The 107,887-nt window shown below is 36.9% G+C and overlaps 13 protein-coding genes and 2 long non-coding RNA genes across 17 annotated transcripts; 7 read left to right on the top strand and 8 right to left on the bottom strand.

Moving 5' to 3' along the window:
* Nucleotides 1-1,585: 1,585 nt before the first annotated feature.
* LOC143448236 (sucrase-isomaltase, intestinal-like) lies at nucleotides 1,586-23,030 on the bottom strand. The gene is made up of 58 exons (XM_076947865.1): nucleotides 22,818-23,030; nucleotides 22,324-22,456; nucleotides 21,829-21,928; nucleotides 21,419-21,644; nucleotides 20,996-21,156; nucleotides 20,634-20,802; nucleotides 20,243-20,339; nucleotides 19,797-20,035; nucleotides 19,119-19,237; nucleotides 18,812-19,001; nucleotides 18,596-18,709; nucleotides 18,428-18,515; nucleotides 18,171-18,315; nucleotides 17,838-17,962; nucleotides 17,540-17,720; nucleotides 17,140-17,259; nucleotides 16,878-17,020; nucleotides 16,657-16,760; nucleotides 16,352-16,519; nucleotides 15,782-15,940; nucleotides 15,485-15,564; nucleotides 15,217-15,383; nucleotides 14,817-14,926; nucleotides 14,438-14,586; nucleotides 14,128-14,296; nucleotides 13,739-13,872; nucleotides 13,356-13,553; nucleotides 13,087-13,225; nucleotides 12,743-12,895; nucleotides 12,183-12,387; nucleotides 11,800-11,935; nucleotides 11,458-11,626; nucleotides 11,155-11,271; nucleotides 10,930-11,078; nucleotides 10,644-10,784; nucleotides 10,406-10,531; nucleotides 8,237-8,375; nucleotides 7,876-8,040; nucleotides 7,474-7,576; nucleotides 7,019-7,166; nucleotides 6,830-6,932; nucleotides 6,540-6,706; nucleotides 6,330-6,443; nucleotides 6,092-6,249; nucleotides 5,900-6,019; nucleotides 5,416-5,543; nucleotides 5,226-5,332; nucleotides 4,949-5,069; nucleotides 4,549-4,671; nucleotides 4,247-4,343; nucleotides 3,924-4,057; nucleotides 3,600-3,761; nucleotides 3,360-3,476; nucleotides 2,963-3,111; nucleotides 2,696-2,840; nucleotides 2,454-2,552; nucleotides 2,220-2,378; nucleotides 1,586-2,021 (listed from the first exon to the last, which is right to left on the bottom strand). Exons 1-58 carry the CDS (start codon nucleotides 22,899-22,901, stop codon nucleotides 1,791-1,793), a joined length of 8,196 nt encoding a protein of 2,731 aa, XP_076803980.1. The 5' UTR covers nucleotides 22,902-23,030; the 3' UTR covers nucleotides 1,586-1,790.
* A 5,607-nt stretch (nucleotides 23,031-28,637) lies between these two features.
* LOC143448232 (elongation factor G, mitochondrial-like) lies at nucleotides 28,638-43,752 on the bottom strand. The gene is made up of 17 exons (XM_076947862.1): nucleotides 43,476-43,752; nucleotides 42,164-42,325; nucleotides 41,866-42,054; nucleotides 41,594-41,742; nucleotides 41,243-41,433; nucleotides 41,089-41,165; nucleotides 40,769-40,929; nucleotides 40,590-40,674; nucleotides 40,177-40,314; nucleotides 39,784-39,885; nucleotides 39,570-39,716; nucleotides 39,035-39,165; nucleotides 31,601-31,670; nucleotides 30,799-30,891; nucleotides 30,416-30,563; nucleotides 29,455-29,669; nucleotides 28,638-29,082 (listed from the first exon to the last, which is right to left on the bottom strand). Exons 1-17 carry the CDS (start codon nucleotides 43,593-43,595, stop codon nucleotides 28,948-28,950), a joined length of 2,313 nt encoding a protein of 770 aa, XP_076803977.1. The 5' UTR covers nucleotides 43,596-43,752; the 3' UTR covers nucleotides 28,638-28,947.
* Nucleotides 33,584-34,938, top strand: LOC143448235 (uncharacterized). The gene is made up of 4 exons (XM_076947864.1): nucleotides 33,584-33,800; nucleotides 33,965-34,086; nucleotides 34,254-34,349; nucleotides 34,578-34,938. Exons 1-4 carry the CDS (start codon nucleotides 33,716-33,718, stop codon nucleotides 34,755-34,757), a joined length of 483 nt encoding a protein of 160 aa, XP_076803979.1. The 5' UTR covers nucleotides 33,584-33,715; the 3' UTR covers nucleotides 34,758-34,938.
* LOC143448234 (uncharacterized) lies at nucleotides 36,540-38,054 on the top strand. The gene is made up of 4 exons (XM_076947863.1): nucleotides 36,540-36,677; nucleotides 36,796-36,917; nucleotides 37,129-37,248; nucleotides 37,703-38,054. The coding sequence occupies exons 1-4, from the start codon at nucleotides 36,587-36,589 to the stop codon at nucleotides 37,898-37,900; spliced, it is 531 nt and encodes a 176-aa protein (XP_076803978.1). The 5' UTR covers nucleotides 36,540-36,586; the 3' UTR covers nucleotides 37,901-38,054.
* Nucleotides 43,753-45,641: 1,889 nt separating the features above from the next.
* Nucleotides 45,642-47,552, top strand: LOC143450156 (uncharacterized). Its single transcript, XR_013114651.1, has 4 exons — nucleotides 45,642-45,778; nucleotides 45,863-45,985; nucleotides 46,166-46,232; nucleotides 47,407-47,552. It is a non-coding gene; the product is annotated as an uncharacterized LOC143450156 (long non-coding RNA).
* Nucleotides 47,553-50,746: 3,194 nt separating this feature from the next.
* LOC143448767 (uncharacterized) lies at nucleotides 50,747-53,393 on the top strand. The gene is made up of 6 exons (XM_076948627.1): nucleotides 50,747-50,941; nucleotides 51,268-51,534; nucleotides 51,726-51,879; nucleotides 52,322-52,453; nucleotides 52,653-52,748; nucleotides 52,957-53,393. Exons 1-6 carry the CDS (start codon nucleotides 50,826-50,828, stop codon nucleotides 53,275-53,277), a joined length of 1,086 nt encoding a protein of 361 aa, XP_076804742.1. The 5' UTR covers nucleotides 50,747-50,825; the 3' UTR covers nucleotides 53,278-53,393.
* A 324-nt stretch (nucleotides 53,394-53,717) lies between these two features.
* Nucleotides 53,718-61,862, bottom strand: LOC143448766 (uncharacterized). Its single transcript, XM_076948626.1, has 8 exons — nucleotides 61,759-61,862; nucleotides 61,037-61,183; nucleotides 57,521-57,634; nucleotides 56,921-57,101; nucleotides 56,530-56,733; nucleotides 56,104-56,274; nucleotides 55,548-55,699; nucleotides 53,718-55,146 (listed from the first exon to the last, which is right to left on the bottom strand). The coding sequence occupies exons 1-8, from the start codon at nucleotides 61,811-61,813 to the stop codon at nucleotides 55,004-55,006; spliced, it is 1,167 nt and encodes a 388-aa protein (XP_076804741.1). The 5' UTR covers nucleotides 61,814-61,862; the 3' UTR covers nucleotides 53,718-55,003.
* LOC143448764 (uncharacterized) lies at nucleotides 57,954-61,027 on the top strand. 2 transcript variants are annotated; one of them, XM_076948625.1, is made up of 6 exons: nucleotides 57,954-58,322; nucleotides 58,655-58,878; nucleotides 59,071-59,412; nucleotides 59,557-59,772; nucleotides 60,097-60,312; nucleotides 60,418-61,027. In XM_076948625.1, the coding sequence occupies exons 1-6, from the start codon at nucleotides 58,009-58,011 to the stop codon at nucleotides 60,558-60,560; spliced, it is 1,455 nt and encodes a 484-aa protein (XP_076804740.1). In that variant the 5' UTR covers nucleotides 57,954-58,008; the 3' UTR covers nucleotides 60,561-61,027. The 2 variants fall into 2 exon arrangements, with proteins under 2 accessions (XP_076804740.1, XP_076804739.1); XM_076948624.1 differs by having other exon boundaries at nucleotides 59,008-59,412.
* A 3,264-nt stretch (nucleotides 61,863-65,126) lies between the features above and the next one.
* LOC143448457 (uncharacterized) lies at nucleotides 65,127-74,843 on the top strand. The gene is made up of 9 exons (XM_076948221.1): nucleotides 65,127-69,501; nucleotides 69,695-69,814; nucleotides 70,837-70,955; nucleotides 71,216-71,384; nucleotides 71,525-71,575; nucleotides 71,732-71,776; nucleotides 72,293-72,418; nucleotides 72,915-73,149; nucleotides 73,327-74,843. The coding sequence occupies exons 1-9, from the start codon at nucleotides 69,303-69,305 to the stop codon at nucleotides 73,598-73,600; spliced, it is 1,338 nt and encodes a 445-aa protein (XP_076804336.1). The 5' UTR covers nucleotides 65,127-69,302; the 3' UTR covers nucleotides 73,601-74,843.
* On the top strand, nucleotides 74,822-78,518 carry LOC143448456 (uncharacterized). 2 transcript variants are annotated; one of them, XM_076948220.1, is made up of 9 exons: nucleotides 74,822-75,146; nucleotides 75,280-75,396; nucleotides 75,489-75,607; nucleotides 75,866-76,034; nucleotides 76,148-76,198; nucleotides 76,522-76,563; nucleotides 76,727-76,864; nucleotides 77,082-77,352; nucleotides 77,435-78,518. In XM_076948220.1, the coding sequence occupies exons 1-9, from the start codon at nucleotides 74,939-74,941 to the stop codon at nucleotides 77,709-77,711; spliced, it is 1,392 nt and encodes a 463-aa protein (XP_076804335.1). In that variant the 5' UTR covers nucleotides 74,822-74,938; the 3' UTR covers nucleotides 77,712-78,518. The 2 variants fall into 2 exon arrangements, with proteins under 2 accessions (XP_076804335.1, XP_076804334.1); XM_076948219.1 differs by having other exon boundaries at nucleotides 76,519-76,563.
* On the bottom strand, nucleotides 75,230-75,871 carry LOC143448459 (uncharacterized). The gene is made up of 3 exons (XR_013114458.1): nucleotides 75,715-75,871; nucleotides 75,461-75,561; nucleotides 75,230-75,357 (listed from the first exon to the last, which is right to left on the bottom strand). It is a non-coding gene; the product is annotated as an uncharacterized LOC143448459 (long non-coding RNA).
* Nucleotides 78,519-79,639: 1,121 nt separating the features above from the next.
* LOC143448458 (uncharacterized) lies at nucleotides 79,640-82,351 on the bottom strand. The gene is made up of 9 exons (XM_076948222.1): nucleotides 82,183-82,351; nucleotides 81,831-81,977; nucleotides 81,591-81,677; nucleotides 81,329-81,509; nucleotides 81,168-81,264; nucleotides 81,004-81,101; nucleotides 80,744-80,914; nucleotides 80,525-80,676; nucleotides 79,640-80,356 (listed from the first exon to the last, which is right to left on the bottom strand). Exons 1-9 carry the CDS (start codon nucleotides 82,229-82,231, stop codon nucleotides 80,223-80,225), a joined length of 1,116 nt encoding a protein of 371 aa, XP_076804337.1. The 5' UTR covers nucleotides 82,232-82,351; the 3' UTR covers nucleotides 79,640-80,222.
* A 3,034-nt stretch (nucleotides 82,352-85,385) lies between these two features.
* LOC143449296 (propionyl-CoA carboxylase beta chain, mitochondrial-like) lies at nucleotides 85,386-89,534 on the bottom strand. Its single transcript, XM_076949435.1, has 11 exons — nucleotides 89,349-89,534; nucleotides 88,936-89,055; nucleotides 88,656-88,781; nucleotides 88,373-88,486; nucleotides 88,050-88,202; nucleotides 87,737-87,924; nucleotides 87,289-87,370; nucleotides 87,079-87,202; nucleotides 86,639-86,847; nucleotides 86,160-86,358; nucleotides 85,386-86,043 (listed from the first exon to the last, which is right to left on the bottom strand). The coding sequence occupies exons 1-11, from the start codon at nucleotides 89,520-89,522 to the stop codon at nucleotides 85,922-85,924; spliced, it is 1,611 nt and encodes a 536-aa protein (XP_076805550.1). The 5' UTR covers nucleotides 89,523-89,534; the 3' UTR covers nucleotides 85,386-85,921.
* A 160-nt stretch (nucleotides 89,535-89,694) lies between these two features.
* LOC143449295 (uncharacterized) lies at nucleotides 89,695-93,767 on the bottom strand. Its single transcript, XM_076949434.1, has one exon. The coding sequence runs from the start codon at nucleotides 93,039-93,041 to the stop codon at nucleotides 90,270-90,272; it is 2,772 nt and encodes a 923-aa protein (XP_076805549.1). The 5' UTR covers nucleotides 93,042-93,767; the 3' UTR covers nucleotides 89,695-90,269.
* Nucleotides 93,768-98,620: 4,853 nt separating this feature from the next.
* LOC143449950 (DNA replication licensing factor mcm4-A-like) lies at nucleotides 98,621-105,606 on the bottom strand. Its single transcript, XM_076950301.1, has 13 exons — nucleotides 105,265-105,606; nucleotides 104,221-104,420; nucleotides 103,957-104,137; nucleotides 103,793-103,876; nucleotides 103,202-103,470; nucleotides 102,760-103,036; nucleotides 102,477-102,611; nucleotides 101,761-101,937; nucleotides 101,410-101,552; nucleotides 100,693-100,903; nucleotides 100,182-100,355; nucleotides 99,635-99,869; nucleotides 98,621-99,431 (listed from the first exon to the last, which is right to left on the bottom strand). The coding sequence occupies exons 1-13, from the start codon at nucleotides 105,526-105,528 to the stop codon at nucleotides 99,178-99,180; spliced, it is 2,604 nt and encodes an 867-aa protein (XP_076806416.1). The 5' UTR covers nucleotides 105,529-105,606; the 3' UTR covers nucleotides 98,621-99,177.
* Nucleotides 105,607-107,887: the final 2,281 nt, after the last annotated feature.

Below are 107,887 nucleotides of genomic sequence, written 5' to 3'. Positions count from 1 at the left end.
ACGTATCACAAAAACTGACTTCAAGGATTTGTTACGTAGTAATTAATGACGTCCTATTTCGTCACAAAGAAACCATGTTTTACAATCCAATGCGTAAATACCCTAAGGAATTAGTATTCAGTAGGGAATATAGATTATAGCATGAAATTTTACGCTCTACCTAATTTATGTGAATGAAAATAATGCCGACGACAATAAAAGATCTTTTGTGATCGTTTGGTGTGAACTTGATAAGTTGCTTGCGTACCACCTGGAAGACCTTCGTGTACCACTAGTGGTACGCGTACCATAGTTTGGGAACCACTGGTATAGAGTATAGACTATTTTCAAGCATAAACGCTACAAACTAAGCCACGTATTAATATTCTTGCAATTAGGATCAAACCAAACTTGGACATTGCCCTCGGACTTGGACAAAATGCGGCGTTTTTATTTACTACAGTAATAATAAAAATAGATATATCACATAGCAATACGAAAGATGGTTGATAGCGTAAAAACAAAGTCATAACTGTACAAGTAAGCGTATCAACTAAAATTAGACCAAATCGTAACGAAACGCGGCTAAGAAGAACTCAACCTGTGCAATATCATCAAACAATTTGAACTATAGATCATTAATATCTTAATTTCCTTTTTGTATAGGTTTAAAGTAGGTATAGTGTTGAAATACTTTTCGTATCTTCAACGTTTTTTTAATGTCAACAGCAAATCATGTAAATTCACCAACAAGTTATGTATTTACCTGCAGTTTGCTCACTTTTAACAACCTTGCGATATCCGTATAGGTTTGTTTTTGTTTTCCATTTATTGAGGTTTATAAGCTAATGTTAAAAAACCCACGTTGATTATATTCATCTTTTGAAAGTTATTTGCGATGACGTCCCTAAACAATCAAAGAGGCAAAACATTTTCTTTATAATGTATTTGCAAAGAATTGTGACCAAACTCACATATACGCAACTTCATCTTTGCCACCTCACTTTGTCATTAAAGTGGTGAATATTTTTATAAACATAATCTTATTCTAATATGCGGTTTCTTTTCAAAGGATATGCGCCACCGTTTATGTTTAATGTTCACGTGGCTCAGTCCCATTGTCAAGTCCATCTGCAGCTCACAGTGTCAAAACAAAACTCTGCTTTGTTCTTGTTCTGATCAATTTTCCAGAAGTTTGGTCAGAGCTTGATCCAAAACGCATAACTGTGAAGAGCTTCACAGCAGGTTTATTTGTCAGGTTGTTTAATTTTCTGTAAGTGCTTAACTAAGTAAGTAAGCATAGCCGCAGCTAGGGGGGTGAAAGGGGCCATGCCTCCCACCCCCAAGTTTTTGTGTCTATAGGCTTCTACATCAGGTGGCGGTGTCTTAAAACAAACAATCTGTAGTTCCCTTGAACTCATGAAATATTTGACGCCCCCCTCCCTCCCAATTTTTTTATGGCTACGCCACTGTAAGTAAGTTTCCCTTGAAGTTTCTTGTTACGTTTTATCTTGTAAGGATAGACGTTGAGCACTACCAGTCTCCTCAAAGATCACTAAAATTTGCTTCGAATTGGCAATAAACAAAAAGGTTTCTTTAAGTCAAGCACAAGATTTTTCGCTGTATTGAAGAAACTTTGTTAAAAGATGTTTTTTGGTTTAATTATAAACGCTTTATGGATTGCATGACATAAAAAATTAACATATTCTACAAACAGCATTATACAATCAAACACAGAGTAATTTCAGTCATTGCTATCGCTCAGATAAGACATTAATTTTGTAATTTTCAGTTGATCTATTGTCACGGCTTCACGACCATTCTATGGTTGTTAACGACGGTTCAAATGAAATATTCAAGTCATAAATCTCCAACACTTGAGTTAGAGGATCGTAGTTGAATGTCGATATATTATTAAATCCTCCTTCGGTGACAGTCGTTGGTTCAATTGCCAGCCCGTATACAGTCACCTTCTCATATAGCAACATATCTGTTCCAATCGGTGTTGCAGATGTGTGGGTAGGCGTAAAGGTGAGAATGTTCTGCACAAGTATTTCATGGCATTTTAATAGTATACGAATTTTAAGGCGTGAAGAACCAAAGCACGTAATCCGCAGATCCCTAATCCATGAAACTTACGGCAAATTAATTCCTTCTTTCAAAGTTTAGAACTTTACATGTAAATAATTTTAATAACACATTACCTGCAATCATAATGTTTACAAATTGAAATTATTTACCGTGTTGCATTCGTACGCGATAAGAAAATAATTTTCTCCCACGTTTCGGGATTCCCCATCATCCCAATACAAGTTTCCAGAAGCTTTTTGACTGTGGTCTAAAGCAACCAATAACGACAGGGGCTTTTCTCTGCTTAGTGTAGTTGTAACTTCCGGATTCTACAAACATGAAGAAATAGTAGGTTTCTCGTGCAAACTTCATCATTATCAGCTTCTTCACCAATTATCTTGTACCTGCATGGGAAGAATGTGGCCTCCACGTAGATGAAGATTAATGAAGTCGAGAGGAGCATCAAGGGCGACAAATTTTCCGGTTTCAGTTTGTTCCTTCCCCTGAGCGCACAAAGAACTTTTTTAAAGTCTTTCTGATTTCCGGGAATCACTGATAGAATTTACCCATTAAACATGACAAAAGAACGCAACTTTGTCAGTATTCTTAAATACTGGAGTTGAAATCAAGGTTAGGCCAACCATACCGTGTAAAAGTCAAACCATCTCGAAGCGGATGGAAAATATGCCGTGACTTCAACCGCGCCCTCATCCAAAACAGGAGTGACCAGGAACGCTGGGCCCAAAAGGAACTGACGGTCTTGATTCCAAGTCATTTGATCAGTTGGGAACCTTAACATATGAGGAAGGAAAACTTAACCATAAGCAAAACGTCGATATCATGTTTGGATGACGTCACGACAGATAGACAGCAATGACGTAACAACCAACCGACAAATCAGTAAATTACGTACTCGTGTACAAGTGCGCGGACAAGGGTGCCGCCGTTAGTATTCACTTCGTAGAACTTGGTGTACATGTAAGGTAGCAGCGAGTACCGGATATTGAGAATATCTCTTGACATGTTTGCGAATGCGGGACCGAATGCGGTCGGATGTTGAGGCTGAAAAAATGTTCAAAGTACATTTGATTTTAGATGTATAGGCCTACTTTATGCCAAGTGAAGTTTGATAAAAGATTTTTTGAGTTAAATAATACAATATACAAAGACATTATTTTGTCCGTTTGTCCAAAGCATCCAACCGTCATTCGTGAACAAAAACAGCATAAAAATAACAATTTCTATTTTTTTAATCATTGCACCATGAAGTAATTCCACATGATATAACTTGCCAGTTAATTGCTACTTACTATCATTTCTGCAGCGTTGTGGTTTCTGCTGAATGGAAAAAAAGCGCCGACTTGCATCCACCGCTGGCACATTTCCATCGTCGTATTGAAATAAAATCCACAGATGTCGGCACCAATCTGTTATTCACGGCGTATAATTTATATCTTTATTCTAATTTAAACTTTCACCACTTAGTAAAATACCTTATAAAGTCAATCTATTTACTCAAAGTCAATGCGGGCATAAGCGTTTATACTTACATAGGGGAAGCCAAAGAGATTAAATTCAAACATGGCCGGAATCGCCCACGCCATTTGCGGCCACAAACTCTGATTATCTCCGAGCCATGTTCCGGCATATTTGCCGGTTCCTGCGAAGGTGGATCTTGTCAAGACCAAGCTGCGTTTTTCCGGAAATACAGTCTGTCAGTCACAAAACAAAGAGAAAATAATGTGTGTAATGTCAACGCTATCAGGGATGGGTGAAATTTTCAAATTGCTATAGCAATTTTTGTAATGCATTGTTAATTAAAATAAAACTATTCCACTTGCATCCTGAAAAACAATATATTTTTATGTTATCACCTTTAACGTGTCATAAGTCACTACTGACATCGAGTGACCATATAAGCTGTGTACGTCATAATGCATTCCCATAGACTGAAGGTTGTCCATGCAGATCGATTTGTCATGTAATCCCACCCAATAGCCGAGGATGTCTGAAAGTAAAAAGCTTGATGTTCAGTATCACAGCGCATGACAAAGACCAATAAAACACAAGATTAAAAGACATAAATATAATTACTTAAAACTGGTGAAACGCACCCAGTCTACCAACATAAACACTTGCAGTTCTTAGTTAACCTAAATGCTTCCCGTTTCCTTCATACTACATAATACTTCCTTACTTGGCATATACGGGGGGAGGTTGTATTTGCCGGTGCAGTTCATCAGTTTCAGTTTCTCGTCATTATCTGGCTGAAAGTTGGCAGGTTCGTTCATGTCCTAGGTAAAAGAAATGGTTAGAAGTTTCAGTCAGTTGCCAGTTTCTTGGTTTTAAATACTTTTGCAACATCACAAAGATTATTGGACAGTTGGGCGTTTAAAAGCAACCTTTGCAAATTTTATTTCTAATTATTGTGAGATTTTGGCTGCAATTAATTAATGTAGAAAAAAATACAGAAAAACTTTTGCATAGATAATTACGTACAATCCAAAGGGCGTCATATTCAACCCCATCGTCCCCCTCAAAGAAAGCCTGACACTGTTCAGTCCACCATGGCTCAACGTTCGGATGTGTGTAGTCAGGGTGATAGGTCTGACCGGGCCAAACCTACAAATCAGTAAAAATCATAAAAGTGAATTCTGATATTGATATTTTCTATTAATGTTACAACTGAATTCGAGAGCAAGAGATAGGATTTTATTTTACTAATATATCTATTACGCGCACTGTTACTTTGTGGTAAATATTTTTTAGCGGCAGCGGTTTTACCTGATATAATTGGGTGTACGTTTGACTTAACGTCGATAAATATTTTCATACTCGTCCAATTTTGATGCACATGTGAAACAGATACAATGCACTTGTAACATGTTCACAGTCTTACCTCAGTAACTACTGGCTCTTTACCAGTCGGTTCTTTTATAAAGATGTCGTACGCTTTGCCTTTGTCGTAAGCATCGTAGCCATCTTCGATTTTTATTCCTGGGTCTAAAATAATTATATACCTGAAAGCAGAGAAAGATTATCCATTAAATTTTTACCGACGATAGAGAGTATTAATTAATGATAACAACTAAACCTGCGAATGCTTTCGCTAATAAGCTACAGCATAACTTATACAACTAATAAAGCATGCAGCAGTATTCCATATATCTTCATACTTCATTCCCCAGCTATGAAGTTGGTCGACGAATGCGGGAAGCCCGTTATATTTGTCATGATCATATGTGAAAGCTTTCTTTGCGTCCATGTAGTCAATGTCGCCATACTATGGAAGCGAGTTTTAAACATAAATTATGGTTTATTTTTGGGAATAAAAGAAAAAAAAATGATTATTGTTAAAGATCCCACCTGGACGTCGAAAGGTATTTTTGCTGCTCTCATTTCGTTGACGACTTCCTTCACTCTGTCCAGTGATTTGTAATCCCATCTGGAGAGCTGGAAGCCTAGTGACCAGTAAGGTGGCATAACAGGTCGCCCTGGAAGACAACGTTTGCACTTTTATTAAGGACTCTTGCTGCCACGTTTGTTAAACACTATCAGGGTAGCCCCCTAAACAAAGAGGAAGATATCCCTGGCAGATGGTGAGGAAACTTTAAAGTTCTAAAGAACCCTGTCTCAGAAACATTGACTGACGGACAGACCATACGTTTTGTGGAAGATGATGGAAGAAAGTGATCTCATTGAGCTTCAATGTTCGGTAAATCGTGAGCTTCCTAAGGTAACAAAGCTCCCAATTTTTTGGTCATTTTTCCTTCCAATTTACCCCCACGACCCACTTTAGAGAATGAGGTAAGTTCCGGAAAGAAAGAGAGAGTAATTTTCATTTATTTACCAATCAGCTGATGGTACTCTTGTATGACCTCTTCCGGCGAGTCTCCAACAAAAATGTAAAAATCCAAAACACCACCTGTTACTCTGTAGGTGGCAGCCGGCGTAGGTTGTAGAATCACGTCTGGAAGCAAAAAGGTATTCTGTCTATACTACGAAGCGCATATCAAAACTTCACGCACAACTCAAGGCTTACCCATAGCGTTGGTATTATGAAAATACAAGCCAAAGCATTTTCCATCATTGCTGTTCATCATAGCCAGGGCGAAAGGCTGATGACCATACAGATTCCACTCATCGACAGGGGCAACGTCACGCGAAAACATCGCCCATCTCTTCCAGTTGAAAGTGTGTCTTTACGGTAAAAAAATAAAATGTAAGTTTAGTAGATGAAGTTTTCCCATTGCATCACTGATAAGTTCGTTGGAGGTCACCTGTATCTTCTGTGATTGTGTTCTCCGAATCCGTAAAAATTCAAGGAGGGAAGTCCGGTTGAAATCTGGAGAAATTGATCCGCAAAAACCAAGGGACCGATCGAACTGTCAAACCTGATAAAGTTCAGAAACAATACAAAGCACTTTGATCAAATTATGTCGTCGCTCTTATTGTAATCTTATTGTATTTATTAAAAGGGTTTTTCTCACATGACTTGACCGTCATCTTTTCTAGAAATCTTAATCGCGAAAGGATCGTCGGTAACCGCCACGCTATAAACCGCATCGGTCGCACTGTTGGAGATGTCGCTTGCAGCATCAAGCACGCGAGCTGTTTCGGGGATTTCCCAACGCGTGTTGTCATCAGGGTGGAAGAACTACAAACACTCTTTGTTTTATCTTGTTTCGTAGTTTGTGGAAACTTAAGCTTAGCTTACGCTGATTGTGCTTGAGGTTTTGATGATAATTAAATAGAGCCATTAAACAAACCACGCAATTACCTTAAAATGCAGTCGCTTATTTGTTTGGTATTCGACGTCTAGTTGGATGTTGGAAATATCGCCAAGATACAAGCTCGGCGAAGACAGCCTCGAAAGAGTGTATCTAAATCTAGAAGACATAAGGTTACCACAACGAAATTAACCTACATAATAAAATACTTAAAATCCACTCAAAATAAGTTCGCTCACGAGTCGTTTGATCCGGTTCTATCCGATGACAACACTTTGTAGCCGTGAGTTACCGCCTCTTCGCTAGAAAAGAAACAAAACGGAACACCAGGTGTCGTTGAGGAGCGCCATACGCAGCCACGTCGCTCACATTCCGTGCGTGTCGGATCTAGAATTATTGACGCAACAATGAAGGATGTAAGGCTTGGTGTATAGGTCATGGATTTTAATGCAATTCCGAAATGTTGACATTAGACCATTTTACTTTTACGTAGGAAAAGCCGATGTTTATATGAAAATTTGGCCTTATGCAACGCGCATTTTATTGATGTGACGAGTAAAAGGTGCAGCTTTTTTCTCGAACTGGGGTGTCCGCGCAAATCAGAAAATATATTTAAGGGTCCATGTTAAAAAAGTTTGAGAACCCCTGAGCTAGAGGAATTTTTCCTTTTAAAGTAACATAGGACGTGATTTACCATTTAGTAGATCTGCCAGGCAATCAATGCGAGTCCACTCATTGGCTACTTCCCATCTCAACATGAATTCTTGATTCATTTGCAAACTCACAGTGACGCGCAACTGAAAGTGGTAAGATGCAACATTACAACAAGCCTGCCTGTATAAAATTAAATGAAGACATACGTATATGGGAATAAACATATTGCATGTATATGTGTGGTTGTATGTGGATAGTGTCGCTTGCCACTTCTGAAAACAATAAAATGAATGATATATTTCTGCTCCCCGACCCTCTTGGAAGGACAAAGTGGTAAAAAAAATAGAAAGAATGGTTTTGTGTGAGTGGGTATATTATGTAAAGGTTGAATAAATGCAAAAATGAAGGCTTGGTTGGTGTGATGGAGTTGGTCAAGAATTACCGTTTTTGTGGCAGAATCTTGCGTGTAATTCGATGACGCAATTTCAATCATTCCCAAAAATACTCTAGTGACGTCATCGCGAAGTCCCATTACTGTGACGGTTCCCAACGTCATCGATGAAGAGTCCGCGAAACCGTCATGCGTTATTTTGTTTTCTAGTACATTCTAGTCGGAAACAATGACGTAGTAGTGATAAATGATAATAATTATATGAATGCACGATTGATAACCATTATAACCAGAAAAACGCTAACGTAGCCTAAAATGAAGTAATTGTTATACGTAGAGCATCTGGTAAAATATTAAAAACATCAAAGAATAGTGTTCTATTTTCATACCAAGCTATGTACTCGGTTCTCACCCCTTCGCAAGAGTAGGTCGAGTAAATATATTGTTTGCCCGGGATTGTGTCCATCGATTCCCCGTCATCCCAGTACAAGTCACCCGATGCTTTGTGCTCGTCGTCTAAGGCTACTAGCAATCCAAAGTTATTCTGGCGACTTCACAATAATAAAGAATTAATTAGTCATTGTTCAAACTGTACTAAGTTCTAAACCTATAACGATATATTTTCGCAAAGCATTTATTAATTTGTCTCATTGCCTATGGCAAAGTGTGCCCGGCAATTGTTATTAGGCCTATAGCTAATAACACTAGTCTACAAAAACAAAAAAAATTTTTGTTGCATGAACTTTGATGATTGATTTAGGCTAAGTTTTGGTTGCTGAATCCAATTCTGAGCTCAGAATTGCTCTATCACGTCAGGTTTTTTTGCTGCGCATTTTCCCCAATTTCATAAATTGATCAAATTTTGACTTTCGTTAGTGACGGTACGGTGAGCGTATAACAGCAACAGATCAAATTTTGTTATTGAAATCACCTATGATGAAACCTTGGCTGGAAGTTTTGTTGTAGCACAGAATGACAGAGTTTTCAGTAAACTTTGATCTAGTGGTTCTCAATCTTTTTTCAATCACGGACCTCTTTTCGAATTTCAAAAATATATGTGGACGCATTCATTTTTTCTTTCGTATCTCATTACTTAGTTACCATCTTTATACATCGCGCTTGGTTTATACATCACGTTTGGTAGCTCATTACTGAGTTACCGTCTTTATCTGTATACATCTGCCTTGGAGACTTAAAAGGCCAATGCTTTTTGTGACAGCACCCTGCTCTTTAGTAAAACGTAAACATTGTCAACAATAAACATAACATTGTTCGTATAATGTAAAAGAAAATTGACAGCTCAAAACGAAGCCTGAAGTGCGTGTTACTTCACAATGGAAATAAACATGCATCGATTCCAGTAGGACATTCTGTGACAATCAAAGAAACGTATGAAAACATTAAGGATGTGCTGGAAACACTGAAGTACAGTGATCATGGCTGGGGATTATGTGTAGACATAAAAATAATGAACCTTCTGTTAGGACAGTAAGGTGGTTACACCAAATACCCTTGTTTTCTCTGCTACTGGGATAGCAGAGCCATAGATGAGCATTGGATAAAAGATAAGTAGCCAGAAAGGAGCAGTTTAACACCTGGAGAGAAAAATATCATTCATAACCCGTTAGTAGATACCAAGAAGATCATCCTGCTGCTACTTCCCATCAAACTTGGGGCAATGAAATGGTATGCTAAGGCTCTTGATCACAATGTAGATTGCTTTAAGTACATCTGCTAAGCCTTCCCAAGTCTCAGTGAAGAAAAGAAAGAAAAAGGCTGGAGTTTTTAGTGGCCCACAAATAAGGAAGCTGCTCAGAGATCCAAACTTTGCAGAATCAATGAACACAGTTGAAGCAAGGGCTTGGAATGCTTTTTCTTTAGTTGTTAGTAACTCCTTTGGCAACAGAAAGGCAGAGAACTATCGAGACCTCTTAAAAGAAATGTTATCCAGCATGCAAGAGAAGAAATGCAATATGAGCATAAAGCTACATTTTCTGAAAAATTATTTAGATTACTTTTCTGAAAACCTTGGGGACTTCAGTGAAGAATAAGGTGAGCGCTTTCACTAAGACATTAGAGTTATATGAAAGAGCGCTACCAAGGCCGATGGGACTGCCACATGATGGCAGATTACTGCTGGAACTTGAAGAGAGAAAATTACACCACTACTCATAAACGAACGCCATTAAAACGAAAATTTTCGAGCTCTTAAAGATTGTGGCATTTCTGTATCATTACATTGATTGTTCAACGGTTAGTTTCTAGTGATGTTTTTTAAATGATTTCGAGGCTTTGTGTTCGTGTTTTGCATGAGTAAGCGTTCCAGCAGTTTTGATTAAAACAACCTCTACATTTCAAGGCGGTTTCTGATTTGTGGTATTATTTATAATGAACATATATATTATCTCAAAAACGTGATGTGATAGAAAAAAAGTAATGCCAGATTCGGATTCAGCGCCCCAAAATTAGGTAAAAAGGACCCCAACACAGTCTGCCGCAAAAACCGTGTTGACCAGTGTAATCTATTACGAAAAAGTTCACCTATACACTCAAATAAAATTGGGTTTAAAATAAAACTTACCTTTCTTGTGTGGTGGTGGCTGGGTCTTGGGTTGGAATGATGTAGCCGCCACGGACATGTAAATTGATGTGTTCTTTCGGCGCCGGTAGTGTGGTTGTAGCGCCACGGACGGCAATGGCTTCCCCACTGTTTGGAAATCGCATTTGTTAATTTGACGTTGGGCTACTCTGAAAATACTTTTATCGCGTAGTACTTTTCTTTTGCAACCAGTTGTCCAACTGTTATTTGACTGACTTACTTGTAGTAATCGAACCATCTTGCATCGGGAAAGTAAGCATCCACTGCCGTCTTTCCTGGTTCCAAAACGGGGCTAATGAGAAGAGCGGATCCCCACAGAAACTGTGTGTCGATACCCCAGGATGACTGGTCGTTCCTGAACCTGTTTACAGAATGAGAATAAGTTTTAAAACAGCTGGTGAGGAAAAACGAAATATGAATGTTGTTTACATATAGATGCTATGTTGACCAGAAGCAACGCTAAACTGACAACACACTGAAGCATTGACAATTGGTCAACTACTTACTCGTGCATAAGTGGCCTAACTACGGTCGATCCCTTAGTATTAGCGTGATGGTGCAACGTATAAAGATACGGTAGGAGCGTGTAACGAGTTTCCAGAACATTCTTAACAGCGGCTGCAAAGTCTGGCCCCCAGGCGGCTGGATCTTGCCTCTGCAAAGGAAAATTAATTTAATTTTGTTCAAAATTCACAAAAATATATCACTGTAATAATGAACAATAATTTTACTCTCGTATCCAGCATGGCGTGGTTCCTACTGAAAGGATAAAAAGCTCCCAACTGACTCCACCTCATACACATTTCTTCTTCTGCATCTTCGAAAAAGCCGCAAATGTCCGCTCCGGTCTGTTAAACAGAACAAAAGAAATCATTTTTTATGTTGAAATCGGTTAAAAATATTTTTTTATTGATATTACCTTCTTGAAGCATTAGATTAAACCAATAGTAAAGCAACATATTAAGGCAATAACGCTTCCAAGATGCCCAGTAAATGACATTTTGCACTTAGTTTCCAACAATATGTTAACTCACGTATGCAAATCCAAAAAGGCCGAATTCGAACATTCCAATGATCGACGACTTCAGATGTGACCATTTACTCGTATTGTCGCCAAGCCAATGACCGGTATACTTGCCTGCTCCCGGGTACGTCGAACGACTAATCACGTAACATCTTTTTCCGGTCGTGTTACGACAAGCGCTGAAAATTTTATGAAACGTCATCGTAAGCCGAAACCAAATAACCGGATACTTTATAATAGTAATCAGACGAGAATGTGGTTTTATGAAGTGGAAGCATTTAGTTTGTGCTTACGTCACAACTGCTTAAACGACACATATTTTTGCAAGGTTGATGTGCTATATGCAGCTTACCTCATAGTAGGTCCGGCTTGTGACCATCCATAAAGGCTGTGGAGGTTATAATGCAGGTCATCTGCGTTTGTGCCTGGGTTGTGCTGCTTGGAAGACATGCAGATGGTCTTATCATAAAGAGAATCGCCTTTGAGTTCTGCAAACAGGAAAAGGACCTGAGCTAAAAATCGTTTCCTACACGACGTTACGAATACAGAGTGAACTAAGCGCCAACAATATCCAAGGCTTTAAAGTATTTCTCGCCATACTATGAAGCTTAATCAAAGCATTATTTTCTTTAGTGAACGAATAAAATATAATCTAACAAAAAACCAGTTCATTAACTCAGCACATCACAGAACAATAAGCCTGATCATAACAAACTACTCGAAAGATGATTTTACTTGGTCGGTAAGGGGGGTTATCGTATTTGCTCCCGCTCGGGCACCCGACGTCCTTTCGGCCGTTGTAGAAATTGGCAGGTTCGTTCATGTCGATCCAGATCCCGTCAAAAGTGATGTTTTTGTAAAATTCTTGGATTTGCTTGGACCACCAAGAAGACGTATCTTCTTTGAAAAAGTCGGGAAACGCAACGTGGGCTCGCGTATCCTGGCAAGACAATTTTTAAAATACGTCACATTCTGGTGGTGTTGGTGGAGTAAAACGTGGTGATGTGACCATGAAAACGTTTAACTTTTTACGTTCCTGACCATGTCTAGTGCGTTATTAGAGCGTTATTTTTAATTATAGCATGTAGTTAAAGGTTACAACTTATTCTTTATTCCAAAATCATGGGAGTGTATACGGTGGACTAACAACGGGTCCGATGGGACCAAAAGTATATAAATAGATAAAATACAATGTACGAAAAAAATTAAAGCCAGTTTAAAACAAAAATGATGTTTTTTCGTAACCATAGCAACCGCCATAAGAAAATTTTGAAAAAAACAGAAATCACACTTACATAAGTTGATTCGTTTTTAGGGGTTCCAGGCAGGTCGGGCCAAACCATCCCGTACATTATCTTTCCATCGTGTCCTCTTATAAAAATGTTTGAGCTCTCGCCCTCAGAGTATGCCGGGTATGGTGCGGTCTCGTTGGCACTTATGGCCGGGTCCTTTACATGGAAGAATAAAGCGTCATGCTTATATGTTAATATGTTTAAACCATACAAAGTTTTTTTTAAACAAAATAACGCTATATTCAACAATAGTTAACGTAACATTAATTATACTCGCTAGAGATATATTGCAGGCTATTTTAACACTATAGATACTTAGCTTAGCCATTAAAATGAACTAATCTTACCAGTATCATTACGTAGCGCATGTTGTAATCGTTTCTCAATGTGTTCACGTAATCGGACAAACCAGCGTAATTGACTGGGTCGATGGTGAAATCAAGTTGCCGCTCCATGTAATCGATGTCACCGTATTGCACGTCATACCTACGTAAGCACGCGACGTCATTTGTTGATAAGTGTGGACGTGGTTTCAATAATTTACGCCAGCATTAGGTGTATCTATAAACTATTACATTAAGAGAAATGTATACAAGTGTAAGTGATGTATACTCACGGTATTTGGTAACTCTTCATTCCGTCGACCACTTTCTGAACCTCTTCTAAACTCCCGTACCCGTACTTGCACAGTTGGAAGCCAAGAGCCCAGTATGGCGGCATCATTGGGTAACCGATCGCCTTTGTATATTGTTGAACTACTTGCTCAGGCGTAGGTCCCAGGAAAAAATAGAAATCTAAGACTCCACCAATAGTCCTGTGTAATGAACGCAAATGGTTTTCAAAGAAATTTTCAACAAACTTTAAAATTTCTATTTGGAAAATATCGCGAATTGGAAATGAAAATCAGCTTTAACTTTAAAGACAAAGTTTGCTGAAAAAAATATAGCATTTTAACTATACGTCATTATAACTAACTATATGTCATTATACAACAGATACCTGTAAGTGATCGAGGGAAGAGGAGTGAGAGCAACCTCCATGGCGTTGCTGTTGAGGAAGAGAATGCTATGAGCGTCTCCATTCTTCTCCATCGTCATATGATAAGGATGATAACCGTACAAGTTGGCATCTTGCTGTGAGTTTATGTACAACAGAAATATCTTTATACTACGAAAGCAGATAAAAGTGGATCTAATTTGCAATTCCACTTAAAAGCTACAATAGCAGCAGGAAAAGCAGCATTATTAGAAGGGATGATTAAACGCGTTGTTACGGCAAAAACAATTATTGGCAGACAATTTAAAGCGAATGAAAATTGCTCAGGATTAGAATTGGAAAGTGGATAGGAGAGAGAATTGAAAAAACTGATTCAGTTGTTTCAATCTCACCTTTACTCCTTCGTCGCGCGCATGCAGTCCTTCTGTCCACCAGCTGAAGTCGTGTTTGTAACTTGCGTGCTCTGCTTCTCCGAACCCGTACATATGAGTGGTTGGAATCTTGGATGAAATCTGGAGAAACTGATCCTCGAAAATCAATGCCCCCACGGATGTATCCATTCTAAAAAGGAAAATGTTTTGGTACGGGAAAAGCAAAGAAAAACAAAATAAACTAAAACAACCGAATTTTAATATTATACATTTCTGTATTTTCTTTAGTTTTCAATTTTTATTGATTTCAATATTATCCGGAAAAACTTACATCACTTCCCGGGTGGATCTTCTCACAACCTTGAAAGCGAAGGGTTCGTCTTGATAGATCACTTCATACAGAGGCTCAGCAGGCCTCTCACCATTAACTCCACCGATAGCCAAGGGAACTTCATATCTTTTAGCATTCGGATCTGAAATCTGCATCGCAAAAATGATTAAAAATCAGCCTGATCGTTACAATATAAGTGATCAAATACAGGTTTCAAAAAATAGCTAAAAAAATTGAGTACATTTCTCACAAATAATGTACCACTGATCATTTGTGTGCCATGATGCACACTAATGCTGTGAGGTGATAGTAGAAGACCCATAAAATATTGTTGTGATATCAGAAAAAATAATGGTTACGTTAAAGGCTGTAATCTTACCTTGATGCGAAGCTGATATTCCGACTGAGATTCGACTTCAACCTTCAAACGCTGGACTTCATCGGCGAAGAACACCGGTTTTTTCAACCGTTCCAGATAGAGCTCTTCCCCTGCAAATAAAATGGAAGATGGCAAACAGGTAAAAGTTCATTTCTCGAAACAAAGGTGGAGCACTTAATCTATTTTTCGACAGGAGCAACCATGAGCGTATGGTCTGCTTTGAGACATAGATGGCTGTTTAAAATAACTATACATATCGGTTTAAGTAGAATGTATAAAGAGTCCAAGCAGCGCATTAATGGCACATGAATCTATCAAGATTTTTATAAATATTACGCCAGATTTGCAGAAATAAAGGTCTTAAATTATGCAAAAAGTTTGTTTCAAAATATATACTCACCAAGTGCTGTACTACTAGGAGCTGTGTCCTTCTTGTACGCGCCGTAGTTTTCAGGATAATAACACCAGGGTACGCCAGGAACATTTACGGGGTCCCACAAGCAGCCTCGATTAATGCAGCGATTTTCAGTGGCGCTGACAGCTGAGGTCTCCGGGTGGCAATCAAATCTATAAAATTCCATCGTAACACAAAGCTATTAACTAAATAGATTAATCAGTTCCCCACACTACTAAAACAAGCACTTTTGAGAAGTCGGCCAGCATTATACCTATTAACGTATACGCCTCCGTCCCATACAACGCTCCAATTCTCGGTTAGCGAGAGATTCAAATCGGTTATTCGGAGAACCTATTTCAAAAATTACATACCAGGGTTAGCTATTTAAGAAGTGGTTATGAATGAAACCAAAAATGCCAAAAGTTGTCGTTAATTCTTCAAGTTATTTACTAAACAATATCAAATTTTTCGACAGAGACGCACCAGCAACATAGTCACGTCTTCAAATTATTACGCAAAGTTCAGTCGAGTTTGGCAGCTTTAGGTATATAGAGGACTACATTTGCACCTTGTTTGCCGCATCGAAGATAAAGAAACTGTGTTCAACACCATTCAACAACACCGTGTTTACGTCATCGCTCATCACCCCGTAAATAAGCAGATGATCAAACGACATGGTAGAAGCGTCGGCATAATCATTGTGGACCACTGTAGCTGAGAGACTTTCCTGACAATAAAATTTGCATTGATCAACTGAGAAACTCATAATTTTAAAATATTCCTAACGTAGTTGACTACATTTCGCGGAAGTATATTTAGTTTAGTTGGTGATTTAATAATAATTGATTTAAGTGATGCTAGCAATGTTAACTTAGTGCTATATAATTTTGGTTAGTATTTTTTTAAATTATAAAAATGAACAAAAATTAGCGATTAATCTTCACAAATACAGCAGCTGGTAATAGCAAAGTACTGGTACTAATCGGGAAAAGTAAACAAAAAAAATATAAAGAAAAACAGTCAAACCAAAAAAGTCCAGCTCTATAATACGTAACGTTGCATATATGAAAGCATTTTTAAAATTTAGGTTAGTTTTGAAAGCAATTTACATTACCAAGATTAAAGTGTAACCGAATACCTGAGTTCCTTGGAAGTTTACCAGAATGTATTTTCCATTTTCAATTGTATCGATCGACTTGCCATCGTCCCAGAAAAGATGACCGGTAGCTGGCGCTGGAGAATCATCGATTGCGTACATGACTCCGAGTGGGTTTGTTCGTTGAATCTCAGTTGTTCTTGCTGGAGTCTGAGAATATACTGTGTCAATAAAAAAGGGTCATATAAAGTGTTAGAAGTTCAAGAGTAAAATTCATACTCTGTTAAAACTTCCAGCTAGTATAAGAAAGCATTTGAATTTTGAAAAAAGGTCTCATACAAACTTACTTGAGTTGGAATAATAGCTCCTCCCCTGACATGGATGGGCATGTGGTCCCATGGTGCGTCAAAGTAAGCGTTGTTTTTCCGAAAGGCATCAGCTAATTTGGCTCCTAGTTACGATAAACATAATATTGCATGAACATAAAAACTTCTAAACATGCTCAAAAGATCAAAAAATACTTTAGGTAAATAAAAACTAGAACCCGATAACTCGCTGTCACACGTACCTGTGTAAAAGTCGTACCATCTTGCATCGGGCACATAACCCCTTACGGATGTGACCCCTTCATCTAGCGCAGGGGTTATGAGCAAATGCCCTCCGAGAAGAAACTGTCTTTCCACAGTGTATGTGTTTCTATCTTTGGGGAACCTACAATGCATACATTTCATTACAGCGAAGGGGTATAACATTTTTCGAGAAAGTATTCTTCAGTCAACGACATGTGATAATTCAAGCTAGATAAGTGGCAGTAAAAAGAGGTTACATACTCTGCCATCAGAGAGCGGATGACTGTAGACCCAGATGTATGAGCGTCATAGAAGAGAGTGTAGAAATGCGGAAGAAGGCGATAACGGACCTCGTAAATCTTCTTCGTCGCTGCTACGAAGCTGATGGAGTGTAAAAGACGGTTATGCAACGTCATAAAATGACTTGGCGGGAATTTAACTGTTTACATTTGCTTAACATACTTAATGGTTTGTTTGCGATTTACAATCAACCAGTCTTTTGAACAAGCAAGCTTACATGAACAGAGCAAGCTACAAGTTACGTGAATACAACATTTTGCAACATATCTTCAACAACTTTACAGTGACTCTTTAAAACATTTTAAACTATAACTAAAAATATGTAAAGATTTTGTTATAAAATTTGTTGATGAAAAATCACCTTGGTCCAAAAACAGCCGGATCCTGATCCTTGAAGTTGAGGCCGTTGTGATTCCTGCTGAAAGGATAAAACGCTCCGACCTGCATCCACCTCATACAAAGCTCCTCCGTTGTGTCCTGGAAAAATCCACAAATGTCGGCTCCGATATAGGGAATCCCGAAAAGATTAAATTCCAGCATTCCTAAACAAAAGATTCTTTCCTTAGAAAGCTTACAAAATAATGATCATCTGAGTATCATTGATACAAAAACTCAAAAAGATTAAAATAAGGAAAGAAAGATTGTCTTAAGCAAGGTACCAATAATAGACGCTGAAAGATGAGACCAGATGCTCGCATTGTCTCCCAGCCAATGACCGACAAATTTTCCACTTCCGGGGAAAGTTGAGCGAGAAATTACTATACAGCGCTCTCCAGTGGCCGCCCTAAAAGGCAATTTCCAGTTGATAAGAATTGGAATATACAGATAGTAATATTTTCAAGTTTGACAGTAGAAACGCAAAACGACCGTTTTAAATCACATCCACATATAAACGCCTTACATGCTTCCATCCGTACAGGGCATTTAGTAGTTTAAAAATGCTATTTGTCCAAGACAAAAATGTTCCTACGCCCGAATAAATGATATCATACCTGCAAGCGTCCAAAGTTATCTCTCCTTGACTCCACCCGTACAGGCTGTGCAGATTGTAATGTACTTCGCTCTCGCCAGTGATTGGGTTGTATTGTTGATTCGACATGCATGTTGTCTTTTCGTACAACCTGTCGCCCAGTATATCTGAAAATATCGGGTATAGCAGGAAAAAAGCCAAATTCGAAACAACACGTGACAAATGAAAGTTAAAAGATTAAACAAAATTAAATTAAAAAGTAAAATTAAGCCAACTCACGTGGATGGTAAGGCAGAGGATCGTCCCATTTCGTAGATGGACATCCACTTGGCGACCCATGGACAAAACTTGCTGGTTCGTTCATATCCTGGCGGTGGAAACAAATATTTATTTTACACGATGCTAAGCAAATGCAAACGCAGCTTTTAGTTCGCGTCGACAACTTACAATCCATAGCCCGTCGAACTCGAGCCTATTGTGAAAGTCAACGGTTAAATTGTACCACCATTCTTTTGTTGTCGGATTAAAATAATCAGGAAAAGCGGCGTATGCTCTGAAAGTCTGTGAAAATAAGCAAAGCGGTAAATTACTCTGGCAAGTAGAACAGACACTTGACGGTTGATGGTCGATTGATGATAGATGAAACATGTTCTTCCCAATTACCTCCGTCTGCGAATCCCAGTCCCAGGTTGTGTTGATGTAAATGTCGGGAAGATCGGGCCAGACCTTTCCAAAGGCGATTCCCCCTTCTTGTTTATTTATAAAGACATTGTTTTTTTCCCCCAGGTCAAAAGGTGGGTAAGTCCCCTTTGTTTCGTTTCCACTGATGGCTGGGTCGAAAATTATAATGTATCTAAACAAAATTAAACGCATATTTCACGCTGAAATATTTTTTAAATGGAATAACACATATAGAGAACAAGAAATTTTAAATTTTTTGCACTTTTTAAGATACAATGTAAACCAATACTTCATCTTATGGTTGTTTTTAATATCCCGAGCAAAGTCTTCAAGGCCAACGTATGTTGTCCCGTTAATTGTGAAGTCTAATTGCCTGTCCATGTAGTCTATGTCAGTGTACTGTACGTCCTGTGGGACAGAGCGACAAGCAAACAAATCAACAATCGTAAATGGAAGAAAACAATGGCTACGTGACGCAAACAGTTAAAAAAAATTGCGTTCACCGTGATTCATCGCAGTCGTAAGCTTGACAACAAAGCCCTATTTTTATCCTGCAGTGAGCAAACTTAGAAAGTAATTTATCATAATAACTTGGCGATAAAAGGTCCAATTACATCAACATCAATGAGCTAACGTAAAATCATCAGTCATCACACCAAATCGAATTGATATGAAATAATCCAAATTTTTGTGGTAAGCCTACTCTAAATACTCTGAGTTCCCTGGGCTTTCTGAAATTACTAATGAAGAATAGAGTATTGAGCCAATAAAACCAGGATTTTCAGGAAAACCAAAATAATAGAATGAATTGGTGAATGAATGAATTCTTAAAAATCCAATGTAACATGATATACGCAAGAAGCAAGCAGGCAGTCACCAGCAATCATGACCTGAAATCGAATTCATTCAAACTTCAAAGTAAACTTAACCAACGCGGGTACTGTCATTTAAGCATTTAATAACTTACATAGGGTATTTCGGCAGCCAAGTTCCTGTCAACGACTTTTTTCAGTTTGTCGAGGCTTCCGTAACCGTAACGACTAAGCTGAAAGCCGAGGGCCCAGTAGGGTGGCATGTAGGGGCGGCCCACAAAGTCCGTATATTGGGAAACTACCGATTCCGGTTCTGGTCCAAGGAAGATGTAATAATCAAAAATACCTCCCACGGTTCGATAGGTCAAGGCCGGGGTCGGCTGTAAGGTCACGTCTGCATCAAATTAAAATATAAGTCAGTGTTGGAGCAACTTGATCAATGCGAAAAATCCAAAGTCGTAACCGTGATCGAAAAAATAGTTGTCATGTGTTTAAAAAAAAGAACAGCTAGAACAAAAACTCAAAAATTTTTTTTTTTGTTTTCATCCCTGTTTTCTACTTCAAATTGCTTTAATAGACAATGAAAACACTAAGAACAGACCCTGGGCGTTGCTGTTTAGGAATAGGACACCGTGGGCGTTTCCATCACCCTCCATGCACATGTAGTAGGGATGGACGCCGTAAAGATTGGCGTTAGGCTATACAGGAAGCACAAAATATGTCTGAGAAAATCTTCGATGAAGTGACAGCCACTTATGGCTGCTCGTTAAAATCTAATCCAAATAAGTATTTCGTAACACCAAGGCTAATATTGACCACATAGGCATTTCCGTACTCATTAATTTTCAACTCAAGTACTGTCATACAATGTTTATCTACACTGTTGGAAATTTCCATAATATATTAACAAAGCAGTAATAAATGTTTACTACAAGAACACGACCATCATAATTCAGCGTCGCACTTGGCAACAAAATTTTAAATAGACCTACCCCTACACCTTGGTCCCGTGAGAACATTCCGTATGATTTCCATTGCATGTCATGCTTGAATGATTCGTGCATGTGCTCGCCGAAGCCATAGATGTATTCGGATGGAAGGTAGGTCGAAAGCTGAAGAAACTGGTCAGCAAAAGTCATCCGCCCAGCCGAAGTGTCGAACCTGCATAAAAATAATTGCACGATTCCACAGAAACAGTGATGACGCCACACCAATTTACGTGGTACAGTACCAACACAAGTTCCATGTGAACAAAGCATTGCAAGGCCACAAAATACACTACTGTGACCGCAATAGAACAGAAGCCTTGTTTTGAAGTTATGTTACACTGTTGAAAAAAACAGAAGCAACTTACAGAACTCTGCCGTTGCTTTTTCGTTGGATTTGTACTCCGAACATTCCAGCGTTGGTGGTGATGAATTTGACTGTATACAATGCGTCGTTCTCGCTGACGTAATCGTAGTTTTTTGTTGTAAAGGGAACTTCAAACCTCGAATCATCGTTTGTCGGCACAATCTGTAGAATTAAAATAACAAACATATATTCTTCACAACAAAATACATGTTTTTAAGTAAAACCCATATCTAACCGTTAATATCAAACACATTTCTCTACTGGGACTTGGTAAATATATAATAGATTAGTTATTATTAGCCTAAAAATAGCTTCCAGTTTTACTTTGTTATTACGATTTCACTTATGCTCATGTAAAGGGTTGGATTTTTGTATACACTTAATAATATATTATGAGAGTAACACAAGCGTCCACGCAACCTACTTTAATCCTGACGGTATCTTTCGTAAGCCTGGTGACAATAACATCCAGTAGTTCAAATGATGATGGATTTACAGCCCTAGCCGTAGCCACAGGGTTGTTGTTACGTATAGTTGCTGAGTATCCGCTGGGTATTGTGTTGGGACCGCTTTCCCACACATAGCCGTCATCTTCGGCGTAGAAACATTTCGGAGCGCTTGTGCTGTCTGTGTGAGCATCCCAAATACATCTGCAATAGAAAAATGTGCTTCTGAACAAAGTGTGTTGTACAACAGTGGAAATGGACTAAAAATACGTCTACCTCCATGCATAGAATAGAAATCTTAGGTAATTTTGATAAAGTAGAGTTAGCATAACAAACACAAATGACTACGGTTGCCTAAAAGCGAACGCGTTTGAAAATTAAACTTTACCCCTTGGCGACACAAGATTCTTCCGTTGGGTTTGGTTGCGGATGGCAATCGAATCTGAGCTCATCCGATGTCACCGGTACAACGACTTCATCATCTTTTTCTGTTTCGAAAGACGCAAATTATGGATTTCCGTAAAACTACGGTATTACAGCCGGTGCTTGCATGGTATTTGTCTGTGCTTAAGATTAAGATAGTTTTGTGTGGGTGTTTATTTGGTTTTGGCGGGGTTAAGCATGTTAGGTTTATAAATACCAACCCCTGACAGTTACATTTTGCATGACCTTGAAAGCATCAGCTATAGCGTCGAGATTTAGGGACATCAAAATTATCATTACGATTTCAATTAAAGAAGTGTACGGTCTTATTTGTAATATCAGTCGACTATCGGGCACAGAATCCAAAGAATTGTTAGATCACAGCCTGCAGTAGACAAACAAATACGCCGACTAATAACAACCAAAATAGCGATGGAAAGATTCCTTTAAACATACTCACGTATGACTTCAAAATAAATAGGCAGAACTATGACAAGCACAATTGCAACAACTCCCAAGACGCCGGCAAACACCTTAATGAAAGTGGTGCTTCTGTCCATTGGTTTGGCAATTTGAACGTCAGCATTTTTGGCCTAAAAACGTTCGAAAGAAGATGGTAACAAAAATTAAATAGTTTCAAAAAAGCGGATCTTGAGTCAGCGTTGCGGTAAAATACAGTGTGAAGATTTACACTGAAGTATTTTGTAACAACCATGAAAACTTTAGCGGCATATCAGGATAATCGGCGTTACCAGCAAATTGTTCCTTGCTAGACGGTTTCCCCCCATACATATACTGTACAAATGCTTATTGAAAACAAGTGAACAAATTTGCTGATCCATCACTAACTAAATGCAAATTGATTTTCACAAAATGACAATTAGACTAGAATAGAAATATGATTTTGAATTCAGTAAGAATCCGAGGTTTTGTCAAAAATCGTTTAACTCTCACCTGTTGAGATTCATTTCTGTGAGCTTGGTTGGTTAAAGATGTCTCTTGCTGGACCTCAATCGTGTCGTATTCTTCTCCGGCCATGCTTAGAGGTTTTTCGTTATGTTTATTCTAAGCTGGCACCTTAAACAAAACAAGTTATACTGAAACGTTTTGTTGTCTACATTTGCTTAATAAGATCAAACTTAAACTGCTGCACTTTCGGTCTTCGCCGGTAGCGAATAAAGTGGGTCTACTACCTAAATGTGTTGACCAATCTACCAGCAAATTTGCACCAACCAATCATTGTCTAAACAATGTGTAGACGTGTTGAGGATAGCTACCCCAGCTACAGGATGCTCTGTAAATATCATTTGTTTGCAGATGTATTGCTATGGTAAACATTTAACTTTTTTTGCATTTCGACTGATCCCGTATTTATCAGTTAAAATTTCTGCATATCCTTGCGATTACGAACCAAAGTTGGCTCCCTCCCGCTGAAAGGTGACAACGTGGGATTTCCCGATGCTCATTTTGACAAATGACAGTTAAAATACAACCAGGATTTGCTTGATTTGCTACAAAACAACTACGTGCTGTAGACCTATACCGCTAATCTCGATAGCAATTTGTTGGTCTCGTTTTGCAAACCCAAGTCACAAAGGAGTACGTAGGGCGTTGCACATCTTACTTCATATTCACTCGGGAATTAAACTATATACTGCATGCGGTATTTCAACCGCTATAACACACCGCCCAAACAAAGCCCGTGACTGATCGTACTGGTTCGACGTCTCAGTAACATGCTATGACGTGTCTCCAAATACCTTTCATCACCTAAGTCGTAACCGCAAATATTATTGTACTCGGTCGTAGCAAGTAAATTGGACGAGGCCACAAAACTGCTTCACTGCAAAAAATGTCGGCAACTGTGTACAGATCATGCCGTTCTTAACGTGCAAAGCGCACGGGTCAAAATCAACAAAATGCTTACATAACGCCCTGTTTTACGATTGACCAGAAAATTAAATTACGGTTGTTTACCAACAGCAAAGCGAGCGCTCGAAAGTTTTTGCATTGCAATGAATTTATTGCGTGTTAATATTTCTTCTCTTTATTACATATACGTTACAATGTTAGGGCTATTATTCTATTACTCAGCACGCGAAAAACAATACAAGCTGACAAAAAATTGTTTTTCCTCATTCGCTTCAATACGTCATCTCCTGGCATGACGACTACTCTTTGTTGGGGAGTTGGTTTAGAGAAAAATAAACGTCATCATCGAAGATGAAACTGGTCAACAATTTAAAAACCAACTTCTGGTGGATGAAAAAAAAGATTGTTTTTAAAGTAAATTTGGGTCGCTGAGTTTGAAAATGAGGTCGAAATTTACGCATCTCATTTCTACATAAAATCATAAAATATTTGAATCTCATACACTAGTACAACATTTTTGGCTTAGTCTACTAGGCAAAGTTTAATGCCATAAGTTACTGCAGCGCTAAGAAACAACACAATTGACGATGCAAATGCAATTTGGATGAAACTAGAAAGATCTTATATACTAATACAATGTTACTACTGTGTGAAGGAGTATATCAAAACTTTATTTACAAAAACATTAACTAGCATATAAGCTTCAGGGTGAAACTTTCTTCCGTTTTGTTTGACGAGAATATGACTTACTGCTGCAGTCTCGCATGAGGCACCAACAGTAATCTCCCATCATGCTCGTGTCCCATCGTCCTTGACATCTTCGTTCCATTGTCTTTCTATCTTGGTAAAAACGTTCACGAATTGCTTCATAAGGCCGAGCTTAATGTGCAAAGGGGTAAGACGTTCTTGCGATCAACTAATGGGCTTTTTATTATGTTTTTTTCACCAACTATATGAATTCCTCCCTTTCAGGCCATGTTTTCCGATGCCAGTGCTCCTTGCGTGCTCTGCTGTCTCACAGGCAAAGGAAGCAAGGATACTTGGTGTAACATGCTATTGTCCAAGTAGCATGCTTAATACTTTCAAGTTGCCACAAATAACCCAGTTATGTTTACTGTAGTCAAGTTTTGTCAGCACTATTTGCATGGTATCATAATTCTCTTTCATCGAAACAGAATGGCCGATTGGTATGGAGGCAAACTTGCCCGCATAGTTAAGGAGAACGCACTTACGGCTGGCCTTGCTGCTGTCTATAAACAGCTATTCAGAAGGTTCGAAATTGTAGTTCATGCCACTCAATAGACCATGGACATCATTACAATACACAAATCCATCTTGCATGGTAAAATATGGCAAAAGAGTTTGTTCTCGATGACTATAAAATGTAACTTTTGTCCCAGAAGTCAACAAGTACCTTTCTTGTAAACGGAATGCAAGTAAACAGCTCAGCAGCATTCTTAGGAAGGTCGAGGTCTCGCACCAAATCATTCAGATGTGCTTGAGAAAAAGGTGAATGCGCCTTAGAATCAGTTTGAGACGTGACAAATTCTCCATCGAAAGTCAGTGGGGCTGAAGCTTCACTGGAAAAATAAATTACGTCATGGTCTTCATCATCGTCATCACTATCATCATGAAAACTTGTAAACACAGGGACAGGCAGTTGATCGAAGTGTGGTATCGGCTTTATGGCTGAATCCAAGTTGAGATACTTATAAATTTTCAATAAGGTTTCTATTTCTTTTTTAACAAACCCATGGGGACAAGTTCGAAGAAAAGGCACTGATGAGCAATATATCTGTGATACATATGTGTGCCAATGGTCCTCAAAGGGTTAACGTGTGATGTCTACTGTGAAAAAAAAGATTTGATACGGGAAAACGGACTTCATTTTCGGAATCCCCACACTCGAAAACCCCCAAAACCCCTCTTATCTTTGTTGCACCAAAAATTGTGTTGACCAGTGATATAATAATTCATTTGCTAACAAGCGTAGATCAGTGGCAGTAAGAATGTGACGACTGCGTTTGCATGAACCTATCAGCAACATCTACAAGATATTGTTCGTCAAACTATTCCACTTTTATGTTTTCATTTCTGTTTCCAACCGCTTTACACAAACGGAGTATGTATTATACACGCAATCGGCATATCTTCACGTCAATGGGTGAAAAACAGAATTGCGTACTCGTGTCACAGCGGCAGAAACAGCCGCTGTTATATTATTGATCAACCACAGTGATAGTAGTATTCAAGCTATTTAATCTTTGTAAAACGGAAGTAAAACTTCCGGAATCGTTAATACACTGTATCTCGAAAGAATCTACAGTATAAGAAAAACAATACAATATGCCTGTAGGCCGAAGTCGTTCATTGCAATATGACATTCTTTCAACAAGATGCCGGCAAAAGTAATAAGCAAAAAAATTTCCTAAATTCCAAAAATGTTATTTCAATGTAACGGGAAACTCTAAAGAGCGTTAGAAAGCAAACCGCTGCCATCTAACGGCAGGGTTTCCATTACTACGACGATATGACGTAACAACAGACACAAATCATCTCTTGCGTCCGGCTTTCTTCTTCGTGCTCTTCGGAGCATTTTCCTCCTGGTACTTGCGGATGAGCTGCTCCTCAACTTCATTGCGGCATGGCTGGTATCTGCTGAACTCCATCGTGTATTCGCCCTTGCCCTGAGAAATGTACATGGAGGGCGGTTATCAAGCCGTGGCTTATTTATGCAAGTCCTACGGGTTGCTGAAACCACCTATATAATATCTGGGTGCAACAACGCAAAGTGTTAAGTGTGTGGGGTAGAAAATGCCTGGCTAGAGTAGGTAAAAGTGTGAGATGAAATGTCATTTGAATGTCAAATGTCAAATGTCAAAATGAAAAACAATACAAGCTGACAAAAAATTGTTTTTCCTCATTCGCTTCAATACGTCATTTCCTGGCATGACGACTACTCTTTGTTGGGGAGTTGGTTTAGAGAAAAATAAACGTCATCATCGAAGATGAAACTGGTCAACAATTTAAAAACCAACTTCTGGTGGATGAAAAAAAAGATTATTTTTAAAGTAAATTTGGGTCGCTGAGTTTGAAAATGAGGTCAAAATTTACGCATCTTATTTCTACATAAAATCATAAAATATTTGAATCTCATACGCTAGTACAACATTTTTGGCTTAGTCTGCTAGGCAAAGTTTAATGCCATAAGTTACTGCAGCACTAAGAAACAACACAATTGACGATGCAAATGCAATTTGGATGAAACTAGAAAGATCTTATATACTAATACAATGTTACTACTGTGTGAAGGAGTATATCAAAACTTTATTTACAAAAACATTAACTAGCATATAAGCTTCAGGGTGAAACTTTCTTCCGTTTTGTTTGACGAGAATATGACTTACTGCTGCAGTCTCGCATGAGGCACCAACAGTAATCTCCCATCATGCTCGTGTCCCATCGTCCTTGACATCTTCGTTCCATTGTCTTTCTATCTTGGTAAAAGCGTTCACGAATTGCTTCATAAGGCCGAGCTTAATGTGCAAAGGGGTAAGACGTTCTTGCGATCAACTAATGGGCTTTTTATTATGTTTTTTTTTCACCAACTATGAATTCCTCCCTTTCAGGTCATGTTTTCCGATGCCAGTGCTCCTTGCGTGCTCTGCTGTCTCACAGGCAAAGGAAGCAAGGATACTTGGTGTAACATGCTATTGTCCAAGTAGCATGCTTAATACTTTCAAGTTGCCACAAATAACCCAGTTATGTTTACTGTAGTCAAGTTTTGTCAGCACTATTTGCATGGTATCATAATTCTCTTTCATCGAAACAGAATGGCCGATTGGTATGGAGGCAAACTTGCCCGCATAGTTAAGGAGAACGCACTTACGGCTGGCCTTGCTGCTGTCTATAAACAGCTATTCAGAAGGTTCGAAATTGTAGTTCATGCCACTCAATAGACCATGGACATCATTACAATACACAAATCCATCTTGCATGGTAAAATATGGCAAAAGAGTTTGTTCTCGATGACTATAAAATGTAACTTTTGTCCCAGAAGTCAACAAGTACCTTTCTTGTAAACGGAATGCAAGTAAACAGCTCAGCAGCATTCTTAGGAAGGTCGAGGTCTCGCACCAAATCATTCAGATGTGCTTGAGAAAAAGGTGAATGCGCCTTAGAATCAGTTTGAGACGTGACAAATTCTCCATCGAAAGTCAGTGGGGCTGAAGCTTCACTGGAAAAATAAATTACGTCATGGTCTTCATCATCGTCATCACTATCATCATGAAAACTTGTAAACACAGGGACAGGCAGTTGATCGAAGTGTGGTATCGGCTTTATGGCTGAATCCAAGTTGAGATACTTATAAATTTTCAATAAGGTTTCTATTTCTTTTTTAACAAACCCATGGGGACAAGTTCGAAGAAAAGGCACTGATGAGCAATATATCTGTGATACATATGTGTGCCAATGGTCCTCAAAGGGTTAACGTGTGATGTCTACTGTGAAAAAAAAGATTTGATACGGGAAAACGGACTTCATTTTCGGAATCCCCACACTCGAAAACCCCCAAAACCCCTCTTATCTTTGTTGCACCAAAAATTGTGTTGACCAGTGATATAATAATTCATTTGCTAACAAGCGTAGATCAGTGGCAGTAAGAATGTGACGACTGCGTTTGCATGAACCTATCAGCAACATCTACAAGATATTGTTCGTCAAACTATTCCACTTTTATGTTTTCATTTCTGTTTCCAACCGCTTTACACAAACGGAGTATGTATTATACACGCAATCGGCATATCTTCACGTCAATGGGTGAAAAACAGAATTGCGTACTCGTGTCACAGCGGCAGAAACAGCCGCTGTTATATAATTATTGATCAACCACAGTGATAGTAGTATTCAAGCTATTTAATCTTTGTAAAACGGAAGAAAAACTTCCGGAATCGTTAATACACTGTATCTCGAAAGAATCTACAGTATAAGAAAAACAATACAATATGCCTGTAGGCCGAAGTCGTTCATTGCAATATGACATTCTTTCAACAAAATGCGGGCAAAAGTAATAAGCAAAAAAATTTCCTAAATTCCAAAAAGGTTATTTCAATGTAACGGGAAACTCTAAAGAGCGTTAGAAAGCAAACCGCTGCCATCTAACGGCAGGGTTTCCATTACTACGACGATATGACGTAACAACAGACACAAATCATCTCTTGCGTCCGGCTTTCTTCTTCGTGCTCTTCGGAGCATTTTCCTCCTGGTACTTGCGGATGAGCTGCTCCTCAACTTCATTGCGGCATGGCTGGTATCTGCTGAACTCCATCGTGTATTCGCCCTTGCCCTGAGAAATGTACATGGAGGGCGGTTATCAAGCCGTGGCTTATTTATGCAAGTCCTACGGGTTGCTGAAACCACCTATATAATATCTGGGTGCAACAACGCAAAGTGTTAAGTGTGTGGGGTAGAAAATGCCTGGCTAGAGTAGGTAAAAGTGTGAGATGAAATGTAATTTGCAGCTTTCCGCGATGTGTTGGGTGATTCATTGCGTCACCACGCGGTAAATTAAAAAAGGTAGAGTCGACACTAAAAAGTGCTTTAATCAATAACATGGTTTCCTCGTTGTTCAACGCATTTTTATCAGCGTCACAATCCTCTACAACCAAATATGTACAAACTAGGAAAAGTACATTCTAGCTGTTAAATTAAACTATACCTCTGTGATGGACCGAAGTTCTGTTGCGTAGCCAAACATATCATTCAGTGATACGTCACAGTTGATGACGACATAATCGCTATCGCTGTCCTGATCGACGACCATTCCCTTCCTCTTGTTGATGGAAGCGAGAACAGATCCCTGGAATTCGTGAGGAACGCTCACCTCCACTTTCATGATCGGCTCCAGGATGCATTTCAGACCGCGATCCATAGCTGTAGATGACGTCATCGTAAAAGTTATAGGGACGTCATGAGTCGTAAGCCAATGAACACCAGATGATGAAAAAATGTAAATGAAGTCAAACTAAAATTTTGTAAACGTTTTCTCATTTCGAACCGTTAGTGAAATAACAAACTGAGTAAAATCATCATAATTAGTTCTGACATTTGAATCTAATAAAAATATTACTATGAGTACTGCATGTATACGGCGTAGGGGGTGACCCTATTATTTTTTGGGGTTGAACGCAAATTAGAGAGATACAATATTTCATAGCAAAAAACAGATTTGTCATAAACCACATTCTGATATCTGGTCACCGCATTGAAACGTATATCCAAATACACAAATTGAAATGTTCAAAACACTCCATCTACTGTAATTCTACACGAATTATACAGTAATAGTTTACAAATGCAGCAGTTCCATTCGTTTGACAACAGCTAATAACATCTGATCCCGGCCAAAAATATCACTCCCATGAGCGACAGCTAAAAACTCGAAGAAGCTTTATGTTTAGCAAGAATGTCAAACCCGTCTATAACCGCTTATTTCCTAAACAGGATCTTGTTCCTTTTTAAGTAAATGGAAAGCGCGGAAAGATTAAAGCCTACAGAAAGCGCCTGGTTCAGGATTCCGTAAACACATAAATAGCGGTGGCGTTCGATTCGACAAAAATATGTCAAGCTGGTATGCGCTATATATGGGAGAGATGCACTCAAAATGATCACTTTCATACCTTGCTGAAAAGCGCCCTGTGCGCAGAGACGGAAAGCGATCTCGGATGAATCGACCAAGTGACTAGCCCCGTCTTCCACTACGACCCGGAAGCCGGCCATCTTTGCCCCGATCAGTGGACCCTTATCTGTTGAATCGACCAAGAAACCCTGTCACGTATAAAAACTTTCTTAATTCCACCTTTAATGCTAAAGATTAATACAAGTCAGGATTCACACAAACGTAACGGGAAAGTGTTTTTTTTTAATTATAGTGTAATATTTTTAATGATATCGTAAATGGCGAGATACTGGAATTATGATAGACTAAGCGGTAGGATTTAAGATACATGCAGTTTTTCTGCCAAAGTTCAAGTAATCTAGAAAAACGTTGATGATTACGTACCTTTTCGATCGCGCTCATGAAGCAATTTGGGACGTTGGTACCAGTTGTTTTGTTTACGAATTCCAGTTTCGTATTTTGATCGGCCGGAAGAGGCTGCAAAAGAGATTATTATGTCAAGTGAATGGTCATTGTTTATGCCGTGCTAAGATTACAAGATTTTGCTGATATAATTGAACGATGTGGACAATAAACGTGTAGAGAGAATTCTGGATTTTTTTTCTTTTATTTGTCGAAAAGGGCTATTACTTTTTCGACGTATTAAAGTTCCTTTCCGAAACAAAACTCGAGCGCTCTGCGTACCAAAGACCACGCAAAATCTGCGTACCAAAGACCACGCGATAGAACGTGCAAGTGGACATGGTAATCGAGTTTTCGTTTAACGAAATAAAATTAACGACTTACAAGGTTATAGGCGCGAGTGAACTTTAACGGAAAGTGATCTAAAAAACGAAAAAACAAGTCTATAAAAATTGATGGAACTTAATCCAATAAAAGTTAAATGCATAACCTTAAACTTGAAACATACTAAGCCATATATGGTCGCCGTCGAAAAAAAACGAAGAAATTGGACCAATATACTTTACGCCGAATTTGTGAACACGCGTATATAAAAGCAAGAACCACGAAATAAGACTATCAGAAAAGTTACAGATCGGTAACGTCAGACCTAACTTTGATGTGATGTCACATCATTTTCATGGGAACTGGGGTAGATGCGGTTAGAAAGAGTGCGCCTTAATGAGAATACTTTGGACAAATCAAACTGTAGAAAAGCAAGTTCGGTCAATCTGCAAAGACCTACCTCTATGTACCCGATTAACCTTCCGAACTGCCCGGCCCCTCCACTCTGCCGTTTATGAGTGTAGTCGAAGCTGAAAAATCGGAAAAAATTAATTATAAAAAAGTTTGGAGTCGTGCCATAAACTTACAAGTCTATATGTCGGTATGCGTTAAATGACGAAAGAAAATAGCAGATTGGAAACGGATTTGGAAAAATTTCGTCAACATCAGTAGCAGTTATTGCACGGAATAAACAATAAATATACAGCTATATTGTATGACACAGAATAAGACGAAAGCTTCAAAACAAAATGGAGCACCAGGTGGTAAGGGACAAGATTATTGTGAGCGCAAAAGTTTACAACCGCGAATTTACCGATCTACAAAGTCAGTGGTAATTTGTTTGATCAATAACAATTTCCTTAGATTATGATGAATGGGTGACAGCGCTATATATCAATGATGAAATATTAATTGACTGTCATATCCAATACACTGAAAATGACTACAATCATTTCCAGTGGACAAAGCACCAAATGCAATTGCTTAATATTCCGGCTTTCATTCATGTTGATCAAGTTTTACAACTTTAAAATGTGATTTTAAAATTGAAATAATAGCGTAATCCGATACAAATTGCAAAAATTGACATTGACCGCGTCGGAACTGGCAAAACAATGGACAGTTTTGAAACATTTCGTTAAGTGCCCCTTTGTTTATTTTACAAGGCGCCCTTGTTCAACCAAAACCGTCGAAATCTCTTATAATCCATAAACTCGAAAGATAAATAATTAATTGAAGAGGAATTCAATTTTATGAAACTTGAAATGCAAATTCCAACTCATGAAAATTAATTATTTACAGAAAATTGGAATATCATTTTTTTTCCATTGGCTGAACGTTCATGTGACGGAATGCGTACCATGACGTAAAGACGACGTCATGACTTTCCGATCCTGTAAATCTTGAAATTCGCGGCTTAAAGTATGGTAAAATTGTTCTTTGTTTAAAACCGAACTGCTGCGAAAAAAGGATTACGGCATTCGACAAATGATTTTATTATGCTGGCCAACATTTTCAATTGAATAGAATTAGGCCAAGCGTAAGGCCCAAATTCAAAACAACCAGTCTAACAATGACGAATTCCCATAAACTCTCATGACTGCGCAATCTTACAATCCGGAGTGAAAGCCAGATAGTACACGGCCTAAAAATAAAAAGGGACAATGCATGTGATATCGGGTTAAAAGACATTTTTGTAATATCGTCAAGTGTAAAATTAGCCAACATTCGACCACCAATACCGACATTTGTTATGAAATTTATTTGGAAATTTAAGGTTGTGTCATACAACTGCTTCGCCAATATCTCAAGTTCAATAGCAAGTGGACGTAATTACGACTTTCTTGGTTCTGTAGTGACCTGGGCCATAGTAGCATTGTAAATATCTGCTTATACATGCGCCTGAAAATGCAGTGAAAACCGTTCGCCAGAACGTACATGCTTGTTATAATTACCTATTGCATGGCAGACAACTTCAAGGCCACACAGAAAGAAGTCATCAGCATGATGTCCGTAAATAAATTACGATCATACGTCAGCGTGCTGCAATTATCGATGTAAGTTACATAATCTTAATGATGGGAACTCGAGAACGTTAAAATAGCAGGGTCGAGAGAGCACCGACCTACATGAAGTTTCAGGATTTCGGGCTTAAAAGATAAAAGACATCGAACAAGTAGAGTGTGGGAACGCGTGTGTTCGTGTAATCACTTCATTGGAAATTCTAGAGCATGCCGAAGAAAATAATAATCGCAAAAAATCGCTGATCCAATTCATTAATACGTAATCGGGTGGCTGGAAATACCGTATAATTTGAGTTTCACGAAGTGATTAATATGATTGCGCCTGAAAAGAGACGAAAAAAAGAAAGCGAAAAAAAAGTTATATAAGGTTACTTGATTGGAGCAAGTTGTTGATAACAATCTACTGTTAACACAGTGTTTGATGTAACAGTGCACGGATTGATAATATTGTTGCAAAAATGCAGTTAATGAAAAGTGTACTTTTCGATAGTGTTTCTTTTTACCTATTAGATATTTATTTAATTTGTGTGCGAACTTGACTGAAATCTGTGATGAAAAAAACAACGAAAATTCTTCTTTTTGTCTGCTACGTTCTCTACATGACGGAGGCCGTGCAAGTCAACCAAAGAAAACCAGGTAAATAACTTAACGCATGCAAAGATTCGCGATGCTGCAATTAGCTTGCTGTTTAGTGCTATTTTCAACTTAAAAGGTTGAAGCTATATGTTTAATGAGAAATAGCACCTGAAAACTTTTACCAAAGAAACGATTCTCATTTTGTTGCATATCTTATAATTCAGATTACTCGAAAATGCTGATGCAGGCGCTGACTAAACTCATGGTGTGCGACTATAACAGAATTACCACGAAAAACGCTCGTTTCTACACCACTGTGAATGGCTACAACAGCTTTCAGTGCAGGGTACATTTAGCCAGTCATATAAATACCCATTTGCAAAAATTGTCAATTGTGACGGCTGATTTAGAATAAGACAAAGCTTCCTAAATACAGTAATTGTTTGGAAAATTTGAAAAAACAAGTGTTAAAGCCAATCTTTGCTAGTGTGAAAAGTTTACAATTGTTTCCAGCAAGGTGACATTTCCCAGTGTCAATTGACACTGACACTGATGCCGACGGATTGCAGGCGAACTGACCCCGACGAACTCTGCGCCATTGTTAATGGGGTGAGTGGAACAAAGAATTAACTAACCAAGGAGAACTAGATCGTCATTTTGCGAAACTTAAATCTGCTTGCATTAGTACGTTCGCATGCACTATGAAACCCTTTCGCGAAACGTGTTGCGCGAGCAACATGAATTTCGGTGAAAATGTAGCAAAATCTCGAAAAACTTTAAGCTTCCTACAAAATGTCCGCCAGCATTGAGATAATAAAAGATGTTCTGTTTACGCAGGAAACTAAAACTTGCTCCGGGGAAGTGGATATGTACACAGGAGTGATCTCCGCTCCTCTCAATTGCAAAGACGAGGAAAACGACCTGGACGCTCTTCTCGCACAATTCGGATTGGATGCAAACATCCTCAACCCAAGAAAGAAATGGGACGAAGACGACGGGAATCCCCACCCTTGGTAAAAAATTTAACAAGATGTCTATGCGGACAACGGAAGCTGACAATTTGTGATATTTGTGTTTTGTACCAGTTATTGATTGTATTTATTCAAGAATCACACTTTCAATGTTTGACTCACTCATTATACGTGGTCGTGTACTAGTAGGGTTGCCGTTAGTAAAAAAATTGTGAACAATTCTATGACCTGACCCATTTGAGTTTATACAAAACCTATAAATTCAGCATCTACAAAAATCTAACGTAAGATATTTACGATTACTTAAAAAACACAAAGCAAGCCCTACATATAAACTAGCTCGGAAACCTTGAAACATCAAAATTAACAAAACATTAGTGAAAATGTAAGAAAACGCACTAAAAGTATTTTGCGTACCAAAATCAAAACATACATCATAAATATAACATGTGAAGGTAATATAACATAACGGTTTGATCTATCGTGGCATATTTAGGAAATACAGAGTCAAAATCCCATTGGGATTTACGATTATGTAGGACATGAAAATAAAACGGAAAGAAGTGAAAGCAAAAATGCCGCGGGCTAACAGAATTTTCCAAGGTGCGTTGCGTACAAATGCTTGCCATAAATTACTCACTGGAAGGTATATGTATCAGGTTGAACATGCGTCCGAATATTACGTACGACTATCGACCGTTTCTGCCATTCTCATGAAGCCGAATCTTGGAAGCAGATTAGGATCGAATCCATGGTTTAACAGAAAGCAACAAATTAGCAACATAAACTTTCAAATTTTCGGTTGTACTGTACGATATGTCTGACCGTAAAACATTGGAATGGTTGTGGGAATTATTAATTTATTGGTAGTTTCATAAAAGCAAAAAAGAAATTGATGGCTTTTATTTACCAACAAGGTGACGGATCAATGTCAGATTCCCTTGATCAAAATAAGCAAAGTCAGCAGGTTCGAATTCTCACGAATACCAAAGCTTGTTATTTGTATTCTACCGAATTCCATTTTTTTCAATTTGACACATCTCTATACTTTCTGACCAAGATAGCCCCTAACCTTGTTGTTCGCCAATACGATCTGCTACCCGTTAAAAATTGGTGCAAATATCCTGTGAATAATATTCAACAATTACGTGACACATTACCCTCTAAAGTCGTAAACTCTAAAGACAACTGAAGCATTAAAAAATTATGACAACATTGACGAGGTTAGGATCTCAAAAGGGCCGGTACGCAGTCAAGATGACATTGCTCTTAAACATATTCTAAGAAACCAATCTGTGCTGGGAAAACCCGGGTTAAATTTATGTCATTCCTGCTGTGTTTGTATTTGTATCCACTATATGACTAAAAAAAGATAACCGATTTTTCTGTTTCAGAAAAAACCATTAAAAACGGAGACTATTTACCAACTTATCCACATTGATTTACAAACAATATGCACTCTAGAAAGGAGATATTTGAAAACTTTGTCATATTATTAATACTTACCGATATAATTTTACTTAGCTTTGTCGTATTTATCGTAATTATTTATTCTCCGCGCCATATACGGAAGCCTTACGACGTATACAGGCAGAAAAAATATTTATGACTGTATGGGCGTAAAGGAAATCCAAAAAAATATTCTATATATAAGACAAGTCAATTGGTGCAACTTATCAGTTACAATTAGCTCAAGTTAAGGACACGCAGCGCTGCTTTTTAAACATGCCTGGTCTTCTGCTGGGCAAAATACTATCGTTGTTATGTAAATTCGTTTGATCGAAAACTTGTGTTTTGACGTTATTTTTTACCTACTTTGCGCAGAGCTTAAGGTAATTGATTTAATTTGTAAGAAAAACTACACTGAAAATCGTGATGGAAACAACAAGGAGAACGTTTCTTTTCACCTGCTGCATTCTCTACGTGATGGGGATTGTTCAGCCTCAAGACATTTTTGGGTACCCAGGTGATGACATTGAATCGTTGCCATTATCTGGCTGTATAATGTGAACTATACCTATACGAAAAATTATATTTATTATGTTGTTGATAGCAGAAAAAAATTTACATGATTTCTTTTACAGATCACTCAAAAATGCTGATGCAGAGATTGGCTATACTCATGGTGTCTGATTACAACATAATTTCCACGTCAAACTCTCAACTCTACACCATTACATATGGACATAACTCCTTTCAATGCAAGGTATTGGCACAGTCATAGACAACTTTGATGTTGTTGCATTTATTGTGTTTTTCAATTAATTAAATTATACTCTAATTGAGAAGTTCTTCGCCGCCTAAACTCTTTTGAGAAATAAACCAATATTGAACGGTGAATCTTTTAAAACGAGCTGTGTCTAGTAATCTAGTTGGTAAGAACTCCTAAAAACGGAGTTAATTCATATTGATTTCAGAATGCTGATCAATCCCAGTGTCGGCTGACACTAGTGCTCATGCCGACTAACTGCAAGCGAACTACCAGCTGGCTCCAACAACCCATCAAGACAAGCGGACAGTGCACTGTCATCGATGGAGTAAGTCGTGTTTTTAAAGTGTTTTCGTGCTGGACCGAAACGGTATCTTAACTTTTTCCAACGGTATCTCAAAATTTTTACTTTTGCAACTTCAACAGAAAATTAGCAGATGGTTTTTAAAATTCGCGGTCTTTTAAAACCTCTTACTGGACACCATAGTCAAACATTATAAAAATGGGGCTGAGTACGATCGGCAAATTTAGAAGTGATTTTGTTGAGCAGAACTTTATTCTGACAACGACAGCATGTTAGGGTATTAAAACAGGCAATAAAATGCTCTTGGGTAAACGTATGATAGAAGCAACAATCGTTTAAATTTTTTGTTTGTTCTTATCATTTAAAAAAATGTCCAATGTCCGAATAACCCTACGCCGAAAGAAAATTCTGAATATAGTTCCAAGCCGATTGAAATAACAATTATTAATTGAACAAAACGAACATTCTATTTGCGCAGGAAAGCAAAACTTGCTCCGGAGAAGTGGATCTGAACAGAGGAGTGATCTCCGCTCCTCTCAAGTGCAAAGGTGAGGAAAATGATCTGGGCTCTCTCATCGCTCAACTCGAAACAAACGAAAATATCCCCAACCCAAAAAAGAAATACCGGGGCTGGGGTTGGCGCCAGTCTGACGGGAATCCCCATCCTTGGAAGTAGATTTTACAAGATGTCTATGTCGACGACAAATGCTGAAGATATGTTGTGTGTGTTTACGCGTGAGAACAATTTCAGTTGTTTACCTTGCGCTTGCTGTAAACGTTATTCCTGTGCTACGTAGTGTTGTCACTATTTGGAAATTTGTGAAGCAATAAACAGACTTTGCAATAGAAACTTGAATTCAAATAAATAAAATCACGTTAAATTAATGAATATAGGCATACAAAGGACAGAAGGTACATTTAAAATTACTCAGTACGGCAAAAATAGAGACACTCCGTTCAGAAGTTCAAAAATAGCCCAGAAAAAAGTACAATTCCACGATTCCGTACTTTCCGACTTCACGAGCCCAATTCACGGCCATCGCGAAATTATGATGTTATTGTCATAATTCATACAGTTTAGCACGACAAAGATTTTTCGCAGGGCAGCTTCCCGTTGGATGGGACAATAGACGTGATATTTGTCCAATGTCACACACACAGCTTTTTGAATATGGTGAGATTTGAAAAAAATATTTAAGCCAAAAAATCTTTTTATGACTTATTTGCAGTTTTGTCAAACCAGATATGCAGAAAATAGACACCCGTTATATCATAAACGCTTGAAGCATTTGTCATATTTTTATCATTTCTAGTTGATAGTTTACTTAGGTTTGTCATATTAATCGCAATTATGTATTCCTCGCTCGTCGTTCCAAGTTCGTGGCCTATTCGTGGTCGGTGCGGCGCCAACAGCGGGACTTTACTTTTATAGGATATTTATATTACTTCAGATTAAACCAATTCAAATATTTATATAGATGTCGAATTCCGAAATTTAGCCTGCATTCGGTCACATCACCTTTCAATAATGTATGGCTGAGCAGATATAAATAAATCATCATCATATCAAATGTATAATGCGAAGTTTAATACTAAACGGCTGCGCAAAATAAAGGCGTTTAAAGCGTATGTGCTTTGATGGTTAAGCAGGTTGAATGAAGAATAAAAACTTGCATAGACGCTTCCGCGTCTTACAAATTGACAAAATGCACTTAAACCGCAGAACTTTGTCAAAAATAGAATATAAAATGTGAAAATTAAAAACATTCTATTTTAACAGCATCATATCATCATAAACAGAGAAACTTACTCAATTGATGACGTAATCGTTTCTCGGAAGGCGACGTTCGGTTTCCCCAGAACAACATCCAAGTCGTATTCGTTCCTGATGCGTTGACCGTAGACTTCGAGATGGAGCTCTCCCATCCCGGACACAACCATCTGGGAGCAAGAGAAAGATTTGAAATGTGAATTACTTGTAACTTGTTTTACTTAATTGGCAAATATAAAGCTCAATTGGTGAAAAACAGAATTTCCTTCTCATTAACCTGGGTTAATGAAACGTCGGCAGAAAATAAGGTTCTGTTTTTCACCGGTTGAGCCTTATATTTGATCATTATCATGCCTGGTGGCAACCATAGCATATTTATTTCACTTAAGTTATACGTACTGTGCTCGTATATATTAAATTTGTATTATTAAGTTTAGTCGTTTTAAATTTATTATGGAAGAACAGCTTTGTGGAAAAACGCGGTAACTTCTGGTTTGCTGATATAATAATTGGGATTAAAATTTCACAAATTTCAGCAGGAGCAGTGGAATTAGAAAGAAATGCTTAACATCACCTCTTTGGCCTCATCGTCCCAGTAAGTCTTGAATGTCGGGTCCTCCCGCGAAAATCTATTCAACGCCTTGCTCAGTTTGCCGCTATCGTCACGGCCAACAACCTTCAGTGACATAGACACAACTGGGTCGGGAACGAAAATCGATTCCTGCCGGAAAAAGATGAATAAAAAGCGGCACCGCAGTATAGACTGGCACGACAAAAATATGACTTACCATTGCCATGCCGAACTTCGACTTTCCAACGAAAGTGTCACCACTGGAACAATCGACACCAAACAAAGCGCAAATGTCACCTGCATAAGCCTCGTTCACGTCCTGAAGAGTCATTTAAATACAATAAACAGGTGTTGCTATTTAAGTTTAAATTGTTTTTAGGTTCTATTAAAACCGCTTTGACATAAATTAAGGTAAACCGAAAACATCTGTAAACAAATTGATTGCTACTTTCTTGGCTTTTATGCTTATTTTCTGCCGTTTCCAAAACTGGGTTCTTAAGTTATTTATAGATAAACATACTTTCTTGCATTGGTTTTCGTTGAATATGACATTCAAATGAAATTTTGAGCTAAGAGAAGAAAATGCGGAAAAACATTGGTTGCCACTTACCTCCAAGTTATTGGCGTGTATTCTAACCAAGCGCGAAGTTCTAACTCGCTTCTTTGTTCTTACGTTGAACAGGTTTTCACCCTTTTCCACCAAACCCTGATAGACACGCAAGTACGTCAACTGACCAAACTTACTTTGCTGAAAAACATAATGAGGAAGCGTTTTGTACCAGCTTACACTATACAGAATGCTAAATACGAATGTTTCAGTGCAATATATGAAATTGTTTTTAATAAACTGTAGTATAAAATATTGCAAGTTGAATTGGATTGAAATATACAAAAATCTATAAAACACAAAATCATGAAATGGGCAATGGGCATGATTAAGTGTATTATAAAATAGACTGCTAGTACTCATGAGCTAAAACATCTGGTAATACCACAGATGAGAGAGACAAAATTCAGTGATACCTCAATCTTGAAAGCAAGAGAAACAGAAACGTGATCTGGACTTCTCTCAGGGTTCATTAGAACTTTTGTAGGTCCGTCATCTTCACTAAAATCAATGCGAGAAGTATATGTATAAAACCTTCTGAGACTTAAGTACCAATACCACAAAATCATAAATTACTACTACATTCCTATCTTACTCTCGAACTGAATCATCAAAAGCATAGTTTTCTACTTCTGAGGGATCCGGAAGATATTCAGTGACTGCATCCAGTAGAGGCTGGATCCCTTTGTTCCTCAAAGCAGTTCCCATCAGTACTGGTGTGAATTTTCTTGCAATTACTGATCTCCTAATTGCAGCCTGATGAAATTTGTAACAAATAATTACAAAACGAATTAAAGAATTTGTAGCAATATTAATTCATTCAAAACAATTAATCGACTTTAAATCAATAGCTTCAATTAAGAAACAAAAGGAAAAAACAACCGAATAGAAAAACAATGAGCGAAGTTAACATACCTTGAGTTCTTGTATCGATGGTTCTTCGTCAAGCAAAAATGTTTCTGCCAGCGGCTCATCAACGTTACTAACACATTCTGAAAGTAGAAAAAACTTAACAGTAAAAAGTGGATAAATTAAGGTTGCTGTGTCGAAGTATGTGTAAATACTTTACCGATAAGTTCCAGGCGCTTTTCTTCCGTGATAGCTTTTAAGTCATCAGGGATGTCTTTCTCAACCACATCCTGTCCGTGACTCCCTTCGAAATACAAGGCTTTTCGTCTGATGATGTCAACAATTCCCTTCGTATCATTTTCAAGACCAATAGGAATATGAACAAATGCTGCATTATGTCTCAATTTTGACCTAGAAGAAAATCAACATTGTAAGGCGTGCACTAGAGTGCCCATGGCCAGGGACAGCAAACTTGTTAAAAATCATGCAAGACAGAACTTAAATGACAGTAGGTTATACTCAGTTCATAAACCAAAGAGCCTACATGTATTAAACACCTAATCTGGCTTACCGTATTTGCATTAAACATCGATATGGATTTGCAGCTAACCGATCAATTTTGTTTATGAATATCAGACGTGGAACATTGTAGCGATTGATCTGACGATTGACAGTTAATGTTTGACTCTGCACTCCACCATTTGCACAAATTACAAGAACCTGAATCAAGCAGAAGACAACACAGATGAAGGTCAGAACCACCAAATCAAAATATAAAACTACAAATAACATCAAAAATAAACTTCACAATAACCACAAAATGAAAAATTTTGTTTGACTCACTGCACCATCAAGAACTCTCAAAGCACGTTCTACTTCCACAGTGAAGTCAACGTGACCTGGCGTGTCAATGATATTTATCAAATGATTTTTCCAAGTGACATGTGTGGCGGCAGACTGAATAGTTATTCCTCTTTCCCGCTCCAAATCCATTGAGTCCATTGTAGCACCCACTTTATCTTTACCTCTTACCTATGACCATGAATACAAAAGAAGTTATTTTACTCTTATCAGATAAAAAATCCTACATGTTGATGAGACTTCTATGGGACAACTTCAAAAAAAGCTTCTCAACGCCTACCTCATGCATTGCTTCTATCCTTCCACTGTAAAACAATAATCTTTCTGTTACCGTTGTTTTTCCAGAGTCAATGTGAGCTGCAATACCAATATTTCTCATTGTCTTAAGCACTTCTGCTTGATTAACTTCAGTTGAATACCAGGATATTCTGGCCGGGGTGAACTACAACAACACAAATCTCCTATAAATGTTATTGGTATATAAAAATCTTTCAGGTAAATTTGTCTTCTGTACATAGGGACATATGAGTCCAAATTTGCAGTGGTAAATGCAAGCCCAACAAATAGCAGTGGGCTGAACGCTGAATCTATTTTCACCAAGCTAAAATTTTTCAAACTACTTTGGTCAAAATACTTGTCATAAACAGATCTGACGTTGTTGGACAGAAAACTGAAAAAAAAAGGTTAAACACGAGAAAGAAACGCAAGTTTGGTAGAGATATGTTTAAAATAAGGCTGGCAAATCAGCCTTGTCGATGTTACACAAGATCAATAATGCTTAAGCCATGCCTCCAATGCATGATCAACGTGAGGCTGTTATGTTGCCGCAACAAGTCCAACAACTTTTCCATTCTTATCTATGTCTATCTACTCGCAAAATATGATAAACACAGCTAAAGAGTGCAGTGAAACCACAAACACGAGGAATGCATTTATTCATACAGAATTTTCATTACAGCAAAACCCAGTATACTGGTAAGTTATAAGAATGAAGCAATTATAGCTTAATCACAATACTTTCTAGTCTTTGCAGTAGTATGAATGACCAGCACAAATTTTCTGGTAAGTTCATAACCATGAATTGTTAACGCTTTTATTTGTATGGACTTATTTTCTTAACAATTGGCAACAACAATACTAGAATATGCAAATTGCTCTGCAAAATTGCAGCTGAGTCATTTTCTATACTGTATTATTTTGTATACTGTATTGGGCAACTTAAAAAAATTTTAGGGTAAGACGCGGTATATATTATATATATATAAACATGCATAATAACTTTTTAATGATCAACTGTTTTAACGTCCCTTATTAATATATTGCTGATAAACACAAATTTTGCATCGTCATCTGGGATGAAAATTTAAAATGGGTGTGTAGCTAATTAAGAGGTTACTGCAAATGTTCAACTGTACATGTTACCGCATGGGTCATGTTAGCCTCACCACAAACCAACCAAATAACAAAAATAGGATCTAGCGCAGAAGTGCACAACCTAACGACGTCTCAATTTAGATAGCAAGGATTTAATAAACGAATGCATCACGTGGCTGTGCATTTCTGCACTAGACCCCAAAACTAAAAATACTTACCGAAATACCCATGAATTTGTGTTTGTTCACATTTAAAATGTAGTTTTGAACTTTCGGAAATCCAGTTCTTGCTCTACTCCATATTGCAGTTTTTAATCTATAAACCAGTGAATGTGACATTTTGCTGCCACCAAGACAGGCAAGTGAGCAGAAGATGGAATGTGCTCAAATGCAGTTATCTTAACACCTTTCGTTTACTTTCAATCAGTCAATGGGCCTTTGATAATGAATTTTACAATAAGGTAACTGATAGTTTCTCTAATAAAACAAAACATGCTTAAGCTATATCATACCGGTCCATAAACAATATATTTAGATCAGTAGATGCTGTATGGTAATACTGTATCTAGTATAGTTATAGCCTGCTGCTATCTAGTTTGGGTTGCTCACTTAAACATGTTTTTGCCACTGTGATCGAATTGAGCAAGCAAAAGTTATTTAAGTCATAGTTAACAATGTCTTCAATGTTTGGGAACATGCTTTCTAAAACGTTTCCCTGCACATTTTTTAGTTTTTTTTTCTTTCATTTTTTTGTATAATCTAAGTCTGGTATGCAAGTCACAACCTGATGATGTCACAATTTGAGTAGCTGGGGTCTAGCATACAAAGACATCCTGTAGTTGTGCACTTGTATACTAGATAACTAGACCTTAATATTCTTGTGTAAGCTAAATTTTGTACTATACAGTATATAGGCTATAGCATTTTTACTTAAATTTAGGAGCTTAATTAATGGTATTGAAAGGTCTTTATCTTTAGACAGGGAAAAGTTAAACCCGTCCAGCGATGAATCGTCATTGCTCGAGCCCTGGTTACCGAGTTAGTCTTGGTGCAAGTTCTGATTATATGCACATAATTAATTAATAATTATATATCACACATTTTGTCGTTTTTTTATTTTTTTCAATGGTACACTGTAAAAAATCTTTTCTAATTATAAGTCAGTGAGACAATTGAGACTAACTATAAGCCATACTTTTCGTTGGAAGACTAACTATTAGTCTCAATTGTCTCACTGACTTATAATTAGAAAAGATTTTTTACAGTGTATTCCCTGAATTTAAAACTGTTCACCAGGTCCACAGAACAGGACCAAGCACCATTAATGCCTTATCCAAACAATATTACATTGCATTACAAACAACGGTAGCTCGTCGCTATTCACTTAATATTGAACGTGTAACATGTGAAGCATTATTGCGAGTCCAGCGTTCTCAACACACAACTACCAAGTTGACTAAAAATAGTATATTGTGATTGTATTTGTCTAGAATACTAAGTTAGTATAAAGTGTTGGCCCTCGTTGCCTATAGGTCGGTTGGCCATGTTAATCTACTATCTTATGACATTATCACACAATGGTATTGTTGTCATCTTGCATATTTTAAGTCCATAGGGTTTTGTCACTTTCTCCCATTCAATAATTGTGGGCTAGTATCTAGTTTGGCTGTCGTTATTTCAGTACTTTCATGACAAAAAATTATGTGTTAAAGCTATTTTTCAGTTTCTTTTTAACCTAGTCCTAACCTAAATATTATAACAAACAGGCATAAAAAGTGACCAAGTATTTCACTGTATAAGTATAGGCTAGGTCACGCAGCCTGTTGTTAAAGACATAGGCAATTTGATATTTTGATTAAAAAGAATGCACATGATCCGAACTCGCAAGTACCAAACAAAGACAGATATAAATCACATAGGAATATGCCTACGCAGATGGGCTAGAGTAGACAAAATGATATATATTCTATTATAGATACCAGTCAGTCAGTATTACATTAAGAGACTGATTTAGCATTTAGGCTACTGGTCAATGTTTTAAAGCTATATTGGATCAAACGTGTGCCAAATTTATCTTGTTATGGTTTTCTGGACGCTTTCTACAGAAAGAAGCATGTCACATAGAAATCTCTCAAGGTTAAAGATTGGGATCCCTCACTGCATAAACACTTTATATAAGCGCAGAGTTAAAAAAGCTGTGTACCAGTGTAGTCATGTAGTGTACAGTATTGTCAATGTGTATTAATAGTTGAGGCAAGTGTCAACAAAGAAGATTCGTTAATTAAAAAACTGTTATACATACAGCGTTGACATTATGATAATCAATTTAATCTAACGCGCAGTTTGACGTCAGAAATGTTTTTGAAATTAAAGGCATTGATCAGACTTGACTTAGAAAAGTTTCCACATGTAGTTTGGTCTTGTGGTCTTGTACAATTTGCAGCGGTAATTGACAAAGCGAGCATGTGACAAAAACATTTTAGCAAATTAAATCGGATTTTCTCTACGAAACTGATAAATCGGTGGGACTCCTTTCTACCTATCTTAAAGATGATGTCATGTTTGAAAATATAGTAGCCTAAGTTAATTTTCTCAAACCTTCATAGACTTTCTGCTCCAATGGCTAATCAACTTGGAAAAGCTGTCACCATTCACCTTATTGTATAGTGTGCACAACAGCTTCCGTTCGTCGAGTGAAACTTCCTGCACAGGAAAAGAACATGATCTTTGTAAGTTAACTTTTCTATTGAATCTATTGAAATTTAGTCATGACATTTGGCTTTGTCAAATAATGTAGTCAATATCCCGTGTGCATCATACAACAGCTGTATTAAACAAACTTGTTTATCAACTTGCTTAAGTGCTCTCTCATCTGTAGCCTATAGACTTATAAACAAAACTCTGGACAGATCTTATAATTTGGAACCGAATCGTGAGTTCCTATCGGACGTTCATAAGATGTTTCGTGAAATGAATGTAAGTTAATGTTTAAAAATTTTTTAAGTGATAGCTATCTTTCACATGTTTTATCTTCATCTGAAATGTTAGCATAAGTAAATTAAATATCCCGAAAAGTTAACTTCACACAATATTTATTTAGCTGTTAAGTTGAGACTGTTTCTAAACTGCATATTCTAAATCTAAACAACCCCTCTCAAAACTTTATTGTAGTCAGATTATAGATGAGATGAGATATTTAGTGTGTTGTAGGCAAGCAGTGATCTTCACACATAGTGAGTGGCCCGGACACTTGTTAACTTTTTAGCACATGCAGGCCTTCAATGAAAAACGTTTGGACAACCCTGATGTAAATGATTATACTTGCGGTAAAGAGTAAATGTTTGAGATTCAGCACCCACAGCCTGTCGTTTAGAAACAAGACAAAATCAAATAAAACCTTGATTGATTTATACAGGATGAGCCAGAAAAACCTACCACATTTCAAATTAGGAAAAAGAGACAAAATTTATAAGCAATCAAAACATTTGTTGTCTCATCTCAAAGTCAAAAGGTTACCATTTGATGTATTTATGTTTTAATGATTACATCCTGTAGGTGGTGCCCTCGAGATATAGATGGCGCCCTCGAGGCCTTCCAGGTGGCTTTCGCTTTAGTGCTGAACCCGAACTTAAAAATTTGCACAAAACATAATTCACTTATAAAAACTAAAACCTGAAACACAAATGGTAAGTCCTTTGCTGCAAAATTTCAATTCAACCTCCTGTCAGATTGCTACAGCTTTGGTACAGTAACAATTTGAAATGGGGTAGGTTTTTCTGGCTCACCCTGTATATTGCAGTTACAGTCAAAAAAAATCATTCCCTATAGCCTTGATCCCAGTACCACTTGCCCATTATAACAAGCACGTTCCAAATAGCCTATCACGTCCTTTTAACACGTTATTGAAATTCTTCCGTGAGTTAACTTTTGGGTAGCGAAGTTCTTGATGAAAACCTAAACAATGCTTTTATAGTTTTCCCTTGTAACTGCTCATTACGTAGTTTAAAAGACCAACACTCTGACGTAGCAGCTCAGCCATACAAAAAATCTGTATGTTCAAAGACAGAAATTAATGCTGTGATTCGTGTATCTTGCATAAGATTAACCCCAGCCGACTTGGTTTACTTTATAGCCAACTTGTAATTTTTAGACAATTATCTGCACAGCAACAAGCCGATCAAAAGATACTGTACCGATAATGCATTCGTTTACGACTTTACGGCATCCTGGTGAAGGTATTCCGACAAACAAGATTGAACAATAAGCAATAGAGATTTATTGTTGCTGGTAGATCGACAATCGTAATTTTCAGTTCATACCAAACTAATTTAGTGAAGTATTTCTACGTCTTTTTGGTATTAGCATTTTCCCACTAAAGAAAACTTGTGAGTATATGTTAATTGTTCTCTTCAAATAGATTTAAGTTAAAATGAATGATTAACACATGTACATGAAAGTTTTTAAAGGAAATGAGAGTAGCTTTGCGGTCATAATAAAATTAAAAAGTATTTTAAACAATGAAGTTTTTATCTGGTATGTGGTTGAACAATGTATAGAAACAGATATTGTTGTTATTTTTGGGGGTGGCGTTTACCCGCCTTTTTTGCATTAAACTATGCACTCATCAACTATTTTTTGCTTACTTTTTTCTAAAACATACGCAGGTTTGCCGAAAGCTCCAAAGTAAGATTAATTAACCCAACAATACATTATTCAAAGTTAGTTGTTGATCTTTTTCAAGCTTTAATTATATAGTAGCCTAGTAACATGTCGAGGAAAAAATGTAACGTAAAAATGTAATAAAAGTTGAATAGATTATATGCTCATCTTTTTTCAAACACATACAATCAGACATGTTTAACTTGATGAAGTATAATATCAGCACAAAAACATTCTCACGCAATGCGAAAATGGAACCGATTACCCGCTAAAAGTTATTAAGTTCCCACAAAACAGTCGCCTTCAAGCGTTGTGCTATGCTATAACGATAAAGACACAAAAACACTTCAGAAATATAGGCGTGGTTGAAATGGTGCCTGTGACATACCATCAGTTTTTATGATTAATACTGTTACCGACTTTGCATGACTCTAACTAATCCAATTTACTTTAAAACTGATCGTATCTGAGGTTACAAATACGGCTCGTTTCCGTTCAAATATGGCCGACGCTAAGCTGGGGATAAAATTGGACAAAATAAACAAGAAATACCCAGAAAAGTGCTTAAAAATTGCAACAGATTACGTAAAAGAAACGATGTCGTAGGGGTTACATTTTTGCAGCTTTTAATGTCGATCACATACATAGATAGAAGCGAAAAGGATTCTACTTAAATATTCAACCGTCGATGCCTAGAGTTGCTAGATACGAGTACAGTAGTGAGAGACTGAGAAGATTTTATCTTTGTTTTGGGCGCAAGATTTTCATCTTGGTACAAGCGCGGGTTCAAACAAGATTGCTAAAATAAGGTTGTGTTTAGGAGAATTTTGCCTCGGTCCAGACGTTTTACAAGAAAATTACGCAACTAAAAGAGAATATATCCTATGGCGCCAAGTATCTGTCACTCCTTTTAAAGGTTGTATCACCGTGACCTTGAGAGACTGCCACGTAACGATTTTAGTAATGTCGCTTTTAAAGTGGTTGGTTAAAATCAAATTTTAGGCTAAATATGTAAGCATTGATTATTATGCCACAACGAATTGGCGCAGAAGCTATAACAGCCATGTCTTGTGTTCCAAATCCACTGAAACATTTACTAAAGAGTTCAAGGTTTCTGTTATAGCGGCACCATCACTGTTAAAAAACCCACGTCGAATTTATATATCATTTGCATGCGTGCAAGTAAGAGTTAAAATTGGACTCCACCAGTTTAAGGAAAGTTTTTGCCAGTTAATTTGTTAAAACTATTACAGCACCAAGATTGTACAAAGCGGAAGTTATACTATATTTGATCGATGAGCTTGCACACAAAGGTTAATTTTGTAATTTGAGCTTGAACTAAACTAAATCCAGGCAGGTACAGTAAATAAAAAAGGGCAAATAACTTAACCGATATTTGCTGCAAAGCTGTCTGGCAACAGTTGCAGCGTTTGGTGCAAAGTAAATACTGTCAGGCATAGGCTAACTATGTAGCCTATGTATTCACAAGTTTGCTGGAAATATTTTCTGTAGGCGTAACCAATTTTCACAACACGGTTTAATCCTCTGCTGTATATAAACATTTTTAATCACCTGTTGGTTAATGTTCGTAAAATACGTCGATCTCGTGGAATGGTTAAACTAAAAGGTCGACGGATGACTTTTTAATTAACAGCCTTTAAACCAGTGAAAATGTATTATTTTGCAGGTTTGCTCATGACTAAGTTATACATTGTAACCGTTTTCAGCCGTCCTTCGTGTTTACCGGTGCATATAAGGATATTCTATAAGCTGTCTTAAGAATTAACTAACGAAGCGGAACATTCTCGAGAAGTGTTTCAGAATTGATTAAATTGGATAATATTGGATGACGCATAAAAGGAAAAACAAAAAATTTGAAACTTGTTGCTGTACCTGTTGATGCAGCTTTCGAAACAAATAAGCAGTTTAGGATAATTATGCAAAAAAATGGACTAATACACATGACGTTATTTATTGCTGACGATGCTTATAAGCATCAAGCTTTTCAAACTTCAAAAAACATCAGACAATGAAGTATCGCGTAAGCTTCATACTTATATATATATAATTAATCGTTTTGGAGAAATTCCAAACTTCTACCGCCGTAAACATGTTTTTGAAAAGATAATTATAGAACGTTTGGAATTGATGAGATGACGCGTTTCAAACTTGAAAAAATTTGTAGTTAACGGCGTCGACAGTCTGCGGTCATCGCCCTTTTTATCAAACTGGAAAGTTTCAACGTAGCGAGCACAGTTGGTTATATACCTTGCGTATGCGAAGGCAGCTGCTCGTCTATAAATCAGACCTTATCCTGGATTTAAATGCGTCACTTGTAATCGGATGATTTTCAACAAGAAAATCAGATGACGCAATAAAGGAAAACCTCACGTTTCGTTCAAGGTAGCTCGTACAAACTGCATGGTCACGGTAGAAGGAAAATTGATTTGTGTCAATAACAGCTGCGCGGTTCCGAGTAAAAGGAGTTGTTCCTCATTTTAATTGATGATGGTTGGTGAAAACTGAATGAAGACAAACAGCTTTATTTTGTTTGGCTGCAGACTTTTTCATAGAAAAAAAATGGATTTGAAAAGATCTTCTCTGTTCTGACTTGGAGAACTTCGGTTTTGTGTTGTCAGACTTGATCGCGTGTAAAGATTTTGAGTTTTTTAACGTTGTCTTATACTATAATATTGCATAAGATTGTGTGTGTAGTCCTAAGTAGGATATTTTATTAGAACAGAATATTGAAAAAGCAGAAATGAAAAGAGAATTATTTGATAATAATCATTGCATCATTTTTTAAATAATATACAGTGCTTAATAACCTATGATGTTTGCAGATTAAGTATATGAGAAACTTTTTTGAAAAGTGTGATTTCAAAATTTTCAATTATTTTGTCAAGAAAAATGAGAACCAGTATTTTACTTGTATTGATGCTGACATCCTTTACATTATTTGTCGAAGCATATCATCATCATGGGGGACGACGAGATTCAGCTGCAGTCTACTCTGGTTCACCGAGGTAATTTTTAAAGAAAGAACTTTATGCAGTTATGTCATGAAGTATATGATGAAATGTCAATATAAATCCTTTATTTATTTTTATTTTATTCCTTTTTTATTTACTTTTACTTTATTTTTTAAACCTCTGATATTTGTTGCTTTTAGTGAATGCTAATAATGTAGTCATTGAAAGTTTACTGAAATAAAAATGAGATCAGTAATAATTTTTTTTTAAACAAGTATGAAATTTGTTCCAAACAAATGCTTTGTTGGATTATTTTACGCTATCCGTAAGTTGTTCTGCATCATTGATCTAAAGTGGGTTTTTCTTCATTTTTTTGCCAGGGACTCCAGTCGAGCTGTGAGATTGATAACTGCTCCACGTTATGTTCTGCCTCGCATCCACAGACCAAGAATGACCGGATATCATCCGCGGAGATTAATGTTCCCAAGTGCGGCGCAACATATGGCAAATTTCCGACCTCACTTCATGCCCTCCATGCCCGCTTTTAGAATGCCGATGTATACAAACGTGGCACAAAGCATGGCGCAAATGCACCAGAATATGATGAACGAAATGAGGAACTTTCCCTTTACTCCCAGACAGATCAGGTAAGTTGTAAAAATAGCAACTCAGACTCGAAAGGAAATAAGTGTTCATTTTTTTAAACGTAAATGTCTTGCATATGGATTCTAAACGGGTTTCATATAACATTTCTGTATGTCAAAGTGCTTTGCTTATGCCTATACGTCACCAACTAAACTTACTCAACTGCTAAAAACGGATATATTTTATTTTCCAGGCAACAAATGCAGGGCATGAAACATAGAATTGAATCGTTTGCATGTCCATGGAACATGGTTCGTTCAAGTCAGCTTAACCGACTTATGGAAAGAGTGCTTCTGGATTACGACAGCGAAACGCCGTACACGCTAATCTCGATCCCCAGGGCCACGGTATGAATCACCTCTTGAACTTGGTGGCCGCGTTAACTTGCCATCCTTATAGTACCATTGCATTTAACATTTTTCCATTTTTAACTTTTCGGGGATTGGTTTTTGGGACTTTTTTCAGTCGTTAAATTGTGAGTGAGAATTTATTCCAATTGCGCTGTAACAACAATTGGCACCATATTTTCGCTCCCGCAGTAATAATGGCGAAAAGTAACCAATACAAAAAATACTTTTTATGATGCGATACTTTTGAAATAATCGAGCCATTAACCTCAGCTTCATGCCGTCGGGTCGAAGCCGCATACAGTGGCTTCATCCTATTGATACAACATTCAAGTCAGACTTAAGTCAACGCATTAAAACCATTTACATCTGCATGATTACACAATTTTTCCTCATGAAATTTCTGGCATGTTGCCACGTCTCAAAATTCCAATGTTTCCAGGTGTCTTATTGCGAGAGATGCAGCTCAAGAGGCTGTACTCCTGATCGCCACGAGGTTCACGCCATTTACGTCATCGCTCAAACAGACGGATGTGCCTGGACGGAAAAATGCAATTGCACCGCTCCATCCGATGTGAGTATTATTTTATGTAATAATAAGCATTACGGTTAAAAAGCCGATTTTTACAGCATTTATAATTAAATCAGAAATAACTTCAATATAAATCGATTAAAAATAATCATAAGATACTTATCCTCATTCATTTATATATTTCTATAATGTTTTAAACATTATTATACTAAGTTGTTTAATATTTATTCCTAATTTCCAGACTACGAGATCTCATTGTCAAGCCAGTGGTACTATTCCCTACGGCGTATCTCAAATCACCAATTTAAAAATAACATGTGATGGAATAGTTCTTACCGTAAGTATAGGCTATGTGTAGAATATTGTCATAAAGAACCTTCCATCAACTGACTTTGTAATTACAATCAACACTATATGCACATGCAGCTTGTATATGTAACGCACCAATCACACGCTCCTATTTGGTTCGGAGAATTGGGCTTTTTATCAACGTTCGATTGCAAATAGCTTGCTATGTTATCGACTGGTAATATATGCTTGTACAGAGAGAGGAAACCACCAGTACAGAGGTTATCGGCGAGGATGAAGATAATGATGATGAAGACACGGTAGCATCCGAAGATGAAGCTGTTCCTGAAGAAGATGGCCAAGAAGAAGAAGTTACAGTTTCCTTTCCTGAAGAGACGACGACTACGACTCCTGAACCGGAGATTATCGGTAGCGGAGATGTAGACGTAATTGCTTTACCGGAGAACGAATCGAATGAGGAGAAAAAGATCAATGGAGAAGAAGAATTCTTTGTTGAAAAGACTCCTCCTCCTCTTCCACTGATTGAAAATGTGGAGAAAAAGGTTCTTAATCTCTGAGTTATTTTCGAAAAAAAAACAAACCCTTTGAGACTTTTGCTAACTTTACGTTATGCTGTTGATACTGCCTTATTCTTCGAAGTTTGCTCTGTATACATGACACGCAAAACCGCAAACATCAATCTGTTGTACTAAGAGCAGGTTTAAGAAAAAGACCCTGCCGTTTATATAGCAGGGTTTGATTTGCGTAAAACAGGTTCACATATAGTTATAAGAATGTGAATGTATATGCCTGTTGGTGAGAGAACGATAGTAAAGGTCAGATTTTATTTTATCAGAAAACAGCTTAAGTGTGACTGGAAAGGCAAACTTAAGCCGTAAAATCTCACCTAAACACCTATATAATTTGCGAATATTCGTGTTAGCCGAAGACAGCTCCAGTAAAATGACGTCAGACGATATAATAGGCTTAAAGACTTAACTTTAACTCTTCGCTGACGTCATATCATAAAGCGTGTATTGTAAATATAAAACCTTCAAACGGCCAATAAGAAACTTTAGCATCATATTCAAGCCATAAAAGTTCAGATATGAAGTTAAAGTCGAAAACAGTTGTATCGTTAAGCAGATACGAAGTGTACATTGTCTATCCTGGAACTGCACCGCAAATTTAATTTAATAGGCCTATATACCAACAGTCCTACATTTAAAAAAATCATTTGGTGCAGTAGGTTATATGACATAACTGCGCGCCGGCAAAAACATGAAATAGAACAATTTTAAATAAACTTAATAATTTCTAAATACGTAATGAAATAACTGCACTTTACATATATATATGACATATATTATATGTCCCAATAAAGGTGCACATAGATACAGAAGCAATAAAAATACTTCAAGGAATACGTTAGTAGCGTAATATAGACGCGCATCCCGCGAAGTGCGCAAAAAATTATAGTGTAGCCATATTTATAATTATATTCTACAACGATAAGGAAACGTTCGTATACTTTCCCAGGAGAAACATATATGGGGAAGATCATAATTAAACAACAATTATAATTGGAGAAATAGTAATACTGTATAACACGCCTGTTGCCAAAAACACCCAATCACAAAAGACGATATAGTACCAAACAAAGAAATTTAACACATCACATCAGAACCTAAAATTCATTGATAGACAAAAAGTAATATATGCAATAATTTCTCTTCGACATTGCTTTAGGATTTGGTGGAGTGACGTATCCATGACCACAATATTACTCATAGAACTGCATATAGTTTTCTAAGCGCTTTATAAAAGCTTAGCCGCAAAAACCTACATAATCATCATCAGATAAAATAGCGATTGCTTGATAGCGATTTTTCACGACTTAACCGAAACACAAACATTTAAACAATAACTTCTGCAGATAGACACGAAAAACAGGCTCAACAACCATTCAGGGAATTCCCTAAAACTGAATCTCTTTCGGGAGTGGAAACCGGAGCTGAAAAAGTTGGTAACACCATACATAGATGTAGATTGTAGATTATAATGTAAAGCTTAGACTCTAAGCTTTAGAGTAATCCATGGTAACATCAACAAAAATCAACAACATTTTTACGTTAAAAGATATCATTTGTCACATCGTAAACCCGTCAAAAACAACCGATCTCTTAGTGTAATTAATGACTATACACCCAGAAAAAACGTTTCACATATGCATCGCAAACAGACAAAAGAAATGTAATATTTGTTCAAAAATTCACTGAAAAAATATATCGCGAAAAATAACTCTCAAACTTCTGAGTGTAAAACTTGATCAATTTTAGGGCCAAATCTCAGTCCTTGCACCCACTTTGCAGGAATTGTTTTCTTTAATGCACCCGACGAAGCCCCCAGAAGAGCACCTAGGGCGGCACCGCGATGACAATTTTCACCTGAAAAAGATTTTGGTTATATCGATATTTTTGCTTAAACGCGTTTTCCATAAAAAGCTGTTGTGTTTTGACGTGTGTTTTCTCTAGTGGCTTATGAATATTGAGTCATGGCAATATGTTTACGATATCATCATCTATATTTTTCGGCCACTAAACCCATACAGCTAAATACTAAAAAGCAGAACGATAAAAGATTGAATAGCGAAACAACAACATGTTCCGTAGTTGCACTGGGTAACTTTGGTGGCCAACTTTTGTTACAAAAATGTGACAAGATGACTGAACTTAAAAAAGTTTGAACCTGCCTTCACTACAGTACTATAGATAATGCTTAGTAAATTTCAAAACAAAATGTTTTCCGTATATTAAGTATACGCTGTGATACAATCATTTAATCGAACCTCCAATATTAACGTTGGTAAGAATTCCTCCTTCAAAATCGTCATGGAAGTGACGAGCCAAGTAAAGCATGACAGCAAAAGCCCCATTGACGTAGCATGCTAAGCCTAGTTTTTCGCCAATTCTCTGAAAAGCTGCCAGCTTCGTTTTCGAACTGCGACAATGAAAGAAAATAGAATGCAGACAGTGTTTAAGCGCCACAGCAGAAAAACACAAATTTCCTATCAAAACACGATCTTATAAATGTGTTTCAGGTCGAGGTGATCCGATTATAGAAGCCGCAAAGATAATTTGCCAGTGCGGAAGAGCACCTTTTTGAAACACAGATATTTGCTAGCGCAAGATAATGAACAATGGACAGTGGATACAATGAGTGCGTGCACAACGTTCCACATAAATATTTAAGCATGTAAAACGTACTAAATTGACATTATCATGATTGGTACGTTAGTTGCAGCCCTACTTACATCAACGTTGAAGTAGATATAGGTTTACTGAATAGGTTTCAGCACAGAATAACAAGTATTTTTAGGCAATGGATGATATTTTTCTACGTACGATATCACAGTTTGGTCAAAAGTTCTTATCATCGCTCCGCCAGCAGGCCCCAGATGCTCCTTCAGTGCCTTTTCAGCTTCGTCTTTGAGAGATCCTCCTCTGACCACTGCATGCAAAATTCTAATGTAGGCGTTCATCGGCTCAATTATGCCATCTACCGGATGAGTTCGGCTGGAAAATAAAAATGCTTGGGTAAATTAGTTTCCACTTACGGATGAGGAAGAAAAATTATCAATGCCTACAAAGTAGTAAACTACATTCTTTGTAAAAAGATGGTTAGGCTATGAGTTGAAAAATTCACAGTCTACGGCGCGAAAGTTTGGAAGAAGGCTTTAAAACTGCACAATCGCTCAACAGTACGATGAGCATTTAAAAACCGTAACATAACTCGTGACAAACGATATAATATCTTCCGGCAAACGTTACCTGTACAACTCTTGTGTAACGCGGGTCACTTCCTCTATGGGCCTGTGGATGTTGTGAAGGATTATAGCAGTAGGAACAACGAATGCGCCAATAACATCCAGTTGGGTGTCAATGAGCATTCTCTTTGAACGATCGGTGGTGAATTTGAACAAGTCTTCGAGATCGATCGGTCCGCCTGCCTTCACCCAATCAGCAAAAAACTTACTAGAAAATATATTTTTCATCTTTAAAATGATCTGTATCGTACCACAGTACTTTAGATCATGTAAAACCGCTTCTACACAAGGCGTATCTAAATAATAGCCATTGTAGTAATAGGGTTATCCTACGACCTACATTATAGGCCCCAATACAGTTACAGATGTAATGTTATTGCATTTGTCTTAGTTACCGATGGTATGATTCAGCATACGTGTCATTGTGGGAGCCTGGCGTTGTCATAAATGTTACATAATCCACAAAGGCTTGTTTCAAAACAGCCTCGTCCGTCATGTTCTTGGGACAATCATGAAGTGTTTTCATTAAACGGAACGCACAATGACAGTTCAATGTGTTATCGCCTGCTTCCATACCTAAAAACGTGGAATACATACACACAGTGTATAGAAACCAGAAAGGTTAATTTTAGTTATAGGACATGACGTAAAAGCACCAGAAAGACGTATATCACATTACATGCTATCACTAACTCGTTTACAGGGCTATGCTATGGTCAATTCTTATGTTAACTGCGGGCACGGCTAATTTAATAAACAAGCACATGTACTTGAGTTAATAACACCTTGGGCTGCGATCACGCCCACACCTTCCACACATATTATATAAACACAAAATACGCCAGTCGACATTAGCTGATGTTGCGTAACTTCTCCGAAGTTGCATAACAACTCGCTTATGTAATGAGAAGATTTAGTAGTTTGCACTAAACCTGTTTGATTTTAGATTGACGTTATGAAAGCAAAAATTACCAACCATAATCACGCTAGTATACCTTGGTGGTAGTGAGACGCATTACTTCTACCTGACCAAGCGTCTAATTTGTCATGAAGAATGACTTTGCCAATAACAGGGTCAGACTGTGAACCATGACTTCTTCCACTTCCACCTAAACAAAAATACAGGTACAGAAGTAAACGTTTTTGGTTCCATGTCAATTCAACCCATGGACGATCAAACCCAGGACTAAACAGTTAACGTCTGTGGGTTTGATATAGATTGAATTGACCCACCACCCAACATTTTTTGTACCAACGCCAAACAATGTATTGTATTCTGTAAAGCATTGTGCAGTGCATAGCTATTGGTTTTTCGGGCCAAAACGTCATATTCGCGAACTACAACAATGCTTTGATTATGACGTAATAAATCTCAATAACAGAAAATCAAAATGAATCGCCATGAATAATGCCCTGCGATTACTGCTATAATGTTTGTGAAGGGTGCACAAGCCTTAGCGGTAAGATTCGCAATTACAGCAAAATGATAAGTTTTCCAGATTTTTCAGCAACAGTATCGCTTTTTCCTACTAAACTCTATCGAATGGTAAACGATGACGAATGCCTGTGCATGCGCTGGGCGGGGGATGGAGAGCAGATGCTTATTAACACAAGGCAATTTGAAGACGAGCTACTTCAAAATACTCATGCTAGATGGAAGTACCAGCTGAAAACTACATCCACAACAAGCTTCATAAGACAGCTGCATGCGTATGGGTTTCGAAAAGTCATTGATACAAACGCTATAGAAGTTGTAAGCCAAAGAGAACCAACACATATTCGGCGGTACTTCCATCCGTAAGTAAACTGTGGCAAGTGTTTTTGGAATAAGTTTAAATTTAAGCCAGTTTCTATTTCACCGGCAAAAAATGCTCATATACACCGTATTTTCACGCTTAAATGGTATAACGTGGCCCTTATCTACCACCTAAAACAACTTAAAACCTTATTCTAGCAGTAACCGTCACCGGTGTTAACAAAATTACTTAACAAAGCAGTATTTGTTTACTTAATTGTCTTTTCTCAAAATCTTTAAACAACATAACGTGCCAGTGAGAAAGTCATTTGAAAAGTATTAAAATGGATTTCTAAACTATATTTAGAAAGTATGAAAGTATCATTCGATTTAGGTATTTTCACCGGGACCGTCCTGATTTGCTGATGTTTATGAAACGAGGTGTGCGTCCCCAGCCAGCAAAGAGACAAAGGTCATCACTAGCGGCAGCTGAAATCAGCGCATCTGCAGCAGAGGGAGATAATGTTTTGCCAAACTCGCCAAGCAAGCGCAAACGCAAGGCGAAACCAAAAAGACATCCTTCATTTGACTACGAGTGCGCGTGGGATGACAATTCTGGTAAGCATGTGTATAACAAGCTTAGAAAAATGGCAGCAGTCGGTTTGCCTTGTAGCCTATACGAATAAACATCGAAAGTAACTGTCACGGCGGTAGTTCTTTTTCACAACAAGGCATACAATTTTTAAGATTCTCCACCTACAATGGTTGCAAGGCCAAGTCGTTTTAATCACCTTCAGCTACCTAACACAGAGATTCAGGATGACGGCTGCAAACAAGAGAGCAAATTAGAGGCAACCAAACATTCGATTCAAATCAAGGAGAAAATAGATGAACCGAAAGCAATGCGTAATTGCTATAATTGCGTGGCCGATAATGCGGTGAATAATGATTCCCACAAACAAGATGATGAAAATATGGAGGAAGATTTGTCGTTAGAAAACGAAGATCTATTGAAAAACAAGGGCGGCGATAATCCAGAATGTATCGAAACGGAGGAAAACATAGTGGAACAAGCGTTTACCGATCAACCGTTAGATTTAAGTTGCCAGGGAACCTTTAATATGTACACGACATCGCACGCATTTCCTGAAGGTATCCAAGAGTTCTTTTCAAAATTCTCATATTTAACTTACAAACCAGTTTTAACAAATTGTTATTACCAAATATTTGTCGTTATATTTTAACTACGTTTTAATTGAAGACAGATTTATTGCAGCAATCAAGTCTTTTTTCCAGAAGCAACCAAACCATCGGGTGAAATGCAACAGATGAACACTAGCAGCGCAAACCTCACCGGCACTATGATTCATGGAAAACGAGGTGGCGTGCCAATTGGCTTGCCAACCAGCGATTCGAGCCAGCCACAAGTTGGTTATGCGCACAATAATCCATTCACGGTGTACCAAGTTCCAGGACAGATCGGTTACCCAGCGCCCAGAATAATAAGTTCCCGTAAGTATCTCAGGCAAAACACACCATGCAATGCTTCAGACAGCTCACTATTTAAGTTAGGCAGCAACGATGTTCATGGCACAGGTTGATTTAAAGTTCAGTCGAATTTGACTTTGGTTCCGCCTGTGCCGATATGAAATAACTATCGGGTAAGCGATTGAAAACCATTTTAATGTAGACAAAATTACCACAGGCAATTTCTACTGAATTATTACCCCACAAGGTAAAGCATTGGTTAGATTAATAACGATACCGACTTACTGCAAGAACTATTGCCTATTTACACCTTATTTGCAAACTCCTAAGATTTCTGTTGTGTTGCAGCGACGCCGTTTCCTATGGCGAATGGGTCTGCAAATTTGCGTTACTCCTTCCTTCAGCCTGCTTACATAGCCTGGCCCACTCGCAGAATGTATTGCCCTCAGAGCAAGCAGTGGGTCCAGCCCCGGCCACAAATCATTCCACTACCGTTCAAAACTCAATTCGCCCCCCAGCAACTTACGCCCGGAAATACGGAAATAGCCAACGGTGCAATGCAAGGTAAAGAAAATAGTTCTGTAAAATGTCAGCTTGAATGTCGTCAAGGTCTTAGTTAGCATGTTCGCCGGATATCTGTTGCCTGTAGTTGATTTTTGTAATGTTTAGTTGCAGGAATGCCCGGTCTTCTGCAAAAGCTTAACGCCGATTCAAACAAAGGCACCATAAGCTACCAAGAGCAAAAATCCATTTTTGCTACATACAAGACACCTACAGAAGAGAAAGTTCAACTGAAAGTTCAGAAAAATTAACTTTAACTTTCTTCAGTGACAGACGCCTAAAAATGATATTCAGTACACGTTATGTATTGAATTAGTCCGTATTAATGCCTGATATTCATGCTTCGATTTTTGTGATATGACAACATGTGTCTTTGAAAGTTTTTTGTGGTGATGAGTGATGACGATCGTTGGACTACTGTACACCAGTCTGTTTAACGTAAGCTGTACTGCCGAGAAGATACTAGCAGATTTTAATTCTGAAACTGCTGGTAATCATAACCTGCGCTATTGTAATTACTTTGCTGGCCTCCAGGCGAAGTGAACGCGCTGGTTTGGGATGCCATCCCTGACAAAAATATTCCGAACTAGGCGTCCATATTGGTGACTTAATTTATTTGTATGCAAATAATGTACTGTATTTTGTATATGTAGCACTGACTAAAGGCATCGATAAGCTTAAGATGTTCTATGACATTTTCCCATAGCAGTTAGATATACATTGGTACCTGTGTTTGAATGCCTTAAAATGCTGGTTGGGTGGTCGTCTTTGGGCTTCTCGTACTTAGATATCCAGCCATTGTAGTCGTCTTTGATGGCTGGTACATTGTAGTACCAATGTACTGGCATGGCGACCGCATCTCCAATGAATAATCCTGCAAGGATAAAACCAAAGGGGTAGATCATTTGGACACGCTTTTTTGACATCTGCTGGAAAAATGTTACGATGGCTAGACAAGACAAAAAGACAGCATAATCGCTCGATGAAGTCACATTAAGATGGTTGAATGAATGCAAGTACCATCGAAAAAACTCATAAATTATTAATGAAATAATGTCATCAACGACAGGAACGAGGTCAACAGAGTAGTAAGTAAACGGGTCTAGTGCACAACGGCGTGATGCATTTGTATACTAGGCCCCTACTACCTAAATTGTGACGTCATTTGGTTGTGCATTTTTGCACTAGACTCAAAGTAAACAACATACAAATAGCTAGGTAAAAGTAAAATTATTATGGAAATGTTCAGGCTATTTTCAATTTGTTCCGGTGATAGAAATTATTCTGTTACCAAAGTAACGCTTCGCCATATTACAATTGCTGAAGCCTTCAAGCTAAGTGGGTACAAATTTTACAAAAAAAATGGGTAAAAGCAGGGTTGACGAATATATCAAGCCAGTGCCAATATGCATTGTAACCAAGAATCGCAATTTCGAACGCTGCGCTTACCTTGATACGCTTGAGTAACCGCTGTTTTCAGAACTGCTGCGGATGTTTTCGTCATGCTCAGTTTGTGGCACTTATACAACGATTAGTTTTAATACAGTTCTGTGAATGGAAACAGAAATTACATGTGAGATAAACATATCGCAAGCAAACATTACAATACAAATGCACCTGATCGGATTCATAAATGTTTTACGATTTTGTCTAAACTAACAAGCAACTGTGCAAAAGGTTTCAATCTTTCGGCTTTCTTAAAAGGACATATGACAAGGCTTGCTGCTCAATTTGTTTGTTTCGAAGCCCTTTAAACGAACTTGCTGAGGTACGCGTGTTGCGGTGGTTTGGCTACGCATCTGCTAGGCTAAAGCTAACGCCTAACATATTTCCTGCAACATAATATAGCACAGTTTTACCTGTTTTAAACTACGTTTACATTTTATATAACAGTGGACAACGCAACAAAATAGCTTTGAAGGGCTTGACAACTAGTACGTTGTTTTGTTTCGTGTACGACTCACAGTTGTTAGTTGCTAATAGCCTATTTATTCATTAATTACTACTCTTTCATTGATAACCTTCCCATCTACTAGAAAATCCATCATATTTCTCGACATAATCTCCATTCTTTAGCGTCACTCAGCAAGATTTCAATTTGCTTCTTGGTTATGTAAGATATGCTGGGCGTTTAGCCACGCAAGTACTGCAAAACTTCAGAAAATCATGACAGTATCATAGCTCGACACAGCAATCAAATCTCAACAATAACCAAAATGTGATCAATTTGCGCCGCTTGAAAGCTGTGAAATAGTATTCGTGCATTTAGCTGCACAAGACGTTACCTGATATGACCTAAAGTCCTAAAGTCCTAAACCAATGCGCTGAAAGAGCAAAAGAAAAAACGAGAGTTCTTTTTTCTCTTTCTACACCTTCGTTTCGTGGTGAGTAAGCATATCGTCGACTTATATAAACCTTTGTTACGAAATGTTTGTCAAAGTTTTGTTTCAATTTAAGGGGCGCATGGCTTAAAAGTCATGTCATGTACTTCATTATGTTATATAACAGGGGTGGGCAAATTTGTTCAATGAAAGAGTCACTTGCGGAAAAATATAAACACCAGCGAGCCGCAAAATCAGTAATGATTGTCAATTTGGTTATTATACTATTAGTAGTCATTTTGGGATATTACTTTTTAACTAAAAGACCCATAAAAACATGTTGGTGAGGTGCATTTTGACAACCTTTGCAATAGAGTATAGAATCTATACCTGAAAAGAATGTTGGAATCGATGTCTAGTGTTACGTCATAAACGAAATGCTGGCCTAAATAAAGAAAAACTACACAGAAACTTTCATAAACGGTACTCTTGGTAGCCTTTACATTTTTTTGAATTTTACGATTCGACTAGAAGAGCCACAAAAAACATGCCGGAGAGCCGCATGCGGCTCGCGAGCCGCAGTTTGCCCACGTCTGTTATATAATAAATACTCAGGTTTAATTGAGTTAACTTATACTGTACATCTAAAGGTAATTAGTTTGACGTCGTAAGTTTGTGAAATTGACCCGATAGTGAAATCAATGAATCTTAAACATCAGTGGTTTTCATCCGGTTTTAGTAACGATGGCCGTACACCCCAAATTAACTATACAAAACCGCCACAAACCACTACTTACCTTGCGTCAAAATCGTGAAATTTCATTCAATATTTATATCCAATCTAAATATATCTATATTTTTTTTGATATACGGTCGTAACTATCTCTTAAAAAGTAAAAGCGATCGTTAATTGAATTGAATTCAGCATACGAGTGCTTCGACTTGATTTTTGACTCATAGATTGTACTAAATGATGCCGTTATACTTAGCTTTATATAACGTAAAATCGTTCATCTGAAATAATAGAATAAGGATAAGCAAAGCAACACAACCTCACAGCTCAAAAGATGTTCGTTTGTAACAATGCAAACCGTGAAGTAGTTGTAGTCTACAACGAAGAAAACACACTTGCCCGAAGCAGAAACAAAACCCAAGAAATAATTAAGATAAAACGAGGCTAGTTAACAAAGGAGTTTTCATTACATAGATTATGTAAAAAGACTTGAGTATATGTTCCTATTTAAGTTGCAGTTTCTAAAATTTGACCAAATCTTTGGTTAATTTATTTGCGGCACCTGGTTTGCTAAGCATTTGCTACACGAAAACGCAAATGGTGAAAATGTTCCAACAAAACTAAATAAAATTGGGGTTTGGGATAATTTGTTTGGCCTTGGCCGTCGTGTGGCGTAGACTTACAGTATAGAATAGACCGTAGACTTACAGTAATATCCCGGTGAAGTTGACACCCGTTTAAGTTCGAAAAAATTTATTAAAAAATCTAGATTCAACTTTTTCAGCAGTTTATCATATAATCAAAAACATCTCAACTTATCATAAAAAAGTTAAAAAATAGCTTTGTTAAAGTTTACGATTTACTAAACATATCATGAATTTTTGATGCATATTTGATGTATATTTGGTCATATTACTTACGAACTGCGTCCGTTGTACATGCAAAATATTTAGCTTAACTTCAATTGAGACATCCATCAGTCTTGAATAGTTTCTGATTAGCACCTTCAGTTTTGCTGATATATACATTACATAATAATACGCCTGTTGTATAGCTACTGCTACTGCATTTACAACACCATATTCGCTAAATTCGTACCTACCGCATAAGTTCGCATAAACTGCTTAGATTCAAGTCGCGAAATTAACCGAGATCTTACTGTATTTGTACGGCGTAGACCGCCATAGAAATTGATAGAGCAATAACACAAAAGTAATAGATGCTTGATACAACAGCTGAAAAGTTATTAACAATTTCACAGAATATCATTATATAAATTATCGTTACCGAAGAAAACAAAGTTTTGCTAGTATAACATGTTGCTAAGTGTTTCCGTATTCCCAGAGCTGTATCAAATATCGTACACCCTTTAAGCGATCTAGCTATTCAAACCCAGGTAGTACTGCGTTATGGTAGTTGCAATTCTATTGCTGTGCGGTAGCAAGTGTTTACATACAGCTTTTGTCGCTGTTTTCTGAACGGTTTGGTCGTCTTTCTTTGTTTCTGATACCTTTCTATATTGTGTAAAACAAGAGTACCCTAAAAAGCAATTGATTTAACATTGAAGATAACGTTAAAGACATCTTAGTTTAAGCTAAAATAAAGCAACATTAGTTTTAGTAGTTTGCAAATCAAACGTTTTTATTTTGGTGGAAAATACTAAAAAAAATTGGTACATTGGGGTTTTCCCTATTTAGATTGCCTGTTGATGCATATAGCTTTGGCGTCATACTTTAATGCTCATGACTTCGGTATGTGGGGATTTCACGTGTTGTTGTCCATGGGCACTTGACTTTGTTAACGCTCTTAGCTTCTTGATGACTTCGTTAAGTTGGAATAGAATTAACTGGTAAAAGCCATTATAAATTAAAGGCTTAGCGACCAGGCGGTAGCATAGCCTACCAGTAGGCCTACCACATCACTGGCATGCACGGTGGTATTTGCTGTTACCTGTTATATTATAGATAAGCTTCAGATTTACAGCAAAGTATTCCCAATTTCAAATATTTTGAATTGTAGTTTTTAAAATTTTTTTTGAGATTTTACAACTACCGTCCTAAGCCACTCTGTTGAACTTTTTCCATAACTGTACTAATCCTTTACATGGTTGAAATGATTAGTCTATTAGAATATTTGTTCTTGGACCATGTAAGGTCTTTATACGACTTAAACTCAGCAATGATGCCTCAGCTTTATTTACCAAAATTGTTGTGTGAATTTTGCGATGGTTACTTTTTTTATAGTTTAAATAAATGTAAGTTTTAATCAGATCAGTCAGTTTTGGTTTGACATAGAGATATATTTCACCAAAAATGGCCTATGAGTTTCCGAATCAGAGGATGCTATTTCTGGCCTAATATATTTTTCTGTCAAATAAAAACTGTCAATTTTGATAAAATTTACTTATAAACGTTGTGAGATATCAGTTCAGATCGTTGGTCTTATCCTTGTTGATAGAGATCTTAAGATATTTCAACGTTTATTAAATACGAATACATTTCTAATTACCTATTATAGTTATTTGTGATCTTGCCTGAATTTGAAAATCTCAACCAAAACCACTGAACAAGAGCAATTGCTATTAATGCCTGGCCGAATTGTATGGTAACAAATAGATTGTTATTGAAAATATTCTTGTATAGGTGCTGCATGATATTAAAAGTTATATTTTTTGATGACATTAATTTTGTGTAGATTCAGTGAATCATTTCCTTTATTTCTCAGCAGTTAGGCGTTAGCTTTTATGCTTAGGCCTTTCTTAATTTAGTTGTGTGTATTTTGTCATGTTGATGCGAATGCAAATTTGCATTAACATTGTGTATTTTGTGAACATTGTCATGTTGATTTAAAGCGCTACTAACTAGTAACTTTGGTTTATTATTATGAGAGTGCATTATATAGCAAGGCTATACAAAGGTTAATACCGGCATGTTGTGTTTTGATGTTCATGTAAATTTGTATTTTCAATTTGTTTATTTTAGTATACAAATGCTTAGCTTTTCAGCCATATAAGTTAAAATTAACAATAAATACTTAATATAGATGCCCATTCACTTTATTTGCTTTTATTTATTACGTATTTGCTTATAATCAGCAATGCTAGAGGTGTATGTCTTATATATTTTTCAAGATTATCAAATAACTTCTTCTCAACTTTGATTCAAACATTATAATGCCCAATTTTTCATGCTCTATTTTCACTTCATACTTTTCAATCTGTTTTGTTCATTTTTATATCTAATTTTTGACATCATATTACAAAGAAAGTTTTTTTCTGTGGGATCACCAAAGAACAAAATTAATCACTAAGAACAACTTAATTACAAAATTTATGGCAAAGTGATAGCAATTGTTTGTTGAACTTTTCAAATTTACTATTTTGCGAAACAGTGGTAAAGTGAAAGTTTTACCGCTATCACCCGCTAAAGGCATGTGACCTACGAATGAGCTAGTTTGCTGCTAGTTGTAATGTGATTTAATTAAGCATTAAAATATTAAATTACAGTACATGTAAAAGTTAAAAGAATAGTATTTTAGGTTTAATTGTTCTTTGATCAAGTGATGCATACCATGTTTTTGATAACATAAAGTGTTTGCTGATGTTAATTAAGATTATTATAACTCATTTGTTCATTACATTATAAGTCACTGAAGCTTAGATTTTGTCACACCTAATAAATATTCAGTTTCAGATTTTGTTAGCCATCAACAGTGGTACAACTGATGTATTTTTAAATACACAATGATCTGATAAATAATGTTAAACTGAATGGATGTTTTATGTTTAAGTGTTATCAATTCAGCAGATGTTTTATTAAATTTTCCCACAGTGCCTGCAATGTCTATAGACTGACAGTGTTCTGCAGAAACAAATTTGTTTATTATTTGGTTCAATATCTATTTTGTTGTTGAACTGAAATTTTGACTAACTTCCGATGTTAAGATATGGTTATTGTAGTACACTCTCAAATTTCACCTGTCTTTGTTTACATGCATCATTTTTACAGCCTCAACAAAATTGTAATGCGACACCTCGTGAAGTTTTATCTTGGGTTTAACATGTGGCAAAGATAAAGTTTGTTATCAGCTTGCTACCTCCTGTAAAACTGTTTGTGGATTTTGCCGTTCAAATACTTACAGTATAGCAAGTATAGCGAAGGCTCAACTTCAATACTTTTATTTTAGTAATATGTCTTATACTTTTATGAAATCCAAGTAAGCTTTACACAAATTCTAACAAAAACGTAATTGTAAAATTATTTACAATAAGTAATACCATAATTATGCAGTAGTTTAATTTTGCTTTCATTGTAAGTTATTTTTTGCCTTTTTTATTTCATAGTGCTTATCTTTGCAATAACTCCTTAAATCAGTGTTGTAATGTTACATTTTCTAATGACTGGGCTTGACTCGCATCAGATTAGGATAGTTGTGGCCAATGTTCCCTCTAAGCTGCGCGCGTGTGCAAATGCGCACTGCTGACACGGTCTCCGCGCACAGAAAATCTGTGCTGCGCACAAGAAAAAAATCCAATCTGAATTGAAAATAAAATAAACACATAATAATGGCCACAGTGCGCACGTGGCACGTCTGATGTTGCTCACAGTGGTCCAAGGGACCGCTCAGGGAGTTAGTGTGTTTGCTCAGACTCATGAACAATTAGAGGGAACATTGGTCGTGGCCAAGGTTTTTTAAGGTTAAGCTTCACCACTCTTGAAAAGAAACTGCTAATCTTCCGCTGTAGTTGCAAAAATATAAATGTTGCGAGGCCGTTGAAGAAATTTAAGTGACTGGTTTGGTTCTCAAACATTATTTACTTAAATAACAAAGCAAATTACGTTTACCTGAAAGAAGGTATTTACCAGCTTGAGATGGCCTGTATCAATGCTAACCAACTTGCTGCAGAACTCAGTACGACATCAGCAAATTTTATGGCATTAACTTGACTCAAGCCAAAAGTTTGGTTGACTCAACTTTGATACGAGTCAGAAAAAAAGGCTTGTTAACTACTCCGCTTTAAATGTTATAACTGATGAATTTCCTACTTATATATAGTATTAGTTATTTAATTGCATAGGTCTAAAGCTTTGTATGAATGTTGGAGATTTGTATCATTTTTTACTGGAATTCATCCAATTTATTATTTTTTGTTATAATTGCAGATGGTTTTAGATGCTTGTAACATTTATGATAGATAGGATTGCAGTGGAAAACTTATCGCCTAACTTTAAAGCATTCATCTATATCTTGCTATTAACAGGAAATTCATTGGACTCCTACTCAAACTACGATTTTATTGGATAAGCTTTTGGTGATCAAGCTTTATTTCCTTTGTGTGCAAAGTTTTTTTGCTAAATGTTATTCAAGTTCTTTGTTACCAAATTTTTATGAGACAAGTATTTTTACTTTAAACAAGAACGTCAGTAAGGGTTTTAAAAGAGTTGGTAATTTGATCGGATTCTCCCACAATGGAATAGCAACCTTTTTGAAATGTGGAACAAAAGCACTGTCTTTGAAGATCGTGGTGTCCTAATTTCAATTGTTATGTCCGTCGTTGTGTACTTAGTGTGCTTGCTTGGTTGAATGACTATGTGTATGATTTTCTAGTTTGCTAATTATATTTTTAAACACTAAAACTAGCTAAAACACCGCCGAAACAAAATTTCAAAATAATGAACAATTTTTCAAATATTATGGTTGAAGCTTTATTTTTCATAGTAAATGCTGTATTATACATATTTAAATGAATGAATTTTAATAATAAGTCATAATAAGGGTGTACAATGTCACAGATATCGGTCTGTATGGTTTGAATCATGAGTATATTCTAAACAGGAAATCGAATTATAGGAAGTTCCTAACTTATATGGATTTGTATATAGCTATACACAGGAAGCAGCTAGGGCTAGGTATTTGAGTGGTTTGATGATATTACTCCAATGTTGTGGGTGCCAGCCATTGTTTGTTGTTTATGGTCTGTTGCATCAGTAAGCAGCAAACATCATCTTGACTTCAAGTTGAACTGCGATTACGAATGTAAGATATCCGTGAGAGATTTGAAGTTTGTTCAACAAGAATCTGATGAAGGAATTGAATGTCATACTTCTACGGATTGTCAAACAGCAAGTTCTTGTACCAGTGAGATTTTTGCTGTTTTGCTTATTTGTGTTCATTTTTTACGTTAGGGTTTTCTTACACTTTTGAAGCGATACACTACACATAATTATGCAGATATACCAAGTGTCAAAAGGGAGAAATGATTAAAACACTAGCTGTGAGTTGTGCAAAAATGCTATGAGCTTTTGGAAAGTTAAATAAAATATTTTTATAGACTATAAGCCCAATTTTGCTGTTGTTCCACCGCAAGCCCCAAGAAACTTATCACTGAAATGGTACATTTTTCAAAACAATGAAAGAGATCCAGAAGTAGCATTGAACATAACATGGACAGGTAACATTTAGCTAAAGCTTTGTTCGCAGGAATGGACACGATAAACCCGTTACAATGGGAAAGTTCCAAACTACTCAAATCTGAAACGAAGAAAAGTTTGAAAAAAGACAACATACTAAAAAGCATCATATTAAAGGGAACTGAAGTCATTTTTAACTTATTTTCTAAAAATGGGTAAAATTATGTTTATTCCGAAAATGTAAACAAAATTTCTCTATCTTTTCTCGTTAACGAGTTATTGGCTAAACCACTTTCCAAAAACTGTGCGGGGAGCGAATGTGACCTAGTAGATCGGTCTTCAAACATGGCTCAAGCGCATATCAGATGAATGAAAAGTTGCTGTTGGAAAATTCGTTTCAGCGAATTTAGTTAGCGTGTTGGTCAGTCTTTTTTAGTATTTCTTCAGTAATGGATGATCGACTAATTATAAGAGGAGTTTTTAATTAAACAAGTGTTATCTGTATGTGCACTGTGTGACCTTACAACCTACAATTAAGGGCACTTTGTTACTCAACTGTTGGGTCTAGCAGTGCTGACGCAACATGATGTCATAAATTGAGTAGAAGAGGTCCAGTAACGAACAACATGGTTGTGCGCTTCTGCCCTTGACTTTGAGCTTGATCCTACTGTTTTAGCTAGTGGTTACTGCGGCTAGCTTCTTTTCACTCTTGCCGTTCTGGTATCTGACTATCAAATCATTAAGTTAACCCAATTTTAGTCACTCGGGAAACAGCTATCTTAACCAATTTTTTACTACATTTGGTAGGAGATAAAAGTTTGCGTTGATGAACATTATCAAAAAGCTGAAAGCAAGCTTTTTTGAAAACGGTTTTGCCATTATCTTGTTAACGAAAAAAGATAGAGAAATTTGGTTTACATTTTCAGAATAAGCGTGTTTTTAACCATTTTTAGAAGATAATGTGAAAATAACTTCAGTTTCGCTTTAAATTAGTTTTCAGATAATAAATTTGTGACTCAAGTTTACCTTTTTTGATTTTTCTTTATAAAATTCAATATTGCAGGTTATTGCAATAATAATCTTGACGGGTTTCTCATAGAAGTTTCCCCTGGCCAAAGTAGTATCACCTTTGACACATATGTGCTTGTGAACAACTTCTGTCATGAACACAACAACACATTTGTAAGTATTTTGCCATTAAACTGACTTCTTAAAACATTTTTTACTTTTTTCTAAGTAAGCTATTTAACATATATATAATTTTTAAATTTATTATTTTGACAATCTTGTTCTAATACAATAAGAAATGAACATAACTAAGTGATAAAATTTTCCAAAGAACGTGATATAACCTTAACACATTAAAAGTACTTCTGCTGTCTTATTCTTTGCTAGTGGCTTATTTTATATTAATTATTAACTATATTAAATATTTTTTATAGGTGGAAATAAATTACAGGTGTTTTGGACTGGACTCTGGCCCTGACCGAAAACTAATTCCTGGAAAGGAGTATTTCATCGCTGTCCTGTCTTTGCCTTTGCCTGATTTTGACGCACATCAATCATTAGAAATGCCTTTTCTGATTGAAGATGAAGCTATAACGATTCCAGGTTTGTATTGTGAAGAATATAAGTTTATATACGTTGTTAAAACTCTAATTAAAAAATTTACTAACACTAATTCTTTGTTTAGTATAAAAATTTCATAGTTTATCCAATAGAAAAATTTCACAGATTTTTGAACATTTTAGATTGCAGTGAAGATGATCGAGTAGAGAAAACTTCTTACTGCCGTGACAAAGGTGATAGATGCTTCACATTTATTGAATGATGCTCTTCTCGTATCGCTCAATTGAAGTTTGTTTGTTTGTGTGGAAGACAAGTAAAGAAGACGAAGTGGAAGACGAAAAACGTTTTTCACAAATATTTTTCTTAAAATAATTTTTTCTACATTTCAGGTGGAAAGGGTCCTATATCAAAGACAAACGAATCAGTTGTTATAGGTATTACCAGAAAGCTCATTTATAAGTCAACACCAATTATGTTGGTAAAAACATAATGAAAAGCAGCTTTTTATGTAATAGAGATATGATATGCCTTTGAAATCAGTTGCTTTTTTGTTCGTCTTATCAATTTGTTCTGAGAAATTCAATTAAAGCAAGCGCTTGAATTTATAGAAGTAGTATTTACAGTAATACCAGTAATCTGTTGTATTTGCTTTCATGTAATTTAACATAAAGGTTTATTCTAGATCAGTAACTTTAGTTCTAAATAGCAAACATTCCTTTACACATTTTGTAGATTAGCTGTTTTTAGTAAAATATTTTGCTTCAATGGAAAAACATGTTGCCTGGTTTAAAAAACTATGTCACTGGTGTGTTCATTTGCAATTGAAAAAGTGTACATTGTGCACTGCGTTTTTGTTTACTTGGCTATTTTATTATTTTTTTTATTACTTAATTGTTACAAACATTCACCAGATGTTATTCTTCAGTTTATTTAGTTTTCAATGCTTTTAGACCCCAAGCAAGAAGGCTTACAATGGCAAACAGTACAGATCATAATTGTTATTGCGATGGTTGGTACAGCTTCACTTTTAACTGGAATAGTTGCAATCAGATATTTCAACAATAAAGTTTCCAAAAGTATGTGAACAAGCACATATTCTTTAGTTCTAGATATGCTCACGTTAGTTATTTTCTAATTTTTTGCTCCAATTGCACTGTTATTTGTGGTTTGTAAGATCAAATTTTGCACACGTTGCACAATTAGTATGTATGACAGCTTTGAATGATCTTATCAGTCATTTGCAAGTGCACGTGTTGAACACTTTCACATATTATTTTTATGTCTTTTAATGCTAGTCTTTTAATGGTTAATTTGACCACTGACAATCCTAAACTTATCCTCAGTCATTGCAACCCTTGTCAATTAAATCCTAATCAAATTAACCCCTGCTAACCAAATATTGGTTAATTAGCCTCAGTCAGTACGCCGCCTCTGACCCTGTTTAAACAAAACTGTTGTTGATCAAATGTTCAGGACTTTGTTGACATGGAACCCGTTCAATGTGTTATGTAGGAATGTTACAAAATTAATGTAAAAGGCGAATAGCTGCTTCATTACAAACGTGTTTTTTAGGGAAAAGATGTGCAGGAAAGAGTTTTTTCATTGTCATCAGCTCATCTGCAAATGAAGAAATGCGCCAAGCTGGAGATAGACTTGCTTGCTGCATGAACAAACTTGGCCTTGAAGTTCTTTACTCCTTGTGGAAAGCTACAGAAATTGACAACACTGGTGCCGTACAGCAGATGCAAAAATTTGTGACGAAAGCAGATCATATTATTATCTTATACTCTGCACAGTCTGACAGCAGGTAATGCAACACATACGTTTTTCAACTTTAACGTGTTGCCGCATGAGGTAGTGGCATTTGGGCTAAAAACGGTTGTATATTGGTGCAGAAATGTTTTCAGCCATTTTTTTTATAATAAACTTTTTGTTGATAGATATAAGTTTACTCACATTGACTATGTTGTATTATTATGTACAGTTTTAGGTGCTTATATTCTTCGGATTCTGATCAATTTTTACCTTCCAAGTCAGATCCACTTGAATTGGCCAGGCATATCATTCAAGAAAGCATGTTGCTAGATTATTCTGTGGTTTATTTCCACTCCAGCCGAGAAGGTTGGCTTTCTCAGGTTCCAGAGTCTCAAATCTATCATTTTCCAAAGAAAGTTGGGCAATTTTGCCAAAACGTGCTTAATATTACCTCAAAAGGTGACATTGATATGATGAAAACCAGTTTTTTAATCAGTAAATGAATGCTGTCAACTAAACTAACTAAAAGGAAATCAATGAATCAAAGCAAAAAAGTTTTTGTTTTTGCTTTTTCCATGCTATGGGGTGGTGTGTCACTTCCTAAGAATATGCGTGCAAAGTGCACTGTCTATCCATCCCAAAAGCCTTATGCTGAAGATGACTGCTTACAAGTAAAATCGTTTAGGCTATGCAGTAGAAAATAGTTCAAAGAATAAAGATTTGAGTAAAAACCACACAAAAATTGTTCATTAATATAATTAAACCTTGAAGGCTAAAAAAACATTTTTTTGTAATTATACAGTTTTTCCTATGCACAGGCCTATTACATATCTTAAATCAGGCTTTTTTTCAACGTGAATAAATTATGCAATTCAGTGTCAACCTTTATCTTGAGCTATTACAATAAAAAATTGCATATGCATTTGTACTTATTATTCGTACTACATTGCAAATGCATTTGTACTACAGATATCATATTAATTCTACTGTACATGTGAATTTGTCTTTGTGTTCATTTTTATTATGTTCGTAACATTTTTACCTGAAGATATTTTGTAAACTATTACGTACTGTAAGACAAGTAATTGACCAATCACTACTGTGTATTGTCTAACTCTGGGTTCGTTTTAAAATTCTTTCCGAAAAATGATCTTGTTATGGTACATATTTTTTTTATTTTTTGGTACTTAAGTTCAAACAACAAATCATACCTTGTTTCTAACACTTATGCATGTGTTTTGTTTTTGTGTGTGGTGTTATACTGTATGTAAATGTGTACAATGCGTTTATGCCTTTGTCTTTTGACAGTGTTTATAGTTCCCTCCATACATAGCCTAATCTGTAGTCATTGCTTACAGTTCACATACTTTGCATCCCTTTTATCATTGGAAGCAGTAATGTGACACCTAAAAATGTTTTTATGTTCCTTTAGAAGCATAAACCTTGCCATTCCAACTACTTTTTATAAATTTGCTAGCTAACTATTGAATTATGTGAAGCTATGCTTACCTCCCATGTCATTACCTGATCGTTATTATTGTATTGGAAGATTAATTATTTTTACTAAAAATGTATTTACTTGTGAACTACAGTAATTATCATATGCTTTTTAAACGACTCTGTGGATTTTTGATTGGTAAACTTTATCCATTCAGTTTTTCTCTGATATGATGAAATTTTTGATAATTTTGAATTCATTTCTCCTTGCCCCAGCTAATTAATTATTGATATGTTTTTGTTTAATAGGTATGTGGTGCACTGATGCCTAGTAGTCCTCATATTCTAGTTTAAACTTAGTGTGTAGTTTGTCTGCAAAATTGCTTACTAGGTATGAATCCTATATGATAGTTGTCTTACTCGGAAGCAAAATACTTGAAGACATAATGAAACAGTTTGTGCTGTTTGTACTTGCTTTTCTTGCAAAGACAATACACGGAGACGGCAAGATTGATGGTGCAATTTTTAACTGTGATCGCATCTGCAAACACTCTGCACCTTATACTGATGTAATTGCTCCCGGCGAAGATGACGTCTGTGAGGTCTATACTGGTATGTCTGTTGTCTGGTATTTTGCAGCTATTTTAACAGCTTTTCTGTTATCTTATTTAACTCTGACTCAATTCAATGTCAAACAACTTTTGTGTTTTTTATTTTTACAATTGATTGATCCTTTTTCACACAGAATATGAGCCTAGCGTTGGTGTGCCACCGCCTCCACCAAAGGATATAACCTTTTCCTGGTACAGCTTCATGGAAGAGACTGGAGAAACAAAGTTAGCTCTCAATATTAGCTGGAAAGGTGATTACGACCAGGATTACATTCACTAACTAGCAAGGTCATCGCCCAATATTTTTTTACCTACCATTTTAGGCTACATATCTTTTTTGCAGGATATTGTAGTGGAAGACTTGTTGGCTACCTTATTGAACTTTCTCCTGGGGAAAGTATGGTGTCTTTCGATACCTATTTGATGATGCAACAATTTTGTACTTTGCATTATGAGACAATGGTAAGTGTATTCAATATTAGCTAAATACTCTTAATAAAAACAGACAACAGAACCAACTGCTTTAGTATGTTTTAATGTTTTAACTTAAAAAAAAGGAAATACGGTACCCTTGTTTTAGAATAATCCCTTAATAGAAATCTATTCACGTGCTTATAATCGTCATGACTTATAACCTGGTCTGTTAGCTATTTATAAACTTGCAAATGACAGAAGTTAAAATTGACTCAGTCGCAAAAGTGAAAGCTTTTTTGTATGTAGGTTGATATAAGTTACAGCTGCTATGGTATGGCTACAAGTGCAATGCCAAATGTCAAACCAGGTGAAGATTTCTATGTACAAGTGTTACCACTTCCAGTTATTGACTTCAATAGCAATGAAGGATCAATCTTTCCATGGACTGCTGACCCTACCTTTCTGCACATTCCTGGTTTGTAAAACATTTATTTCATTGAAATCTGATGTCAGCCTCCATTTTTTTCTATGTGATGTAGACTTTCAATGCTATGATTACAATGATTTTCAACATTATATTTGGTGCAGGTTGCGACAGTAATGAGGTCATAAACAGAACTATTACATGTCAAAGAAGAGGTATGTATAACAAAAGAGAAATTTTAAATTAAACATAAAACAGAATATAAGGTGGCACTCTATAGGGTTAACTTTTATTTTTCATCCTTCTATAATTATATATATACTTATATAATTCATCTTTAATTTTAATTTAAGAATTAAAAAATATAAATAAAAGTTATTATTCTGTTTTTATATGTTACTATATAGTGGGTTAATAAGGTTTAACTAAAACACCATCAGCTTTAAATTAAATGCATGCAAAACAGCATAATCTTAAGTTGTATTTTTAGATATTTTAAGTGAGATTAGTTAAAAAATCACTCTTTGTTTTAAAGAAGTTTTGGAAACTACACTCCCAAATGTCTATTTGCCGACCACAGGTAGGTCAGATTTGCTTGTTGATTCATTTAGTGCTGTGTTTACTTTTTAGTTCCCCTGAAGGAACTGCTCTGGTCTTTAATTTTTTGTATGAATCATTTTAGCCGGTATTTTACTGGTGTGCTAATAATGCAAGCTATTTACTTTCATTTCTATTTCACTTAGAGTTCCACATACGAAAGTTTTCCAACATCTTGTCAGAATATGTTGTCTATGCCATAATAGGGCTACTGTTATTACTGGTCACGTTGTGCCTGGTTTGCTGTATTGCTAAGTATGGCTGTACGCTGGCCTTCAGGAAAGGTATACTCTACATATGTTTTATGGAAAATCCTTCGGTTAAAGATTTTTGAAAAAAAAAGGAAAACTTATTTATTAGCAGACATTTTAGAGATGAAAATGGGTATAATTACAGTATTTTAAATAAACATTTGTGGAAGATTAGCATATTTTTTACCATTTCAGCTCGTTTTTTTGCATGTAATAGTTCCGAGTTTCACTGCTATTTGATTTTTTGCAGACGACCTACAACTGTTGTCCACAAAGTTTCTAGTCGTAATCAATAAATCCGCAAAAACAGATGTACAAATATTCGGAGACAAACTAGCATGTAGTTTGAAGCGTCTAGGTATGCCAGGCACATACACTTTGTGGAAAACAACTGAGATTGACAACACTGGGGCAACTACATGGTTGGGTAATCAAATAAAAAACACAGATTATCTTATTCTTTTATATGGAAACTCAATGAGATGCCCACCAAGCAGCGTTGGCAGTGAATCATGTAGCAGGTGGGTGACAGGTTTTTATTAACAACTAAGCACCTCATCTGACTGATCTAAATTTTGTAGTCAAGGTAATTTACATTTTTAGAAATTCCTGTTCTTCTGAAACAACGAAGCCCCTTATAAACCAGACTTTGGATCACGCTGATATAGCGTGGAATTTGGTTGATCAACCCACAGTTGCCATGCAGAATTTTAAGTATTCTGTTGTTCGATTTCATTCGGACATAGAAAGCTGGATTTCGAACGTACCTCGGAGTAAAGTTTATCAATTGCCAGAAGACATTACAAAGTTTGGCCAAAATGCACTCGGCATCAACAACAAAGAAAACTTAAGATTTTTAGAAAAAAGCTTCAAAATATAAGCTCAGTTTCAGCCTCAACGAGATTTCTCGGGTAATTGCAGTAAATAACTTCACCTTCCTCAAGCTTAAGTATTATATCATGTTGCTGTCATGATAAATGAACGAATAAACATATTGCGTTTACTTATGTCAATTTTAGAGGTTTTACGCCCAGAAGTAGTGTTTTATCAGAGTAAAGAAATTGCATTTTAATTAAGAATAGTGTTTTCAAAATATTTAATTGTGTGATGTTTGTTGAATTGTTTGATAAACAGGTCTGTATCGACCAGTGGTCTACCCCGGTTAAAAAGATTATGTTTCGCAATTTTTGTGTCGTGAATTCTTCTTACTACCCTTTTTCCTATTTTAGCCTGCTAAACGTGAATTTTTTGATAGCATAGCTTTGTTAACAGATTAAATCTGCATTACGATACAGCAGGTAAGCACTTTTGTAGATTTGTGAAAGACCGTCTTTTTTTCAATGTCAGGGATTTTACACTTATAGCCTTTTATGCAGTCATTCCTAACTGTTTTGTTTTGTAGTATAGACGTGTTCGTGTTCCGTAACTTGTGTTTTCTGTCAATAATTGAAATAGTCCTACACCATCTTCTTAACTGAAAGTCTGCTTTTACCTTCAGGCCTTACTCGTTGCTTTACTTTCCCAACAACACCAGCTTGACACTCATTGCATTTGGCTTGTCTAAACTCTTTTTACCTAAGACCCTTATTGTTGTCTTGAATTGTTCGTGTGTTTTTACAACCTGTGCAAAGTTCATTATCGTCACAACTCGTGTATTTACAATAAAGTTTCTTGCTTTATCATCAAATGGTATGGTCTTAAAACGATTTTTGATAATACCAGGACAGACAGAGTAAGAAATATATAGCGATGCGATATGCGGAATAGTCTATATTGGAAGAACATGTATCACAGAATTTCGTATAAAAGTTGAAAGCTTAATGTTGTTGTTGATCAAATACAGGCAATTATCAAAAATAGATGAGTCACAAAATCAATCTATTGATCCAATGTATTATCACTGAACCATGCAGGTTTGGCTAACGCAGGAATTTATTGTGAAAATGCAGTAAATTGAAGGTTACTTTAGACCAGATAGAAGGATAGCTGTACCGTATGATCCAAACTTGATCGATCTGCGCGTCACATACCGTCCAAACATTTCTTCGGGGCTTTTTTTGTAAACCGCCCACCATGGTTCTAAGTGGCGGACACCTATACTGTTACCACCTAAACCTACACAGGCAAACTGCTTCAGACGGAAGAGGGTTAGGCTGGGTTGCACAAAGCTATTTTTGCGCTAATTCATTATTATTTTGATTCTATTTCATTACTTGTAGCATAGTGTTTCCTATCAAAACCCAATCGTTCCCCATGTCTAAAAAAATGTATCACACACAATCTACAAACACGTTACATAAATGTTTTCGTTGATAATTTTGACAGGAGCTTGAAACTTGATAAATCGTGCAAACGTTGGTTTACAAGCGCCAAAGTTATGTAGTGTTTATTCTGTACTCTATTGCTGTACGATTGAAGTACCAACTTGCATCTGTAAGGTTCGTGCATATGTATTCTATACATATTATATAGACGTAATATACGTATAGATTTATTATAGACATAATACGTATAGACCACAGTCTATGTTGCAATGTGAACCATTCTTTATCTTCACTGTATAGCTTACATTTAATTCCAATCTTAACAATAAAATATTTTGATTAGTCATTAAATCAAAGATCGTTAATACTGCAACCAAAACAGTTGTTATTTATCACGGTCAAGTTGAGTTGAATTGAGTTGACCGTGATACATTACAAAGTTGAGTAAAGTTTGTGGTTACATGGTTTGCTAATGCTTATCCAAATAAATGTTCCTTATATTGACATCGCAATTCAATCCCATTCCCCTCTAAAGACTAGAATATATCAACAAGACAGAAGCTTGATTATATTGCAAATATAGTACAATAATAAAACATACTTTGAGTGATCTGAAATAATATATAGCGTTGGTTCTTATAATTCCAATTACATCGCCAAGGAAGAAATAAGGAAAGGTGGTGGAGGAGAAAGAGTATATGACTATATTTATAAAGAATGTATACATCGCATGTGGAGTTACTATTTCATCCCCTTGTAATAGTTAGTCGTATAGTTTTCGCTCCCCCACAAGCAACGACGAAAAACGATAACATGGCATTTCACAGGAGTTCATATTCAAGTTCACGAGCTTTTTTACTGGCCTGGGCAAAGAGTATCATTAAAGAAAAATGAGTCGGCTGTCAAACCGAAACTCGTTGTCTGTCAGACGTGCGTTGCATAGCATAGACATGTTTGTTGCATAGCATAGAAATTTAAAATTTGGTTGCAATTATAAGATAAATCTAAGTGAGATAAATAAGCGGCAGAACCAATTATATTACTACAATTGAGTCGCGCTGAGCTGATGACGAAAAACATAGGGGAATGAGTAAAAAGATAGTTACGTTGCATAACAGATTGCAGAGCTACTTGCTCAAAATTTCAGCAAACTGCGATTTATATTTTAACCCTTCCAACCATTTTTTTGGGATTTTTCCTTTCCAAGCGGCAGCCGCGCCTAGCATGGCTCCTACTGGTGAACCACGACCGACGTTATCACCTGCACAGGAAAACTACTTTAGACAGAAGTAAAGTTGGCACTTTTCAATGTTACCGTAACGTGTACTGTAACACCCATTACGGTTGTTTACAAGCGAAAAAATAAATGTGGGTAAAGCTACTTATTGTGTAGTAAGCTATATTTGTTATTCAAAAAAACATTTATAACCTCCGATGTTAACGTTAGTTAGAATTCCGCCTTCAAAATCGTCATGAAAATTTCTGCAAATTAGAAGAGCAATTGGCCAGGCCCCTTTGACGTCACACGCTATACCAAGCTCTTTTCCAATGGCCTGATACGCACTTAACTTGTCGTCCGCTCTAAAATTTAAGTAAAAAGTTGAATTATAGTTTTTAAGCCTTGCTGTCTGTAGCCCACCATTCTTACTTTTCAACGGCTTCGTCGTATTTCCTTATCTTCTCTTCTCCGCCGCTTCCAAAATGATCTATAAGTGCTTTCTCTGCCGCATCTCGCAGCGAACCGCCTCGCACAACAGAATGCAAGATGCGGGGGTAGTTGGAAATGGTCTTCATTAGCGTTTCGTCTCGATGTGTACGCCTGTTGAATTGAAATGACTTGAATCGAATCTGCATTCACATTTCGCGCTAGACCAACAATTCAGGCGAAGTTTTTAAATGCCAACTTACTTTACAAATTTCAAAGCAATACTGATCACTTCGTCGACAGGTCGGTCAATAAAATAAAGTATGATTGCCGTTGTAGCGCCAAGGGCACCGATGTAAGCCTGAGAAAAAAGATGTTCTCGTTGGTATTGTTGTCACCGCGATTAAGGTCGTGTATCTATACTTACTGCTTTTTCTGCCGTTTCAGAGCGTTTTGTGACGAAATTGTGCAAAGCGTTTAATTCTGTCGGTTTTCCGGCTTTAACCCAATCTCCAAAAAATGACCTAGAAGAAAAATTACAATTCAAAAAATTTTACTGCACTTCATATTTTTAGGGCTCAGTCAAACCTGTGGTAACTTTCAGCATAGCTGTCAGTGTAACTGTCCGGCGTGGTCATGAATTCTACGTATTCTTTGAAGATCTGTTTTAGAACTTCTTCATCATTCATTGATGATGGAAACTGACGTAAACTTTTCATGATAAGTAACGCACATTGACAATTCAATGTATTTTCGCCAGACTCCATAGCTTCAAAGCAAACAACAGAACAAATTATCCCTGGAGTAATATTTCATCTGCAGCTAGCATTGTGAGAAATGTTGAACTTACTACAATGATAATTTAGATACTCCGAAGATGTCCAGTAATCAAGCTTGTTGTGTAAGATCACATGACCAACCAGAGGAGGATTTTCACCTACAACATATTAATATCAGTGCAAAAATGAAGGCTACACATGCCTATGGCAAAACAAATAGGATGTGCTTCACCATAAAACGGTCCATATCTTGCACTAGTTGTTGAAATCTGTAAGCAATAATTAATTCTGTCATGTGGCAGGTTTCTTACCTCCCTCAGGTAACTTCATAAAACTTTTTGGGTGCAGTCTATGTGGTTTCTCATATTGAGTGATCCAGCCATTGTAATCCCGTTTAATTGCTGGCACGTCATAATACCAATGAACTGGCATGGCTGCTGCATCTCCTATCAGGGCGCCTGGGCAATATATGGATTACGTCAATACTGTGGGCTGTGCTTAATTTAGGCAGAGTAGAAATCGAAATTATATGTGTATACTAAAAAGAGTAGGCTTCATTTTCTTTTTGCTTGCTAATGTAAATGATAGTTACTACATAAAGGCAAATAACGAGCTCTTCAGCAAAAAAGAATAAAAAAGTAAAAAATGTTCCTTTAAGCTTACCGGTAAATGCAAGCCTCGCAGCCTCAAATATCTTGGATGTATCGCTCATGGCTGGATGTAGATACAGTTAGATCACAAACTCTTAAAGCAATATCACAATGAAAGCTCAGTTGCACGTCTACCGCAAATTTGTGTATGACAAGCAGGTCTAATTGCATGTATGGAGTTAAGTCACATTTTCATATGCAATGAATGTAGCAAATAATTTATTGGTAAAGAATGTGCATTCAAAGCAGCATATCTGAATTAAGTATTCACCGAAAGCTTATCAGAACATTCCAGTTATAAACCTGATCTATTCTTTCTGTAACTCAACTGTTTTATGTACCTTACTTCAGCTGTTGGAGTAACTTTTCTGCAGTATTATACCACAGTTTTTTTATAAAAATTCAAATTCTATTTAACTTGGGTTTTTGATTAAGTTTTTGCTATTTTTCTTAAGTTTTTGCTCAATTAATGTCGTAGAAGTTTCACACAAAAACGTTTTTAAGCTTTTCAAAAAATAATTTTGCTTTAAACCGAACTTTACTGCCATTGTCAGTTAACAGATTGACAAAAACATATTACAGAAAAAACTGCTTAAAAATGTATCGATTTTTCAGCTAATACCAACCAAGATGAGCTTTTCAAAAATTAGTCCAGTGTTTATAAAGACATATTTATGCCATCTTGTTCATTTAAGCTAATTAGCCACTTGGTGTTTTCAAGGGCATGGTGTGGTATAGATAATAAACTTGGTGATATCAAATTGGCAGAAATCCTGACCAAAATGTAATTAAATTCACCGACTAAAACTGATGAGACTGACATATGATGACATTCGTTTCAAATTAAAGCAGCTAGCCTATATATACAGCAACATCATCTTTGAATTACATCATTATCATCAGCTTTTGAAACAGTGGATTACTGAGGCGTTCATTTTAAACATTATTAGATTAAAACGAGTAGTTCAAAGCATTTTCTCTACAGTAATTGTATTTGAAGATGTCAATAAATCATAACAAATCACATTCCATTATTGTCTCTGCACACACACTTTACAAGTGGCATTTGTTAAAGATTTTTTTTACTAAATTGGTTTAAACTAGCCTATTACATAATTGATGTCTTTGTGTATTCCAACGCAGTCCCATATGACCCATTAATGTCATAAGTGACAGCAAAATAAAAAACTTCGCTCCACCATTCAACAAAAAGTGACATTTGCAGATCCACAACTGGAACTCCTTGCTACTAGCACCAATTAAGCATCAATTAACTATTATAAGACGTACAAAGTCGAATCTGCAGAGACATTATGGTATCATACCATAAAATAAGTCTGATACTATTCTTTTCTGCAAGAAAACTTACAAGAAGGAAAAAGTTTGCAACATGTAGCCTAAGGCAGCTTAGAGCTGACCAAAAGCCTGGATGTATGTGGACATGTCACATAGATAAGGCTATATGATTAATTTATATGCATTATGTGGTGGTTAACCTGGAGTGATTCTTTGCTACACTAAATTATGTTTTGTCACTTTTTGCCAATGTGGTGACATTCCTTTGTTTATGCTTGTTTGCCTCGCGCATTATCACGCCGCCTTAATTGTGTTGGTCTGATCTGTAGAACGTCATTCAGTTGTAAGCGCAGTGTCGGTGGGTCGGCTGCTCAATAGTACGAGTTCATATATATAAGTATTATATAGCTTTCACGTTTTTCCTAACTGATTCTATTTGTTTTAGGACTGTTCTGTTCTGTTTTTAATAAAGCCAAAGTTACTTGAATTAATGAATTTCGTGTTGCTTTCTCAGCTGTGGCGTAGCGTGAGTTTTGGCTGCTCTAAGTGCTCTTTGCTGAACCAGAAATGCCACCCCACTTAGAATCATGCAACTATTGACTGTCAGTGGTGAATCCCATGTTTACAATGTAATTGTAGCTGTTGCGCGAAACTGTTTTTTCCGCGTTTTATTGAAAAATAATGAAGATTGTGTTGTATTGTTTAATTTTCGCCATTAGCTATGCGGAGCGAAAGTTAGGATGCTAACCGCTTTGGTTACAGCACAATAAATTACAATGGCCGCATACCCCATGCTACGCCACTGTTTCTTATAGCTAACCAGGCTATATGTTACAAGGCTTTTTTCGCTTCTCTGCTGTCTGATTGTATTTTACCAAACAGTAGTAACTCTCCTCTGACATGTTGTTTTGTTGCTTACGCCATTTTCCCACTGGCGCTGCAGTTCAAGTGAATTTAAACTCATACCGGCCTGCAAACAGTGGAGCTTTTTACTACAATTTAAAAGATTTTGCCTTTTGAGTGATTGGTAAAAAGCTTAACTGTTATTTATATATTTTCGCCTCTCAATGATGACCCACCATAATCTAACTTTTTTTCTGAAGTCTCTCTTAAACTTAAATGCTAATGAATGACATATTTCATTGCAGCTTTTGTGCTGACGCGGAATGCAAAACATAAGCAGTATGTCATTCTAACAAATAACCATGACAAAAGTTTAGATTCTTCGATGAAAAAATAACGGAAATGAGAAAATCAACACTGACATCCGTACTTGCAAACCGGTAACCCGGGAGCACGTAAAATTAAATACGTAAGTTTTTTCGCAAGTAATCTTGTAATGAATTTTACTTTACAACTTTGTCTACTGCACTACAAAGTGCGTGCAGAACTTCAACAACGTTGCTTATGACAGCGCGACCAAACTATTATAGTTTCACCAATCGTTTTAGCTGTAGACAACAAAGTCTGCCAAGTCATCATGACATTTGTGAACCGAATGAAATCTATTCAGATATCAATTATGTTTGTCACGATGATGTAGCCTACTATTTCAACAGAGCGTCTGTTGAAGCGCATAACACGACCTAATTTGCTTACGATGTAAATGTGGCGTATTAGGTAAGTGAATAGCAAAATTGAAAACTGACTACACTTCCAACTGCGTAATTTTTGTAAACGGTTGGTTTTTCTTCCTAGATAGCACACAGAACAAACGCAGCTAAAAATTTAACCCTATTACATCTAAAAATGACCTTGGAAATACGGGCATACGAGGCTGTTCGAAGTACAAACAGGAAAGGACAAAAATAAAGAAACATGTCCATCTATCCATTCAAAAGAGTAAATTTAGGGTGTGAGATATGATACTGGTGTGGCACTCAGCGCCACATAATCTACAATAGCATTTAAAGACAGCAGTACATTCCGTGTTACCTTTTAATTATCGTATACAACAACAAGTTTTGTCAAATTTTGATAAAGTGTTCCGATTCGTTACTATGATCCAACTTGAACGTTGTGAATTGGAGCAAAAAAGGTAAAACCAGAGGCAAGAACACCATAAATATTGTGATTTGATGATCATGATTGCTAGGGGTAAAATTCAACGAAACAATTCTATAGACTTCAAACGTAATTTGCAAATAAATAAGTAATAATTTAATGAAACTTGCAGGTTAAGTTTGTTGTAAATAAAATGGCTTAAACCGTACTCAATTGCACTTGAATGTATTTTGCTGAAGGTAAAATCTCGGCTAAATCAAGGTTCTAATCTCTCAGCGAGTTGACACCAGATTATCTACCTAGTTAGTCATAGAAAACATCGAGTTTAGGTTGTAACAAAAAGGGGCATTATGGAGTAAGAATGCCTTGGGCCTTGTGGTAATATTTGCTACAAGTCCATTATACAGTTGCCAACAAAGGGCGGTTGCAAGCGCTGGATTTGGAAGTGAGTGTTATAATGGCATATTGGCATGTTTCTTCCAGGGATTGCTTTGCTGCTTACTAGCCAAAATATTCAAATCTCTGCAGATGCGACTTCTAGTAACACGAGGTTCAATAATATCATCAATATAGCCTGCAAAAATGAGAGTAGTTAAAATTTATATGTACATTGCGTTAACTGCCAAGGATTCAAATACAAACTACATCCATGCATTTCAAATAATATGGAAGAAAATATCTGGGGTTTACCTCTAATAGCGGCGGGGTAAGGGTTTGCAAACTTTTCAATATATTCCGCTTCCTGCTCGGCCTGGCCGTCTTTTCCCCGGAAGATAATCTGAACGGCTCCTTTTGCTCCCATTACTGCAACTTCTGCAGTCGGCCAGGCGTAGTTGATATCTCCTCTGAGGTGCTTCGATGACATGACATCATATGCTCCTCCATATGCCTGAACAGTCAATGAATACAGTGGGTAAGTGTTCGAAACCTCATAAAGAGCAAAAGTTAAACAAAAATTGTCTTTTGGTTGACTTCTTAGAGCCTCTGCCAAGTGATCGCTTGTTGAGAACATGTTTAAATATATTTGCAACTAAAGCACAAATGCAATTTAAATTAGTGCCAACTTGATGAACCCACAGTGTTTGGGTTGATGTGCACGAAATAAATTTACTTTTCTAGATACTGCTAAAAAGTGTACTTGAAACATAATGCTTTGCACAGTTAATCACCTTTCTCGTGATAACTGTTATTTTAGGCACAGTTGCTTCAGCATAAGCGTACAGAAGCTTTGCACCATGCCTGATGATTCCACCGTGCTCCTGGTCAGTTCCCGGAAGAAATCCCGGGACATCTACTAGAGTTATGAGCGGGATGTTGAAACTGTCACAGAAACGGACAAATCTTGCTCCTTTCACAGATGCATTGATATCAAGACAGCCTGCAAATTTTGATTGATAAGTTGCAAAATGTGTAATATGCTATACATGAACTAAACTATACAAGCGTGAATGTTAAAGATTTAAAATGTGCGCAAGTGGGCACTCTTTAGCTCCAAGCCTGGCCTTAGCATGAAGAGAGGGGTTATGTAAAAAATTACATCTAATATTACAATAAAAAAATAAAATTGAAAACTAAACGCTTTTCTAAATTAACTGGCCAAAATACCAACCCGATTTCACTTTTGGTTGATTTCCAACAAATCCGACAGTTCTACCATTCATTCGGCTGAAACCAACAACGATATTCTTTGCATAAGTTGGCATGATTTCCCAGAAATCATGGTTATCAGCAAGCTGCAATAGCATGTGGGCATATAGAAATAAATAATTTACAATACTTTCACAATTGAATACTACAAATCCATTTTCTCTTGACATACCGCTCTAATGACATCGTGCATGTCATATGCTTTTGTGCTTTCATTTGGAATAAGATCATCCAGAACAGGGCATGATCGCTCTCTAAAGTTAACAAACATCTATGACATGTAATATACACAATTGCGCTAAGGGTGGCTGCATCTGTATGGTTATTGGTTATGAATGTTACAGTTTAAACATAGATGAGGTGCCCATAGAGATGCAAACAAGCATCACTCAAACAACAAACAAAAAAAGTAAACATATCCAATTATATTCATGCAATTAGCATTTTCGTGGCAAAATATATTTATGAGCAATCACAACAGCAAAAAATGTTTGCAAGGTACTTTTGTAATATAGTCGATTTATTTTATATTGATTGAAGGAAAGCTTATGCCATAGTCATATTAGTGCTGGTACTTTTACAAGAAGAATGAAGAAACATTAATTAGTTGGTCAACTTACGCTGAATCCTCTGTCGCCATAATTGGAGCTGGGTCGCGATTACTTAGAGGAAGATAATTATAAAACTGACGCAGTTTCAAAAGAGCATCCACATCATCTTCAAAAGCATCGTGTGCCACTCCAGACACAGAAGTGTGAGGTTTTGCACCACCAAGTTCTTCAGGGGTAACATCTTCATCAGTCACAGACTGAAAAAAGCACAGATTAAATTTATCTTTTTGTTTCAGATTGATTTACAACAGTTCAACAATTCATTTCCTTACAGCTTGGAAAGTTAGTATGTTAAAGCAGACACAAAAGAAGTAAGCTTGACCTTGACAACATCAGGTCCTGTGATGAAGAGGTAGGATGTGTCCTTCACCATGAATGTGAAGTCAGTGAGTGCAGGGGAGTAAACAGCTCCTCCTGCACACGGACCCATGATGAGGGAGATTTGGGGAACTACTCCAGATGCCATAACATTCCTCTTAAAATAAAAAGATGTTGTAAACTGCTGCAACTGTAGACTCCCCATAAAAATCAAAAGAGCTTTCGAATGGATTGTAACTGCGACATCACAAGATACTACTGCATTCTACAAATAATGGCGTTTTGAATTTTGTATCAACAAAAACAACATATATGCCATGCGCATACCTGAAATATGTCAGCATAACCTGCCAAAGACTCAACACCCTCTTGAATTCTTGCGCCGCCCGAGTCATTTAGACCAATGACAGGAGCACCAACCATCATGGCTTGATCCATTATCTGTTGTAAACCAGAATATATTCACAATCTCTGGGACAGAAAACTAACTTCACAATTTACCCATTCTGTTTCAATTTTTCCCATTTACCCATTCTGTTTCCCATTCAATTTACCCATTAAGCATTCTGTTAGTATTAGTTTGTCAAAGGCATTGTAATAATCTCCCAACCTTGCATATCTTCTGTGCGTGTGCACTGGAGAGGGAACCACCAAACACCGTAAAATCTTGGGAAAAGACGTAAGCCTGTCTTCCATGGATTAAGCCATGGCCAGTCACTACACTGTCCCCGGGAAACTATAAAAAAAGTACACACATTGCAAATACATAGTTATTTACATATCAACATTTCAATATGTTTTAGTGGTATATTTAGTAGTTTCTTTAGTATCATAGTAGGCACAATCATGCCATAACAGCTGCGTATAACTTTATGATCCTATGGTATCACTTTATTTTCATCAGCGTCCATTCCAAAATCAGTACATCTTTGTTCGACAAACATATCAAATTCTATAAACGATCCAGGATCAAGAAGAAGGTTGATTCGTTCTCGAGCTGTTAGCTTGCCCTGAAACAATATGTTAAATGCTTAACCCAGTAAACAAGATTTTTGCAGAAAACTAGGCTGCAACTGTTTGTGGGTTGTTAGTTCCTAAGAATGTTACTTCAAATGCACAGCACTTTAAAAAGAAATATCTTACACAGACAAAACTTGCAATTCACATTTATTCCAAATATGGTGGTTACTTTGACTTGAACTGCAGAGTTTGGTATAAAATTGTGCAGTGTTTTGAATTTGCCCACAATGGATAGAAATATAAACACTCAGACCACAATGAATTTGCTGGCCACACATCTTACCTTTTTATGCTGTGCATCAATTCGCTTCTGTCCACCACCAAGTTGAGCTCTCTTTCTTTTGTTTTTGATGTTTTCCTGGATTGAAACAGTGGCTTGGGAACTACACCTTGACTGTGATACTGATGTAGTGTACCAAAGGGAATGGAGGGATTTTCTTAAAAGTGGTCGAAGCATGATTCTCAAATTTTAGTTTGAATAAAAGTGAATAGCTTCAGAGATTCCTAAGAACACACATAAAATACGGATTGAACTGATTACGTAGCAAAATATACTTAAAAATTATGTGCAAAACATGGACTTGGATCCAACAAAAAAAGTGGTAAAACTTTTTCTATAACACGAGTACCTAAAGTGAAAAATACAATACACAGTTTGGCGACTCATTAAGTTAATTTAACATTGCAATTACTGTATATATACATATAACTGATATTTCATAGGAACAGTAAGATTTAGTTGGTAAAAATTGGTAAAAAACAGTGAACTAGTAAAACAGTGACAGATTCCTAACAGAATTATGTACAAGCATTTTTAGAACCATAAAATAATATAAAGAATATTTCAAGATATAACAAAAAATAAAACATACGCAAAAAGTATTTGTCAAAAATTTTTGTACAAGGAACAGCGAAACCTAAAAGCACACATAGACATTTACAAAACAACAGAAATAGTATACACAGTATATCTGACAGTTTCACAGCTATAACATTTTGCACAAACATAGCATGAATATTAAGTTATCCTACAATATATTAACAAAATGGAAATCTTTATTTTAAATGTTATACAATTTTTGTATTAATTAAAATACTTTTTAAAAAAATGCCAATTTAATTTGAATAATTTCACAAAAATAAACAAATCAGTTTCAGTGATATAAGTTTAAAAATACATTTCATTGGCAACAACTTTTACAAATTAAGGTTTAAAAGGATCAAATCTAGCAATTTCATAAACGCGATCACAGAATGGGATGTAATTAACATCATTCTTTCCACCGATGCGAACGTTGAACTTGGTAAATATCACCCTGAATTCTTGCTCACTAAGCAAGGAACCCATCTCCAATTCACCCAATACACGATGGAACTGAGACCTCGAAACCGTTCCATTGTGAACCCTGTCATAGTCCTCAAAAAGTGGGAAGAGTTGGGTGCGTGTTTTACGAACGTGCTCAGCAACTCGCATCATTGATTTGTTGTATACAATTTCCTCTTCCTCACACAATGTGTTTTGCTCCCATTCAACCGGTGGTATGAATTGACTTGGAGTTTCCAGCGGAGTTTTCTCTAAGTTTTTCAAGGTGAAAATGGATTCAATCTCATCTGAAAACGCCAGATATTCCACAAAGCCTGGTTGTGACAAGGAGTGGAAAGCAGCATTAAGAATTTTTACTTCAGACTCTTTTAAACCAAGACCAGCCAGGTCCAAAGCCCTTTCGAAGTTAGCGACTGGTATACGACCAGTGCGGAGCTTGTCATAATCTTTCATGAACTCATACAAACGCATTCTTTGCTTTGACACAATTGATTTAACCTTGGTTAAGATAGCATTTAAATCAGTAAGGGCATCTATTTCATCAGGTTTCTTGTGCGCATTAACAGCCTGCAATTCTTTCAAATGCTCCTTGTACTTTGGAACATCTCTGGCCTGTGGGACAAGGTCATTAAGAAAACGAATGTAATCAAACCCTACATTATCAGTGAACTTCTTTTCCATAGTATTAGTTTCAAACTCATCAGCATTTAGATCCAAGTATGCCAAACACTGACGAAACTGTGATTTTGTGACATGGCCATTATTATGCTTATCAAAATCTTGAAACACCGGCTTAGCAAGCAAGCGGCGCTGTAAGGCCCTACTTCTCATCCTGGCCATCACTTCATCGAAGACAGCTTGTTCGTCCGATGATGTAGTAAGCCACCCAACATTAGCACCCTCCTTGGGAAGAACAAAGGTTTCCTGAGGGAGCACAACTTTTGTCGGATCCTTCTCCAAGTTTGGCTGAGTAAAGACAGATTCTATATCAGTCATGAAGTTAGTCCAAAGGACACAATCAACTTTTTTGGGGTCCCGGTACCAGTTTTGGAGGGCATGAGCATGTGCTTTGTCCAGCCAGGTTACACCCATCAAATCTATTCCACGTGCAAATATCGCCTGGGAAACTGAGCCACTACGCAATAGGTCAAAATCTTCAAAAAATTCAGCAACCCTAATACGATTGACCAAGACATGGTGACGAATGCGAGAAATCATCTGTTTTATGTCAACATGTGAAGTGTCAATTTCTGGAGGTGGTACTTTAGGAACGTACTGAGAACTTGGGAGTGGCTTTGGCGCATCAACAGTGTAATGATTGAATTCTTTGTCAATCGCTTGACAAAATGCAGGGTAGTTGACATCTCCACTGATTGGTTCTTCAAACTTACGACATAAAAGCTTTAGGTCCTCTTCCGACACATTCAAGTTGAGGAAGTGCAGGATCCGTGCAAATTGGGACTTAGTCACATTACGAGTGTAGGCAACACCACGATCATAATCCTTAAAATAAGGATAGAGCATTAAACGCCTTTTTCTCACAACCTCAGCGAGGTTTGATAAGACTTCCATCAATCTAGTTTCTTCATCTTTCCCGACCACAGCTAAGGACCGAGTTAGAGATCCAGAAGGTGGTGAAATGGGATGGGCAGTTGGCTTCTTTTCCAATCCTGGCACATTAAAAGCATTTTCCATGATGTCACAAAATGACTTGTATTCAACTCTGCCATCTGGTGTACGATAAAAATCAGCCAGTTTGGTAATTTCTTCTTTAGAGAGATGAGCCTCTTTTGCACAAGCTATAGACAATCCACAGATGAATTGGTTTTCTGTTATAATACCACTTCGTAGCTTGTCATGATCTTTAAAAAACTCTGTAGTTCTGATTCCATTCTTGTAGATGGCCACACGGATTTTGTCAAAAATCACTTTTAAATCTGGATCATTGTTGATCGTGGAGTCACGGTATTGATGAGGAAAAGACTGCCAAGTGCCAGATGATTCAAGAACCACACGATCCAATGCAGAAACATTCTTGATATGCTCCACATCATGATGGAAATTTAAGTAATTGGTCAAACCAGCCTTTGTTGGATCTTTATAGTATTGGGCAAGCAGTTGAATGTCACTTTCTGACACATCAGGTGGCCCCGGAAACCTTCTAGCAAACTGAGACATGGTAACCAATCCATTATGATGTCTATCAAAGTCTTCGTAGCATGTTCTGACGTTCACTCCATGGTAAGAGTAATAATTTTGAATCTTCTGCAAAATTGCATTAACTTTTTCCACCAGTTCAGGCCCAAGGGGAATTTGAGATCTCTCAGTACCAAGATATTCCAAAGCAGGATCAGTTTGTGCTGCAGGATCAACATTCAGTTCATCTGGATGAAAATTTTGGTCAATGACATCGGCAAAAGCCTTATAGTTTACCATGTCATTTTCCTTTACACAATATTTAGTTAGTAGACCATCCAGTTGCTCTACTGTCAAATTTAAGCCCAAGAACTGATCGAGACAACGTTTAAATTGTGAAGCAGTGATGTAACCTGATCGTAAGCGATCAAAATCCTTAAAAAACTCAGAGACACGAACACGTTTTGTTTTTAAGACGGTGCGAATGTCATTTTCAACATTGCCAACAGCACCCATTACTGCGTACACTGTTGCAGGACCAAACTTAAAGATGATAGTAAATAATATCTGCAAAATGTAAACATCCAAAAATTTTATTATACATGTCTATAGATCAACAAAAAAATTCCATATTACAAAATATTAAAATATAATTAAGTCAAGCAACCTGTTGTTAAAGATAGGTAGTTAGGTTAATGAAATGGGCATGCAACAAGTTGATGTTAGATTTTCAAAGGTCATTTGAAGTTAGATTTAGGTTAGAAGATAGACATAGGTTAGGTTACCGTATCATAATATTTCAGTTAGGTAAATGAATTTACTTGGGAGTAAATGACACCTTCTTTATACAGTTTTTGCCAGTTTTTACAGTTTATTTGTTTTCAATCATACCATATTCAGACAATAGTTATAAACCTTGCTGTATCGTTGTTAATCTAATACATTAAAAGTTGGTGTGGTAGCCTATCAATATCGAAACGTTTGACGAATAAAAATTTTTGTATATTATTTTCGAGTCTTGTGCAGAAGTGCACAACCACAGGATGCATTTGTATACTAGACCCTAGCTACTCAAATTTTTACGTCATTTGGTTGTGTACTTTTGCACTAAACTTTTCTTTTCAACATAGCCTACCCATGGTACACAAGAACATTACAAACAACAAGAAAATCTAATTCCTTGATCTTTACCATAACCTATAATGGAAATTTTTATTGGTAACTGCTTACCATTCACGGTATTTATTATGTATTAGGCAAATTGCAGTTTCGCTAAATGCTACACTGTAAAAAATCTTTTCTAATTATAAGTCAGTGAGACAATTGAGACTAACTATAAGCCATACTTTTCGTTGGAAGACTAACTATTAGTCTCAATTGTCTCACTGACTTATAATTAGAAAAGATTTTTTACAGTGTAACTACGAACTACCTGAACTAGGCCTACGCTGTGCAAAAACAGAACTATAAGCCTACCAAGTTACTAAAACTGCGAGCTGACGGCTAAGCCTACCCGATCAGGACTTTCTGATTTCGATAGCCTAAAACAGTTGCCGTTTACCTAATTTACGTTATCTGCATTACGGTAATTAAACGGCGTTTGCCGAAATCGTCCACGATACCATTACCTTATCATGTCTGGTTTCCAGTCTTCACTCCAAATCAAAGTGACGTGACCTTGTTTATATCAGAGTTGACTTGTAGCCACCTCATCATAAATAGAATATTGAATATAGAAAACAAAAACAGAAAGAGTGTTTAATCAAGTTTAAAATTAAGGTTAAATTCTGTTAACAAATGTAAACGCAGCTTGTTTGTCTAAAAAGATATAAATACTTGAAATAATAGCCCAAATATTTAACAAATGCGTCAAAACTGAAATAGTTATCTTCTAACTTACAACTTGACAAAAGTAACATCCATTTTAATAACTGGTTTCCATAGTCACAGCATTGGTCTGTGCTATAGACATCGGAAATATGAACAGTGTTGGTGCTAACTGAGCAGTCGGACAGAGTTGACAGTCATAGAAATCATTTATTTCCAAGTTCATATTATTTATGTCTTTAACTTTGCAAACTCAAGCTCTTTGTGTCGTGTCACTCGCGGTATATAAACTTAACCCTACAATTTTTATCTATTCGGTTTATAGAAAGGTTACTGTACGTAGTCGTAAAGTCTGTGATGATAATATAAAATTGCTTGCAAATCGAATGCCGCATAGAATTCTTGTTTACGGAAATCGGCAAAGCAAAGCATTGCGTTACTCTCTGCTTATCGTATTAAGTCGTGACAAAAATGTCGTGCATGCCTGCATTGCGTGTGTTGTTATTCATAGTTGTTCAATGCGTTACAGTCTACGAAGTTAACAATAAGAAAATGGTCGACTTTATTATGTAGCTGTCACAATGTTTTATCTTGATGTATTCGTTCAATGAAGCTTCAAATATAATCAGAATATACAGTTGTCATTGTTGTGTAACCATTGTAGTGAGGTGGGTAAACCTTACAGGCTAAGGTACCATATACCACTTTTCATTACAAGTCTTTAGAGCAGTGCTTTTCAACATGTGAGGCTGTACGCACTAGAGCGTTTGGAAAAAACCTAGTGTGGATGACGAACACGGTGTGGATGCAGTGCGGATGCAGTGCGGATGCAGTGCGGATGATATTCGTCTCTCTGATTTTCCGTTATTCTAAAGCAAACCAAAATGGTTGCACAAGTTTAGCGTTTTATGCATACATTGCTAATGAAATCTTAGGAGCCTGTAGCGGCCTGGGTGGCATTTTTAATACCATTATATCATTTCTTGAAAAGAATTTTCTAGTTATTGATTGAAGTTTATGAACTTGTATTTTGATAGCACTTCAACTGTCGTTTGATATTTGGAAACTTACTCTGAATACCTTCGTGTGAAAACTCCTTTTAGTATGTTCCTAGGTTGTTTCCAGCACCTGTGCTGATAAAGTCTTTGTTGGAAATGCCCGCTTCTTAACTTTATACTGATTATTTATCTACGTGTCAGCTTTAACTACATGTATATCCCATTACCGACACATTGTTTTCCTCGCTGCACATGTTCTGAAAAGCTGCGTTTTTCTTGTCGAAAATTTTCACTTCTATCACTTCACGTTTTATAAGCTCGCACTTCTACCAGCGAGCAGAGACAGGTAGAGAAAATCACCGAAACGAACAGATGAGCTGTCTACGCTAGTCATGGTGATTGCAACTGAATAGACATCGTATAAGCAGTGGTATTACTATGTTCTTGGTTCGTGTAATTTTGAGAAAGTGTACAGCACCTACAATAAAAACCTTTTCTTGTAAACTATTTCTGTTGTAATACTTAAACCTTTCGGCTGACAAAAGGTTAGAGTATTCTAACCGCCCGCAACAATAGAGTCAGATAATTCAACAGGTAAATTAAGATACTCATAACATAAGTTAATATAAGATAACATAAGCCACTGCAAACCAATGTTACTATGTGCGTGAGATCGCTTGACCTGGAATAACCTGTATATGGGCTATAGCTCACATTCGCGTAACTTGCACTGTTGTGAGGTAGATAAGATTGAAAAAAACAAATTTTTTGTTGATAGTTTTAGTTGTATTGGTTAAGTTACACTCCATTTGCTTGTACAGTATGCGGAGCATCGCACACACCCATAAAATCGACACGGAGGCCTTTAACTAGGCTCGGCCTAACTACGGTAACGCGAATGGCATAAAAAGTTGCCCGATAAACTAGTATGGTATGGTTACTATGGTATCACAAACTTTATTCTCGAATTGAGGAAAGCCTTTCCACAATTTAAACTCGGCGATGATTCCGCATCGCTCGAGCCTAACCTACCGACCTTGTCTTCGAGCAAGTTCCGATTACACACATTTTTTATTATCTTTTTTTTGTATTCCTCGAAATTGGAACTGTTCATCAGGACCATTAAACAAAAGTAAGCGTGGTTCACGTTTACGTCCGTCGTTCCTGCCCAAGGAAATTACAACGGTAGCGCAATTAACGATCGAATCCGGTAGGCATTTTCCCTTTGGTAGTTTAACCCTGACGTAAACGTGCGCTTCAAGCAAAATAAAACTCTCACATAATGTTTCAAGACTCTGTTAAGTTTGTTGTAATTTGTTTCTGTACGGGTTGAATTGGGGTTACAAATGCTGACACATATACGGATTCTGGTACGGATTGTTTTATAAAATGTTTAGTTTCAATACCGGTAAGTACTTAAGTAGTATCAAGAAAAGTGAACGAATGACAAAATTGCCAGTCTGCCAAACGTTTTACAGCCTATTTGGACTATATCAAGTGCGGATGAGATTTTCGTGACACTAAAAAGTGCGAACTGTCATCAACAAGTTTGAAAAGCACTGCTTTAGTGCTTTGCTACTTTTCCCCGTTTGTGGAATTACCATTTCATCCCACTATAAGGGTTATCGTAATATATTTCGTTCTCCCTCAAGCAGTGATAAAAGATAGATAAATTAATAATCATATGATAATAAACGTTTTCACTGTTCAATCATTGACATGCTCACGAGTCACGAGCATCAACATCAAATCTAGTCGTACGATATAACCTATTTAAATTAAATTAATATTTTCTCCCTTTGGTAGGCTACATAGCGCTATACATATCTCATTAAGATAGTGGTTAACTGTTCAATTTGAAAATAGATGCAAAGTGTAGGTGTAAGCTAGAGACATTTCCAACTTAACAAAATATAAAATTGTGGTTTTACATTCGATGTACAGTCAGGATTTTAGAAAGGTATGACGACTTGGTTTGTAGAAAAACATCGGTTTAGTGAGGTACCCGGATAATCGAATTTGGAAGAATATTTACAACGCCGAAAAGGAAATAAATATAATTGCCGACCTAAAGAAAAGAAACACTCATAGTTTTATTTCCTGTTTATTTACTGTATTGGATCAATTTACGTTAGACAACAAGAAACATGCATTTAGGTCTACACTAGTACACTTAATTACGACAAGAAGAAAACAATGTTGAAGACCCTGCGGCGATCAGAGGTTGTGACTTCAAATGACTGACGGATGCTAAAGGTTGCGCGTTCTTCCAAGCTAGCACTTAGCATGAGCTGTCCCGAGCGTACAGCACGCTACTGTTGAGGTTGATAAACTAACTTTTATTGCGGTGGTCCAATACTACTACTCATGTATCGAAGAAAAACACGTAGAACAAATACCAAACAGAGTGATGATGCTATTGACATGTTGTTTTTATATTTTGTACGTATTACGTCAAAACATATTGTATTGACATAATTAACTTTGAGCTTTGTAGGAGATATGACAAGGATATTTAATGCGGAGTCGTAGGTTATAACCAAGTAATCGAACTCGAATCTCAAGTCAAATTAAGTCCTTTGGAAAAAGCTACTTGAGTAAAGTCGAGTCATTTGGCAAAAAAGACTCGAGTCAAATAAAGTGATTTGACATCTAAAACCAAGCCATTCGGAAAGCAAATTATACAATTTATGTCAACAAAAAACGGTTGAAATTTTACAAATTTGCCTCCTTTTGCTGCTCTATAGGGCCTACTCTTTCGTAGTAAAAAGTTTCAATTTAAATCATATTTTAATGGGTTTGGAAGAAAAAGTTGTTTTACTTTAAAGCTAACTTAATCAACAAGAACAGACTCGATTCAAGTCATATTTGCAATTTGATAGAATGAAGATCAAGTCAAGTCTTTGCAAGAAGTGACTCGAGTCTGATTAAGTCATTAGGACTATGTTAAATGCAATTTTTCCTCGGCAACGTTTATGCTCTTTTGTTCATGCTACTACAAGTTCTGTTCTGACTACCATTATTAATTCTGGAGCTGGACACAAGCGCACGCTCTTTCCTATTTATTTGAATAGCTTACTTATTATGTTTATGCCAGACGTCATCTCGCAGCGTAACCTTGAATATGAGTCCATTTTTGCCAATTTCTAGTGATTTGTCTGCAAGAGTCATTTTCCTTTGACGACTTATTTTTCTGTATTTCCATGATCGAGATACCGTTACAGGCTAATCGTACTGTATCTACATATGCCAGATCAGTATTAATCAATATTCAAAGCACGAAAGGACGTGAAACTTTAATAGCTCATGCATTGTAGCAGGTTGGCAAATCCATCTTGACCAAGGCTTCAACAGACACTGAAAAATCTCTAGCAAGAAAATCAACTTCCCAACAAAAAATACCAAAATGAAAATAACCAAACGATACGTAACATACAGCGCAAGATATCATTACATAGAACTTAACTACGCACTGATTTTGTTTCACTGTTTTCCAGTTTAGAAAAAAATGGCTGTGGCAGTTTCCTTTCTGGAGTTTTTCCGTTAATAAACGTCATACTTTCTAAAGAATTGGCGCAAAACGTTTCTCATATACCCCATCAAAGATTTGTAGTAGAACGCTAAAAGAATGTTGCTAGAACACTGTATAATGACCCATAAATTCCTCAGCTTGAAACTTGTATTAAAGAAAAACCGCACTTTATACAGAGAAGTGTTTAACGTTCAGAAATTCAGTTTCAACAAGTATTGTGGCTACCACAAGCAGTGTGTGGGAAGAAGTAGAACTCTAGCTCCAACATGATTAACAGTTGGTCATCAATATAAAATTAGCACAATCTGATGACGTCGCTAGTGCGCACGAGGTATTCATCATCTTGCAAGGACTTAACAGTTTCATCAAACATTGCTTGGGTGATAATCTGGTCAGTCTGTCCACGCCAACGATCGAGAAGGGGACGACAGCGCATGGTTGGACCAGATTTACCACCTCCCGGCCCCCCGCGACCCTTGTCCTGCTCTATTAGTTGCTTGAGAGCCGATTTCAGTTCCTCCTGACGTCTACGTGCAGTCGCGCTCATGCCTGTAAAAAAGGTCAGTTGTTAGTGAGGAAGTAAAATGTTGCTCAAGTAATTTTCTGTCATTAAATGCTGAGTACAAATGGTAAGTCATCCTTTTTTTCTTGAGTAATCGCATTACTGTAGCTAAAGACAGGGACAATAAATCTTACACAAAGTCTTCTTTGTTAAAATGATCAATTAACAGTACTGTACATCACTTGATTACCTGTCGTGAGAATGGAGATGTCGACTATTCCTGTCCTCGGATCAGTCGCAGACTGTTTAAGAGCTTCCCGATAGAGTCTCATTGCTTCCCTAACATCGGAACGTTCCACATGAAGAGATAATCTTGTCTTGGCATGAGCCTCCGATAACCTTATCAGAGACTCCAACTGGCGCGGATAAGCAGTTACGCCACCTTTGCTACCATTGCCGCCACCTTTCCGCATTTCAACATACGCCTGTACAAAAAAACTTTACGTAAAAATTCTACAAAATTCACTGCAATATTATATATAGCATGTTAGACTATCTTCCTGATTATACTGCACATTATTGACTACGTATCTCCATAGTTGTGGGTGTAATACTGACGTATATCTGTTTCAATATTAAAATCATGCTGATTGACTTTATTTACGTCTATCAAACTCCAGAAATACAAGTTTTTCAAAAATTATAAACTCTATATTTTGGGTAATCCCAGATCAACAAGCACATTGTGGCAAATTCATGTAATGCTTAAATGTGAAGAACAAATGGTGTTAACTCACCTGAACCAGTTCTTGACCTGCTTCTTCGGACAACCTGGGCTTCACAAATGCCCGAGCATAGGCCAAGTAATCCTTCAATAACTCAGAATCTAAAACGTCTAATTCCTCTTCTTGTCTTGAACGGTGATAGAGCGACACCAAGTGATTGGCAAGACGACGATCATAAACTTCATCCTGAAAGTAATTTTATTAAAATAAAATTCTTTTATCTTGTACTTTTCTTTAAGCAAAGTACGGCAGTTGTTACCCAGCTGCATAATGTTTGAGTTTAATACAGTGGGCAAGCTAACTAGTTATATTTTGCAACTACAGCATGAAAGCAAACATTTGTCAACTCAAGTACAAAAAATAGTTATGAGATCACTAAAAGCCTAAACCAGCCCTTGATACTGGCATATATAGGCAAAACCCATAACGAAAAATGATTAAGTATCAAGAACGGTTATATAAAGAATGAAGTAAATAATAAAATGTTGAGAACCAAAATCCTTGCTGTCAAACAACAACATACTTGAGGATCCAGCATCAAAAATATAAGATCAAATCTGGACATCAAAGTGTGCGGCAACATGATATTTTCAACTATAGTCTTGCGAGGATTCCACTGAGACTCGCATGGATTAGCAGCCGCCAAGACTGATGTCCGAGCATTCAACTGGCAAATTATTCCAGCTTTGGCAATAGAGAGTGTTTGCTGTTCCATAACCTCATGCAGTATGGACCTAAAAAAATGAGGAATTTTGGGCAATAACATAATAATAAAAAATTTTAGAAAAAAGTTGTAGGCCAAAAAAGCACTAATGGCTAACTTTTAGCCAACAAGACTGTCAACACAGTGTCTTAAAACCTTTATCTAGATCAGGGATGTCCAACCTTTTATTATAGTGGGCCGCATTGTCACTTAAAATAATTAAATGGGCCACAGAACCTATTAAATTTACCCAAGTACTAAACGCGTGCTTTAATTCTTCGAGTCTTATAGTTATATATAATCTTGTTGCTCCTATACTATACTATTACTGCGCCCCTAAAAGCTGACTGGTACATTTTAATTAGGCTAAGATTCAAAGTTCAAAATACTACTTTTGGAGTGAAATGGCCACACAAAAATCTGACGGGCCGGGTCGCACTGTGGCCCGCGGGCCGCAGGTTGGACATCCCTGATCAAGATGCAAAAGTAAACGCATGAAATGAAAACAACCTTAATTGTAAGTCAGTCACAACGTACCTTGTGCTGTCATTCATCTTATCAAACTCGTCAATACAGCACACCCCGTTGTCAGAGAGCACCAAAGCTCCCGGTTGCATCATCAACTGTTTTGTTTCCTGCTCCTTTGTGATGTAAGCAGTCAAACCAACAGCACTAGAACCCTGGGATGAAGTAAAAGCAAGGTTGAAGGTCATTGAGAATAACGGAAGCATAGCAAATAAAGATCGTTTTTCATTCATAAAAGTGCTTTATTCAAAAGTAGTCAAGGTAGTACAACTAATAACCGCATGTAAGTAGAACTAATAAGTAATAATAAGTAACTAATAATAACTAATAGCTGAATATAAGTTTTTAGTGAGACCAAGTAACCTTGCCATTTGTGTATTGGCCTCTGGGTGCCAATTTTTCATGAACGTAACGTAACAGCTGGGATTTGCTTGTGCCGGGATCGCCACACAGAAGAACATGAAGCTCCGCTCTCATTCCAGCTTTTCCTCCACCTTGAGATCCAGATTTCTTCAATTGCTTGCGTGAACCTCCAAAGAGCTGCAACAGAAAGTATCTTGTGTTAAACTAGGGATGACGAACCTTTTCGCTGTCTCAGGCCACTTTGTCAGTTACAGCTGGGTAAGCGAGCCGCACAACTTTTTAGTAACCTGTAAAATTTTGCATAATAATTAACATTCAAGTGCAACCGCTTCATTCGGCAGGTTTTTAGCTGCTCCCGTAGCCGCAAAAAAATACATCGGTTGAGTGCGGCAATCTACTGCTGTAACTCAATCGTGCTATCAGCTTTTGATATCGCATTGCGCAAAGATTAGAAACAGGTCAAAGAAAGTTCAAAACTGCTGGTCTCGCCACAATGCTTCGCCATGCAAGAGCCATTGTCAAACCGATTTGCGGGCCGCACAAAATTCTTTTGCGGGGGGGGGGGGGCGCGTGTTCGTCACCTCTGTGTTAAACGAACAAACAAGAATTACTCTTTAACGATGTTGAAAATGGAGACACAAAGAAATAGTTGGAGGCAGGAGCACAAAGCCAACAAACATGTTTTCAAATACTTTGGTAGTTGTTAAGTCTAATACCTGCAAAAGAATTCCTTTTTTAATGTCATCGTGTTCATAAACACTTGGTGCAACAGCACGGGCAAGACGATCGTACACATCAGGGCGTTTCGAGAGTTCACGAATTGTCTCAATTCTCTCTTTACTGAACTGTATCTGAAGTAAAAAAGTCAAACCTCACTTCAAATTAGTTTTGTAATACTCGTATTTATGCTTTTTGCCCCTGAAAGAACACTTTTACCAAATAAGTTAAAGAAGACAGGCTAGATCAAAAGATACAGACCCAAAAAAGCATTCTAACTACCTGGGCATCTTCGTCATCTGCACTTTCATACAATTGCTGGCGTTTACCATCTTCCTTCTGGAAGTGGAGCACATCGACATGGGTACGATAGACTGACTTCACATTTCTCATACGTGGATTCACACGCAACGGTTGGGCCCGATAGACACCCGTTACCACTATTCGGTCACCCGGTTGTACGGTATCTACCAGATGACCATAGGCGTGTAGCGATACTGAGTGCGGGGTTTGACCAGCTGGCATATCGTCTGGGGCTTCTTGCAGTTTAATGAGCTGTCTAAAACAAGGAAGATATTGTTGCTGGAATCTCATACACCAGTTGCAACAAATTAGCTCTTTAAAATTGGTTGAAAGGTAACAAAGCTGAAGTAGAATGTGCAGTATCTGGTTTAAAAATCAAAAAAACTAAAAGCCACAACAAGTTACATATTGTGTGAGTTACCTGTCTGTAAACAAAGAACGATTGTGTATTAGAGACATGGAATGAGTTGTCTTGCATTTCTCACAGATGTTCGGTTCAGCTATTCGGCCACGTTCGATCTCAACCGACACTTCGTGGTGACAAACATTGCATCGAAAAAATCCCTCCCTCATCTCTGGGATCAGGGAAGATGTCCGGATTGCCATCCCACAGATCGTGATAAGCTGATCAATGTCCTCTGGATTAAGCGATCTCATGTTTTTTGTGCGCTCTGCGTTGAACGGTTGTACCTATTTGTCGTCAAAAGAAAGGTTATGTCTCTGCATGCACACAGATGATTTCTAAATTGACAGTTTTCAATTTTGCTTTTAAATCCAGGTATAAAATTCCACAAATTTTACGAATAATAAAATTACATCGAACAAATTATATCCAATTATTTATACTAAAAAGCTAGTTGGAGACACATTACCACAGATTTAATTACTGGAGAAAGATATAATCAATAAAATGGAATTATTAGTAATATTAAGCTACATGCATCAGAAATTTTTTTCATCAAAAATTACCTGAAAAATACTACAATAGTTTAATAAAACTATATGCATATACCTGTATCTGATGTTCCAATCCAATTTCCGGATAGCGTTCAAAAAACAACTCATTTACTGCCATATCAAAAGTTGGTATGACCTCCTAAAAACACTAATGTCATAAATACCTAAAACTTAAATACACATGGCTTTAGAGATGTGGTAAGTTAAAGATAGACTGACCTGTGGATAACAAACGAGTTGACGATACAAATCTGTGTCAAAGTCTTTAAGATGCAAGCAATTAACATCAAAATATGGCTCTTCGGTAACACTAATTTCTTCCAGCTTCCGCAAATAAAAAGGTTCGTTTGGATCGATGCCAGATTCAGTCTCCATAGCATCATCATCCGTTGGTATAAAACTTGAACAACATCACAAAACTTAAAAAAAAATCAAGACACCTCGACCGCAAATCTCAACAAGTTCTGCAAATTGATGACATACCCATTGATGAATTGTGTAAACTTTGTCTTGCAGTGGCTGACTACCACATCAGTTCCCCAAATAACAAGTTGACTTGCAGCATCAAGAGGTGGTTCAGTCTCCTCAGGAATCGTTTCTGGTACTGCAGGAGCTGATTGGTCTGAATGAAGATTGACTGTTCGAACACGACTGCTGCTGCCTAAATCTGCCCTTTGTCTGACCTGCAAATTACAGTTTCAAATCTTATTCATCAACAGAGGTATTGTATCAGAATAGTTACCATTGGACAGTGGAAAATCTTCACACGACTAAAAGCACATGCCAGAAAAAAGCCTTGCACCACCTTACTAGGCAGTTTACTATATACACCCGCAAATTACTGAAGCTTTGTTTATGAGGTATTGCATTTATGAGACATAGTTAGTTACTAAAAGTTGCGATTAATGTTTGTCACTCAACCTAGGAGAAAGTATAGAATATCAAACATTATCACACGAACAACGGTTTTTGGCGTTGGGTACTTCTTACCCAATTAATTTTTATAGAGAGTGACTATTTCACTGTAAGTAGATCACGCAGCCTGTTCTTAAAGATAGACAGTTAGGATAGAAGAAAGGCGATGCAAGAAGATGATTTTAGCTGTTTAGGGTTTTATTGGAGTTAAATTAGGATTAGAAGGTAGACTTAGGTTAGGTTTACTTAAGTTCGGTTAATAAAAAACTGTGAAAAATAGCTTAGAGTGCACGATGTTCTACGGTAAAATAGTGGCAGCCACTTTTATATGTATTTTTTTATGTGGTCTTGCCGGGAATTTCAGCTGTTCACCAGCTGACCAGGACCACTGCATAAGAATCATGATTGTTAAAGGTTAAAAGCAGTGGAATGATAACGTAGCACCGCAGATTCAGAGCATTGAAAAACTGACTTGCCTGATTGCAAGCCATCCACTGCAGCCACTACACAACTGAGCCAACTATCTCAAATATACATAAAATACAATTTACCACCAAACAGAAAATAATCCAGAGGCTAGAATTCAATAATGTAAAATTGAAATATACTCACTGGTGTCTGTGCTCCTCTAGGTGTCCGAGCAGATCCACCAGGTGTGCGTCCACTGCTGCTAGGTGTTCCATAGAAAAGTGGTGAGCTCAAATCAATTTCACTAACATTTGCAGGTGTCTGTGGGGCCATGATAGAATCAGATGTTGCATCCAAGATTTCTGATGGACTAGCCGGAGAAGTTGGTGGTAAGATTCCTAGATCACTGCTTGTGTCAAGCTCATTGTCATGGCGACTACGTCCTCTTCTAGCACCCGGGGAAGACATCACTATTGTTGTCTTTCGAAATCTTATATTAACTTGCAAATTATAGTATGCTAAAAGATAATGTACAACTTTTACAAATAAATAATCACAGCCACATTAGTGACACAAGTAACACCGATAATAAAAGCAACTGGATTATACTTGAGGTATAAGGAATTGGGCCAGTAAGGTTTTAGAAGAATATGCAGTATATAGTTGGATAATCTATATCGATAGCTTATCAGGCTAGCTCAAGCAAGGCCAAGGACACCGGCCATGCATAAATCAGGGTGCATTCCATGCAATGCATACGCCAAAGATCAGTTTGGCGAGCATTGCGAATACGTGAACGATTTCTAAAGAAAAAAGTGGACATTGTGCTCTTTTCCATTTTAACGAGACAAATATAAAAGTCAAACAAAGTGAAAACAAAGTTGCCCCGGTTGCAGCAAGACGTGTATTGGTTCTATGTCTTGCCGAGTTTACGCTGCTGGACTGTAGGTCACGCCAAAGATCTTTGGCATAAATCATGAGAGACGCACCCTGGTGCATAAACAGTTGAACATTTCACAATTTACGTTGAGTGAACGGTCAGGGCATCTATGTCATTGCGGCACTGTATAACTGTAAGCCTATGGTGCTGTTTTTGGATCATACAATTTTTTTTTAAATTTCCTTTGGGCCCAAAGATTCCCAAGAAAATTGATAGTTAGAAAATTTAATTAGGCCTATTACCTCCTCACTCAATACATTCATAAGCTAGCAAGCCTATGTCAGTATACAATTCACATACAGGGTTGTCTTGCAATTCCCGGCACCACTAGCAGACTAGCCAAGACCTACATAGCCTAGCAGCCTTAACTTTAAATGTAATGACATACTGCAATCAAAAGTACAGTTAGCCTATATCAAACACAGAAACAACACATTTCGACATAGAACTCATTAGGTTATTCTGTTAATCTGTTACCATGCACAAATAACTTTTACAAATTCAAGGTGATTTATAATATACAAAGCAGATACACACAGTGTTTTTTTAAGGTGTTTTGGGGGACCGAAACGGTCCCCCAAATTTCTCCAGCGGTTTCCCAAAATTTGGACTTGCTACTCTGGTCTTGCTAATTTGGTCTCTTAAAACTACTTAGCGGTCACCCAAACCAAACCTTAAAAAAAAACCTGGATACACACACACACAATGAATCACTTAACCCATGCAGTTAACAAAAACAAGTAACACAAACAAGCCGGTAGTTCGATGCCAAATATAATAAATAAAGAATTGAGGCGTTACTGCACACCGTCGCTGCAAACTTCGTTGCTCTATATGAAAAATTTCTCGTTGAAAGCTGCTGTGTTTTTACCTGGGATCACACCACCTCCAAACTTCTGTAACCTAAGCTTAACAATTTCCATGTTGAGCTGTTATGATTCTTTGAGGTTTGGCGCGAATTGTGACTTTTGGCGGTAAAAATTTGCCACCAGGTGTCGTCCTCACCAACACTTTTTGTGCTGGAGAAAAAATTGTATGCTTTGCAAAATAATAAAGAGATTAATTATTATTTTTTGCGAATTTCAAATATGTTTTGCTGAGACAAAATATATATGTTGTGGTGATCATAAGTATTTTGCGCAAATATGAAATATTTTAAGTGGAGCGTGCAGAAATGTTGGGAACCCAAATTGTATTTGTTGTGGCCCTTGTAGGCTACAGTAGTGGCTACATCGATCACTAACTTAAACATTATGCATGAATTATAACTTAAACATTATGTATGAATGTACCATTATTGTTGCTTTCACAAAAGTGATTTTTGCAAACAGACAATCGGACACAGACCTAATCCTTTAAAAGTAATAAAACAGGCGAAGCAGGAGAAAAATTGTAAACTTCTCGTTTCCATGTAGCCTACTTTTAGGTCAAAGCCATTTATTTGAAGTTCGACAACGTTAGTTTTTTTTTTCTAGAAATGACCTTAAAGATTGTTACTGAATTTTAAGGATTACGAATAATTTTAGTAATTGACAACCATGTTGTTTTTATCGTTGATCAACGAAATGCCAAGATTTTTTTGCTCAATTTTAACGTAGCTTATTCAAGCACTATAGACTTAAAACAGGCTAATTGTTAACAGGTTAAAATACGATTCAAATTTGAAAAAATTAAAAAAGCCGTAACTTATTTTCATAAAATCATTTTTTCTATTTGGTTGGCCTACATTCTTAGCGGAGCATTATACAACAAAAATTATAGGGTTATTTTAAGCATGTTTGAAATTTAGCCCTTAAATTAACTGATTGTTTAGACCTGACCGGTCTAATAATAAAATGGTATGGAAGGCCTATGCAGGGGATTAGCAATTTTACATTGAAGGCTATT

Source organism: Clavelina lepadiformis, chromosome 3, assembly GCF_947623445.1.
Source record: "Clavelina lepadiformis chromosome 3, kaClaLepa1.1, whole genome shotgun sequence".
Classification (NCBI taxonomy): Eukaryota; Metazoa; Chordata; class Ascidiacea; order Aplousobranchia; family Clavelinidae; genus Clavelina; species Clavelina lepadiformis.
The sequence above is the reverse complement of the archived record's forward strand: the minus strand, read 5'-3'. Positions and strand labels throughout refer to the sequence as shown.

Bases quoted from the DNA above. Each gene is read 5' to 3' on its own strand.
- LOC143448236 (XM_076947865.1), bottom strand. From the start codon at position 22,901: ATGGCCGGAGAAGAATACGACACGATTGAGGTCCAGCAAGAGACATCT. The intron at 18,316-18,427 runs GTGAGTTGGCTT...CGATATTTTCAG, and splicing joins TCCTCTGCCTTACCATCCAC to ATATACTGGGCGACAGGTTG. The intron at 15,941-16,351 runs GTATTCGGTTAC...TTTTATTGTCAG, and splicing joins TAAACTTCCAAGGAACTCAG to GAAAGTCTCTCAGCTACAGT.
- LOC143448235 (XM_076947864.1), top strand. From the start codon at position 33,716: ATGAAAAAAACAACGAAAATTCTTCTTTTTGTCTGCTACGTTCTCTAC. The intron at 33,801-33,964 runs GTAAATAACTTA...CTTATAATTCAG, and splicing joins AGTCAACCAAAGAAAACCAG to ATTACTCGAAAATGCTGATG. The intron at 34,350-34,577 runs GTGAGTGGAACA...CTGTTTACGCAG, and splicing joins TCTGCGCCATTGTTAATGGG to GAAACTAAAACTTGCTCCGG.
- LOC143448234 (XM_076947863.1), top strand. From the start codon at position 36,587: ATGGAAACAACAAGGAGAACGTTTCTTTTCACCTGCTGCATTCTCTAC. The intron at 36,918-37,128 runs GTATTGGCACAG...TATTGATTTCAG, and splicing joins ATAACTCCTTTCAATGCAAG to AATGCTGATCAATCCCAGTG. The intron at 37,249-37,702 runs GTAAGTCGTGTT...CTATTTGCGCAG, and splicing joins AGTGCACTGTCATCGATGGA to GAAAGCAAAACTTGCTCCGG.
- LOC143448232 (XM_076947862.1), bottom strand. From the start codon at position 43,595: ATGTCACATTCACTGGTTTATAGATTAAAAACTGCAATATGGAGTAGA. The intron at 41,434-41,593 runs GTAAGCCAGATT...ATTTTCTTCTAG, and splicing joins CGATGTTTAATGCAAATACG to GTCAAAATTGAGACATAATG. The intron at 41,166-41,242 runs GTAAAGTATTTA...TTCTACTTTCAG, and splicing joins AAAGCGCCTGGAACTTATCG to AATGTGTTAGTAACGTTGAT.
- LOC143448767 (XM_076948627.1), top strand. From the start codon at position 50,826: ATGAGAACCAGTATTTTACTTGTATTGATGCTGACATCCTTTACATTA. The intron at 52,454-52,652 runs GTGAGTATTATT...CCTAATTTCCAG, and splicing joins ATTGCACCGCTCCATCCGAT to ACTACGAGATCTCATTGTCA. The intron at 52,749-52,956 runs GTAAGTATAGGC...ATGCTTGTACAG, and splicing joins GTGATGGAATAGTTCTTACC to AGAGAGGAAACCACCAGTAC.
- LOC143448764 (XM_076948624.1), top strand. From the start codon at position 58,009: ATGATAAGTTTTCCAGATTTTTCAGCAACAGTATCGCTTTTTCCTACT. The intron at 58,879-59,007 runs GTAAGCATGTGT...ACAATTTTTAAG, and splicing joins CGCGTGGGATGACAATTCTG to ATTCTCCACCTACAATGGTT. The intron at 59,413-59,556 runs GTATCCAAGAGT...TCTTTTTTCCAG, and splicing joins ATCGCACGCATTTCCTGAAG to AAGCAACCAAACCATCGGGT.
- LOC143448766 (XM_076948626.1), bottom strand. From the start codon at position 61,813: ATGACGAAAACATCCGCAGCAGTTCTGAAAACAGCGGTTACTCAAGCG. The intron at 57,102-57,520 runs GTATACTAGCGT...CCACGTTTTTAG, and splicing joins TGCGTCTCACTACCACCAAG to GTATGGAAGCAGGCGATAAC. The intron at 55,700-56,103 runs GTACGTAGAAAA...TCATTGTCGCAG, and splicing joins TTTGACCAAACTGTGATATC to TTCGAAAACGAAGCTGGCAG.
- LOC143448457 (XM_076948221.1), top strand. From the start codon at position 69,303: ATGTTGTGGGTGCCAGCCATTGTTTGTTGTTTATGGTCTGTTGCATCA. The intron at 69,815-70,836 runs GTAACATTTAGC...TCAATATTGCAG, and splicing joins ATTGAACATAACATGGACAG to GTTATTGCAATAATAATCTT. The intron at 71,385-71,524 runs GTTTGTATTGTG...TGAACATTTTAG, and splicing joins TGAAGCTATAACGATTCCAG to ATTGCAGTGAAGATGATCGA.
- LOC143448456 (XM_076948219.1), top strand. From the start codon at position 74,939: ATGATAGTTGTCTTACTCGGAAGCAAAATACTTGAAGACATAATGAAA. The intron at 76,199-76,518 runs GTATGTATAACA...TTTGTTTTAAAG, and splicing joins TATTACATGTCAAAGAAGAG to AAGTTTTGGAAACTACACTC. The intron at 76,865-77,081 runs GTATACTCTACA...GATTTTTTGCAG, and splicing joins TACGCTGGCCTTCAGGAAAG to ACGACCTACAACTGTTGTCC.
- LOC143448458 (XM_076948222.1), bottom strand. From the start codon at position 82,231: ATGAGCGATACATCCAAGATATTTGAGGCTGCGAGGCTTGCATTTACC. The intron at 81,678-81,830 runs GTAAGAAACCTG...AATATGTTGTAG, and splicing joins TATGAAGTTACCTGAGGGAG to GTGAAAATCCTCCTCTGGTT. The intron at 81,265-81,328 runs GTTTGACTGAGC...TTTTTCTTCTAG, and splicing joins TATGCTGAAAGTTACCACAG to GTCATTTTTTGGAGATTGGG.
- LOC143449296 (XM_076949435.1), bottom strand. From the start codon at position 89,522: ATGCTTCGACCACTTTTAAGAAAATCCCTCCATTCCCTTTGGTACACT. The intron at 87,925-88,049 runs GTCAAGCTTACT...TGCTTTTTTCAG, and splicing joins CAGGACCTGATGTTGTCAAG to TCTGTGACTGATGAAGATGT. The intron at 86,359-86,638 runs GTGATTAACTGT...TTGACTGTTCAG, and splicing joins TAACAGTTATCACGAGAAAG to GCATATGGAGGAGCATATGA.
- LOC143449295 (XM_076949434.1), bottom strand. From the start codon at position 93,041: ATGGGTGCTGTTGGCAATGTTGAAAATGACATTCGCACCGTCTTAAAA.
- LOC143449950 (XM_076950301.1), bottom strand. From the start codon at position 105,528: ATGTCTTCCCCGGGTGCTAGAAGAGGACGTAGTCGCCATGACAATGAG. The intron at 103,471-103,792 runs GTATATGCATAT...GACGACAAATAG, and splicing joins GATTGGAACATCAGATACAG to GTACAACCGTTCAACGCAGA. The intron at 102,612-102,759 runs GTAGTTAGAATG...TTTTTACTTCAG, and splicing joins CAGATGACGAAGATGCCCAG to ATACAGTTCAGTAAAGAGAG.